Source organism: Musa acuminata, chromosome BXJ3-3 (genome assembly GCF_036884655.1).
Source record: "Musa acuminata AAA Group cultivar baxijiao chromosome BXJ3-3, Cavendish_Baxijiao_AAA, whole genome shotgun sequence".
Classification (NCBI taxonomy): domain Eukaryota; kingdom Viridiplantae; phylum Streptophyta; class Magnoliopsida; order Zingiberales; family Musaceae; genus Musa; species Musa acuminata.
In genome coordinates, this window is record NC_088351.1 from 8,544,996 (window position 1) to 8,654,344 (window position 109,349).

Consider the following 109,349-nt stretch of genomic DNA (forward strand, 5'->3'; position numbering starts at 1 on the left):
CTCCACTCACGAGTGCCAATCACCTAAGTCAAAATGTAGTAAAATGAACGCATGAATGAAAAACATCGCCTTAATTATAATTAGACTATTAAGTCCCCAACAGAGACGTCAATTACAAGTATTATCTCTCCTTAACATTTGTGGACATGAATATATGAAATTTTAGGTTGTATGTTTAGCTTCATTGATCTAAAAATATTAGAAAGAAGAGATGATAGTTAAAATATAAAATATTTATTTATATTAGTTGTATGTTTAGGAGAAAGAAGAGATGATAGTAGGAGAAGATTAGAAAAGTACTTTCAATCCACAGTGATTCGAATTTATCTAAAAATATCTAAAAATATTAGATAAATTCATGAATTTATCTAATCTAAAAAGATTAGAAATGGTGCCGTGTGGGACCATGAAATCTCCTCCCGAGTGTGCATAAGACCGGAGGAGTTGACCAATTGATGCAAAATGGGAGAAGAAAAGAACACACACTTCCAAGTCAAGAATAATTTATCTTTACAACCATTTACAAAATCGAAAGAAATCGTTGACTTCAAAATCATGATAAAGTGATAGGTATGATATTAAAAATCACATCCATTTTATGCTTTTCAGATTTAATTTAATTCACAGAAGATTAGAGACATCATGACCTCAATGGAATATGGAAGATGATATTAGATAAAAACAAGTCCTCAAAAGAGTGGTTCACCTTTATAATCAATAATAGAGAACACAGTATGTTACATAATAAAGAAGAAAACTCAAATTCATTTATGAGAAAGAAAATGGTTGAGGACATTTGGAAATCTTGTTATATTCTCCATATTCTCCAAGCAGGAGCACTTGCTCCGAACCAGTCAGCCCAAATTAAAATAAGAGCTGATGAAATTAAGATATAATAGAAATATTAAACATTATTAATACTTAATGAGAAAAAAATGTGAGCTAAGCTATAATTAGCAGTATCATTTTAATGATATATTAAAAAATACAAGCTTTTAAAATCCTACGTATGACATCAAGCTAAACTTACTAATTTAATTTCCAAATATTTACCTACAACCTAAATTAAAATAAAAGTCCACATAGTAAAAAAATTAGGGTGAATTCCTAAAAAAGGTTTTTAACTTTTGATTTTTTTCACATCCTAAGTTTGAAAATTTCTCATAAGCACTCTTGACTATATGAAGAGACTATTTTCCCCGATAACGTTAAAAAAAATTTACTTGTACCCCTAACTCTAGTCATGTATCTATTCGTGTTTGGTTGATCGGCCCATCGAACTTTACTATTGTCAGTTACGACCCTTGTATAAGGTAAGAGGGGACATATAGGTCATGATCTCTTCCTCCTCCTTGTTAATGATTATAGGCATGACGACCATGCGAAGACCAATAGGCAACCCCTCCCTTGTGCAAGAGCCACGATCGATCAAGATGAGGGCCAACGATCGGGGTGGCCAAGCATGAGATAAAGGAGGGTAATTAGTGGGATGGAGAAACGATGAAGGGTGGTGACCAATAAAAGTAAAATAATCATTTATAAAAATAGATATTCTATCAAAACTTTTAAGCTTAGTGTGAAAAATCCAAAATTATGAGTTTTTTTTTTAGAATTCATTCATAAAATTATATATTTTCATATTCTTTATTTGTTTTAAAATTTATAAAAATTTATTTTAAATTCATTAACTACAACCTTTCCTCTTGATAATATAGGATATTCATGTGACTCACAGCCTATGAAAATTAAGCATGCCATAGTATCTATTTTCCGTGAAATGAAAGATTTTGGATCGTTTGGTCAAATGATCTTCTCAATTATAACTACATGATTGATTTGATAAGCTAGTTAAGATGGCCCTCCTTACGAGGGCACAACTAAAACATGGCATAACAATAATGGATAAGATCACATTATTATTGACTCTAGAGATATAATAATAAAAACGTGAAGCATTTAAGCAATTGAAAACGCCCCTTTAAAAATAATTTAAAAATTATAAATCGATAACCACGTCAATTATAATTATTTTTTCATTTTAAACTATTAAGTACCAATAGAAAATTCATTAACATCATCACATAACGTGAACGGAGAAGACTTCGTCAGTAAAAAATATTATTTTCATTTGCACGGGTCATCGTGCCTATAACTGTATATTTGATTCAACTTAATATGAAATATTATTTTAAGTATTATGTGTTTTGTCCCTCATATTTTTTTAATTAAAAGATATTATGCTAACATGTGAAACTCAATTTTGAGATCTATCAGTTTGTATAATATTACACTAACGAATCTTGATATATTATAATAAATGAACTTCCAACTTGCATTGACCTATCACACAGTGAAAAGTGTTTGCCATTTATAAATATTTTTTATTATTTATTTCTTTAAAATCATAATCAATTTCTCTATATTCAGGCCATGCAATAATAGTATCAATGACTCTTTTATTATTGGAGTCATCAATTTCCAGATCTACAGTAAAACATATTATAATCATGTCTACATGTGTATGTAACGGGTAATTAACGGAGCCCCAAAGATTACCTTACAACTGTGCCCGTAATTTTATTATTCTTGTTTGACTTTGACCTGTGGGTTCCTATCACGTGGCACCCCCATCACCTTAGTCTTTAGCTTGGTAGCTTATAATAGCGCCCACGGTTCGAATGCTGCCGCTCCATAGCCGATGATGGCCTCCCTTCCAATTCTATCCTCCATGTCTCTGGGAATCTTTCTTCTCATTTGGAGCTACTTCCAATGGGTAACACTCGGAGATAACCCATCAACCAAGGCGAGTGTCTCTGTGCCCTCTTCTACTGCGAAGCTGTACATTGTGTATCTTGGAGAAAGACAAGACGAAGATCCACAGCTTGTGACTGCTTCCCACCATGATATGCTGTCTTCCGTACTGGGGAGGTATATGTTCTCCGTCACGCTTCGCCGCCCTTCCTATTCTCTAAGCTTTCCTTTGTGCGCTAAGGTTGGTTGGTCGGTGCACTTTGTGTCGTTTCAGCAAGGAAAAGGCTCGCGATTCAATTGTTTACAGCTACAAACATTGCTTCTCGGGCTTTGCGGCCACGCTCACGCCATCTCAAGCACACCAAATTTCAGGTCCTTAGCATGCATTCTCGCAGCAAATCATAAGAGCTAGATAATAACTTTTAGTATTATGGGTAACCTTGAAATCGAGATCATGAAGCATTGATAACAAGCTTTCAAAATCTTCTATTATTGGCCATTGAGATATGATCTATCGGTAGAGAAAAAAGCAAAGCACTAATCTGTATGATATGCATAGTTACAGTAATAATTCCATTTGTACTGTCGTTTTGGTGTTAGAATTGGCGGAGGTGATCAGTGTCAGTCCAAGCCGCACTTTTCCTCTGCATACCACACGAAGCTGGGACTACCTCGGCCTACGGTCTGGCCATCAGCAACCCACAGGACTACTTGAGAAAGGCAAGGAAGGCGATGGCATCATCATCGGAGTTGTCGACACAGGTAATTAAGCATCATCTGATCAGTACTGATCGCCTAATTATATATCATTGAGCATGCCAATGGGAGTTTTTCTTTCATAGGCATCTGGCCGGAATCGAGAAGCTTCAACGACGACGGTTATGGCCCCGTCCCATCCCGTTGGAAAGGAAAGTGTGAAGTAGGTCAAAACTTCACCGTCAACCACTGCAACCGCAAGATCATCGGTGCAAGATACTACAGTAAAGACGTCGACCCGTCTGAGGTCGCGCGAGACTACGACTCCCCCCGTGACGCCAATGGCCATGGAACACACACCGCTTCCACCGCAGCAGGTTCTCTGGTAAGCGATGTAAACTTCCACGGTCTCGGTGCCAGTACAGCAAGAGGAGGCGCTCCTCGTGCGCGGCTAGCAATCTACAAGGTGTGCTGGGGATCAGGAATATGCGGGGAAGCCGACGTACTACAAGCCATAGATGACGCGGTGGATAACGGGGTGGACATCTTGTCACTGTCGATCGGTGGGTATGGTTATTTTCCGGCGTCACTAGGCGCGGTAAGGAAGGGGATAACGGTGGTCTTCTCTGGGGGCAACGATGGCCCGGTTCCTCAAACAATCAACAACGCGGTGCCATGGGTCATCACGGTGGCTGCCAGCACTATCGATCGCTCTTTTCCGACCGACATAATCCTTGGAAACCGACGAACTCTGGTGGTACGTATGAGCCCGTGTATCTTTTTCCAGACATCGATCAACTTGAAACTTATAATCTTCATCAAATTGTTCTTAACTGCAGGGCCAATCTATGTGCTACGCGTCCAGTGATCCAGGAGACAAAGTTCTTGTAGCTTTTGACAGGTAACGACTACCGATTACTGTTGTCTTCTTTGCCTTGGATCTCTTTTCACACGTCTAAGAAGAGGGCAAACAGTAACGTGTACATGTAATCCGTTGTAGTTGCTCAGTGGTGCCTCAATATCTCACGCAATTAGCAGACAAGATTGTGCTATGCTTTGATCGTGCATTTGCTGCCGCCGTCGATGCTGCCGGTGAGACCTCCCAGTTGCTAGCGAGATTGTCGCAAGCCGGAGCAAGGGGAGCTATTATTGCACGATTCCCGCGCAGCATCCTCCCAGACTGCAGCGGCATTACATGCGTCCTCGTGGATTATGATGTAGGCGGACAGATAGCCAACTATGCCAACGTGGAAACTACAAGGTCTGTTTCCTTGATTGCCTTGGATAGATTGACAGTGGGAGAATCCCCGTGGCGCATGTGAGCCCTGCATCCAACATCGTCGGGAGCCAAGTGATGTCGCCGAGGGTGGCAGCTTTCTCCGCAAGAGGGCCGCATACAAGCTATCCGGACTTAGTGAAGGTATGTACGCAGCTATAGTTGTCTCTGTTCATGATAATTATGAAGTCTCCTATAATATATTGCAAAACGGACCCCTTCCACCGACGGGGATATAAACAGGAATAACCTTTGTATAGGAACAAATATTAGAAACCCAAAATACGCAGCGGAATAAAATGGAAACACAATCAAACAGAACACCAAGATATACGTGGAAAACCCCTTCAATGTGAAGGGTAAAAATCACTGGGCAAACTAGAGATAATTCACTATAAGAATAATGAATGTACAAATCTCAATCTCTTGTCCAAAACCCTAGCAACAACCACAAGAGAATAATTGAGATACAAGGATCACATCACTGCACACAATATCTAAAACCTCCCAAGTAATCACAGCCTACTGTAGATTTGATCTAACCTAAGATGAGAACACTGCTAGATGATTGAGAACAGTTTCTCTGCGCTGTCCTTGTCTTCTTCCCTTTCTTTCTCTTTCTTTTCTGCCTTGTTCTCCTTCTTCTCTTTGGAATCTCGTGGCTCACAAGATCTGCCTCGTTGCTGCCTTTTTATAGCCTTAATCTGTAAAACGCAGCCATCACACCCCCTAATCTTAATTAGGATTAGGTTAAGAGGGGGTGTGGGCTGTGGGCTGATAAAGCTCACATGGGCTGAATATGGGCCATCAGCCCAATACCCACATCTAAAACTTTGAGAAGTAAAATCATCCTCTGCTTGAAAGTAATGATAAAACCAACTATAAATCCTCTGATAAGCACAAGAAGCTGTTGAGGGTCGATCGTAGCTCCACTGGAAAATGGAAAAACAGAGCACTGAGCTCATCCTTTACCTTCTCCTCAGCCTGACATCACAGCTCCGGGAGTCAATATCTTGGCGGCAGTGAGAGATGGGTATCAATTTATGTCAGGAACTTCAATGGCTTGCCCTCATGTATCTGGAATTGCAGCTCTTCTCAAAGCAGTGCATCCCGATTGGTCTCCAGCTGCCATCAAATCAGCACTTGTCACCACCGGTGGGTAGATATATCTTTTATCCGCTCATTTGCCATCGTTGACTCTGACATATGTATGTATGCCTCCGTCTCAAGCATATACAACCGACGAACGCGGCTTCCCAGTAGAAGCGGAAGCGATTCCTCGGAAGCTGGCCGATGCTTTCGACTATGGCGGAGGTCACATCGATCCTAATAAAGCCGCAGATCCTGGACTTGTTTATGATATCCATCCGGATGATTACTGCAACTACTTCCCGTGCACAAACCGTGCCTTGAGTCTGCCCTCGGACGACGTTCCCGGCCTCGGGACATCCGGAGTGGATAACAAACGTATGTATGACCTGAACCTGCCCTCCATCTCCATTCCCGACCTGAAGGAGACACCTGTGACGGTCGGGAGGACCGTTACTAATGTGGGCGACAAGAAATCCAAGTACAAGGCAGTAGTGCATTCTCCACCAGGTGTTAACATGGTTGTGGAGCCGTCCGTTCTGGAGTTCAAGGCTTCGACGCAGAAGCTTCCCTTTAAGGTGACCTTCAGGTCGCTTCACAAGGTGCAAGGTGGCTTCACTTTCGGAAGCTTGACTTGGGTGGATGATGGTGGGAAGCACACCGTCAGGATTCCGATCGCGGTTCGGGTGATCATCGTAGATTCCTTTTCTGACACCTCCTAGAGTCCAAGTTATAAGCTCTGGCCTGAGCATTCGAGACATGAAGTAATAATGGAGCCGAGTTATATGTTGCTGTAGCAGTAAGTTCAATGTTAAGATCTCTCGAGGAATAAAAGGATATCTGTTTCGTTGCTCGTGCGTATGATGATGAGCATAAATCATCATAAATTTATTATTAAGTTCAGTGTCAATCAAAATTTATCATAAATAAATATTTTATTAAAATAAATATTTTTTATTCATTTAATATATACTTTTCATGTATTTCAATTCATAACGGAGCTAACAATATTTTTAAAATATAAAATATAAATAAATATATTTCATAATAAAAATATAAATATTGCTAATGAGCATAAATCATTGTAGTACTATCATTAACTTTTCATAAATGAGCATAAATATAACTAAGGGTTTGTAAATATAAATATTGTATAATTATATATGTTTGAACATAATTCGTGGTAGTATGAATAGCATATTATTTAATTATCTAAAAACGTCATGATTCATCCATCTATAATTCATAACACAAATCTAATTAATGAGATTACAAGAGAATTTAAAATCATACCTAATATAGTTTTGTTAGACTTATCGAATCCATTTGGTATCAAAACAGAAACTCGATAATTCCTCTTATTTTTCTTCTTTTTTGTTTTCTCCTTTCTTTCAATTCTCTCACTGTTCTCTCTCCTGCTTGCACGTATCCCTTTCTTTTTTTTTATTTCCCTTCTCATCCTCTGTTTCTTCTATCTCACACCCCATCCTGGATTGCTTTTTTTTCTCTCATCTTCCTCTCCTTCTATTCTTCTTCTTCTCCCCTTTTTTTTTCTTCTTCTTTCTTCCCCGACTCTGTTCTCACCGATGCCTCCCTGTCTTCTCTCTTTCTCTTCCTCTTCTCTCTCTCCTTTCTCCCTTTCTCTTTCTATTCCTTCCCTCCCTTTCACTCTTCTCCGATCCCCTCTCTGTTTCTTTCTCTCCCACACGCTCCCGTACCACCGCAGCCTCTGTTTTACCCGATCGAGAGAGAGAGAGACAGAGTGCGAGAGGCGGTGGGAAGCTATGGGGTGTTAAACCAACTAACCAACCAACGCCGCCGCTGCCGTGTTTTGCAATTTAAGGTCCTCAGAAAAAATTAGGGATTTAGAAAAAGACTATCCAAGGAGGTGCTTATGCCGACATGATTGTGCACGCTTGCAATAGCACTTCCATAAAATGCTTTATGGAGGATTCAGACAAATGTTTTAATGCAGCAGAGCAAATCTCCAACTAGATGTGTTCTATTATATCATGACAAAGGACCTTACGGGTCTGGCTGGAAACTTAGCATAGCAAAATCCCAGACTAGACATTCTATTATATTAACTAAACTTCAGCTAACAATGATATATGCAAGTTTTTATATTTTAAATAACAATACATATACTAAACTTAAATTCAAAGAGAGAAATATAAATGAAGCTCGTCGATACACAAGATCACCTCCACCATTAACTTCTATTTCCATAAGAACTATGTTAACTTATCAACGATATCACTTAGGTTTGACAACTTGATCCACAAGCAAGATTCCTCGACCTTTTAACATCATGTCCTCAGTCTACAGAAATTGTTCGGCAGATATATCTTGCATGCAACAACATATAACAGATCAACCAAGGAATCTCTAAACAAAGGATGCGATTTCAACCCTACACTCGAGGTTTTCCTTTGAACAAAAAGATGCCTCGTGAATGTTATGGGAACCCGACGGCATGACCTCAAAAGAATCCGGAAGATGAGAGTAAAACGGACTAGTTAATCCAAACAAATTCCCGAAACAGTATTCGACATTCAAATAATTAATACAAATTACGGTTTGTTCCACAACTAAATGCAGTCATTCATTAAAGAAGAAAACTCCATCAACTATGAGAAAGGAAAAGCTCAAGGACATATGAAAATTTTATTGCAGGTTGAAGGCAAGGTTCCTTTGCCCTAGAGAATTCTCCAACTGACACTGAAATCTAAATTCTCCTTGTGATCACTGACAGAGCTTACCTCACAGAGATTTGGCTGCTGCAACAATACTCTCTGCTGTTATGCCAAACTCCTTGTATTTTCTCCCAGCAGGAGCACTTGCTCCAAACCGGTCAATCCCGATCGCCTTGCCTTTGCTTCCGACATACTTCTCCCATCCAAGCGTGACCCCTGCTTCGATACTAATCCTTGCAGTGACAGCAGCGAGGAAGACACTCTCCTTGTATTCGTCTGGTTGCTCATCCAACAACTCCCAGCAAACAAGAGATACCACACGTACTGTTTTGCCCTCCTTCCTTAGCTCATCTGCGGCCTTCGCTGCAGTCTCCAATTCTGAACCAGTGCCGATCAAAATCACATATGGTTTGTTACCAGTAGAATTATCAGAAATGGTATATCTTCCCTTCTCAACATCTTCAATTGATGTTCCTGGAAGTTGAGGAAGCTTCTGTCGTGAGAGAGCAAGGACTGACGGTCTCTTCCTGTTGAGCACCGCAACCTTGTAGGCCCCAGCAGTCTCGTTCCCATCAGCATGCCTGAGCATCAGAATGTTGGGCATGGCTCGGAAGCTTATCAAATTCTCAATTGGCTGATGGGTAGGGCCATCTTCCCCAAGACCAATTGAATCATGTGTCATCACATAAATGACTCCTGCCCCATGTTAGAAATAAAATTGAAGGAAGTTGTTCTTGAGTTTGAAATAATACTTCTTATTTATACATGTTAGAAGGAAAAAAATTTCTCAATGAGGATTTTTCTTAATAGATTTACGATATTTCCTCATGTAATTGAGGAGATCTTAGCTGTTGTTAAGACTATTATCAAGAGAGATCCACTAGTTGATCAGTCGTATATATTTGAGAAACACGTAGTTGATATCTGACAACTTGTTCTCATACGAAGTGAAAGTCGATGACCATGTATTTCATGCGTGAGTGGAATACTGGATTGACGCATAGGTAAGTGGCTCCGACATTATTACAGTATATTGTAGGAGTAGAGGTAAGGTTGATGTTAAGTTTCTTGAGTAGATTCGTAACCCAATTGAGTTCTGCAACAACGGTTACTATGGCATGGTATTTAGCTTCAGTTGTAGAACGTGTAATTGTCTTTTGCTTCTTAAAACTCCAACTAATTGGATTAGGTCTAAGGAAGATGATATACCCCAACATGGATGTTCTGTCATCAAAATTCTCTACCCAATCAGCATCAACAAAAGTATGGAGATGAAGGGGAGAGTGTTTGCTGAAAAAGAGGCAATGATTGAGAGTCCCGTAAAGATATCACAAAATTCATTTGATTACAGACCAATGCATAGTAGATAGTCAATGTATGAATTGAGATAATTTATTGACCACAAATAAGATATCTCGACTGGTAAGAGATAAGTATTGTAAGGAGCCAAGGACTTGTTGGTATTAAGTTGAGTCTATAGTAGGGCTTCCATCACATAGTTTGAGTGACTCTCTAGTAGACAAAAGTATTGTAATTGCTTTTATAGTACTTGAGGACTGGAGTGAGCATACGATTAATGAGATAGATGACAGCTTGAAATGCTATAGTCCAAAAGGTTGTTGGTATAGAGGCTTGGTGTAGGAGTGTGAGACCAGTTTCAACTATATGTCGATATTTGCATTCAGTAGAGCCAACGAGTTGAGGAGTATGTGAGGGTGACTTGAGGTGTTGTATACCACAAGTAGAGAGGCAGGATGTGAGAGATTGATATTCGCCTTCACCATCGGAGTAAATAATTTTAATTTTAGACTAAAAGAAGTTCTTTACCAATCTTCGAAAGTTGGTAAAGATTGTTGAAGCTTCAGATTTATGGTAAAGAGGGTATAACCATGTGTACTTGATAAAATAATCTACAAAAATAACATAAAATCTGAACTTGTCAAAGGAAGTGATTGGAGCATGGCTCCAAACATCATTGTAAATAACCTCAAAAGGTTTAGAGCAGGATATGAAGGATCTTCCGAAGGGAAGTCTATAACTTTTATTGCTTAAACAAGTATCACAATGAGTTATAATATTATTGGTTTTAAACGTAGAAAGAGAATAGTATGAAAGTATTTTTTGTTGGATAAAGGATGAGGGAAGATCAAGACGACGATACCACACATCAGTTGGAGCTACGACAGAAGAGTAGGTAGTGGAATGAGTGATTCGAGAAACTAACGACCACTCATAAATATTATCCTTACTTTGATATCAGACCAAGGACACCCATGCTTAAATTCTTGACAAGGCCGAGATCCTTATGGCAACTCTCATCTCTCGTATAGTCGGTGAAAACAAAGAAAGTAGCACAGTAAGGGAGAAGACCAGGGCTGTGAAGGGCAATGCCGTTGCAGATGGCACCCATCCCATGTTCTTTAACCCCGAAACGAACATTCCGTTCATCAGGTGTGCCCTTTTAGAAGTTACCAAACATCTTCAACAATGTCATGTTGGAGGATGCAGGGTGTACTTTTGCAAGTGCATTCAGGTTCTGCTGCGATAAATTTCTAGTTGCATCTGCAGGACTTTCAGGAGTATACGTTTGGAAAAGAAGCAAAGAAGTTATTTTCTAGTGTAATCCATCTCACAACGTAAATTTAACTATAATAACAGATATTGTAAGAAGAACGGAAGGTGAAGGGTCAATCGAGGAGGTGGTCACCGGAAGTGCTTTCTCCCATCTGGTAGGCAATTCTTCTGATATGATAGCTTTCAGCTCTGCAGCATCCTCCTTGTACTTCTCTTCGTACTCCGCAAATCTGGCATTCCACTCAGCTTCAAGAGCAGCACCTTAAGGGACATGGCTCTTCATAGAAAGGTTCATATGGCCATTCGAGACTTTTCCTAGTTGCATCAACTTCCTTGTTACCCAATGCACTTTCATGTACGCTGTATGTGTTTGCCTTGTTTGGTGATTCATATCCAATGGTCGTAGTGACATGGAAGAATTCAGTATTTCATCAAAATTCTGATACTCCGAAAGCAAATGCAAATCAGTTGATCATGTCCTTGATAATAGGAATATAAAAAGAAATAACTTTTGTATATGAACAAATATTAGCAGGTTATGCAGCGGAATTAAATTGAACAATAATCAAATAGAACATCAAGATATACGCAGAAAACCCCTTCAATGTGAAAAGTAAAACTCATGAGGCAAACTAGAGATAATTTACTATAAGAATAATGAATATATAAATCTCAATCTCGTGTTGAAAACCCTAGCAACAATCACAAGAGAATAACTAGGAATAACTAGGATACATGGATCACGTCACTGTGCATAATATCTAAATCCTTCCTAATTCTTCTTAAGTAATCACAGTAAGAATCTACTATAGATTTGATCTAATATGAGATGAAAACATTGCTAGATAATTGAGAACAATCTATCTGTGTTGTCCTTATCTTCTTCTCTTTTTTTCTCTTCTTTTTCTGCCTCTTTTTATAACCACCACACCCCCCCCAATATAAATTAGGGTTAGGTTAAGAGGGGGTGAGCTATGGGCTGATAAAGCTCACCTTGGGCTGAATATGGCTTGTCAGCCCAACAACCTCCCCCTTCAACCCATAAGGGAGGCTATCCCAAGACTTCTCAATGTGAAGCCTTGCCGACCAACTGTCGGCATATCTCCTGTCTTTATTTTGGTAAGGTCTTTGTCAACATGTCTGCTCCGTTGTCATCTGTGTGAATTTTCTGAAGCTGCAACTACTTCTCTTTAAATACATTTCAAATACAGTGATATCTGATATTTATATGCTTTGATTTGGAATGAAACATTAGATTCTTACACAAATGAATGACACTTTGGCTGTCACAATACATCACATAGTTTTCCTGTTTTAGCCCAGATTCTTGTAAGAATTCTTTCATCCATAACATTTCTTTACATACCTCTGTAGCAGCAATATATTATGCCTTTGTGGTGGAGAGAGCAATACACCTTTGCAACTTGGATTGTTATGACATAGCTCTCCCTGCAAAAGTAAATACATAACCTGATGTGGACTTCCTCGTATCTATATCTCTTGCCATATCTATATCTATATAACTTGTCAACACAAGTGGTCTATCTCCAAAGCTTAAACAAACCTTAGAGCTTCCTCTGAGATATCTAAAAATCCACTTCACTACTATCCAGTGTTGTTTGACTAGATTTGTAAGAAATCTGCTAGTAATACTAACTGCACATACGATGTTCGGCCTCATATATACTATTGCATATATTAAACTTCTAACTGGTGAAGCATAAGGAACCTTTTGTATTTTCTTCTTCTCCTCATCACTTGACGGATTTTGTTCTGAGCACAACTTGAAGTGACCTGCAAGTGGAGAACTAACTGGTTTTGCATTATTTATACTGAATCTTTCCAATACCTTCTCGATGTATTTCTCTTGTGATAATCAAATCTTCTTATTTTTCCTGTCACGAAAAATTTGCATATCCAGTATTTGCTTTGTTGGCCCCATGTCTTTCATTATAAAAACTTACTTAGTTCCTTCTTTAACCTATCAATTGTAGACATATCTTTTCCAAGATAAGCATGTCATCAACATAAAGTAAGAGAATAATAAAATTCTCACCAAACTATTTGATGTACACATAATGATCTGAAGTCATTCTTTTGTATCTATTTTCTGTCATAAATGAATCAAACTTTCTATACCACTGTCTTAGAGTTTGTTTTAGCCCATACAAACTCTTCTTCAACTTATAAACAAAGTTCTATTTACCTTTGACTTTGAAGCCTTCTGGTTGCTCTATATAAATTTTCTCCTCCAAGTCACCATGAAGGAAAGCTGTCTTCACATCTAACTGTTCAACCTCCAAGTCCTGGCTAGCAGCAATATCAAGAGCAACACGAATAAAAGATATTTTAACAAAAGGAGAAAATCTCTTCAAAGTCAATACCTTTCTTTTGACCAAAGTCTTTTACAACCAATCTAGATTTGTACTTTAGTTGAGAATAATATTCTTGAGTCTTCAACCTAAAAACCCACTTGTTCTTTAAAACCTTCATTTCATTTGGTAGTAGTACCAAATCATTAGTGTAGTTTTTCTGAAAGAGCATTCATCTCTTCCTGCATAGTAACTAACAACTTCTCTTTTTGCTCAATTTCAACTGCTTCCTGGTAACTCTCTGGTTTACCTGCATCAATAAGCATCATATACATATCTGTAGAGCATCTTATGGAAGGTTGACGTTGTCTATAAGATCTTCTCAACTGAGGTTCTGCGGGAAGTTGCTCTCCAACTTCTTCTTGCTTAATATGTCCTACTGGTAAATCAACATCAAGCTCTACACTATCTTCCTACACATCTCCCCCATCGCCCTGATATACTAGAGGAGTAACTGGATCATAATATGCTAATCCTTCTGCAGAAGTCTTGGCCGGTGTCTTCTTCTTTAAATTTTCAAAGGTATGATCCTCAAAGAAGACTACATCTATGCTTCTGAACACCTTCTGCTTTTTTGGATCCCAAAGCCTGTAACCAAACTGATCATGAGTAACCAAGAAAAATATATTCTTTAGTCTTACCATCCAACTTGGACCTCTCATTATCTATAATGGAATATATGCAAATGCACGATAATCAAACACTCTCAAATGCTTGTAGAAAACATCTTTCCCTAACCATGCATGCCTTGTAATGTCACCATCTAGGGCTGTACATGGTGACAAGTTGATCACATCAACTGCAGTCCTCAAAGCCTTATCCTCAAACCTTTTGGGTAGGTTGGCCTGTGAAAGCATACATCTAATCTTTTCTATGATGGTGCGGTTCATCCTCTCTGTAATTGCATTATGCTGAGGTGTACCAGGAACTGTCATCTCATGTTGGATCCCATGTGACCTGTAATAATCATTAGATAATCCTGTATACTCACCACCATTATATGATCTTATACATTTCAATTGCCTCTCTGTCTCCTTTTCAACCATGACATGAAACTCTTTGAAGACATTAATAATATGATCTTTGGTCTTCAAAGCATAGGTCCAAACTTTCCTAAAAAAATTATCTATAAAAGTGACAAAATAAAGTGCACCACTTATACTAGAAACATCAACAACAGATCCACCAGGAGTTTTTGTCCTCAAAGGATCACATACATCAGTATAAACATGGTCTAAGACATGTATTTTTCTAAACATAGCAGGACTAGCAAATGAAACTCTGTGTTATTTACCAGCCAAACAATCAATACAAAGGTTCAAATGTGTACCTCTGAGATCTGGCAATACCTCTCTCTTGGAAAGAGCTTGCAGCCCCTTCTCGCTCATGTGTCCCAGTCGCCTATACCATAACTCTATGCTGAAGTCTTTCTCTGTACCATTTAACTACTCACCATAAGCTTTAGCTTGCAACCTATACAAAGTATGATATTTCTTTCCACTAGCCACAAAAAAAGAATCCTTACTGAGCTTCTATTACCCTTTGTGAAATCTGCTTTCATAGTTTTCATCATCTAGTCTTTCAATTGAAATTAAATTCAGTCTTAAGTCAACCACATGTCTCACATCCTTAAGCACCAACTTGCAGCCAAGGTTGGTCTTTATATGGATGTCACCTATACCAATGATGTCTGTCGTGCCATAGTTGTCCATCTTGACAACACCAAAATTTTCAAACCTATATGTAGCAAAAAACTCCCTCCGTGATGTAGTATGATAAGAAGCACCTATATCAATCACCCACTCAAGATCCTGACACATAAGAAAAAATATCATCAAAAGAAGACAAAATCAAATAATCACCACCCTGCACTATAATTATAATATTATCTTTTAACTCTATAGACTTCACTTCTTTTCTATTTTTCTTGCTGTTGCTTACATCGGTTATTGTAATATCCTTTCTCACCATAGTTATAGTAAACAATATCTTTTCTTGATCTTGACTTGCTCCTACTCATACGTGAACTGCTTCTAGACTTTGACCGTCCTTTGTTCTCTGAGATAAGTGCTTGTGAATCATTATGAGATGTTGCTGAATTCTTTCTTCTCAACTCCTTATTCCACAAATTGTTTGTTACTTAACTCATGGTGACAACACCATCTGACGTAGAATTACTAAGGGAAACCACTAGTGTCTCCTAACTTTCTAGTAATGAACTGAGAAGTAACAATACCTGCAACTCATCATCAAGAGACATTTTCATAGAGAATAACTGGTTAGTAATACTCTGCATTTCATTCAAATGCTTAATAATAGAAGCACATTCTCTAAATTTTAGGTTTACAAGTTTTCTGATCAAGAAAGCTTTTTTACCAACTGTTTTTCTTTCATAGAGACCTTCCAATTTTTTCCAAAGAGAATATGCAGAACTTTTAGTAGAAACATGGTGAAAGATACTATCATCAAGCCTTTATCGAATAAACCCAACTGTTTTTCAATCTAACCTCTTCTACTCATCATCTATCATAGTTGTGGATTTTGCACTATCCCCCTACAAAGGTCCATATAAATCTTTGCAATACAAAAGATATTCCATTTTTGATTTCCATATTATCTAATTATTTCCATTTAAACTAATCATGCGAGAAACATTACTGGCCTCCATGTTCAAACACAAAAATTAAATCACCACAACCCTACTCTGATATGAGTTGATGGGATATAAAAAGAAAATAACTTTTATATATAAACAAATACTAGCAGGCTATAATATGCAGTGGAATTAAATAGAACCATAATAAAATAGAACACCAAGATATACGTGGAAAACCCCTTCAATGTGAAAGGTAAAAATCATGTGACAAACTAGAGATAATCCATTATAAGAATAATGAATATACAAATCTCAATCGCTTACCCAAAACCCTAACAACAATCACAAGAGAATGACTGTGATACAAAGATCACGTCACTGTGCACAATATCTAAATCCTCCATAATTTTTTTTCAAGTAATCACAATAAGAGTCTACTATATATTTGATCTAACCTGACATGAAAGTACTGCTAGATGATTGAAATAATATCTCATTGTTGTCCTTATCTTCTTCCCTTCCTTTCTCTTTCTTTTCTATCTCTTTTTATAGCCATCATACCCCCTAATATAAATTAGAATTAAATTAAAAGAAGATAAACTATGGACTAATAAAATTCTAATATGAACTGCTAGCCCAACACTTTGATGCCCAAAACGCAATTCTGAAAACAAGAGTCGGTTTGTCTTTCACTGCCTTTGCTTCCATAATGGCAGCACGAATATCATCATACCCGGTGTTTCCATTCTTCACCCAGATGGTATGCCACCCAAGAGCCTCAAAACGATCAATAACATTTCTGTAAATGCAATCTGTGTCACCATCAATGGAGATGTGGTTGTCAACGTCAAAAGCGATAAGTTTCCCTAGACCCCAGTGCCCAGCGAGAGAACAAGCTTCGTTTGCGATGCCCTCCATTTGGCAACCATCCCCAAACATCACATATCTACACCATCAAAATCAAGCTAGTCTTATGCACAAAATGCAGCGCACAAATATGAGGAAGATAGAATTGGGTAATCGTTACGTGTAATGGTCAATAATCTCATTGTCCGGCTTATTGAAACGGGCAGCTAGGTGTCGCTCAGCGAGTGCCAAACCAACAGCATTAGCAACACCTTGACCGAGCGGACCTGCAACATTTTGTGACAATTAATTGAATCGTAAAATGATATAGAATCGAACCAGTAGTGACTTCAATTCCTGGTGTCTCGAAGTTCTCAGGATGACCAAGGAGTTTTGCTTCCCCATTGACGGAATTGCTTCGAGTCTTCCATCTAAAATCAGATTACAATCATCGAAACTACTTCAATCTGATACAAATCAAAGCATGACCACTGAAACCACTGAACACTGAGCTCTCATTCACATAATCAAGGTGATGAAATGCAAGATTTCAATTATATCTAGGAAGCTGCATCCCATGAAGTGGAGTGCACTAATATCAGCTTTTCACGACAGGCCATTGCTAAATAGATTGGTTAACATAGAGATGCCTGAATGAACCGTTCAAATGAGAAGTTCTCCCACTTTAGAAACTCTATAACTCCAACAAAATAAACATAGATATCCCCACGATTAAGAACAAAGAAAAAGTTAGATGGACCACCATATCTATCAAATTCTCTTCTTGTTAGGCTGAGAAATATGTCAAGAAGCAGAAGACTTCGCGATAGAATAGATCAAGAAATTTAAGATTTAGCCACGCAAAAGCGGCCAAACAGAACTTCTCATAAACCACAGATAAGATCAAAGTATATGGGTAAAAGAAGAAGAAGAACGATCCAAATCTCTGAAGATAAAGATGACAAAAGTAAGATCGCCATCAAGCTCCCAATATTCTTGGTAATATCATCGTCGAATCTGGAAATAACTCTCGGGACAGATCGAAGGCCGTACCTTGACGCTATCGTAGCCAGCAAGATGGAGCAGGGCGTATTGGAGCATGCATCCATGGCCGGCGGAGAGCACAAACCGGTCGCGGTTGAACCAGTAGGGGTTCTCGGGGTTGTACTTCATGACCTCGTCGTACACTATGTGGCCCATGGGCGCGCACCAAATGGGGAGGCCCGGGTGGCCTGAGTTGGCCTTCTCGACGGCGTCGATGGCGAGGAACCGCATGGTGTTGACGGACTTCTCCACAAGGGCATCCGTGGCGGCGGCCTCGAGGGTCTCCACCGAGGCGAACCTGGCAGGCGCAGCGCGGCGAGAGGAGCAGGGCTTCGGCCGTCGGCGAGAGGTAACGACTGCCGATTACTGTTGTCCTCTTTGCCTTGTATCGCTTTTCACACGTCGAAGAAGAGGGCAAACAGTAACGGGAAAATGTAATCCGTTGTAGTTGATCAGTGGTGCCTCAATATCTCACGCTCTTAGCAGACAAGATTGTGTTATGTTTTGATCGCGCATTTGCTGCCGCCGTCGCTGCTGCCGGTGAGACCTCCCAGTTGCTAGCGGGATTGACGTAAGCCGGAGTAAGGGGAGCTATTATTACACGATTCCCGCGCAGCATCCTCCCAGACTGCAGCGGCATCGCATGCGTCCTCGTGGATTATGATGTAGGCGCACAGATAGCCAACTATGCCAAGGTGGAAACTGCAAGGTCTGTTTCCTTGATTTCCATTCTGATCCCCAACAACACCTTGCAGTTAATTTGGGAATCTGACCACGGATAGATTGACAGTGGGAGAATCCCCAACGGTGCATCTGAACCGTACATCCAACTTCTATTGGGTTTAGCCCATATGTGGGCTTGCACTTTGAGTTCAAATTTAATTTATTAAAAAAAAACATGTAGAGACGTTCGGGCAGCGCACTGTGGCGGCGCTGAGAAAAAAAAATGAGGTTAAAGTTTTGAAAAATCCTTACAAGTTCTATAATTTTAATAATATCGATCTATAGTTTATTCTCTTTAAGACGCTTTCATACTATATTAACTTTATGAGATTTAAAATTTTTCTTTTATAAAATCTATATATGGTAAAAATGATATGTTATGATTGAGCCAAGATATATATTATTGATGTTATTGTGATCATCTGATTATTATAATAAAAATTCATTATAAATCTATTATCATTATTAGTGATAGTAAAAGTTTGAAGTAAATTATGGTTTATGATTTTTTCCGCATTGGGTTTTTTACGTAAAAATTTTAGTGTCTCATTGTGTGATTGATTTATTGTTCTACTGTTTATGCCGCTCTGGTTAATATTTACTTTTGATAACAAATTAGTATTTTGATGAGGAACCCGTTTTGATACATAAATTAGAGCTCTATGTTGTTTAGTGCTAGTTCTTCTTGTGTGACTGCAATGAAAGAGTCAAACTATATGATTAAAATTAAATTGAACTCAACAAATTATTTCACTTGAAGGCATATGATGTTAGATTTGCTATATTGTAAAGATTTGTATAAGTTTATCAAAATTAAAGAAAAATCTTATATTATAGAAGATAAGTAATAAAAGATTTAACATAGAAAAACTATTACCTATATTAGAAGATGGATGGATATAAATTTGCATGAGCATATTTCTGATAAAACTAGAGTTGATATTGTTTGACAAATGTTAGAAAATCTCATTGCGAAAAAGATAGTGGGAAATAGATTTTCTCTCCTCAGAAAGCTTGTCAATTTGAAGTATAAAAATGATGGTAATATTATCAAGCACATAAGTTTGTTTCAGAGTATTGCAAACAAGCTAGTTGCTATGAAAATGAATATAGATGATAAGATGCAAGGATTGTTACTTCTCAGCTTTTTACCGAAAAGTTAGAAAACTTATGTGGTGACAATTTATAACTCTACGCTAGAGGGGATTTTAATTATAGATATAGATAAAAATAGTTTACTAAATAAAAATATCATAAGAAAATAATATGGAGAATCTTCTTTTAATGTACTTGTTATTGAAAAATAATAAAGACAAAGAAGTCATAATAGAAATATACATGGTTATTTAGGAAGATCCAGTCTAGAAGAGATATCAAATGTTTTCATTGTAATAGGTCAAGTCACATGAAAAAAGAGTATATGTTTTAGAATCAAGAACATAATAAAAGGTAGAAAATTAAGAAAAAGACTAATACAGTTGTTGTTGAAGGTAATATCATTATTGTTTATGATGACGGTTGTGCCAGTCTTGTAACTTAGGATAGTAATTAAGTAATTGACTCTATTACTTTGTTTTATGCTATTTCTCATAGTGATTTCTTCAGATCTTTGCTTGGAGACTAGTATTGAGAGCAAATTGATACTAAAAGATGTCAGACTTATTTCAGATATTCGTCTTAACTTGATATCTACAAGCATACATAATAATGAGGGATTTACACTTTTTTTTTTGGAAAGCAAATGAAAATTCACTAAAGGTTCTCTAATTGTAGTAAGAGTAAAGAAGCTAAACTCTTTTTATATCTTGGAAGCTAAGTTACACAAAGAAGAGATTAATGCAATTCAAAAGGGTAAAAGTATAGATCTTTGATATAAGAGGCTTGGTCATATTGGTGAGAAGGGACTTCAAACTCTTGTTAAAAAAATGGGTCTTATTAGAGTTGCAAAATACATCTCTTAAAATTTGTGATTATTGCTTAGTTGGAAAAACACATAGAGTTGTCTTTCATATATATTCATTATCTAGAAGATCAAGTATTATTGATTTAATTTACACTAGTGTCTATACTATGCAAAATTAGAACTCTTGGATATATTCTTTATTTTGTTACTTTCATTGATAACCATTCTAGAAAAAATTAGGTTTTTGTTTTAAAATCTAAAGACCAGGTACTCGATGTTTTTTAATATCAATATTGAAAGAAAAACTAATAGAAAGTTAAAGTGTATTCGAACAGATAATGATGGCGAGTACAAGGGTTCTTTTGAGAATTATTATAGATTCCATAGTATCGGGCTTAAGAAAATAGTTTCTAAATCTCCTTAGTAAAACAGTGTGGTAGAAAGGATGAACAAAACTATTAAAGAAATGATTAGGTGTATGTTTTCCCATAGCAAGTTACTAAAGTCATTTTAGGGGGAGGCTATGAGAACTACAATTAACTTAATAAATTTTTATCCATCAGTTCCTTTGAAAGATAATATTTTAAAAAGAGTATAGAAAGGAAAAGATATATCTTTTAATCACTTAAGAGTCTTTGGTAAAACATTTATTCATATTCCTAAAGATGAGAGGTTTAAGTTTGATAATAAGGTAAAAGCATGTATTTTCTTGGGGTATGATTATGAAGAGTTTGGGTACAGATTATGGGATTTAATGAATAAGAAGATTATTAAAAGCAAAGATGTTGTGTTTCTTAAAGACCAATTGTTTGATGATGATGATAATGTTGAGAAGCAAAAAACCTCTATCTATATTCCTTGGAGTTTAGGTTAATTCCTTCATTTGTAGTTTATGATGGTCATGAGAGAGATGAACAAAAAGATTATGATGAGAATGCCAATGATGATGCTCTTACAATTGATGATGTTGAAGTAACTAAATAAGCACCTCCACCTATAGTTGAGATTCCATTGAGAAGATTCACAAGAGAACTACAACCATATACTAGATATCCTTCACATGAGTATGTTATATTTACTAATGGGAGAGAGCCAAACACTTATCAAGAAGCTATTTTACATTAGCATAAGAATGAGTGGGTTAAACCCGTGCAAGAAGAAATGAGATCCTTGCTTTAGAATCACACCTATGACTTAATAAAGTTACCTAAAGAGAAGAAAGCTCTTAAGAACAAATAAATTTACAAATTGAAGACTAAAAATAATAGCTCACAATAAAAATACAAGATGAAAGGATTCAGTCAAAAGAAATGTATTGACTTTGAAAAGATTTTTTCTCATGTGATGAAAATGTCTTCTATCTGAGTTTTTCTTGGTTTTGTTGCCCACTTGAATTTAGTAGTTTAGCAACTTGATATGAAAATAGCATTTTTTCATGGTGACTTAGAAGAAAAAAATTTATATAGAGTAATCAGAAGGTTTCAAAGTTAAGAGAAAAGAAAATATAGTATGCAAGCTTATAAAAAACTTATATGGATTCAAACAAGTACTCAGACAATGGTACAAGAAGTTTGATTCCTTTATAATGAGTCAAGAGTACAATAGAACCACATCTGATCATTGTGTATTTACAAAGAAGTTTTCAGATAATGATTTCATTATTCTCCTACTATATATTGATGAGACTGATTGTTGGTCATGATGCTGATAAAATTAAGAAGCTTAAAAGAAAGCTAAGTAAGTCTTTTACTATGAAAGATTAAAGATCGGTAAAATAAATACTTGATATGAAGATTTTTCATGATAGGAAGAAAGGGACGATTTGACTATCTCAAGAGACATACATTGAAGAGGTTCTTAAAATATTCAATATGAGTAAAACCAATACAGTTTGTTCTCCACTTGTAGGTTATTTCAAACTTAGTTCGAAACATTATCCTATAAGTGAGAAAGAAAAAGAAAAATGTCTAGAGTGCCTTACTCATCTGTAGTAGATAGTTTAATGTATATTATAGTTTGTACTATGTCAAGTATAGCTCATGCAATTAAAGTTGTCAGTCGATTTCTTTCTAATCCTGGTAAGGAACATTGGACAACAATGAAATGAATATTAAGATATCTAAGAGATTCTTTCAGGTTGTGTTTATATTTTGGCAATGGTGAACCTGTGCTAGAAGGGTACATAGATATATACATGGCAAGTGATACTGATTCCAAAAAGTCCACTTCAGGATTTTTGATGACGTTTGCAAGGGGAGCAATCTCTTGGCAGTCTAAGTTATAGAATTGTGTTATTCTATTAACCATAGAAGTAGAATATCTAATAATTACTGAAGTATATAAGGAAGTTTTATGGATGAAAAATTTTCTATAAAAATTGGGCTTTAAATATGAAAGATATACTATTTACTATGACCGTCAGAGTGTCATTCATCTCTCCAAGAATTTAACATATTATTCTAGATCCAAGCATATTGATGTTAGATATCACTGGATTTGTGATGTGAAAAAGATGCATACTAATGAGAATAGATCATATATGTTGACAAAGTCTTTGCCTAAAAAGAAGTTTGAAATATATAGGTGAAGAGCGGGCTTAGTACAACTCACCATATGAGTTGGAGGGGAAGAGTTATTGGGTCCGGTCCATAAGTAGGCGTAGACTAGATCATTTGGACATTGAACTCAAATTTGATTTATTAAAAAAAAGAAAAATAAAAACTATGGAGATGTGCATAGCGAGAGCAGCGAACAGGCATGCATGCAGCGAACAGTGGCCGTGCTGAGAAAAGGAGAGAAAAGAAATAAAAAATTAAGGTTTTGGGGAGCTTTTGTTAGATCAAACGGTTAAATTTTATTGATTTTGGGAAAAATCTTTGCAATAAATTCTACAATATTAACGGTATAGATCTATAGTTTATCCTCTCTAAGATATTTTTCTACTATATCTATTTTATGAGATCTAAAATTTTTCTTTTATGAAATATGTTCTTCATATTTTATGATTTTTTGATTATTCTGAAAAAAAAATTATTATAAACCTATTAATATTATTGATGATAGTAAAAATTTAAAATGAACTATGGTCTCGTCACATTAGATTTTTCACCTAAAAATTATACCGTAAAACAATTATTCCGTAAAAATTATTCATCGGGAGCCAAGTATGCAGCAATAGTTGTCAGGAACCCATTGCGGACGGTGGCAGCTTTCTCCGCAAGAGGGCCGAGTACAGACCATCCGGACATAGGGAAGGTATGCATGCAGCTGTAGTTGTGTCTCTGTTCATGATAATTATGAAGTCTCCTATGATAGATTGCAAAACGGACCCCTCCCATATCTCAAACTTTGAGAAGCTAAATCATCATCTGCTTGAAAGCAATGATAAAACCAACCATAAATCCTCTGATAAGCACAAGACGCTGCCGAGGGTCGATCGTAGCTCCACTGGAAAATGGAAAAACAGAGCACTGAGCTCATCCTTTACCTTCTCCTCAGCCTGACATCACAGCTCCGGGAGTCAATGTCTTGGCGGCAGTGAGAGATGGGTATCAATCTATGTCGGGAACTTCATTGGCTAGTCCTATGTATCTGGAATTGCAGCTGTTCTCAAAGTAGTGCATCCCGATTGGTCTCCGGCTGCCATCAAATCAGCACTTGTCACCACCGGTGAGTAGGTGTATCTTTTATCCGCTCATTTGCCAACTCTGACATATGTATGTATGCCTCCGTCTCAAGCATATACAATCAACGAACGCAGAAGCGATTCCACGGAAGCTGGCCGATCCCTTCGACTATGGCGGAGGGCATATCGATCCTAACCGAGCAATGGATCCTGGACTTATTTATGATATCGATCCAAATGATTACGTCAACTTCTTTCGCTACACAAACCGTGCATCGAACAGTACTAGTGGCCAAAATCACTTGAAGCTGCCCTCAGGCGCCATTCCTGACCTCAGGAAATCTGGAGTGGGTAACAGCCGTACATATGATCTGAATCTTCCCTCCATCTCCATTCCCGACCTGAAAGAAACGCCTGTGAAAGTGCGAAGAACCGTCACTAATGTGGGCGACACGCCTGGCCGTAGTGCAGTCTCCAGCCGGTGTTAAGATGGAAGTGCAGCCATCTGTTCTACACTTCAGGGCTTCCGGCGAGAAGCTTAACTTTGAGGTGACGTTCACGCCGCTTCACAAGGTGCAAGGAGGCTTCACGTTCGGAAGCTTGACTTGGGTTCATCGACGTGGGAAGAATTCGGTACGAATTCCTATCGCAGTTCGGGTCATCATTCGTGATTTCTTCTCCGACACCTCCTAAGATTTAATCCCATTGTTTGCCACTGCTTACGCATTCAAGACAGGAAATAATGTTATGTTGGATACATGAAATAAACCTTTTCACATAATAGTAAGTACATATACGTAGCATTTAGGAAAACATTTGGGTGTATCTGGAATCATTTGAAAACCAAGTGATAATGTCTATCCTATTATGGATAAATTTCATGTTAATGGGAGGAATCCATACAATACATCTCTCTATTTTGATTGTCTTAAGTGAAAATTTGGTTATGTAAATTGGAGCTGGAGTCCGAGCTAATCTTCTTCCTCTTCCATATTTGTCTTTTGATTATGTTAGGATGATTGAATCCAAAATACATCTAATCCTATAAATATATTGGGGGTGTATTTGATAAAACTCCTCTAATACTTAAGTTAGTTTGACAATTGATGCATTTACAATACGCTAAGAGTGATAAGTCAAAAGTACTAAAAGAATGTTACTCTTTTTTTAGGAATCCATATGATAGAGCTTTTTATAACGTAAATTTTGGATCATTATACTCGCGAACATGAATTGATGTTGGATATGTATATTCTTTAATCTAGGTAAAATTGTTTTGCATCAAATCCAAAAAATATATACTAGACACGATAGAGTCATTAACATTTAGAGATCATGACTACATCTTTCATACTTGATGGAAGTGGCATCGATGTGTCATCCTTCTGACATCGATATGTGGGTACTTCCAGATGTCTATCACATGACTATAAGTGGCATCAATGTGTCATCCTTGAGATATCCGTCATTTAGTTCTAAAGTATAAATCACTTGATTATAAGGTGTCAGAATCATCTTTTTTTAGGTATTGATTATTTTATTATATCACATTGATCTCTCAATTATATCGACATGATTGATTTGATAAAGTTGGCTAAGGTGACTTTAGATGTGAAGAAAAGGTATTGGCATAACAATGATTGAACATTTTATCGTCCATCAAATACTAAAAAAGAATGACCCAGGACATCACGTAGGATGTAGGAACAATCTTGATTTTTTTTTTTTTCGGATAAGGATAATAAGAAACAATAATTGTATAAGGAACTGCTGCAAATAAAAATCCACGCAATAGCATTTGGCGTGAAGACTTCAAGTTTTGGGTTTGGACTCTCTTGAATCTTTGGTGTCTTAACGTTTTATGTAAAGTATATTACTTTATGGGTGAGTGAATGGCCGACATTAGAAAGTTGGACGTCGACATGGATGGAAAGAAATATCACGTTAACAGTGGATGCTTTTTTTTATCATCTTCTTTTCATGACATCAATTGGTGGCTACTCCATCAAATGAGAATCGAAGCCACGTCCGATGTAACCAATGAGAACAATAAGCCATGGATCTGAATGCCCCTGTTTGAGTCTTCAAATTGCAAATTAATATACGGAGGTATATATTTCTTATAGGTGAATATATATATATATATATATATATGCAGTAAATATTTTCCTACAAGATATAAAAAAATATTAGAGATCCTCTAACATTCGTTGGCTGACATAAGTTTCTGATAGATGAATGACTCTTAACATTGATTATTATTATATAATTAAAAATAGGTTATATAAGCACGATTCAAAGTTAGGATCTTATAATGATCTATTAAAATTTTACCCAACTAAACTGACAAGTGAGTGACGTCTCATTTAGAGCCATTTGATTCATTGTCCTTTTTGCACCTATGGCATAGTAGATTATTTTTCATTCCAAATTAGGATAAATTCGGATATGAAAGATACCGGTGATGTGTGTTGCACGACTAATATGATATATTTCCCTTATCATATAATAAAATAATATCCATTTATTTTCATTAGTCTTTCATGTCAACAAAGTTATCCTTGGCTTAATTCATCACAAACAAGCTATCATTGACCATCACCACCATCGGTCATGTGGCCTCATAGGCTTATAAGTAGCGCCATTGCAGCAACGCTTCTCCTCCACAGCCACATGCAAGATGGGTTACCAGCATCTTCTATCCTCTATGCTTCTACTTCTCATCCTTTCAAGCTTCATCCAAATGGCAGCACTTGGACATACACCATCATCGACCAAGGTCCATGAGCGTCTCTCTATCATCTTAACATTTGATGTCCACGGACTAACATCTCAACGGTCTCTTCTGTGTAGCTTCTGTACATAGTGTACATGGGAGAGAGGCAACACGAAGATCCAGACCTCGTGACTACGTCGCACCATCATATGCTGTCTTCCGTACTGGGGAGGTATGCATTTTTTGCACCATATATAGTTTGTGTTCGTTTCATCTTTCTGTCATATATGCTCGATTACAGGTTATTCTAATTGGTGATTCAGCAAGGAGGAAGCCGTGAGTTCAATTGTCTACAGCTATAAACATGGCTTCTCGGGCTTTGCAGCCATGCTTACAGAATCTCAAGCAGACAAAATTGCAGGTTCTTCCTTCTTCAATTTCAGGCCTATTTTACCAGTGACAATGGAAGCAAGTTCTAATATGATTAACAGTACAACTGATGAGAACAATCCAAAAGATGCATGCAAGCATATATCTGAAATTTGAAGGGACGATATTGATCCAGATAAATCAGTATGTGAAAATAAAATCTCAATCACAATAGTTTTGTGCTTAATTACGGGAGATCAAAAGATAGATATACTCCTGAGAGTCGGCTCTTGTGTCGAGGCCACTAAAACAAAAAATTGGAAGACTTTATCTCGACCTTTCATGTGACTTCATGGTATTAATCTAAATTAAGCCCTTGATTCCATGTTGAGTAATAATTTTATAGTTTGTGATCACCTTAGAATCATGATAAGAAAGTAGGATTAAGGTGGGCCTTTGAACGCTTCTTTTTAGCTAAACGTCGGGTCATTATCAACCTCTTGAATCGACAGGCTGCTTAAGATAAGGTTGGTGTATCGAGATGAGAGAGAGAGAGAGAATCCATCACCTGTTTAGTATATTATATCATATTTATACGTATAAATAATCCTTAACTAAGATGAGTAAGCAACTTGATCATATCGCCCTTTTCTTTTCCGGTTAGAAATGCCGGAAGTGATCAGTGTCAATCCAAGCCGCAGCTTTCCACTGCTTACTACGCGAAGCTGGGACTACCTTGATCTTGGTTTTGAACAACCCCAAACCACAGGACTACTTGCAAGAGGCAACTTCGGCGATGGGATCATCATCGGCGTCGTCGACACAGGCAAGCAATCATTACCTTATCGTCATTGAGCTTGCCCGGTCCTACAAAATTTTCTTATATAGGCATTTGGCCGGAATCGAGAAGCTTCGACGACCATGGTTACGGCCCCGTCCCATCCCGTTGGAAAGGAACGTGTGAAGTAGGTCAAAACTTCACCGTCAACCACTGCAACCGCAAGATCATCGGTGCAAGATGGTACGCCGGAGGCGTCGACCCTTCCCTCATCGAAGGAGGCTACCAGTCTCCCCGGGATTCCGAGGGCCACGGAACGCACACGGCTTCCACAGCAGCAGGCTCGTTGGTGAGTGATGCGAGCTTCCATGGTCTGGGCGCCGGCACAGCGAGAGGAGGAGCTCCTCGTGCCCGGCTAGCAATCTACAAGGTATGCTGGGCAGAAGCAGGGTGTCGCGACGCTGCTGTGCTGAAGGCGATAGATGATGCTATCCATGATGGTGTGGACATCTTATCACTCTCACTTGGGCGCTTACTTCACCCAATCTTTCCTTCCATACATGCGGTAGCAAAGGGGATAACTGTGATCTTCTCTGGAGGCAATGATGGTCCCGTCACCCAGACCATTGCTAATGACCTGCCGTGGGCGATCACGGTGGCAGCCAGCACCATTGATCGCTCGTTTCCTACCCTCCTAACCCTCGGAGACAACCGAACCGTGGTGGTGCGAACGTGTAGTTTTCACATACAACTAATACATTTGAAATTTTGCATCTACTTATATTGAATTAATTGTTCATGGTTGCCGCGGCAGGGACAATCCATCCTCTATGAATCCACCGAGGGAGGATTCGAAGAGCTAGCAGATGGTGGGAGGTAACTATAATTCGATTGAATGTTCTTAAAGAAAAGAGTACCTAGTAATGTGCATTTGATCTATTGTTGCAGTTGCTCGCGCGACGGTCTGAATTCGAGTGATGTAGTCGGAAAGATTGTGCTCTGTTACCAGCTTGCCATCGCCTCAAGCTCACCACCCAAGCGACACTTTCCACGGGCTGCTTATAATGTTCAGGAAGCAGGAGGGAAGGGCATTATCTTTGCACAGTACTCCGCCAACATCCTCGACTTCATCGACGTTATTTGCAACGGCACCGTATGCGTCTTTGTTGATTACGAGATCGGCAAACAAATAACAGATTATGTAACGAATACAAGGTCTGCTCAACTCGAGTTCATTTTTCCTAAACAGATCAGAATTTTCTTTTCGGGAATAGTAACCACGAAAGGAAATTGGCAGATCCCCCCTGGTGAAGGTGAGCCTAACGCAGGATATGGTCGGGAGTGGAGTAATGTCGCCCAGGGTCGCAGCTTTCTCGTCGAGAGGGCCGAGTATATTGTTCCCAGATCTAGTCAAGGCCGGTGCAATTTCTATTATCTACTAGAAGCTCACATGTTTGGTTCTTTTCGATGAACTGGTGTGCTCACCATCACTGCCTTTGGACAGCCCGATATCACAGCTCCCGGAGTCCTTATCCTGGCCGCAGTGAAAGATTCCTATAAGTTTGAGTCTGGAACATCGATGTCTTGTCCCCATGTCTCTGGCGTAGCAGCTCTTCTTAAAGCAGCACATCCCCAGTGGTCTCCTGCTGCCATCAAATCAGCACTCGTCACAACTGGTACGTGGATTTACCATCCTGCTTCTGCATCGTTCCGTAGTTCTTCTCTGTCTGCTTTCCTGATGTTAAAGGAGCATGACAACCTCTGTTTTAAGCTCATACGGCCAATGCATACGGCTTCCCCATAGAAGCAGAGGGAGTTCCTCGAAAGCACGCTGATCCTTTCGACTTTGGCGGCGGTCACATCGATCCTAACAAAGCCGTTGATCCCGGGCTTATTTATGACGTCGATCCCGAAGACTACTTCAAGTTCTTCAACTGCACTTACGGTCCGTCGACCACTTGTGACTTGGTGGACAGTCGGCTGTATCACCTGAATCTGCCCTCCATCTCCATTCCCGACCTGAAGAAGACACCACTAACGGTGCGGAGAACCGTGACCAATGTGGGGGACACGGATTCCATTTACAGGGCAATGGGGGAGTCTCCTCCGGGTGTCAACATGGTGGTCGAGCCTTCTCTTCTTCAATTCAATGCTTCCACGACGACGCACACCTTTGCGGTGACGTTCACGCCGCTTCAGATGGTGCAAGGGGACTTCAACTTCGGAAGCTTGACTTGGATTGATGATGGGAAGCACGCAGTAAGAATTCCTATCGCAGTTCGAGTGATCATTCATGATTCCTTCTCTGATACCTCCTAAGTCTTGTGGAGGTATCCGCTCTACGTCGGGTACTATCGCAATCAATGTTGAAGTCGTATGGGGAATAAAAATTAACGTGTTACGCTGCTTCTGTTATCCAAAAATTGATGCTACTTTTGGTTTAGGCTGTTGTTTTGTACGCTTCAGTATTTAGCATCGACGTACCATATATTGAATTTGATAAGAAGAACGAGTATGATTATCACGTAAAAGGAAGAGTATGATAATGTAAGATATTCTATCTTTTACTCAATTTTTTTTATAACTTTAAAACTCTATATATTTCATGACCTCATGTTGATATAGTCCCAAAGATATATTATATTAATTATCCTTGAAATAAATCACTCTTTTTTAAGAAATTCTTTCAAAATCAATAATCAATTTGGCTTATCCTTCCATAGGTATTTAATCTATTTTTTCTCGTGAACCTCTCTCTTGATGCAATAAATCTCTCTCTTAATACAATTAATCTAACCTCTCTCTTGATGCAATGAACCACTCTTACAATTAACGTAACCTCTTTATGATACTTTAATAAGTTTAAGTTTAATTTTAACATTCTCCCTCCTTAAACTTGTTCCATCTAATATCCTAAGTTTCTTTCAAAGTTATTAAAATATTCTAAATTTAAAAGTTTTTGTAAGTATTTCGGCTATTTGTTCACTTGTCTTGATATGATATAGCTCCACTTTTTTATTTTTGACATGAACTCTTATAAAATAAAATCTTGTATTGATATACTTCGATCTTTCATAGTAGATTAGATTTTTGGCTAAGGAAATAGCTGATTTGTTATTAATATAAATCTTGAATGACTTCTCCTATAACATATAAAGACAAACATAAGAAGATGCTGCTATATATTCTGCTTCATAACTTGATAGAGTAATAATATATTTTTTTTTTTGAAGACTATATGAATATAGTTTCACCAAAATAAAATACAAATCCAATTGTACTCTTTCAATCATCATAGCTTTCGGCTTAATCATTATCACTATATCCGATGAGCTCCAACCTTTTGGATGATGAATAAAATATTTCATATTCGATTGTTCCTTTAATATATCAAAATTCTTTTCGTGATATTTAAATGAGATATCTTAGGAGCTTCCATATATGTACTTATTAAATTAACTCCAAATAATATATCAGGTCGAGTTCACGTCAAATACCTTAAATATCAAACTAGACTTTTATAATAAGTTAGATTAATATATTTTCCTTCACATTCTTTGGTTAACTTGGTATTATATTTTATAGGTGTATTTGTAGGATGATAATCTTCTATAGAAAAATTCTTTAGAACTTCATTTGTATAATTTTCTTGTGAGATAAATTTTTTTTTATTGTCTTGTATAACTTTGATATCGAGAAAATAAGTTAATAGGCCCAAGTCGACCATCTTAAACTTTTTTTTCATAGAGTGCTTAAAGGCTTTAATTATAGAGCTATTATTGCCTTTAAAAATTAAATCTATATACAAGCATATAAAGAAGATATTTCCATTGAGTTAAATTTTGTATAGAGAGCATGTTTATGTGGACACTTGGAAAACTCATTTTGAATAAAATAAGCATCTATCAGAGAATTCCATGCTTGTGGGGCTTATTTAAGCCCATAAAGTGCTTTCTTTAATATATACCTCTTCATAAAAAAATTCATTAAGAAATACTGATTTGACATCAATTTGTAAAATTTTCTATTTCATTTGAGCTGCTAGGGAGATAATTAATCTTACTATCTCCAATCGAGCAACTAGTGTAAATATTTCTTCATAGTCAATCCCATATTATTCTTTGTATCCTTTTGCAAGCAATCAGACCTTATATTTCTCCACCTCACCTTTTACATTTCTTTTTGTTTTGAAGATCCATTTAACATTGATTGCTTGGTGGTCTTTGAAAGTGTTGTAAGCTGTCATGTATCTTTTTTATTAATAGCATGAATCTCCTCATTCATAGCTTATTGTATTTTTTTTTTCTCTATAAGCTTTTTCAAAGGTTAATGGATCATATCTTGCAAAAAGATAGAGTAAAGAAAGTTCATCATTGTTAGTATCAATCTTTTCGGTGATCTAGTTGATCTAGATGATGATCAACTTATAATCAGACTTATTGCATTTTTTCGGTGATCTAGTTGATCTAGATGATGATCAATCTTTTCGGTGATCTAGTTGATCTAGTTGATCTTTTTTATTAATAGCTATGAATCTCCTCATTCATAGCTTATTGCATTTTTTTTTTCTCTACAAGCTTTTTCAAAGGTTAATGGATCATATCTTGCAAAAAGACAGAGTAAAGAAAGTTCATCATTGTTAGTATCAATCTTTTCGGTGATCTAGTTGATCTAGATGATGATCAACTTATAATCAGACTTATTGCATTTTTTCGGTGATCTAGTTGATCTAGATGATGATCAATCTTTTCGGTGATCTAGTTGATCTAGTTGATCTTTTTTATTAATAGCTATGAATCTCCTCGTTCATAGCTTATTGCATTTTTTTTTTCTCTACAAGCTTTTTCAAAGGTTAATGGATCATATCTTGCAAAAAGATAGAGTAAAGAAAGTTCATCATTGTTAGTATCAATCTTTTCGGTGATCTAGTTGATCTAGTTGATCTAGATGATGATTTCAGCAAAGCCTTTTCGGTGCTTACTTGTCTTATTCTTTTGAAGTTATAGCTTTCTTATTCTTCTCATTATTATATCTCAGATTTTAATGATGAAATTAATTGATAAATTATTGATCTAATCCTTATGTTGAGATAAGTATTCCAAGATTGACTTCGATAATGAATAAGGCATAAAATAGATATTGGGTTGGAGTCGAAGATTGGACGATATGACGACGATTTGGACGATGTGCTGGAAGTTCGACAAGAGTTCGTCGGGAGCTCCTCGAGAGTTTGTTAGGAGTTTGCTAAGAGTTCATCGGGAGCTCACTGAGAGTTCATCGGGAGTTCGCTAAGAGTTCATCGGGAGTTCGTCAAAAGTGTGTCGAAAGTTCGTCGAGACTTTACCCAAAGAACAATTGACATACCAGATAAAAATTATTTAGTTAATACCTTAATTATCATAATTAGAACTTAGATTGAGTTAGGGTTGGGAGGTAATCTCACTAACTCAGTTAAGGGCTAATTGGGCCCGATTTAGGGTAGAGTTGGGCCGGATGGAAGGCCCACTCGGCCATTTAGAGCCTTGCCAAGCGGTGGCACCGCCCAGGGTTGGCGATGGTACCACCCAGTGTCAGAATATCATGTGATGGTATTGCCCAGTACTGATGGTAGTACCACCAGAACCCCAAAAATCTGAGATGAGACACTTTTTGGCTTTAATTTTGAAGTCATTGGGGCCTATAAATATCTCAGTCCTTTTTACATGAAAAGAAAATAAAAAAGAATAAAAAAGTATGAAAAAATCTTTAAGTGTTGGGGTGTAAAAGTGTTGTACTAAGGGTCCTCCTCCTCATTCTTCGGCTTTGAAATCATTAGAGAAGAGGTGTGAGACTTATAAGGGTTATCTTCTAAACCCGTGAAAAAGAGAAAAATTTTGTAAGAAGGTGGTTGGTCTTCACCTATTGAAGGAAGACCATTAGTAGATGTCGGTGACCTCGACGGAGGAGAAATCAGAAGTGGACATAGGTCACAATGACCGAACCATTATAAATTCGGTATGTTCTTTCCTTACTACTTTCTTTCATTACTTAGCTACACTTTACATTTACTCTAAGTCATTACTTTTCAATATGGACTTTGTCGAAATGATTTTATTGAACAAAATTTTTCAAATCAACGTAATTTTTATCGCTGCATTAATTTACTCCCCCCCCTCTTAGTTCATCCTAACACTCATCACTTTTTCAATTCCAAATTTGTTATTCATTAAATTTAACATCTCTTGACATCATAACTTTATTTGTGATAGGATTATAGAGTTTGTAGCTACTAAAATTCTCAACATAACCTGACAAGATATATCTCTAGCTTTTATCCTTAAGTTTTGTTTTCTTTTCTTCTAGTATCTTAGCATATGCAACACTTTCGAAAATTCTCAAATGATTGACTCTTGATTTCTATAATCTCCATACTCCTTTTGGTGTAACATTACCAACTCGTCTTATTAGAAACCTGTTAAGCAAATAAACTATACAAGCAATAGTATCTTACCAAAATTCTTTAGTAATTCTTCTTTCCTTTAACCTGCATTAGATCATATTAATTAGTCCTACCTTTTTTTCTAGGACACCATTTTATTAAGGTGTGTATGACATAGTGAATTGACATAAAATTTTATTATTTCTATAAAAATATTTAAATTTATTTAATATATATTCACCACCCCTATCTGTTCTTAAACATTTAATCTTATAACTACTTTATCTTTCAACTAAATCCTTAAATTCTTTGAATTTGCTTAAAACTTTTTTTTTTTTTCTTTAACATGTAAACCCAAGTTTTGCCACTATAATTATCGATACAAGTAAGAAAATACTTGCTTCCTTCAAGTGATATTAGACTGATAGGTCTACAAACATATGAGTACGCTAGATCAAGTCAATGTCATGTTCTTTTTATTCTTTTTACTTTGAAAGACTTTTTTCTTGCTTGCCCATGACACATACTTCACATAATTTTGATGGGTAATTAATTCTTGACATTCCTATCACTATATTATATTTTTCTAGAAATTTCAAAGCCTCAAAATTTAAATGAGCATATCTAAGATATCATAATATAGAAATATCTTTAATATCAATTTTAAAATAATTTGATCGATCAAAAAATACATAAATGTAAAGGAAATATTATGTTCTTTACTATTATCACATGTGATATTAATTTTATATTCTTGTTATGAATTAAAAGAGCAATATATTTCATCTTAATATTATAATATTTTTCAAGTAATTGCCCTAAGCTCATAATATAATTTATCATATCAGGAACATAATAAATATCTAAAATACATAATTCTTTCTCATTATTAGATTAAAAAAAATTATACTTTTTACCTCTTATTGCTCTTTGAGATATATCACCAAATGTAATATTCTTGAAATAATATGTGATTTATGAAAATAACTCTTTGATACTACACATGTGATTTGTAGCTCTTGTATCTAGATAAAATGTCATAGACTAATATTTTTTCAAATTATTATAACTCATTATCAAAACTTAATTTTTGTTCTTTTCTTACTCAATAAAATTTGTATTATCATCTTGATTATTAGGATTATAATAATATTTAAAGAAGTAGTATATATACCTTTTGCAAACATAGTATTGTATTTCAGATCTTTTAGAAATTCTATCACATCCATGGTTTCAGCTACATCCTTGACCATAACCTTAGCCTTTTTAACTTAAATTTTCTCCATCACTTTCATTATTTTGATATTCTTGATTGGTCTGATTTTTATCATCTCTTCCTCTTTATCCATGTTCTATTCCTCTTTAATATTTTGATTCATATTTATTTTCAAGAGTGAGCTTAGTTTGTAGTGCCTACTTTATAGATTTTTTTTCCCTCTTTTTGTAAGCTTTTATTCATAAACTTGAAAAGAATCCGTTAGTTGTTATAAAGATATTTGTTCCAAATATATAGACTCTTCAATTGCTATAATAATAAAATCAAACTTTTAATATAGAGATCTTAGTATTTTTTCTATTATTCTTTGATCACTAATTTATTCATCATTTCATCTCATTTGATAAATATTAGAAATGACTTTTAAGAAATAAGTAAAAATAGATTTATAAGTACTTTGTTATAATTTTTCAAACTCAACTTATAAATGAAAACTTTTTACCTTCTCCGTACCACCCAATGCTTTTTGAAGCATTTCCTAAGTCTTTTTTGAAGTCTTTGCTAGAGTGATGATATTAAATATTATATCATCAAGCCCTTGGTAGATCATGAGCAAAGTTTTTTTCTCTTTCTTTCTTCTATCTTTAAGTTGTTTTCTTGCTTCTATATTCATTGTTCCTTCTTCTTCTGCTAGACTTAGTTCAACAAATCCATCTTTTGCAAACTCTCATATATCTTGGGAATCTAGAAGAACTTTCATTTAGATACACCATATATCATAATTTTTTTTTGTCAATCTGAAAATTTAGAGTTGGATGGTGCTTAGGAAGAGGCTATAGCTTAACTTAAGTTCTAATACCAAATATTAAACTCGATAAGAAGAAGGGATAAGGTTATCACACAAAGAAATAGTAATATAAGGTAAGATATTTTATCTTTCACTCAAAATTCTTTATAATTTCAAAACTCTATACGTTTTAATGGCCCGAGGCTTATATATTTCCCAAAGATATATTACATTAATTTTACTCAAAACGAATCACTCTCCTTCAAGAAATCCTTTTAAGAATCAATTGCTAATTTGGCTAATCCTTATATATGCATTTAATTTATTTTTCTTGTTAATGCAATGAACCTCTCTATAATGAATCTTTTTTTCTAACCTCTTTAAAATATTTTAATAAGTTTAATTCTAACACCACAGATTATAATATAGATTTGATGGACTCATTTTTTTCATAATAACTTACAATTTGAAAATCAGTCTTCACAAAATAATTCAACTCTCACTTATCAAACTATTTTAGAAGTGAATAATTTAAATGAGAACATGATGAAATTAAGATATGATAAAAGTATTATAAACATGTAAATATTTAATGGGAAAAACATAAACAAAGCTATGATTAGCAATACCATCTTTATGACATACAAAAAAATCCAAGCTTTGGATATCCAACGTTATGACATCAAGTTAAACTCCCTAATTTATTTTTTGATATTTAATGATAATTTAATAAATAATTAATGAGAAAGAAAACCTAATTTAAGTTGTCATGTCCACTGAGGATAAAGAATGTTGCTCATATTAATTCTTAATTCATGTCTTGATGGAATACATCAAGACATTTGACCCTACACCATCCATATATATTTGCATTAATCACGAATGCCAAAGTACATGATTTTGGGGGGAGAAACCAAAATTCTACTCGTCTGAATTATCTTTCAGGATATTTAGATTTTCTCAAAAGATAAAATTTTAGACATTTTATGAGAGATCAAGATATTTCAATTAAAGAATTTTTTTCATGAAATTAACTAATTCTAGTCCACTATGACGTTTCATTTTGTACATGAATAAAATTGTTTATATGTGGCATCAGAGCTATGATTTTAGACTTATGATTTTTTATTATTTAATTTTATTTTTATTATCAATTAAAATTATGATTATGATATTTTATGGTAATTTCAATTATAATTTGTCTTAACAATTGAATTTAACTTTGTTTAAGTTATACTGATCATAAAACTCAATTCACTCTTTTTTTTTTTTAATGAAATGGATGACTATAAGTCATATTATGGTAATGAATTAGATTATAACATTATAGCTTTATTTCATATATTATGAGCTAAAATCATGAGTAATTTAATATTTATGTATTAAGTGGTTTGTTAGTCACCAAAGCCGTGAAAGATTATGATTACATAAACATCAATTAAATAAAGTTCATAAATAAACTCTCCATGATTTGTGGCTGCTTATTAATGATATGATGGTATATTTTCTAATTATTATATTGATATTCATAGTTTATAAGAACTTTCAGGATCGCCCAAAGGTTGAACTATTATTTTTATAACGCATGAATATAAATATAATAATTAATATATTCAACTATATTTTTTTTATATATTTAAATATAGTAAATATATCTGATTTGAATATATTCAATTATCAAGTAAAGTGAGATATACAGAAGCATTATTGTGGTTATATATCTTAGTTTGCCCGACAGGATGACTTGGTAATTTATGAGATAGTGTTCAAACTCGAAGCATTAAAGTGAGAGTATTTATCGAGTATTACGTAGTGTGTCATTCTATCATTTTATTAGTATGCTTCGTTTGTTACATCATTTAACAAATTAAATTTCTTTGATTGGTGTGAATAAGTCTAGTTTCACCTTAGGTGTTTTGAACTTTTGATTGGTTGAACCGATTTAATTATATCAGCTAGTTTATTAAAATGATGGAAAGAAAAGATAATAATTATTAAGAAACAAATAAAAATTGTTTGAGAGTTACTTTTATCATTTTAAAAATTCAAAGCTCTACGTCGATATTCCTCCCATCACAGAAAAGTGAAGTAAGAGTTTTATTGTTGTGCTCGATGAGACTTGCAAAGGTCCGTGCGTCTACCATGGTGCAATAATGGATCACGGTTCCCATCATCGTAGTGGAATACGTATAGCATCTTGACGTAAAGGCTTGACTTAGTCAATCATGTGGTGAATAAGCGACATGAAACATGAGATGAATGCTCTATCCAATCCAAAACCGTCGATAGCTGCTCCCACCATGAACTTTTCCTGTGCTCAAGGTTACTGAGATGGAGGGAGAGTCCTTTCACCTACGTTGTGAGGTGACTTCCATTGTAATCACCGAGAACTAAACCAAAATGTCTCTCTAAAAACCTCTCCCCATCGTATGTGGTCCTCGCACGACTAACTTTTTTGTGAACGCGTGGTGCGAATGGTCGAAGCCTCAACTCGTCAGACACCAATTGGTCACCATTGACTTAGCATGCCTATTAATACATGAGATGTAGTCTCACTTGGTAATTATTTAGCAACTATTCGCAGTATCTGTTTCGTCACTCCTACCTTCTGAAAGCTAATGCTCATTCGAAAAGTCAAAAATGGGTTACTATCATCATATACTTTTTGCTATATCGAATTATCAAATTGCAGATTGATATTACTCGTTTCATGTTTACTTGTCAGAAGAACACTTGAACTAGTCCATTTTGGATGACTCGTTAATGCAACTTCTCCATATCCAAATCAAGACGAGTTCTCAATATATACTATCCTCTATCTTTCTGCTTCTCTTCCTCGCCAAATCCCTTTCAACGGTGACTAAGAAAAGAAATAATCAAGGAAAGGGTCACTTTAGGGTGGGTCTCAATGCAAAGGAGCTATGCTGGTAAATTATATTAGTATAAAAAGTATAATCATGTTTCTATCATGCAAAAAAATCAAATAATCATATATCAAAGTTTAGATGTATATACCTTTTGATACTATTTAAAATATCTTTATCTAATCTGTATACGAATGGCATCCAATCCAAAATTTATAATGATATCGATGAGAATGAGACTCATATTTTTATATCTTTCTATTCTTTTAGAATCACTATAATCTCTCAATCTAGAATAAATAATTAAGAGATTGATTTGATTAAAGTAAATCTATTACCAAAAACTTCACGCAATAGTATTTTACTTTAATTGGACCGTATGAATCTTTCATATCACAACGTTTTACGTAAAGTAAATTACTTTATGGGTGAGTGAATGATCGACGTGGATGAAAATTGGATGTTGACATGGATGAAAATATCACGTTAACAAAGATATATTCCCCTTATCATACAATAAAATAATATCCTTTTATTTTTATTAGTCTTTCACATCAACGAAGTTTCCTTGGCTTTAACTCGCCACAAACAAGCTATCATTGACCATCACCACCGTCGGTCATGTGGCTTCATAGGCTTGTAAGTAGCGCCATTGGAGCAATGCTGCTCCTCCACAGCCACATGCAGGATGGGTTCCCAGCATCTTCTATCCTCTATGCTTCTACTTCTCTTCCTTTCAAGCTTCATCCAAATGGTAGCACTTGGACGTACACCATCATCGACCAAGGTCCATGAGCGTCTCTCTTCCATCTTAACATTTGATGTCCACGGACTAACATCTCAATGGTCTCTTCTGTTCAGTTGCTGTACATAGTGTACATGGGAGAGAGGCAACAGGAAGATCCAGACCTTGTGACTGCGTCGCACCATGATATGATGTCTTCCGTACTGGGGAGGTGTGCATTTTTGCACCATATATAGATTGTGTTCCTTTCATCTTTCTGTCATATATGCTCGATTACAGGTTATTCTAATTGGTGATTCAGCAAGGAGGAAGCTGTGAGTTCAATTGTCTACAGCTATAAGCATGGCTTCTCGGGTTTTGCAGCCATGCTTACAGAATCTCAAGCAGATCAAATTGCAGGTTCTTCCTTCCTTCTTCAAGTTCTAATATGATTAACCGCACAACTGATGAGAACAATCCATCGCTGGTTGGCGTCTTGAGATGAGAAACAGCATGTTTATAGTGAATAAATCATGTCTCCTTTGTTGGTTTAAACATGTAAATGGATCATGAAAAGGAGAATTGATGTTCGTGAAAAGTTATGAGAAAAAAAATCGTATTTATACATATACATAATTCTCAATGAAGATGAGTAAGCGCCTTGATCATATTGCCCTTATTCTTTTATTGGTAGAATTGCCGGAGGTGATCAGCGTCAATCCAAGTCGCAGCGTTCCGCTGCATACTACACGAAGCTGGGACTACCTTGGTATTGGTTATGAACAAACCCAACCCACAGGACTACTTCGAAGAGGCAACTTCGGCGATGGCATCATCATCGGAGTTGTCGACTCAGGCAAGCGTTATATATTTATTTGGTAACTGGCATCGAGCTTGTTGATTTGACCGTGTCATGTGAACTTTGTTTGCATAGGCATTTGGCCGGAATCGAGAAGCTTCGACGACCATGGTTACGGCCCCGTCCCATCCCGTTGGAAAGGAACGTGTGAAGTAGGTCAAAACTTCACCGTCAACCACTGCAACCGCAAGATCATCGGTGCAAGATGGTACGCCGGAGGCGTCGACCCTTCTCTCATCGAAGGAGACTACCAGTCTCCCCGGGATTCCGAGGGCCACGGAACGCACACGGCTTCCACGGCAGCAGGCTCGTTGGTGAGTGATGCGAGCTTCCATGGTCTGGGCGCCGGCACAGCGAGAGGAGGAGCTCCTCGTGCCCGGCTAGCAATCTACAAGGCATGCTGGGCAAAAGCAGGGTGTCCCGACGCTGCTGTGCTGAAGGCGATAGACGATGCTATCCATGATGGTGTGGACATCTTATCACTCTCACTTGGGGCCATACTTTTCTCAATCTTTGCTTCCATACATGCGGTAGCAAAGGGGATAACTGTGATCTTCTCTGGAGGCAACGATGGTCCCGTTCCCCAGACCATTTCTAATGACCTGCCGTGGGTGATCACGGTGGCAGCCAGCACCATGGATCGATCGTTTCCTACCATCCTAACCCTCGGAGACAACCGAACCGTGGTGGTGCGAACATGTAGTTTTCACAGACGCTAATACATTTGAAAGTTTGCATCTACTTATATTGAATTAATTGTTCATGGTTGCTGCGGCAGGGACAATCCATCCTCTATGAATCCACCGATGGAGAATTCAAAGAGCTAGCAGATGGTGGGAGGTAACTATAATTCGATTAAATGTTCTGAAAGAAAAGAGTACCTAGTAATGTGAAATTCATCTATTGTTGCAGTTGCTCGCGCGACGTTCTGAATTCGAGTGATGTAGTCGGAAAGATTGTGCTCTGTTACGAGCTTGCCATCGCCTCAAGCTCACCACCCAAGCTACACTTTCCACTGGCTGCCATTAATGTTCAGGAAGCAGGAGGGAAGGGCATTATCTTTGCACAGTACTCCGCCAGCATCCTAAACTACATCGACGAAATTTGCAACGGCACCGTTTGCGTCTTTGTAGATTACGAGATCGGAAAACAAATAAAAGATTATGTAACGAATACAAGGTCTGCTCAACTCGAGTTCAGTTTCCTAAACAGATCAGAATTTTCTTTTCGGGAATAGTAACCACGAAAGGAAATTGGCAGATCCCCGCTGGTGATGGTGAGCCTAACGCGGGATATGGTCGGGAGTGGAGTTATGTCGCCCAGGGTCGCAGCTTTCTCGTCGAGAGGGCCGAGCATATTGTTCCCAGATCTAGTCAAGGTCGGTGCAATTTCTATTATCTACTAGAAGCTCACATGTTTGGTTCTTTTCGATGAACTGGTGTGCTCACCATCACTGCCTTTGGACAGCCCGATATCACAGCTCCCGGAGTCCTTATCCTGGCCGCAGTGAAAGATTCCTATAAGTTTGAGTCTGGAACATCGATGTCTTGTCCCCATGTTTCTGGCGTAGCAGCTCTTCTTAAAGCAGCACATCCTCAGTGGTCTCCTGCTGCCATCAAATCAGCACTCGTCACAACTGGTAAGTAGATTTACCATCCTGCTTCTGCATCGTTCCGGAGTTCTTCTCTCTCTGCTTTCCTGATGTTAAAGTACATAACCTCTGTTTTAAGCTCATACGGCCAATGCATACGGCTTCCCCATAGAAGCAGAGGGAGTTCCTCGAAAGCTCGCCGATCCTTTCGACTTTGGCGGCGGTCACATCGATCCTAACAAAGCCGCTGATCCCGGGCTTATTTATGACGTCGATCCCGAAGACTACTTCAAGTTCTTCAACTGCACTTACGGTCCGTCGACCAGTTGTGACTTGGTGGACAGTCGGCTGTATCGCCTGAATCTGCCCTCCATCTCCATTGCCGACTTGAAGAAGACACCACTGACGGTGTGGAGAACCGTAACCAATGTGGGGGACACGGATTCCATTTACAGGGCAATGGTGGAGTCTCCTCCGGGTGTCAACATGGTGGTCGAGCCTTCTCTTCTCCAGTTCAATGCTTCCACGACGACGCACAGCTTCGCGGTGACGTTCACGCCGCTTCAGATGGTGCAAGGGGACTTCAACTTCGGAAGCTTGACATGGTTTGATGATGGGAAGCACGCAGTAAGAATTCCTATCGCAGTTCGAGTGATCATCCATGATTCCTTCTCTGATACTTCTTAAGGCATCTGCTCTATGTTGACTACTATGGCAATAAGTTAAATGTTGAAGTTGTATGGGGAATAAAAACTAAGGTGTGTAAAATGCTACCCAAATATTGATGTCGGCTTTTGGTTTAGTCAATTTGTTCTTTTATAGGCTTGTGTGAGCTACTAATTTACTTTTGTCCAGATGTAGGTCACGACCGAACTACTATGGCAATTAGCGTGTTCTTCGTTTGCATTTCTATATTTGATCTAATTTAACAAACCTCTTAATTTGGTTTACATCTACTAGGCATCTTTCGTATGCTTTCAACAAATTCTAACATCAAAATTATATAATTTTTAAAATTACTAAAAGCGAAGTAAAAGGAATTAGTGCAGCAGATAAACACGTTGTCACGTCGTGAAAAATATTTTGTTTCGATAAAACTAGTTTCCTAAAGATGTTAACTTGAAATTATACGGAAACATAGGGAAAGAGGAATTCAATTTGCAATAAGGTAAATAGCAAAAAGTAAATGCAAACCAGATTTTAGAGTGATTCGGTCGTCGTGACCTACATCCACTTCGCCGATTCCTCTTCCGTCGAGGCCACCGGCATCCACTATTGATCTTCCTTTAATAGGCAAAGATCAACCTCCTTCTTACACCCTCTTCTTCTTTTACCGGGTTTAGAAGATAACCCTTGCAAGTACTCATTCCTCCTAAACAGAATTCTAAACTTAGACTTGGAAGAGGAGATTTCTTAAGTGGTTACAACAGCATTTCTTCACTTTTAAACTCTTTGTGCTTTTATGTTTTAACTAGGGATGAGAAATGTATTTATAGGCTTCAAGTTGATTCAAACTTGGAGCCTAAAAACATCTCATCCCAGGTTTCCCGGGCATAGGTGGTACCATTGCTAGTGTTAGTCTGACACTGACACTGCACTAGGCGGTACCACCGCCTGACACTGGGCGGTACCACCGCCCTGACTGGTGGTACCACTGCCTACAGCCTCTCGGAGGTTGTGTTTCGGTGGTACCACCGCCCAGACCGACGGTACCACCGCCCAAATTGGCGGTACCACCACCTGACACAGTCTCGGAGACTGTGCCATGATGGTGTCACCTCTTGGGGCATTGTTTGGGCCTCTCATTGGGCCCAACACAGTCCTTACATGAGCCTAGCTAACCCCTAATTGGGTTGGCCTAAATTCAAACCCAATTACGTGCTAACTATGATTTTTAAGACATATTCTAAGCTAAACAAGTCCGTAAGTCTAGTTTCTTCCGGTGATCTTTCGACGATTTATCGGCAATGTTCCGACGGACTCCCGGCAAGCTTTTAGACTTCACGATGATCTTCTTGGTGAGTTATGACGAGCTTCTTTGGCAAGCTCCCAAACTTCTCGGTAGAACTTCCAACGAATGTCTAGACTTCTGACGAACTCTCGAACTCCCAACAAAATCGCGTCCTTAACTCCGGGACTTCATTTTGCTTCATGCCTTGCTATCGTAGTTAATCCAGCATATGTAAAAATATACTTCGATCTAGACAATTAATACTAAGCATTAATCATATTTTCCGGCATGTCTTTGGCCCCTTGATGCTTCGTCCAATTCTTTTACGCATCGTCCTCTCTTGCGGCTTATTGCCCAGTCGGCCAGTTGACTCTGCAACTCCGATATCCTTGGCGCAATATCTATTCTTCTTAGCCCGATGCCAGAATCCATGGCCCGAAGCGTTCTGTCGATACATCGACCGATCCACCAGCTCGACGTTCAATCTTCTGACATGTTTTTCTTTGGCGCAACATGATTTTTCCTGCTTTAATTGTCTCATCCTGATTGAAGCATCCTGCGTCACTCAAAAGACAGATTAAAACATAAACACTTATCAATTGGTTTCATTATCAAAATCTAAGATTCAATAATCTCCTCCTTTTTTAATGATGACAACCAATTGATGACGAAGTTAACCTTAACTCCCGAAATTTAAACAAACTCCCCCTAACAAAATTCATGTCATATTGATAGAACCTTGAATTCAAGCAAAATTCAAGTCATTGTAAATTTCATCTGGAATATTTGTAATATGTCATCATGCATAACATGATCATACTCGGTGAAGATCAACTATCCTTTTAATTTTTTTTTGAATATTTTCATTAAACATATAATTTTTAAGAAAAAATTATATATAATTTTATGGATTGGCATGTTTTTATCCATTGCACTAATTCACCTCCCCCTCTTAGTACTGACCTCTTTCCTAACAATTGGTATCGGAGCCTTATTTTCTTATTTGGTTTAACACCCAAAGAGAAATGACTCTTTTTGACTTTCAAGATGGTCACTCTCTCATTCGTCCTCCCTTTTTCAATAGGATAGACTACATTTATTGGAAAACTTTAATGAAAGTTGTTTTGCTTTCACTGAATCTTGATTTATGACACATAGTTAAATTTGATTTTCAAATGTCTTCTTTTCCAATAAACAATTAGAATGATTTAGAGAAGAAGACTTTTTCTCTAAATGCAAAGGCTATGAATGCCTTATTTTTCACCTTGGACAAAAATGAGTTTAATCGAATTTCTACGTGTGAAACAGCTTTCAAAATTTGGCATACTTTCGAAATCACACATGAAGGCACTAGCAAAGTTAAAGATTCGAAAATCAACTTTTTGATGCATAATTTTAAACTATTTCAAATGAAACCAAGCGATACTATTGGAGACATGTGTTGAATCTCGTATTTTGATGATGAAACTACTTGATATATGTTTATGATTTAATCTGCGTTTTGAGTGACGCAGGATGCTTCGATCAGGATGAGACAATTAAAGCAGGATAATCATGTTGTGCCGAAGGAACATGTCAGAAGATTGGACGTCGGGCCGGTGGATCGGTCGACGTATCGACAGAAGGCTTCGGGCCGTGAACTCGGGCATCGGGCCAAGAAGAGCGGGTATTGTGCCAAGGATATCGGAGTTGCGGAGTCAACTGGCCGATTGGGCAATAGGCTGCACGAGAGGACGATGCGCCGAAGAATCGGACGAAGCGTCGAGGGACCAATGACATGTCGGACAACTTGGTTAATTGCTTAGGATTAATTGTCTCGATTGAAGTTTTGTTTTGTTGTGCAGGATTAACTATGATAACGATGAAGACATAAAGCGAAACAAAGTGTCGGAGTCAAGCGCGAAGGATTTGTTGCGAGTTCGAGAGTTCGACGGAAGTCCGAAGATTCGTTGGGAGTTCGCGGAGCTCGCCGAGAAAGATCGGAGCTTGCCGAAGAAGCTCGTTGGAACTCGCTAAGAACAAATTGTGAAGTCTAGGAGCTTGCCGGGAGTCCGCAGAATGGTTTCCGAGAGTTCATCGGAAGACCGCCGGAAGTTTGCCGGAAGCTCGCTAGAAGAAGTCTTGACTTGCGGACTTTGTAATAGCTTAGAAAATGTCTTTAAATTCATAGTTAGCACGTTAATTAGGGTTAGGATTAGGTGTTAATCCTATAACCCAAGTAGGGGCCAATTAGGCCCAAGTTCGGACTGGTTTGGACCAAGTTTGGAGCCAAACCAAGTGAGCTGGAATAGTGAAGAGGTGCCACCGCCAGGGTTGGAGGTAGCACCGCCCAGGCTATGTCTTCCTGCGAGGTTGGGAGGTGCAACCGCCCCAGCCAGGAGGTGCAACCGCCCCAGCCAAGAGGTGCAACCTCCTCTGTCAAGAGGTAGCACCGCCAGAGCTCAAGTTTCGAGCTCTGCCAGGCGATGCAACCACCGAGCTCAGTCTTCGAGCTCTGGCAGAGAGGTGCATCAGCCTGAGCTCAGTCTCGAGCACTGCCAGGTGATGCAATCACCAAGCTCAGTCTTCGAGCTCTGGCAGAGAGGTGCATCAGCCTGAGCTCAGTTTGGAGCTCTGCCAGGTGATGCAACCACCGAGCTCAGTTTCGAGCTCTGCCAGGTGATGCAACCACCAAGCTCAGTCTTCGAGCTCTGCCAGGTGATGGAACCATCGAGCTCAGTCTTCGAGCTCTGGCAGAGAGAAGCAATCGCCTGAGCTCAGTCTTCGAGCTCTGCCAGGCGGTGCCACCTCTCCAGTCAAGAGGTGCAACCGCCTGATCCCAGAATTCTGGGATTTGATCGATTTGATCGTTTTGAGCTCGAATTTTGAATTGGGTTGGGGCCTATAAATACCCCACCCATTCAGCACTGAAAAGATACAGACCTACACCGAAATCTTGATCTTTTCTGTGATTCTAGGAGCTCAAAAGTGTTGTAAAGCCTTTAAGTCTCCTCCTTCTGTTCTTCAAGTTTTCAGTTGTAAAGTGAGGAGAGAAAGGTCTGTAAAGGTTGTCTCCTGAGCCTGTCAAAAGGAGAGAAACTGTAAAAGGGCAGTTAGCCTTCGCCCATTGAAGGAAGGCACCTAGTTGACGTCGGCAACCTCGTCGGTGGAGGGAGCCAAAAGTGGAGTAGGTCAAGGCTGACCGAACCACTCTAAATCTCTGGTTTGCGTTTATTTTCGAGCACTTTATCATTACTGCAAACCTCCTCCATTGCTACTGCTCTCTGCGCTTTCACGAACAAGTTCTAAGTGTTGTTCTTCCGAATCTGCATTCAGACGTAAATTCGTATTTTCATACATTACTGTTTACGTTTACGTTTGATTCTGCAGAACTGTCTTCCGTGCTTTTACGAACGAGCTTCTTTGCAGTTTACACTTACATTTTGATCCTATTGATAACTGCAAACTTTCCTCTACGATTTTACGAACGAGTTTCAACATTTAGACGTAAAACTGCATTCAGACGTAAATCGGCTTTCCTCGCTCAATCATCAGATTTCAGTTCACGTTTACGTCTTGATTTCAACTGCATACTGCCTTCTGCGAGTATACAAACAAGTTTCAAAGTTTAGACGTAAATCTGCGTCTAGACGTAAAACTGCGTTTAGACGTAAATCTGCGTTTAGACGTAAATCTGAGTTTAAGACGTAAATATGAGTTTAGACGTAAATCTGCGTTTAGACGTAAAACTGCGTTTAGACGTAAATCTGCGTTTAGACGTAAATCTGCGTTTAGACGTAAATCTGCGTTTAGACGTAAATCTGAGTTTAGACGTAAATCTGCGTTTAGACGTAAATCTGCGTTTAGACGTAAATCTGAGTTTAGACGTAAACTGCGTTTAGACGCAAAACTGCGCTTAGACGCAATCTGCGCTTAGACGCAAACTGCACTTAGATACAAACTGAGAATTTGCTTTTGCATCATAATAGTTTTTGAACGAACGCAGCTTTTGGTTTTTAATCGCTGTAAGATTTCCGCTGCACTAATTCACCCCCCCCCTCTTAGTGCTCTCGATCCTAACAACATGTACACCCGTTTTACGGATGTCATCAATAGTTTAAAAGCTCTTAGTAAAACTTTTTCGAATTTTGAACTTGTTAGTAAAGTTTTACGATCACTTTCTAAAAATTAGAATTCGAAAGTAACAGCTATTCAAAAATCAAAAAATTTGAATACTTTTTTTATCGAAGAACTTATCGAGTCTCTAATGACCTATGAAATGATGTATAATGAATATAAAGAACTTGAGAACCACCTTCCAAAGAATAGGAAAGATTTGGCACATCGAACAAAAGAAGACCACTCGAGCATAAGCTTAAGTGATGGTGAACTTGAACTCCTTACTAATAAATTTAAAAAGTTTATGAAATAAAAATTAAAGAACAAAAAGAACATAACTACTTGCTTTGAACACAAGAAAAAAAACACAAATTAGGATGAATCGAGCTCCTCCGAAGACGATGAGAAAATCAACAAAGGCGATGTGGCAAACTAGACCTTAACGGCTTTCGACAATGAGGTAATCAAAATGCCTTTAATTTAATTTGAAATTACATAATACTTTTCATGAAGTATTTTTTTTTATTTAGAAAATTATATATAATTTTTTTCTTGAAAATTGCATGTTTAATGAAAATGTTAAAAAAAATAAAAGGGTTTAAGGATTATGCTTATCTTTCTAGTAATTTTGAAAATGATAATAAAAATTATATGTTTATGATAAATAAAATGATTTTGATTAAAAATACTTTATGAAATCATGTTTCATGATATCATGCTTAATAAATTTATTTTTTAAAATTATGCATGATGATTTGACGTAATGATGAGTTTTAGGTAATTTATGGTTTATTGATCTTAATGATTTCCATGATGATATTTGCTCTTTTGATTTTAAACTATGATGTACGATTTTTATACAAAATTAAACTTGAGCATGCTTATATGAAATCAATCACTTAAAATGTAACACATAAAAAGAAAAATATATTATTGGATTTAAAATCATGAATCTATTTATGTTATAAATTTTGTAAACCATGAAATTGATTTTGATGGTTTGAATTTAATAGGTTTTATCGAAATCATGATCTTGATTTCTCGAGATTTATTACATAAAATCCTTCATAAATCAAGATTTCTTACTCTTTATTCTCTTGTATTTTGAGAAAATTTTCAATATGCATCATAAGAGTGCTTATGCATGAATTGAAACCTTTTTCTCCTATGTTTCCTTTTACGTTTTACTAAAGAGAACATCTTTTTCGAAATTCATGACTTAAATTTTTTTTTTGAATATCTTTCATTATTTGATCTCCTAAGATTTTCTTTTGATTATTTATGAAGAGGTTTGTCAAAATAAATCATGCCTTTTGGTATTCACATGATCTTATCTTTCATGATATGATTTTTATGCAATTCCTTGTATTCATGAAATGTTTATCTCATCACCCAATTAATTTTTCTTGATATTCTTCATATGATGATATGAATTTATGCATAAGATACTCATGATATTATTTTGATGCTATGAAATAATATAAAATTTGTAAGCTTATGAGTATCATATATGCTATGATGGTTGATTTTTAGTATCATGGATAGAGTAAGGATGATATGTAAAGTTTTAAAATTATGCATGTTTTAATTTGAGAACATAATGACGCACAAATAAGATTGATACTTTATCTTTGTCATGCTTTGAAAATTATTATAAAGGAAAAAATAGATACAAAATTATATTCTTCCCTTTTTTTGACAATAATAAAGGGGGAGATAGCTAGCTTGCACAAGTCAAGAAAATGCAAAAACTTGCAACTTGTACATTACTAAAGGAAGCAAGAATCACTAGCTTGAACACTTCAACAAGAAAGCTATCTTGTATTTATTTTCGAAATATTACTAGCTTATATTTTTTAAAATGATATAAGAATTTGCTAGCTTGCATGATATAAAACTTGCTTTCTTGAATATTACCTAGACTTACTAGCTTTCAATCTCAAAAGAAGCAACATTGATATCTTGCTTATCTTAAGAAGCAAAATATGCAAATTTACACATCTCTAATTACTGTTAGCATGCATGATGTAGAACTTACTATCTTGAACAACACCAAGACTTACTAGCTTGCATAATGATAAAACTGGAAATTATATTTATTATGTAATGATTTAAACTTGAATTTCTAAACACATGAGAATTGAACTTCTCATTTTTGTTGATGACAAAGGGGGAGAAGTATGATCATGTTATGCATAATGATGTGTTGCAAATATTCATGATGAATATTTGCAATAACTTGAATTCGGTTTGAATTCAAGGTTCTATCAATATGGCATATTGATAGGAGGAGTTTGTTTAAACTCCGGGAGTTAAGGTTAACTCCGTCATCAATTGGTTATCATCATCAAAAAGAGGAAGATTGTTGAATCTCAAATTTTGATGATGAAACAAATTAATAAGTGTTTATGATTTGATCTGTGTTTTTAGTGACGCAGGATGCTTAGATCAAGATAAGACAATTAAAGCAGGAAAAATCATGTTGGGCCGGAGGAAAACATGTCAGAAGATTGTACGTCGAGTAGGTGGATCGATCGATGTATCGACAGAAGGCTTCGGGCCATGGATTCGGGTATCGGGTCAAGAAGAGCGGATATTGCACCAAGGATATCGGAGTTGCGGAGTCAAATGGCTGATTGGGCAATAAGCCACAAGAGAGAACGATGCACCGAAGAATCGGACGAAGCGTCGAGGGACCAATGACATGTTGGACAACATAATTAATGCTTAGTACTGTCTAGATCGAAGTGTGTTTTATATATGCAGGATCAACTACGATAGCAAGGTATGAAACAAAATGAAGTCCCGGAGTTAAGGACGTGATTTTGTTGAGAGTTCGAGAGTTCATCGGAAGTTCTGTAGGAACCAGCCGAGAAGTCTCAGAGCTTGCCAGAGAAGCTCGTCGGAACTCGCCAAGAAGATCGTCGTGAAGTCCAAGAGCTTACCAGGAGTCCGCTGGAATATTGCCGAGAGATCATTAGAAGTTCGCCGGAAGAAACCAAGACATAGGGACTTGTTTAGCTTAGCAAATGTCTTAGATTTTGTAGTTAGCATATAATTAGAGTTGGATTTGGACCAATCCAATTAGGGGCCAATTGGGCCCATGTAAGAACTGTGTTAAGCCCAATGAAAAAGCTTAAACAATGCCCCAAGAGGTAACACCGTTGTAGCACAGTCTCCAAGATTGTGTTAGGCGATGGTACCGTCGGTCTGGGCGGTGGTACCGCCCAAACACAGCCTCCGAGAGGCTACAGGTGGTGGTACTGTCAGTTTGGGCGGTAGTACCACCCAATGCAGTGTCAGTGTCAGACTGACACTGACGGTGATATCGCCTAGCGCAGGCGATGGTACCGCCCGTGCTCGGAAAACTCGGGATGAGATATTTTTAGGCTTCAAGTTTGAATCAACTTGAAGCCTATAAATACTCTTCTCATCCCTAGTTAAAAAACATAAGCATAAAGAATTTAAAAAGGAAAAAACGCTGTAGAAATCTCTTATGAGAATCCTCCTCTAGTCTAAGTGTTAGGATAGTTTGAGAGAGGAGTGAGTGCTTATAAGGGTTGTCTCCAAAACCCGGTAAAAGAAGAAGAGGGGTGTAAGAAGGAGGTTGATCTTTGCCTATTAAAGGAAGATCGATAGTGGATGCCGGTGGTCTTGACGAAAGAGGAATCAGCAAAGTGGATGTAGGTCACAATGACCGAACCACTATAAAATTGACGTATTCTTTGGTTTACATTTACTTCCTGTAATTTACATTAACTGTAAACTACCTTCAATACGCTTTTACTTCGCTTTCAAAGTTAAGCATTTTCGAGTTTCGTTTTATCGTAAGAAAGGATTTTCTAAAACTAATGTTTTTATTCGTTGTACTAAACCAGATAAAAAAAGAAGAGGGGTGTAAGAAGGAGGTTGATCTTTGCCTATTAAAGAAAGATCGATAGTGGATGCCGGTGGCCTTGATGAAAGAGGAATTAGCAGAGTAGATGTAGGTCACAACAACCGAACCACTATAAAATTGGCGTGTTCTCTAGTTTGCATTTACTTCCTGCGATTTACATTAACTGCAAACTGCCTTCAATATGCTCTTACTTTGCTTTCAAAGTTAAGTATTTTCGAGTTCGATTTTATCGTAAGAAAGAATTTTTTAAAACCGATATTTTTATCCGTTGTACTAATTCACCCCTCCCCCCTCCTAACAAAGACAACATAAGGTTTAATATAATATGATAACATTTTCACTAAATTAATTTTTTAGAAAAGTAATACTTAAAGTTAAAAAACTTATCACCATCTCTATCCATCTTGTTATAATATGTGAAAATATTTATTTTGTATGTTATTTACATTTGTCAAATTTCAAGTGGGTTAACATAATTTTATTTATCTCCATAGAAAATTATCTTTACGAGGAGTTTGTCAAAAGGATTGAAATAATGAAGAGGAGAGAGAGAGAGAGAGAAAGAGGAAATCCTGTACATAAAATGGAGAGGACACTTACGATTGAGCAATTCTCGTAGAACATCCATAATTATATGAAAAGTCTCTTTTACCCTTATAATATTTAAATAATTTTACCTATAGCCTCAGCCCTAGTAACGCCTCTATCCATGCTTAGCCGATCAATCTGTTTATTTTCACTATAGTCATTCGTGACCCACCAGGAGGGAACACAAGGGTTATGACCATCTCCACGAACCCTACTAACCTTCTCCCTTCTTGTGGATCTATCCATCGCCTTCTCCTTCTTTGAACTCATCTTTCTCCTCCTTTGTCAATGATTGTCAGTACCACAGCTATGCAATGACCAATAAGCAATCCTTCATTTATCATGCAAGAGCCATAGTCAACCATGACAAGGGTCGACGAGGCACAAGGTAGAGGGGGGGGGATAGTTGGTGGGGTGGGGTGGAGGTAAAAGAACGACGAAGGATGATGACCGACAAGAATATAATTATTATTTATTAAAAAAAATACTCTATGATTTTTTTTTTTAATTTAGGGTGTCCAAACCCAAAGTTATAGGTTTTTTTCCAAAAATTATATATTTTCATATGCTTTATTTGTTTGAGAATTTAGAATTTTTTGCCATCCATTTTGGATCGTTAGGTCAAATGGATCCCTCGATTACAACTACGTGATTGACTTGATAAACATGGCACAACAATAAACGCTTTATTATGATTTCCATCATTGAAGTGGAACACATCAGATACAGAAAAGGGAACAACGTCCCTTTCAGATTTGTTGAAAGTTCAATTAAATCTTATATTCCAGACAATTTGATTTTGAGAGTATTATCATAATTAAAAGTTTTATTAAGTTAAATTAGGACATGTTCTCAATATAAGCTTTACAGGTGCTGCTGGAGAATATTTATATCTATGATGAATATAAATGGATTGGAGATTAATCCGATATTACAAAACCATCAAAAGAGACGGATGATGAATTCGATCTACAGTTTTTATGAGATCATCCCCTCACCACCTCGGGACTTCCATTATTGAAAAGAATGTGTGAATTGATAAGACCACATTATTATTGACTGTAGAGATATAACAATAGAAAGACTAAGCATTTAAGCAATCGGAAACCCTCTTTAAAAAGACCATATATTATTATTGACTCTAGAAATATAATATAAAAAGACTAAGCACTTAAAGAATTGAAAAATGCCCTTTAGAAATAATTATAATTTTTTATTTTAAACTATTAAGTATCGAACAAAAAATTCACTAACATCATCAAAAGGAGAAGACTACGTCAATAAGAACTATTATTTTCATTTGAACCGGTCATCGTGCCCATATGTATAGTTGTATGTTTGATTCAACCTAATGTGAAACATTGTTTTATGTGTTCCATCTCGTGTTTTTCTTTTAATTGAAAGATATTATGCTCACATATGAACCTCAATTTGACATCTATAACAACACTAACCAATCTTAATATATTATAATAAATGAACTTATAAAGTGTGTGTCATTGATAAATATTTTTTATTATTTATTTCTTAAAAATCTTAATCAATTTCTATATATTCAAGCCATACAATAATAGTATAAACGACTTTTATTATTTGAGTCATCAAGTTCCAAATCTACAAGTAAAACAAATTATAATCATGCCTAAATGTGTATGTCACGGGTAATCAACGTAGCTCCAAAGGAACCTTACAACTATGCCCACAATCTTATTATTCTAGTTTGACTTTGACCTGTGGGTTCCTTTCACGTAGTCGACCATCACCTTCGTCTTTCTCTTGGTAGCTTATAAATAGCGCCCACTGTCCGAATGCTGCCACTCCATAGCCGAAGATGGGCTCGCTTCTTATTCTATCCTCCATGTCCCTGGTAATCTTGCTTCTCATTTGGAGCTACTTCCAAAGGGTCCCGCTTGGAGATAACCCATCAACCAAGGCGAGTGTCTCTCTGCCCTCCCCTACTGCGAAGCTGTACATTGTGGATCTTGGAGAAAGACGATACGAAGATCCACAGCTTGTGATTGCTTCCCACCATGATATGTTGTCTGCCGTGCTGGGAAGGTATATATTCTCCGTCACAATTCGCCGCCCCTGCTATTCTCTAAGCTTTCCTTTGCGCGCTAAAAGTTGGTTGGTCGGTGAACTTTGTGTTGTTTCAGCAAGGAAAAGGCTCGCGATTCGATTGTTTACAGCTACAAACATTGTTTCTCGGGCTTTGCGGCCACGCTCACGCCATCTCAAGCACACCAAATTGCAGGTCCTTAGCATGCATTATCGTACCGAAAACAGGAAAAAACATGAATGAATCATAAGAGCTAGATAATAACTTTTAGTATTATGGGTAACCTTGAAATCGAGATCATGAAGGATCGATATCAAGCTTTCAAAAGCTTCTCTTATTGGCCATTGATATATGATCTATCGGTAGAGAAAAAAGGAAAGCACTAATCTGTATGATATGCATAGTTACAGTAATAATTCCATTTGTACTGTCGTTTTTGGTGTTAGAATTGGCGGAGGTGATCAGTGTCAGTCCAAGCCGCACTTTTCCTCTCCATACCACGCGAAGCTGGGACTACCTCGGCCTACGGTATAGCCATCAGCAACCCACAGGACTACTTGAGAAGGGCAAGGAAGGCGATGGGATCATCATCGGAGTTGTCGACACAGGCAATTAAGCCGCATCTGTTCACCACTGATCGCCTAATTATATGTCACCGAGCATGTCAATGGGAGTTTTTCTTACATAGGCATCTGGCCGGAATCGAGAAGCTTCAACGACGATGGTTATGGCCCCGTCCCATCCCGCTGGAAAGGAACGTGTGAAATAGGCGTAGAACACCCCATCAGATGCAACCGCAAGATCATCGGTGCAAGATACTACAGTAAAGACGCCGACCCGTCTGAGGTCGCGCGAGACTACGACTCCCCCCGTGACGCCAATGGCCATGGAACACACACCGCTTCCACCGCAGCAGGTTCTCTGGTAAGCGATGCAAGCTTCCACGGTCTCGGTGCCGGTACAGCAAGAGGAGGCGCTCCTCGTGCACGGCTAGCGATCTACAAGGTGTGCTGGGGATCAGGAAGATGCGGGGAAGCCGACGTACTACAAGCCATAGATGACGCGGTGGATGATGGAGTGGACATCTTGTCACTGTCAATCGGTGGGGATGGCTACCTTCCGGCTTCACTAGGCGCGGTAAGAAGTGGCATGACGGTGATCTTCTCCGGCGGCAATGACGGTCCCGTCACTCAAACATTAAATAACGACGTTCCATGCGTCATCACCGTGGCTGCCAGCACCATCGATCGATCTTTTCCGACCGTCATAACCCTCGGAGACAAACAAACTGTGGTGGTATGCTGCGCAGATGTGTTGCATGCTCAAATTAAGGCTTGGCAACTTGGTCAAGTCATTGTTAATTGGTTTGCTGACGAAAAGCCTGCTGCAGGGACAATCGCTGTTCTATGACACGGCGGATGTAGGATTCAAAGGCCTAGTAGTGCCTGCAAGGTAGATACTGTCAATCACAACTCTGTTTCTCCCCTTTATTTATGTTCAGATGTTAATTCCGTCGTCCATTGTAGTTGCTCTGCAGAGGACATACATTCCAGATATGTAGTAGGCAAGATTGTGCTGTGCGCTGACAGTGGGCCTGCTGGGAACTTCGACGACGTTTTGGGAATCCTGCAGGGAGCCAAAGCCGCCGGTGTGATCTTTGGACGATTCCCACGCAGCAACCTCCTACCTTGCGAACGCTTCATATGTGTCCTGGTAGACAAAGATGTACACGAGCAAATATGGATATATGGTGAAAAGACGACAAGGTTTGCTTCCTAGATTTCTATTCCCGTTAACGCGTTGCAGCTAATTAACCACGGGTGGGTTACCACTGGCAGTTCTCCGGTGGTGAAGGTGAGCCCAGCCTTAACCTCGGCCGGGATTCCAATCACGTCGCCCAGGGTGGCAGCTTTCTCCTCCAGGGGGCCGAGTGTATCTTATCCAGACCTGGTCAAGGTACGCCCACCCCGCATCCATGATCTCATTCTTGCATATATCTTCAGCTGGGACCAACAAAGAAACGTGCTAGCTTATTGTTGTTTACGTCCTTCGATCAGCCCGATATCACAGCTCCGGGAGTCAGTATCTTGGCCGCAGTGGAAGATTCTTATGAATTCATGTCCGGGACTTCAATGGCCTGTCCTCATGTATCTGGAGTTGCAGCTCTTCTCAAAGTAGTGCATCCGGAATGGTCTCCAGCTGCCATCAAATCAGCACTTGTCACCACCGGTGAGTAAATATCATCATGTTACTACTTCTACTCCATCCTTTAGTTATATGCTCATGTCCGATTGCCTCTGTTTGAAGCATACACGACCGATGCGTACGACTTCCCAGTAGAGGCAGAGGCGATTCCTCGGAAGCTGGCCGATGCTTTCGACTATGGCGGAGGTCACATCGATCCTAATAAAGCCGCAGATCCTGGACTTGTTTATGATATCCATCCGGATGATTACTGCAACTACTTCCCGTGCACAAACCGTGCCTTGAGTCTGCCCTCGGACGACATTCCCGGCCTCGGGACGTCCGGAGTGGATAACAAACGTATGTATGACCTGAACCTGCCCTCCATCTCCGTTCCCGACCTGAAGGAGACCCCTGTGACGGTCGGGAGGACCGTTACTAATGTGGGCGACAAGAAATCCAAGTACAAGGCAGTAGTGCGTTCTCCACCAGGTGTTAACATGGTTGTGGAGCCGTCCGTTCTGGAGTTCAAGGCTTCGAAGCAGAAGCTTCCCTTTAAGGTGACCTTCACGTCGCTTCACAAGGTGCAAGGAGGCTTCACTTTCGGAAGCTTGACTTGGGTGGATGATGGTGGGAACCATACCGTCAGGATTCCGATCGCGGTTCGAGTGATCATCGTAGATTCCTTTTCTGACACCTCCTAGAGTCCAAGTTATAAGCTCTGGCCTGAGCATTCGAGACATGAAGTAATAATGGAGCCGAGTTATATGTTGCTGTAGCAGTAAGTTCAATGTTAAGTTCTCTCGAGGAATAAAAGGATATCTGTTACGTTGTTCGTGCGTATGATGATGGTGTGTAAAAGTAATTCTATAGATTTTTATGTAAGAAGACGAAATCAGATCCAATCCTATAGATTTTTCTATAAAAATAATTTTCAGAAAATATTTATCTTATCATTCAATCAATAATCAATTCACCCATGTGATATTTAATACATTTAATAACTCTTTAAAGATTCATAATATATCAATCGAAATAACATATATATATATATATATATATATATATATATATATATATGTGTGTGTGTGTGTGTGTGTGTGTGTGTGTGTGTGTGTGTGTGTATCAATAGATTAATTATATAATTCAATTAGTAATCGTGACTCTGAAAATTTTAAAAATAATCAAATAAGCAAACCATAGCTCAGTAAACACTTTGACTCGTATGTTAATCAAAATTTATCATAAATAAATATTTTATTAAAAAAATAATTTTTTATTCATTTAATATATACTTTTGATGTATATCAATTCATAACCTAGCTAAAAATATTTTTAAAATATAAAATATAATTAAATGTATTTCATAATAAAAATAAAAATATAGCCAATGAGCGTAAATCATTATAGTACTATCATTAACTTTTCATAAATGAGCATAAATATAACTAAGGGTTTGTAAATATAAATAATTGTATACGTTTGAACATAATTCGTAGTAGTATCGATAACAACTGTCACATTATACCATCGTGATAAGTTTAGAATTATATTTAACATTGAATAAATAACATATATCTTCTTGTATCAAAACTAAACAAAACTAATTTTTAACAAATATCAATATATAATCCCCATTTGTAGAGTCCAATCATATATAGACAACTATTATTATAGTAATATATATATATATATATATATATATATATATATATATATATATATATATATAATTTTTTAAGAAATATTTTAATTTTTTGTATATTATTTAATTATCTAAAAATATAATGATTCACCCATCTATAATTCATAACACAAATCTAATTAATGAGATTACAAGAGAATTTAATAATATAGTTTTGTTAGACTTATCGAATCCATTTGGTATCAAAACAAAACCTCCAAAATTTCTCTTATTTTTCTTCATTTTCGTTTTCTCTTTTCTTTCTTGTCTCTCACTGTTCTTTCTTTTTTTATTTCCCTCCTCATCCTTCTCTTCTACTCCTCTGTTTCTTCTCTCTCACACCCCATCCTCGATTGCTTTTTTTCTCTCTCATCTTTCTTCCCTTCTTATCTATTTCTTCACCCTTTTTTTTCCCTTCTTTCTTCCCCGACTCTGTTCTCACCGAAGCCTCCCTGTCTTCTCTCTCTCCTTTCTTCTCCCTTTCTCTTTCTCTTTCTCTTCCTTCCCTCCTCCCTTTCACTCTTCTTTTCTTTTCTTTGTTTTTTTTCCTTCTCTTTTCTTCTTCTCCGATCCCCTCTCTGTTTCCCTCTCTCTCTCTCTCTCTCTCCCACACGCTCCCATTTCACCGCAGCCTCTGTTTTACTCGATCGAGAGAGAGAGAGCGAGAGGCGGTGGGAAGCTATGGGGTGTTCAACCACCGCTGCCGTGTTTTGCAATTTAAGGTCCTCAGAAAAAATAAGGGATTTACAAAAAGACTATCAAAGAAGGTGCTTATGCCGACATAATTGTGCATGCTCGCAGTGGCACTTCCATAAAATGCTTTATGGAGAATTCAGACAAATGTTTTAATGCAGCAGAGCAAATCTCCAACTAGATGTGTTCTATTATATCATGACAAAGGACCTTACGGGTCTGGAAACTCAGCATAGCAAAATCCCAGACTAGACATTCTATTATAGTAACTAAACTTCAGCTAACAATGATATATGCTAGTTTTTATAGTTTAAATAACAATATATATGCTAAACTTCAATTCAAAGGGAGAAATATAAATGAAGATCTTCGATACACAAGATCATCTCCACCATTAACTTTTATTTCCATAAGAACTATGTTAACTTATTAACGATATCACTTTGGTTTGACACAACTTAATCCACAAGCAAAAATCCTCAACCGTTTTGCGTCATGTCCTCAGTCTACAGAAATTGTTTAGCAGATATATCTTTAGTAGATATATCTTGCATGCAATAACAAATAACAGATCAACCAAGGAATCTCTAAACTAAGGATGCGATTTCAACCCTGCACTGGAGGTTTTCCTTTGAACAAAAAGATGCCTCATGAATGTTATGGGAACCCGACAGCATGACCTCAAAAGAATCCGGAAGATGAGAGTAAAACGGACTAGTTAATCCAAACAAATTCCCGAAACAGTATTCGACATTCAAATAATTAATACATATTACGATTTGTTGCACAACTAAATGCAATCATTCATTAAAGAAGAAAACTCCATCAATTATGAGAAAGGAAAAGCTCAAGGACATTTGAAAATTTTATTGCAGGTTAAAGGCAAAGGTTTCAATCTACTAAGCAAGGTTCCTTTGCCCTAGAGAATCCTCAAACTGACACTGAAATCTAAATTCTCCTTGTGATCACTGACAGAGCTTACCTCACAGAGATTTGGCTGCCGCAACAATACTCTCTGCTGTTATGCCAAACTCCTTGTATATTCTCCCAGCAGGAGCACTTGCTCCAAACCGGTCAATCCCGATCGCCTTGCCTTTGCTTCCGACATACTTCTCCCATCCAAGCGTGACCCCTGCTTCGATACTAATCCTTGCAGTGACAGCAGCAGGGAAGACACTCTCCTTGTATTCATCTGGTTGCTCATCAAACAACTCCCAGCAAACAAGAGATACCACACGTACTGTTTTCCCCTCCATCCTTAGCTCATCTGCGGCCTTCGCTGCAATCTCCAATTCTGAACCAGTGCCGATCAAAATCAGATCTGGTTTGTTACCAGTAGAATTATCAGAAATGGTATATCCTCCCTTCTCAACATCTTCAATTGATGTTCCTGGAAGTTGAGGAAGCTTCTGTCGTGAGAGAGCAAGGACTGACGGTCTCTTCCTGTTGAGCACCGCAACCTTGTAGGCCCCAGCAGTCTCGTTCCCATCAGCAGGCCTGAGCATCAGAATGTTGGGCATGGCTCGGAAGCTTATCAAATGCTCAATTGGCTGATGGGTAGGGCCATCTTCCCCAAGACCAATTGAATCATGTGTCATCACATAGATGACTCCTGCCTCAGACAAGGCCGAAATCCTCATGGCAGCTCTCATGTAGTCGGTGAAAACAAAGAAAGTAGCACAGTAAGGGAGAAGACCAGGGCTGTGAAGGGCAATGCCGTTGCAGATGGCACCCATCCCATGTTCCCTAACCCCGAAACGAACATTCCTCTCCTCAGGTGTGCCCTTTTGGAAGTTACCAAACATCTTCAACAATGTCATGTTGGAGGATGCGAGGTCTGCACTACCACCAAGAAGTCCAGGTAGTACTTTTGCAAGTGCATTTAGGTTCTGCTGCGATAAATTTCTAGTTGCATCCGCAGGACTTTCAGGAGTATATCTCTGGAAAAGAAGCAAAGAAGTTAATTTCCAGTATAATTCATCTCACAACGTAAATGTAACTATAATAACAGATATTGTAAGAAGAACGGAAGGTGAAGGGTCAATAGAGGTGATCACCGGAAGGGCTTTCTCCCATCCAGCGGGCAATTCTCCTGATATGATAGCTTTCAGCTCTGCAGCATCCTCCTTGTACTTCTCTTCATACTCCGCAAATCTGGCATTCCACTCAGCTTCAAGAGCAGCACCTTCAGGTGCATGGCGGCTCCAGTGACTGAAGCATAAAACCAGTGCATATATTCACATAACAGAAAAATATTATTTTTATTCGACAATTATAGTAGGAATCACATAGTTTCTGACCTCTTCACATCCTCAGGCACATAGAAAGGTTCATATGGCCATTCGAGACTTTGCCTAGTTGCATCAACTTCCTTGGCACCCAATGCACTTCCATGTACGCTGTATGTGTTTGCCTTGTTTGGTGATCCATATCCAATGGTCGTAGTTACCTGCAAGAATTCAGTATTTCGTCAAAGCTCTAACACTCCCAAAGCAAATGCAACCAGTTGACCATGTCCTTGGTGCCCAAAAAGCAATTCTGGAAACAAACCTTGATAAGAGTCGGTTTGTCTTTCACTGCCTTTGCTTCCTTAATGGCAGCACGAATATCATCATACCCGGTGTTTCCATTCTTCACCCAGATGGTATGCCATCCGAGAGCCTCAAAACGATCAATAACATCTTCTGTAAATGCAATCTCTGTGTCACCATCAATGGAGATGTGGTTGTCATCGTAAAAAGCGATAAGTTTCCCTAGACCCCAGTGCCCAGCAAGAGAACAAGCTTCGTTTGCGATGCCCTCCATTTGGCAACCATCCCCAAGCATCACATATCTACACCATCAAAATCAAGCTAGTCTTATGCACAAAATGCAGCACACAAATATAAGTAAGATAGAATTGGGTAATCGTGAAGAGAACTTACGTGTAATGGTCAATAATCTCATTGTCAGGCTTATTGAAACGGGCAGCTAGGTGTCGCTCAGCAAGAGCCAAACCAACAGCATTAGCAACACCTTGACCGAGCGGACCTGCAACATTTTGTGACAATTAATTGATATCTCAAACTCCCTAACAACCAACCATCAATAGAAAGCAAGAACAGGACATCTGGACAGAGCAAGCAATCAAATACGTGAATCATAAAATGATATAGAAACGAACCAGTAGTGACTTCAATTCCTGGTGTCTCGAAGTTCTCAGGATGACCAGGAGTTTTGCTTCCCCATTGACGGAATTGCTTCAAGTCTTCCATCTAAAATCAGATTACAATCATCGAAACTACTTCAGTCTGATACAAATCAAAGCATGACCACTGAAACCACTGAACACTGAGCTCTCATTCACATAATCAAGGTGATGAAATGCAAGATTTCAATTATATCTAGGAAGCTGCAACCCATGAAGTGGAGTGTACTAATATGAGTTTTCCACGACAGGCCATAGCTAAATAGATTGGTTAACATAGAGATGCCTGAATGAACCGTTCAAACGAGAAGTTCTCCCACTTTAGAAACTCTATAACTCCAACAAAACAAACATAGATATCCCCACGATTAAGAACAAAGAAAAAGTTAGATGGACCACCATATCTATCAAATTCTCTTCTTGTTAGGCTGAGAAATATGTCAAGAAGCAGAAGACTTCGCGATAGAATAGATCAAGAAATCTAAGATTTAGCCAAGCAAAAGCGACCAAACAGAACTTCTCATAAACCACGGATAAGATCAAAGTATATGGGTAAAAGAAGAAGAAGAACGATCCAAATCTCTGAAGATAAAGATGGCAAAAGTAAGATCACCATCAAGTTCCCAATATCCTTGGTAATATCATCGTCGAATCTGGAAATAACTCTCGGGACAGATCGGAGGCCGTACCTTGACGCTATCGTAGCCAGCAAGATGGAGCAGGGCGTAATGGAGCATGCATCCATGGCCGGCGGAGAGCACAAACCGGTCGCGGTTGAACCAGTAGGGGTTCTTGGGGTTGTAATTCATGACCTCGTCGTACAAGATGTGGCCCATGGGCGCGCACCCCATGGGGAGGCCCGGGTGGCCTGAGTTGGCCTTCTCGACGGCGTCGATGGCGAGAAACCGGATGGTGTTGACGGACTTCTCCACGAGGGCATCCGTGGCGGCGGCCTCGAGGGTCTCCACCGCAGCGGCCCTGGCGGGCGCAGCGCGGCGAGAGGAGCAGGGCTTGGGCCGTCGGCGAGAGGCGCACTGCTGGAAGCGGGGAGAGGACGTGAGTGACCAGGCGGCGTGGGATCTGAGGGCGGATCCGCCGGCCGGGAGGGCGACGCGGTCGGGGCGTGCGTTGGAAGATGAGCCATGGTCGTAGACGGCGAGGCCCACGAGGGCTCGGGCGGCGTTCACGGAGGAGGAAGCGGCCATGGGCTCTCAGTCTACTGCTACGTTTGTTTGATCCGCCTCTCTTCCCTCTCCCCCTGAGATTTGGTTCGGGTTAAGAAAGGCGTGAGTTGAAGAGAACAAAAGGGAAAAAGGCGAGGCTCGATCATAGCGCTGGCTGTGGGCCCATCTTGTCTCATTGACCAAAATTTCCTCTGTTTTATTTCTTTTAATTTCTAGTTGGTGGATTCCAAAGCAAATGCCTGTAATTAGTTCCTCCTCCCACCGCGTTGATGATGGAATGAGTAGGTTGGATGCGTGACTGGTGATCACAACAGTCTGATATCATAGGACAAGCGCCATTGTCACATTGCCAAACCCTTACCACCGTAATCTTCTTCTTTTAATGTTTTTCTTTATATTGGCTTCCCATAGAGTCGTAGACAATTACGTATTCACTTAGAATATGATGATCCATCGGAAAGGGACATGTAAAACAAGGCTGCGGTCTCGTATGAGTGCTGAGAAGCCAACTCGGCTTTATTAGATGTGGCTCACCTACCCACTTCCGATTCAGATTTGAGCATGAAAAGTCAAATTGATAGGCTCGACTTTGAAGATCGAGGCATTTAAATCATTTGGTTTTGGTCTCTCGTCTTACGACAAACAGACAAAATAGGCTTGGGTAGCTGATTGGGCCAAATCGAAATGCTCTACATTTGAATTGGGCTTCGCCCATCGATTGGCATGGGATTAAATTTAATTTAGGTGAGTCCATTACTTGGGCTCGGATGAATCTTCTTGCAAATTACACTTGACCAAGGCTTGCTCAATGGATTTAGCCAAGTCGAAGCTTCTTCTTCGCTTTCAAAAGGATCTCAGTTTATTTGATGTGTATTATATTTGTAATTGACTTTGATGTCGCAGAGAATAATCACTACCAATTTGGGGATTCGAAAGAGACGTCCGTGACCGGAATGATTTAAACGCCGACCTAATTCGGACGGACGGTGGAGCGAGTGGTAGATGCACGCATTACCACCACCATCTAACCCCATCATTGCGCTCCGGCACAGCCGTGTACGCGCCACTCGCTCGTAGTGCCGCTGTATAAAGAGTACGCATTTGCAGACCCCACCAACTGTTTGCGACAATGTCCCCGAGAGAAATAAAAGAGGCCCTCGTGTTGTGCGTCAGATGGCGCCCCATCAGTTCGGTCCGTGATCGAGGGCGGGGCTGCCTCTACCGATGCATCAAGTCTCCTGGGATTCAACCCCCGCGAGGTGGCCGAGCGTTCTTATATTTACAGCATGAGGCGAAGTATGGATGATAATAATCGTACAAGGGGAGCACCACTCCTGTCTTCCGCGGGGTTGGGCCCGAAAGCGATGTGCTCCCCCCCCCCGCCGAATTATTATCTCCCTCCGAGACGCCGGACTGGTTGGGTCGCGGATGATTTGTCGCCGTCCGCGTACCAAGGGGAGCGAGAGCACCGGACGCGAGCCTCTGCGATCGCCAAGTTTCACTTGTTAGGACTGCGACGGGACCCACACGGCGAGGTGATACGTACTCCTCTGCTCGCATGTCCTTCGGTTCTCCTGATACGATCGAGAACGGCGAAATTGGATTGGGGATGCGTTCGCAGGCAGGTGGGGACAGCCCTGACAGCCACACACACAGAGCTTCCAACCTGTCTGCCACTGTTCAACCCCCGCCACTTGATGGCGCGCTTTTCTACTCTCGTTCAGAACCGTTCATCACACTAGGTCCTTTAATCTCGACCGTCCTTCTGATTTGTCTGCTCCAATAGGAAGAGCGAGATGTTCGTATGCATCCCTCCGCACATTTTCTCGTCCTCGGAATTGGGCAACAAAAGCCAGCAGCTATTTAGAAGAGACCCCTCCCCCCTCCCTCTGTTCACCTCACCACCACTGAGAGCTGAGGCGTTTCTTTGTAGGCTCTTCTCCTACAATGTGTATTACAAGCTCCCGCTTCTTGCTCGTCACCCTTGTAGCCTTGGCGATTGCCTTGCCGCTAGGCGTCGCGGCATGGCGCCCGTGGCCGCACCACTTCCTTGGCAACGCCACAGCCAACACCATGAGCGTCGGTGGCGGTGGGAGCGGAACGACCGCCGCCGCCGCCGCTGCGGGAATCGGGGCGTCGAAGAAGTACGAGGGGTCGTCGGAATTCGTGAAGCTGCGTTACCACATGGGCCCCGTGCTCGCCGCCAACATCACCGTCCACCCCATCTGGTACGGAGCGTGGGCGCCCGCCCAGAAGCACATCCTCCGCGCCTTCCTTCGCTCCATATCCGCCCCTTCCGCCCCCCACCCCTCCGTCGCTGCCTGGTGGCGCACCGTCCGGTTGTACACCGACCAGACCGGTGCCAACGTCTCCGCCACAGTGTTCCTCGGTGCCGAGCGGTCCGATCGCCGCTACTCCCACGGCCGCGCCCTCTCCCGCCTCGCTATCCAGTCCGTCATCCGCGACGCCGTGAACTCCCCCCGCCGTCCCCTCCCCGTCAACCCCCGGGGTGGCCTCTACCTCGTCCTCACCTCCTCGGACGTCGCCGTCCAAGACTTCTGCGTCCAGGTTTGCGGTTTCCACTACTTCACCTTCCCGGCCATCGTTGGCTACACCCTCCCCTACGCCTGGATCGGCAACTCCGCCACCCAGTGCCCCGGGATCTGTGCCTACCCTTTCGCCGTGCCGCCATTCGCCCTCGGGCCGCGGACGGCAGACCGCCCGCCCAACGGCGACGTCGGGGTCGACGGCATGGTCAGCGTGGTGGCCCACGAGCTAGCGGAGATGGCGTCCAACCCCCTGATCAACGCGTGGTACGCCGGGGAGGACCCCTGCTTCCCCACCGAGATCGCTGACCTCTGCGAGGGCATCTACGGCACCGGCGGGGGCGGGGCCTACACGGGGCAGATGCTGCTCGACGGCCACAGCGGCGCCACCTACAACATGAACGGGCTGGGCGGCCGCAAGTTTTTGGTGCAGTGGATTTGGAATCCCTACTTGAGCTACTGTAGCGGACCCAACGCACTCGATCACTAGCCGTCTTATTCCACTCTTCATTAATATTTAGCAGCAGCAGTAGCCAGCCATCACGCACTAAAAGAAGAGAGAACAGAAAACCAGTGAAAGAAGATCTCTTGTTTCTTGTTTGTGTGCATGATGTCTGAGGCTGCTTCAAGGCCCTCTACTTATCTATCTAGCTAAATAAGAAGAGAGGGTAGGGCTGAAGAGGAAGAAGAAGTAAGCTAGTAGTTCTTGTGAAGTGTGTGTACAGAGAGAGAGAGAGAGAGAGAGGTGGGAGCGCGGCAGGCCCACGCTCTTGATGTTGCTGTTGGTGATTATAATGTCTTGGGGTTTAGTGATTGCTTCTGTGCTTTTCCTTCTCCTTACGCCAGCCATTCCTTCTTCCCCTCTCCAAACTTTTTTGCTGCTTTCAATATGGTCTGCATTCAGGTCACAAGAACATGTAGCAGGAGGTACTGTTGTAGTCCGGAGATGGAGAGGGAGAAGAAGAAGTGGTCCACTAGCTGGCGCTGCCGATCGATGATTAGGTTTGCTTCTGGGGCATGTGAAAAGACCGTGGGACGTCGATCCTTGTCCAAAGGCGTTATCTTTCCGGATCGGGACAGCAATCGATTTAGGCCCGAACTAGTTGGAGCAACAGGAGGGATTCAGAACAATGTCGCATTTGCTGAGCGATTCTGAACATGAACTCCAATAATCACAATAATCCAAGAGCATGAGTGCGGAGTAGGTCCATCACTCGTTGAATCATTCGATTGTCCAACTTGCAAGAAGAGAGTTATTGGAGCAGTGCCCCACCTTCTTCCCAGGAACGAGAAGACAGCATGGATCTCTGCAGTCCTCATATTTCGACTGCTTGCCGATACGAATTCGAGATGATTGCAGAAAAGCTACCATGCCGAAGCACAATACTTCCCTGTGTCAGACACTGGATTCGGACAAGAACGATCGTCCGTGACACCAGTGACTCCACCTTGGAGTGGAATGGCCTTCGATGGGGAAGCTGCGGTGCAGTGTTCATATCCGCCAGATGCGGAGCCTATAACAAGAGTAGCTTGTGAGAGAGGTGCTAGACTATTAGCAAAGCTCCTCTTTTTCTAGGGAATCATGCCATCATTTAGGTGATAACACCGGTCAATGGTCGGGTCTGCGAGTTTTCAAGCCCCGAGTCTTTGTTGGGGACCAATCAACCATTGAAGCATCTAAAAATGAGCTCCACTGCAGTAGCTTTTGGAACGAATAGAATGAGGCCATTGTTCTGTGCCACTGCTGGGGGGTGCAATCATGTGCAGTGGAGATGTACACTTTTGTCAATGAGGCCGGCCATATGCTCATTGAGAACGGAGACCACAAAGTAATAAATAGTTAGAAGAAACAATTGGCAGACAAACACTACTGGTAATTGGGGTTTGAGACTGGTGGTCGGTTTACAATTACCCAGATATAAAGAGATCCTGTTTTGACTAGTGAGTACAAAGCCAATAATTATTCTCAGAAACAGCTTCTTCAGACTTTATGTTCGTATATGAATTGATTTTTATTGAATTTTGAGTTCATTTGTCTAGATTGCAGTGTTTTGGTGGGGGTGCCAAATACATAATTGACACCGTAAGTCTTCCATATATATGAGTGAGAAGAGGGCGCAAGTATTGCTCTGGTGAACACTGTATTAAAAGAAGCAATCTAAGATAAATCTATAGAACAGCATCCTGGATGAGAAGATACGGTTCCAAATCAAAAGCCTGAGTTGTCGCTATCCGCTTTCAAAACACAGTTGAGGCAGCAGCTTTGTGCTACTTACAGGGACTCTGCTAATCCATCTGCGGCTCATCCACCGTTCGGAATTCGACTGTTGCTGCTAAAAGCATGGAGCAGAACTATGATTACTCCCCGAAATCTCTGCTTGTGTTGTGCATCAGAAAGCTCGTACTGGTTGTTAGTTCTTGGCTTAGTGACAAATCTTGATCTTTGGAGTAGTTTCCATCGGTTCAGTGTGGAATAGTTGGTTTCGATTTTATCAAATTAAAAAAAAAAATTTAACAGGTTTAAAATCAAATCAAAATCATTAATTTAAAAATCAATATGTTCCTAAATATTTCTTATTCATTGGTATGCTTATAAATATAGGCAACCAACCACAAACGTATATAATCATATAATATTAAGTTTAACACCCATTTATGAAGATCTTATAAGCTGATCAAAACCAAGATAGGATTTACAAAGTCTAGCTATTATACCATTGCTCTCTGTACAGCTTTCCTCTATCCTGCCCATGGTTTTCAAGCATGAGACAAAAGAAAAGTCTGCAGTCACAAGACTCCATTCCATGCTTGTCTGGTCTACCAACTCTCTCTCATTTCCCTTGTAGCCCAAATCGAACATGATTAGCCATTTGTTTCAAGATTCTTTAACAAAATGTGGCCCCAAAAAAAGAAGCTAAAGTCAACTGCCTTCTGCTGGAGATTAAATAAAACTTAGAATTAGGTAAGGTGTTTATACCGCAACGATTGAGTTTTTTTATTTATTAGTAGTAGAATTTGTGCATGGAAATCCCCCAGAATAATAATAATAATAATAATAATTTTTAATTCTTATAGAATCATGTTACACAATAGGAAAATGGATAGAAGAAATCATCATCTTATTGGGGGAGAAAAAAATATTTAAAACTAAAAAATTCTTCATAAATTAATAATTAAAATAGTATATTAAAAATTATTTAACATGGGTCGATAACCCTTATCTACATCAATATAAATAAATAATTTTTTAATATATGAGATCAATTACAAAACCCATGAGTTATCCTATGATTTTTTTCAAAGAATTTTTATCTTTTCTCTCGTATAAATTCTAAATAGAAGGATTCCTAAATATATTTTCTCTCACCAATAATTTTTTATTCTTATAAAAATATTATAGGATGATGACATCCTACCTAAGAAGGTTTCTAAGCACAATAGAAAAACGGACAGAAGAAATTGCGATCTTATCCGATGGGAGAAAAAAAAATAAAAAAATCCACCATAAATTAATAATTAAAATAGTATATTAAAAATTATTTAACGTGGGTTAACAACCATTGTTTACATCCACAAAGTAAATTAAAAATTTTAATATATGAGATCAATTATAAGATATTTGAGTTATACCACTTAAACATAATTTTTTTTGTACACCTCTCTAATAAATTCAAAGAATTTATATCTTTTCTTTCGTATCTCTAAAAATTCTAAATAGCACTCTTTCTAGACATCCTAAACCTAAGAGAACCGATAATATTCTTCATATCTTATCTACCCTCCTCCCTATCAAAACTAAAAATATATGATATATTTATAAAATAATTAAATCATAATTATTAGGGTTTTTTTTTCACAAGAACTTATTTTTAAACTCATACTTTTTATTCTATGATATTAAATTTGATAATCTTAAAATACTTATAAATCTTAATAATCACTCTAAGTAAGTATTTTATCCACTTTCGTAACTCTAAAGAGAATTTTTTTTGCTCCACACTCATTTCATTGTTCATTGATTATTCTTATTGAATCTTTGACCATTAGATCTTTTAGGCTTTCATATCACTTATTTGAAAGAGAGGAGAACATTTTAAAATAAAAAAATCCATAAGAAATTAACAATCAAAATAACATACTAAAAATCATCCTAAAATTTAATATGATTTGACAACTCACGTCTATATTTACGAAGAAAACTAAACTTTTTAATATATAAGATCAATTACAAAATCTTTAAGTTTTCATCGATACCAGTTCCCTGACATACATATCACGTAAATCCGAAAAATTTATTTATTTTTTTCACCATCTCTAGACATTATACACAAAAACCTAAAAGTACGTTAGAGATAAGTTGGCACTAAGAGGAGGAGCGAATTAGTGTAGCGAATAAAAATGTTGGTTTCGGATAATCTTTTCATACGATAAAACCGAACTCGGAAATGCTTAACTTTGAAAGTGAAGTAAAAACATATTGAAGGCAGTTTGTAGTTAATGTAAATTGCAGGAAGGAAATGTAAACCAAATAACATGCCAATTTTATAGTGGTTCGGTCGTCGTGACCTACATCCACTCCGTTGATTCTTCTTCCGTCGAGGTCATCGGCATCCACTATCGATCTTCCTTTAATATGCGAAGATCATCCTCCTTCTTACACCCCTCTTTTCCTTTTATCGGGTTTAGGAGACAACCCTTACAAGCACTTACTCCTCTCTCAAACTATTCTAACACTTAGACTAGAGGAGGATTCTCACAAGAGATTTTTATAGTGTGTTTCCCTTTTTAAATGTTCTATGCTTGTGTGTATTAACCAGGGATGAGAGAGGTATTTATAGGCTTCAAGTTGATTCAAACTTGGAGCCTAAAAATGTCTCATCCTAGGTTTCCTAGGTACTAGCGGTACCACTATCGTTCTTGGGCGGTATTATCGTCGCAAGATCTGGTATTGGATGGTACCACCGTCAAACAAGGGCGGTGCCACCGCTGGCAACATTGTTACTAGCGGTACCACTACCCAACCTGGGTGGTACGGGTGATGTTCCCCAAGCGGTGCCGTCATCGGCTAAGGTTTCAGCACCCTGGTTGGGTCTTGAATCTAGCCTAAACTAGTCCAACTTCGGGCCTAGTTGGTCCCTAACAGAGTTGATGGGATTACCTCCCAATCTCAACTCTAATTGTATGCTAACTACAATTCCTAAGACATTCTAAGCAAGATAAATCCGATTTCTTCCGGTGAGCTTCCGGTGAACTTTTGATGATCTCTCGGTAATATTTCGGTGGACTTCCGGCAAGCTTCTGGGCTTCACGATGATCTTCTTGGCGAGTTCCAACGAGCTTCTTTGGCAAGCTCCCGGACTTCTTGGTTGGTTTCGATAGAACTTCCGACGAACGTCCAAACTTTCGATGAACTCACGAACTCCCAACAAAATTGCATTCTTGACTCTGGGACTTCATTTTGCTTTATGTCTTGCTATCGTAGTTAATCATCCACACACAAAAATACACTTCGATCTAAACAATTATTACTAAGCATAAATCATGTTATCCAATATGTCATTGGTCCATCAACGCTTTGTCCGATTCTTCGGCGCATCGTTCTCTTTTGCGACCTATTGCCCAATCGACCAGTTGACCTCTACAACTCCGATATCCTTGGCTCAATATCCGCTCTTCTTGGCCCGAAACCTTTTGTCGATACGTCGACCGATCCTCTGACCCGACGTCCAATCTTCTGATACATTTTTCTCCAACCTAACATAATTCTTCCTGTTTTAATTGTCTCTCCAAGCATCCTATGTCACTCAAAACGCAGATTAAATCATAAACACTTATCAATTGGTTTGGTTATCAAAATCCGAGATTCAATACCTAAAATATTTATCTTGTTTTATCCCATCAAAATCTAGAGACACACGATATATTTATAAAAGAATTAAATATAAATTACTAAGTTTTATTAGGATTTCTTTTTCCACGTTCGTATAAGAAATTTCAAAATACTTATAAATCTCAACACTAACATAACAAGCTTAAATGCTTATAGATAATCACCAACTATCCTTATTATAGCTAACTAGACGTTTAATTAATTCTCGACAAAAGTCTTTGAAATATAATAGTAAATACCTATTTATAGATAATCATACTTAAATACTTATGATGGAAGTACAGACGAGGACTTAGAGCTTTTGAGAGAGACATCGGAGCTGCAGTCTCCTACCTCCTCTGCGACTTGAAGTAGTCATCTAATTTTCAAACGACTTGTATTCCTTTTCTTCGTCTCTTTCGCACGACTAAACGTAATGTGCGATGGATCTTATAAACGAGTGGAGCTGTGAAACTTGATGTGATTGAATTAGTCATACATTGCTATCCAGAACACTTTTTCTAATCCCACTTTCCAACATTTCAAACTGCAAATTGATGATGAAAGCATCATATAAGTTTATGATCTTATGACTCAGGCAACTCAGTTTCGTTGTCCGAAGCGTCGATCCTTGAATTAGTCCATGGTGGCAGGTGAGAAAATGGGATGTTTTGTATTCATCTTTCGAGTTGGTAAACCTTCTGCCATGGGCCATTACGTGCTTATAAGGAGAGCCATGATCTGAGCTCTCTCCTCCATTACCAAACTAAGATGGCTTCCCAGCATTTCCTATCCTCCATATGTCTCCTCCTTCTCATCACGTTGAACTCCTTCCCATTGGAGGCATTTGCAGATAAACCATCAACGAAGGTGGAAGTCCATTTGCTCTGATATTGTTGGTCGATTACTCGCTAAATTCGAGTAAACGTGTCTTTATTTTTCAGCTGTATATTGTGTACCTCGGAGAGAGACGACATGAAGATCCAGACCTTGTGACTGCGTCGCACCATGATTTGTTGTCTTCACTTCTGGGGAGGTACATCTGCATGACTGATCACTTCTCTTTCCTCTTTTCTTCCTTATGCTTACGAAGTACTGGAATTGGTGTTTCAGCATGGAGGAAGCTATGAATTCTATTGTCTACAGCTATAGACATGGCTTCTCGGGTTTTGCGGCCATGCTCACAGAATCTCTAGCAGACCAAATCGCAGGTTTTTAACCAATCATTCTACGTGTTTTTCTTTATATGTATTTTATTTTATGATAACAAAAACGATCAAAGAAAAGATGGAGAGATATGATGGTATTCTTGTGAGTGCACCTCAGTTGCATGAGTGGATTTTTACTTGCAACTTTCTTTTTCTTTTTTCTTTTGTCTATGCACTTCATAATAGAAAGAGAGATTTAGTCAAAAAAAAAAAAGGACTGTATTGCTTACCATTTTTTTAATTAAAAAATGGGATAATTTACTTAGAAAAACCCTCTGCGGATTAGTTTTTTTATCAAATAGTGTCCCTCTACGAAGAATTTACCAAGTGGTGTTCCTTTTTACGACGATTGATAAGTATGTCTTCATTTGATTTTTGATGAGTTTGAGTATCAACCTCAACACAAACCGAATTACTATACCATTTTCTTTTTTTTTTCTTCCCTCTCTTCTATGTTGATAGAAAAGGATATGACGGAGGAGGAGAATATGAAAGAAATGAAAGATGAAAGATGCTAAAGAGATGAAGGAGGAAGAGTGACGTTGAGACGGAAAAGATATAATATAAAATAAATTAAGATAATTCTTCTTCTTTTGACTTGCATATTAAATATTTTAACCATCGCCTATCCTAATCAATGATCACAAGTTACAGATCACATTGAGAAAAAAAAAACATTGATGATACTTTGAGATTTAGTTGCTTACATAGGTGATGAGTTGACTTGAACTCGTTGACTCTGGTTTGGAACTAAATATCTTAAGACTCGATGGCTTGAACGATTACTATTATTTATTATTATAATCGCATTCTCTAATACAACCATCTCATTCACTAATCCAAACTGGTTTAGTAGACCGGTTCAAGAAAGCCCTTCTCTCTAGTAAAAAGGTTAATTAGCAAGGAGTTTTCTAGGTAAATTTCCCTAACAAAGATGAACACGTCATATCTCCTTTGTTGTTTTAATCTTTTAAATAGGTAATTCAATCGAGATCATAATGATAATAAAGATAATATGCCGCAATTTTCATGTCAGAATTGCCGGAAGTGATCAGTGTCAAGCCAAGCCGCAGCGTTCCCATACATACTACGCGAAGCTGGGAATTCCTCGGCCTGAATTATAACCAACACCAACCCACAGGCCTCCTTCGGCAAAGCAACTTCGGAGATGGAGTCATCATTGGTTTTGTAGACACAGGTAAGCATCGGCCATCGAGTAATGTAATGTCGACGAGCTTGCTAATTTCACATCGTCATGCAATATTTCAACGACGACGCAGGCATTTGGCCGGAATCCAGAAGCTTCGACGACCATGGTTATGGCCCCGTGCCATCTCGTTGGAAAGGAATATGCCAAACAGGCGAACTGTTCAGCATCCACAGCTGCAACCGCAAGATCATCGGCGCAAGATGGTATGCCGGAGGCATCGACCCTTCGCTGCTGGCGGGAGAGTACAAGTCTCCCCGAGACTCCCAAGGCCACGGGACGCACACGGCTTCCACCGCAGCAGGCTCGTTCGTGAGTAATGTGAGTTTCCACGGTCTGGGTTCCGGCACCGCGAGAGGAGGAGCTCCTCGTGCTCGGCTAGCAATCTACAAGGCGTGCTGGGTCGGTGTAGGGTGTCTCGACGCCACTGTGCTGAAGGCGATAGATGACGCTATACATGATGGTGTGGACATCTTGTCACTGTCCCTCGGTGGGCAGCTTAACCCATACTATGCTTCTATACACGCGGCAGCAAAGGGGATACCGGTGGTCTTCGCCGGCGGCAACGATGGCCCCGTCCCTCAGACCATTGCTAATGACCTCCCGTGGGTGATCACCGTCGCAGCCAGCAGCATCGATCGCTCTTTTCCTACCGCCCTAACCTTCGGAGACAATCAAGCTTCGGTAGCATGAGTTTCATCTTTACTACTACTGATCAACTCGAAAATTTCGCATCTACTCGTGATCAATTGCTGACTAAATTCTGTTGCAGGGACAATCTTTGTTCTACGGATCTAAGCATGACGGATCCATAGAGCTGATGGATGGTGGGAGGTAACTAGTGTGCTTTGTCTTTTGGTTAGGATATCAGAAAAGGACAGATATTAACCTATACTCCGTCCATTGTAGTTGCTCGGCGGAGTCCATAAACTGCACGAATGTAGCAGGAAAGATTGTATTGTGCGATGATGGCGAGCCTCCTGCCCGCGCTGTCGCTGCCGATGGCTACCTCCAGGACGTGGCAAAGAGGCTGAACGAAGCCAAAGCAGCGGGTGTTATCGTCGCACGACCCCCACTCGGCCTCCTCTCAACTTGCCAAGTTTTGTGTGTCAATGTAGATAGAGGAAGACGCGCGAGAATATTGGCATACGTGGCGAGCTCCAGGTTTGCTAGCTTCTCTCTCGTCTTGGATATTCTCCAACGCCGGGAAGCCAATGTTCCAATCTAACGTCAGTTGATTTGGCAGTTCCCCAGTGGTGAGGGTGAGCCCGGCATCCAACATTTTGGGGAGCGAAGTGATGGCGCCCAGGGTGGCAGCTTTCTCCTCCAGAGGGCCGAGCGTACTGTTCCCCGAGCTAATTAAGGTGTCATCATCTTCCTTCACCGAAAAATAACAGTCTTGTTTCTCTTCACTGGCTTGACGTTTACCTTCTGGCCAGCCTGACATCACAGCTCCGGGAGCTACTATATTGGCAGCGGTGAGAGATTCGTACGAATTCCTGTCCGGTACTTCAATGGCTTGTCCTCATGTATCTGGAGTTGCAGCTCTTCTCAAAGCAGTGCATCCCCATTGGTCTCCTGCTGCTATCAAATCCGCACTCGTAACAACTGGTGAGTAATCTGCTACGTGCATGCAACTCTTTGCCCGCTCATGATCGTTCGCTGACGTGACATATGAACGCCTGTGTTTAAAGCTCGCACAACTACGGCGAACGGCTTCCCAATAGAAGCAAACGGCGGTGTGCGGAAGCTGGCCGATCCTTTCGACTTCGGCGGAGGTCAAATCGATCCCAACAGAGCCTCAGATCCTGGGCTTATTTACGATGTCGATCCTAAAGATTACTTCAAGTACTTCCACTGCAGCGATGACGCATTGGGCTCTTGTGACTTGGTGGACCACCATCTGTATCACCTGAATCTGCCCTCCATCTCCATTCCCGACCTGAAGACCTGCGTGACGGTGTTCAGAACCGTCACCAATGTGGGCGACACGAATTCCACGTACATGGCGGTGGTGCAGTCTCCTTCAGGCGTTAAAGTGACCGTCGAGCCTTCTCTTCTCCAGTTTAACTGTACCCAGAAGGTGCACACCTTTATGGTCAAGTTCACATCGCTTCAGATGGTGCAAGGGGGCTTCACGTTCGGAAGCTTGACGTGGGTTGATGGTGGGAAGCACTCGGTAAGAATTCCTCTTGCAGTTCGGGTGATCGTTCGAGATGAGTTCTCAGATACCTCCTAAGATATGTCTTTGGATTGGATGCCTTTTAAGGCACGTAAGATTGTGATAGTATGGAGCCCAGTTATGTCTTGTCGTGTCAAGCAGCTTGTGCACCTCTTTCTACCTTCAAAATAAACGTGTACTTAGATGCATGAGGAATAAAAGCAAATCCATCCTATTTATGTCCATCGACGGCATGGTCAGCGTGGTGGCCCACGACCGCCCCATATATTATTTTTTAGGTCAAATAAAAAATAATATATAGTATATAAGAACGGATCCGAATATTTTAAAATTTTAATGAAAGCTTTGAATTTTACCCACATAAATAGTTTACGATTTTTTTTTATTTTTCTTCATATTTTTTTTTATTTTCATCAAAACATGATATATTTATGTAATTTTTTTTTATATTTGATATTTTAAATAGTTGGACAACTTATTATAGGAGTTTGGTTTAAAAAAAATCAATTTTTAATATACGATATACTATCTTTTAAGATCAAACTAAAAATAATGTATCGCATATAAAGACTAGTCCGAATGCTCTAAAACTTTTATGAAAGTTTTGAATTATACTTATATAGACATGTATCGCTTTTGTGATTTATTTATAATATAAACAGTTTTATGATTTTTTTTTATTTTTCCATATATTATTTTTATTTTTACTAAAATATGTTATATCCATGTAATATTATTCTTCACGAGCTGTTCTTAATATGATGCTGACTAAAAGTCTGTTGCAGGGACAATCTATGTTCTACGGATCCAAGGATGACGGATTCATTCAAAGAGCTCGCGTTTAGTTTTAGGTGATTGAGCACTGTCGATTACTGATTCCTTTATTCTCTTCTATTTTGCGTTCAGATGGTAAGGAGGAGATGGCTGATAGTTACTACATCGTAGTTGTGCCCGCAGTCGATCTAAATTCCACAGATGTAGCAGGGAAGATGGTTCTCTGCGCTGATATAAGACCAAAACTTGAGGCAACTCAAAGCAGCAGGTGTCATAGTTGCAGGATACCTTGCGAAGACTCAATATGTGTCGTCGTAGATTACGACGTAGGCCTACAAATATCGAACTATGCGCGACGGGGAGGTTCAAAGTTTGATTCCGAACACCTTGCGGCTGTTTCTGAAGAACCGATGGTATCAACAGTGGCAGATCCGCCATGGTGAAGGTGACTCCAGCATCCACCACCGTGGGAAGCACGGTGATGTAGCCGAGGGTGGCAGGTTTCTCGTCGAGAGGGCCCAGAACTGGTGAAGGTACCTACTTTTACTTCATCACTCATCACCCCAAGAAGAAAGCAAACCAACGAATGTGTTCATGGTTGTGTCGTCTGGTCAGCCTGATATCACTGCTCCGGGAGTCGGCATCTTGGCCGCAGCGAACACCTGGTATCAGTTCATGTCGGGGACTTCCATGTCTTGCCCACATGTATCTGGAGTAGCAGCTCTTCTCAAAGCACTGCATCCCCAATGGTCTCCTACCGCCGTCAAATCAGCGCTCGTAACGACTGGTGAGTAGTAGATATGTTACAGTTCCTCTGTTCCGTTCATGAGATGTTGCTGCTGATCACGAGATGTATGACCGCCGCCCTTGAAAGCTTACACAACCAACGCATACGGCTTCCCGATGGAAGCAGAGGGGGTTGGTTCCTCGGGAGTTGGTGAACCACGGCCTGTATCACCTGAATCTGCCGTCCATCTCCATTCCCGACCTAAACAACACGCCGGTGACGGTGTGGAGAAGCGTTACCAACGTAGGCGACGCGAATTCCACTTACGAGGCGATAGTGCAGTCTCCTCCGGGCGTCAGCATGACCGTGGAGCCGTCTCTTCTCCGGTTCAACTCCTCCCGGACGACGGACACCTTTGCGGTGACCTTTGCACCGCTTCACGTGGTACGAGGGTACTTCACCTTCGGAAGCTTGACATGGTGCGGTGAGGGAAAGCACAGAGTACGAATTCCTATCGCAGTTCGGGTGATCGATCATCCAAGATTTCTTCCTAAGTCACGCGGACAACAACCACCGAGTTTTCCTATTTGAGTTCAATTCATATCGAACTCAAATCAGGCTTAATCCAACCCAATTCGGGGCAAACTAATTACACGAGTCCAATGCAACATGCTGCATAACTGATACCGAAAAAGGTTTTCTACATACAAAAGTTAGATCTCCCAAAACAAAAACATTGTTGAGAAACCATCAACTAATCCAAAAACGGGCGTTTCTTGCTCTTTAACCATAGTAACAAAAATTTCTTAGAGAGAAACCAACAACAAAGAGATCCAAGAATCCGAAAAAGGCACTTGAATCGAAAGCTACATTTATTAATCGAAAGCTAGTCTGCAGTCTCCATTGTGCGCGCGTGTTTTATGGCTGTGTTGTAGACAACCGCAACTATCAATGATCAGCAAACAAAACTGAAAGTTCAGCTTCACAAAAGCAAAAGATGAAAAATGGGATATGCTAATAACAATGAATTCAGACAACATACATGAGACTTCCCACAAACGAGTTTCTTTATTTTGGTGAGGGAATATAAAAGTTTTATGAGATTTGGAAGATACAATTATAACTTATAAAAAAGTTCTATGAGATGTAGAATATACGACAAATTGAGTCCTAGACTTATATTCAAGATCAACTATTTGAGATTTTGGAATGGATTGGATAAGTTCCACCTACCTTTCCCAAGAGCCTATGATGTATATTCAAGATCAAAATTGTGTAATTGAACTTCCACTAATTCGATGAGAACTTGAAGAGATCAACTATTTCCTAACTCAATTACATCAAGCAAAACTTTTTCTTTAGGGAAGAATGCACTTATTGACCTAACTATAATTATATTCTTAAGAGCTAATATAAGAAAAAGGTGATTAGGGTTTTTCATGTTTGCATAATTTGAATTGCATCTTTCACATACATCAACAGGATGAGAAAAGAAACTCTTTCATAGAGAGTCAAAAATGAGACTTCACATCGGAAACAATACCAAAATAAGGATCATATTTAGATAAGAGTTGATTTCTAAAATCTTTATAATAAAAATATGTATGCAATTCAAAGTAATTTTTCCCAAGTGATTTTATCCATAGGATTGATTTTGTGTCACTATACTTCCAACATAAACAGTATCTGATCTCATCATTTTCTTATACATGGGAAAGGTTGATCAAAATCAATCTGTTAATACAAAATTTTGTTTGTAACTAGCCACACATCGATGTTGGTAATCATAATGTCTGAGTTGATATTCTTAGGATTAGGGGTGGCAATTCTCCAATGGTCTCTTATGAGGATTGATAAGTTGTATATGTCAATCTAATGATCATATACAACTTTAAGTATGACGTCCTCAATAAAAATGAAAATAGAGAAGCAGGCATTATTTAGCATAAATTGTGCATGCAACTCATGTTCATAGCTCAGAGAAACAAAATGAATTGAAGAACGTTAATTCACTAAAAAGAAACATTGATAACAAAGTGAACAAACCTGAAAATCCACAAGGAAATAACTCTGCCATCTCGAATTCAACTAAGCAAACATATAAGACTCGTAATAGATTAACCAAAATAGCATAGAAGACCAGACACGATGGCGGCAACAAGTACCTAACATTCGTATCTAAACAGAGGACGATAACATAGATCTTTCTCTCTGCCTATCTAATCGAACAAGCTGAATCCCATGTCATCATCACTCTCTTCCTTGGGCTCCTCCTGCAACAACAATGACGAAAAACATTTCAAACACTGCCGTGTAACATAAATAAAACCCCAAAAGAAGAGAAAATTTCTCACCTTTTTCTCTTCAGCTGCAGGAGCAGCAGGGGCCGCAGCCCCGTCCCCAGCAGCCGGCGCAGCGGAGACTGCAACCGCAGCACCACCGCCCCCTGCAAAAATATAAGAATATCACGAAAAATGAGGTTAAAAATTGGATTTTTAATCGCACGAAACGGACGAGAAGAATGAAAAGCAACGAGAACGAACCGGATCCGACGCTCAAGATAAGGTCATCGATGCTCCTTTTCTCGAGGAGCTTCGCGAAGAGGGGCGCCCAGTAGGAATCGATCGTCAATTTGGCGGCCTTCACCAGGGTCAGGATCTTCTCCGACTGATCGATACACGGTGGGACGAATCAGGAAATCAAGGAAAAATAATGCATGAATGAGAGAAGGAACGCTGAAGAAAGAAACAGGGATGTAAGGGGCGGATTACCGTGATGGGGATGCCATCGTCGTGCAGGATGAGAGCAGCGTAGCAGCAGGCGAGCTCTCCAATCGAGGCCATCAGGCGGCGACCAGGAATTCTTCGCCGAATGACAGATCAAAGAACGAGGAGGGGATCAATTCTAGGAAAACAGGAATAGAGGGATGCAGACCGACGAGAGAGATGGAGAAATACCTGATTTGGGCGGCTAAGAAGACGCGAGCGCAAAGAAGGGTTACGGCGGCGAGAAAACGAGGGATTTATATAGATGAACACCTAGGGTTTCACTGGAATATGCCGTATAGAGTGGGAGTCAGGGTTCAGCGAACAGTAGCCCTCCTGTTGGTTGGCTTCCAGGGACCCACAGAACAAAAAATGAAGATCCTTTCTTAGATATTATATTAATTGAGAATATCTCATTTGAGAATCGGAGGTTTTATATCGAGACATTGAATAGAATTTCGTTTAACTAAAAGATAAAATGCATAATAAAAGTACGGAGACTATTTCTATAATTCAGACTATGATTAGCAAATGAACAACCTATCAGTTGATGTCACAGTAAAAGTTAAAAAAAAGTACGATACTTCAATTTTTGTTGGTATCACAGAGGCATTGCTAGAGTGTAATAATTTTAAAAATGATGTAAAATGAGCAAAATTATATATTTATAGATAGGTTTAGTATGGCACAAATGTTTATACCGAATCCTAAAACATGTGTATATGGAATCTTACTCAATCTTTTACCAGTTGAAATAAATGTATCATTTTCTTAGCTACAAGCGCTTTCTTCTTTGTTTTCTCGCGTCTTTTGAACCTCTTCCATGTTGTCGTCCCCGAGAGCACCCAAACCAACGGATGCCATCAACCGGTCAGCCGGACAGCTCTCAGCACTTCTTTGGGAAGGGGGTCGGTTTAGATTGTACGAAATCGAGTTCGAGGTTGATCAGAGGGTTTGGAATCAGAGCTACAACAAATCCAGTGGTTGCGCTGCGCGAGATCAAATGAACCAAATAACAGCTCCCCAAGAAATAACTGAAACTTTTTTTTTCATTTATTTCCATATACAATTTACACCAAATAATAATAAAAAAAATGAAACCTGTTTAAAATTCAGAGGAAATTTTTTTCTTGTTGGTATCCATCCCCGCCAGTGACTGATCTGTATGAGGTTACAATGTTGCATGAAGAACGGCGCTCCAAGGAGCATCCCAGGGTTCTTCCACTTTGACCCATGAACTGTTACAAACAAATGGGAATCGTTCAATCCATGGTACAAGACGAGCAAAATGTGCAACAGATCTACCCATAAGTAAGCTTCAGGAAGAGGGGCAAATTTCTAAGAGTTCAAGTAAAGAAATTTTAACAAGCGACACTCTACACGTGCGCCTACATGCTACCTACATGCTAACATTAATGGACAGACAGAAGATGGTCGACTAGTGCTAAATGAGATGAATGTCATGTTAGTTGATTTTCTAATTCCAGAAAAAGCACTTGACAGAAAATTATGATGCACCATGGGCTGGTGTACTCTCAAAGGGAATTATTTTCAGATCTCAAATCCATTCATCGAGGAACTAATGATAGCAAGCAAGTCAAACGAAGATTATGTTGTAGCATTAAGCCAAACAAATTCCAGTAAAGACAATTTTTTTGCATAAGCATATCACCACAACTTTACCTCCAAGATGACTAAGATTTCAGGCCAATAGGAACACTCAAGGAAGATCAGGTTGTTGGACGCGTCATTGTTGACAAACCACGGCCAGAAGAAGCCATTCCATGGTGACCAACATCTAGCTCCTCATCTCCTAAATCTGTCAGATGATGATAAAAGGAAATAAGAGCACAATAGAACAATCTTATGCTGTATTATAATCAAAGTTTAAAAACTGTAGGAACGGTACATATCGACCCATATTTACGGATGAAACCATGTACCAGCACTTTGACCAGATGATTTCACTCAAAAAATGTTATTTTACGTCTTAAATTTGGAGACCTGATGTTGACAGCCAAAACATCATGTCCCACAATCCAATCCTCATGTCAACAGTACAGCTCCCTACAGTTGCCGATCAACAGCTGTTTTGGTTGTCAACGACAGGTCCCACAATAAAACATTGATTACAAGTACTCCCAAGAAAGAGATAAAGGTACTAGGTTGCAAACCTTTATTACAAGTACTCCCCATGAGGAGTCTAATGCAGGCATGTAACAGCATGTATGGTGCCAAGTGGCTGATGCATTTTTAAAAAGAATGGCAACTACATGATAGAAGAAAAACATGCTCCCTTTGATCCTAAGTTGATCCTTACGGGTATCAGACAAACTGTTCCAGAAATGATTATGGAAAATATTTCAGCGATAAACAATATAACTCATGTAAGATGCATGTATTACCAGAAATATCTTCGCCTGCCTGGGCACCAGCGACTCCAATACAACAAAACAAGGAAGTATCATCTACTTTCAAATGTTCATAAGCAACATATATGTCCTCAATCATTGCAGCTTCGTATAAGGAAGTTAAATCTTTGATGCATGAGATGTCCTGTAATCCATCACAAACTGTCAGAAAAGGAAAAAAAGAAAGAAAAAAAATCTGACTGATACGTTTTATACCAAAAGCAAAGCCAGGAGAAAAGATGAACAAAAGTGGAGAGGAAACAAAGAAACATTAGGGAGAATAAGAAAGATGGAGCACAGGACAACTGGAATTGGACTTTATTGCAACATATATGTTGCTTCCTGAATTTGCATACCTTATAAAACTACTCCTAGCGACAACTATAGATGTTTTCTCCCATTATAGCAATTCATAAAGACACCATACAGGAAACAAATACTTAAGGTCCAGTTCAATAAGCTGATAGCCTTTACACAGCTAACTCATACTCAATTTGAGTATTCACTTCAAAAAAAAAAATCAAATTAGAACATTTTGCATAATTACTTTTTCACCAGAAAAATACTTTCAACCTTTATGTGCATTCATCACAAAAGATGATTTTCAGTAAAAAAACATCCCAGTTGAAATCTCAGTTAGTTCATGTTTTGCCAAGTGGGCACCAGCAGATTTTATCTCTAGAGTAATGGGAGACACCAGGTCTCCACTGTTTGTTGTGGGAAAGGTGATTAAAACAGAACACCCACAAATGTTGAAGTCATGGTTTTAAATATTGGTCCAATAGTAGTTTGGCACATTGATAGACCAGTACTGGTATATATTGATATCATTAAAAAAAATTAATAATAATACCGACTATAATTGAGCCACCTGATATGATACTGGTTCTTAATCAGACTGGTAAAAACCGGCTGGTACATACCAGTCCAATGTATTATAAATCTGATAGCAGCCACCAGGCCTTCTCGATCAACAAAAAGGTTCTGTAGACTAAGAATAGATAAGACTTTCTATACCTCAACAACCATGCAGGTTTGTAAATTCCCACAATTATCACAAACTAGACAAATGTAAAACACAGAAGAATAAAGATAAAAGAAAGAATGACAGCAACAACAGCCAGGGAAATGAAACTTAAGACTTTGTTTCCACTTTCAACTGATACTCACATACCAATAGGTATACCTTACAACAAGAAACATCAAAGAAATATGAAGCACTGAATTTACCTTCCTTGGAATGGAAGAAGATTGAAGGTGGGCCATCAATCCTAACCAGTAAGCATTTGACTTAGTTTCAGCCTCATGTCTCATCAACAGAGTCCTCTTTGCCTGCAATAACAATAGTTTTGATGTTAGTGGTCTCCATATTATCTATTCAGGCCCAATAGTGAAATCAAAACCTTCTAAACAGAATTAAACAATTGCACAACTTAGGCAATTATTCTGACCAATCCTACTCAAAATCATTTTAAGAAACAAGGTTATGTACCCTAAGCAACTAAACAATGCAACATGATATTGGTGGGGACTAAAAAATACTTCTTAAGGTTCCATGGAGGAAGATAGATAGTGCATTAAAATTTAAGCTTTAATTCCCTATTACATTTCATATGCCAGATTACAGTCAAAACCTAATTTATCAAATTTGTATTTGCACAATTCCATTTCATAGATCTGGACACGTGGTTACAAATTATTAGATAAATATAACAGCCTAGATATTCACTAACCCGATCCAGCTCCCTCTGAGCAATCTTGTTACTGTGTAAACCCCTGAGAACATTCTTGCATGCATCAACAGCTTTATATACCTTGAAAAGAAATCACACAGGTTGATGCACCTGGATATTGGAGCAAGCACATGAGATAATTTGTTCAGAGGCAGATTGACCATACCTTGCTTGGAGTTGATGTCACCGATATAACATACCACCCAAGATTCAGCCAATCAAAAAGGCTTAGTTCAAATGATACATCATATGTTAATCCCAGAGAATCCCTGACTGTTGTGAAGAGCCTGGAACAGGATACACATGTATTGGCATACATTATGTCAGTAACCATTTGAGCTTATAAGTAAAAGGACAGTCGTCACCGTGTATACGGTTCACGAGTGTTATTTATAAAATGTTGCAAAGAGAAAATGATGGTTGTGTAAGATTAGATAAAGGGTAAATCCATTGAATCTATTATGTGATAATAAATGAATGACATGATTATACATCACAAGATGCCAATTGCATATTGAGAAAGTAACAGGAGAAAAAAGAAGCATCCATCCTCCAAGTTCCAACTAAATTAAAGGGCAAAGTTGAACCAAAGAGATAAATATCATCTGGAATTTGAATCTTTAAGTTGAAAAATGAATAGGCCACCAAAAAAAAAAAGTTTCATAGTTACATCTTAAAGTCAAGTTCTAATTTAACTAATTAATCAATATTACGAAAAGTGCAATATTGACATGAGCTAAATATATTTACCAACCAATGACAACCCATGTACCTTGAATTTATGATCTCAGCTAACAGCCCCAAGGTTATGCTGAAGAATAGCGGATGACTGCGAATACCTTTTTTACCATTCTTTTCAACATTTTTCTCTTCCAAGTGAATTATTTTATCTGAGTTGGACATTTCATCTGCATTAAAACAATTCAATCAGTTTCAGCCAGTAGATGTAAGTCCCAAAAATAGGTATATACATAGCAAGTATCAGCATTCTAAGTTTGTCCAAACAAATATACAATTCGTTTTGATGCAGTTACTAATAAGCTTAATTCCTTCCATTTTTTTCGGAAAAAAAAGCACTTATGGAATTGAAGTACTATCTTTTGAGGAAATGAATTGGACTGTCTAATTAGCATGCTTTGAGACTAGATTTGTTACTGAGATGATATCTATAAAAGATGACCATCCCATTTGGAATTTATCCACATCAATTATGTTTAGAATAAAATCATAAAGAACTAAGATGGATGCACATAGGAATCAAAGACAAAGGAAGCCATGGAAAAGAAAAGGAGCAGTCTTTGTCAAGGGTTTCAAGCAAACATAATGTACCATCCATATTTGATGCATTAATCAAATAAAAAAGATCTCTTCCTTCAGCAGTGAATCCCCAACGGCTTGCAGCTGGGCCCGCAATATATGCACATGCTCTCTCATCAGTGTCTTTCAGGAACACCTGCCAATGAAAATGATTTTTAGACTAACAAGCTTCAACATTTGAACACTGAAATATATGAACAAGTGAATCAATCAAATGATGAAATCCACAAAATTCTAGACATAAGCCAATCATGTTGCTGCCATGAAGCAGAACTTCACAAAACAACTGCCTGGACTTCCTGCTTCCAAGCCTCTTAAGATTATCTATCCCAAACACCTGCTAGCTATCCTTTTTTCTCAGTGACAAGAAATGAATAAAAAACACTTAAAATCATTTCACTTCACTAAAATAATTACCTAATGGTTCCCAACCAAAAAGTGCTCCTGAATACATGATAACAAAATATGTATTTAAAAAATGAAGTGATGACAAAAGGATATTTACATAGGAAAGAAAAAAAGGATTGCCAAGCCCTTTAAATTGCTGCCTCTCCCTCTCTACGTAAAAAAACCACTCTTTAAACATTGAACATTTACATTCTGCATTGTGTTTAAGGACAGAGAGACAGGGTGCAGTTTGACTATTGATATTGGCCTTAACATAGCTCAAATTGCTTAAAATGATCCACATAGCAGAACCACATGATTGGGCCCTTATGACTGGCTGGAAAGATATGGACTGTAAATACAGTAAGTGCACTAGTTATCTCAAAATGACAGTATTATCTCTGAATAATAAGCTCAAATTCCGGAATGTTTTATGTAAATGAAGGGTAAAACATGGGCAATTCTGATGTTCATGGAAGAGTCATGATGTTAATAGCTTAGAACACATACTTGTTGGAAATGAATATCGGACGGGAAAGGTCGGAACATAATTGGTTCAAAAGACTGCTCAATGTTAGGACTTTTTGCAGTGCTAACTGTTCCCAGATAATCAAGAATACAAGCTTCAATGTCTTCCTCAGTAAAATCCCCAACAATGCTAACCTGTTATACCGATAGCAAATTAGTTTAACAGAGAAAGAGATGTGCAGGTGATATGAACAAGGAATCCTGTGCATGTCATGCAATCATTTACTTACCCATACCTTGTTAATCAACAAGTTAACATGAAACAAAACATTGAGAACAAAATAATCATTGTGATCAAACCAAAAAAAAAAATGTCCACCTCCATATTGTCAGCAACAAACTGGTTCATTACAGCATCTTTTACTGATTGAAGTGTTAAATTTTGCAAAGACTCTGGCATTGGCTCAACAAATCTCTCGTCGCCGTTTAGCATTGCAAGCATAAGTTTGAAAGCAGTAGAGCGCTCCAAGCTTTTTGGAATGGAACGGTAATATGATAGATATAGCTGCCTGGCTCTATCAAATGCATCTTCTAGCCACACACTATGCTGCAACAAGAAACTTAAACTCAATTGATCCAATATCAACTTAAGAGAAGCCCACAATATGATTTAAGGGTTAATAAAAAATGAAGAATCATCTTATAATAATTTTCTCTTTCTAAGTGTTGCAGCTCCAACAGTGAACCAACTACAACAGCTACAACAGTTTGGCATCTCCAGTTGGCAAAAAATCATCACGACCAGCTTAAAATGTGCTTGGTACAACTAGAATGGGTAACTCAATAAATCAATGAAACAAAGAAAAAGATTTGATAGGGCCAACATCAAAAGTCTTTCAAGAACTTCAGAAACAAAAATTCTTAAAATAAACTCAGCTCATGTAACTTTAACCAATCACATTCTTGATAGATGCTAGACTCCTAAAAATAAGCACAAATAGAATTCAAATTATGGACATAGACAAAGTGAAGAAGTTCAAAAGAAATATTGTTACCTCAAGTACCATATGAAGAAGTTGGAAAGCAGCACGCATTCCATTATCTCTTAAAGTAAATCGGAATTCCATAGCAATGAATTCCTCAGTGGACTCCAGGGAGCAGTTTATTAGGTGATTAACACAAAAAAGTTCTACCTGGAGAAGAGCAGAACAAGTCAACTAGTTGAGAAGCAGATCAAAAAATAAATACATTTCACTCCTTGTCTAATTGGTTGGGCAACACTATAAATTACCTTTTATATTGTTCTTTAAGGGTTGTTTTATTTCTTTTCAGGCATATACTTTTATTTCTTTCCACGTTAACCCAACATCCTTCTTTTAATTACACATTAATCCAATATATGAATACAATAGTTGTCATTTATTTGAGACAACACAATACTACAAGACTGCAGAATAATACATAGAATAGTTTTACAATCCTACAGATTTCCAAATAGAATATTAATAGAATAGGGCAGCTTGCTCCAACCAACACTCCACTTTTTGCTGTTCCTAGAGCCTATAAATCTTCAGTATCCTTAAGAAATACATCTCAAGATAAAGAAGAACCATAAAATTACTACAGTAAGAGATGAAGAACAAATTCATTCAGGTCAAAAATAAACTACTCATGCGAAACTAGTTTATGGATCAGAAACTTCAAAACATTCTTTTATGCATTCTCAAATGAGAAATTGGCAATATTCACAAAAAGTAAATGAATCCCATTTTGTCCATATAAGCATATTGCAAAAAGAAAACTGCACCTGTTCCCTGGAAAAATTACCGACACATCCACCTTCACTCAGAGTTCGGACACCCACTACAACAGCTCCTTTTGATACAGAAGTTTCAGTTGCTCTTCCACCACGCACAATGAGGCGCATGACACCGCACCTAGCTTCATTTTCTGTTATCTGTTGATAAAAAAACACAGAAAAGTAAAAGAAAGAAAAATCAGGCAACTGCAGATAATGATGTTTTTTTATCTATATCTAACAATTAAGAGGAAAAGGTAAATAAGAGTAAATAATTCCATTAAACAAGACTTGAAAAGGAAATACCCTGGTAAGGGAGAATGATTCTGATTCTTTTTCCATAAGAAGCAACTACAATTAGAAAAATGAAAATGCAGGCCTTGCAGTAAGGCTTAACAATTTTGCACAGGTTCTGCCTCCAAATGGTGACCAAGAGTGACAATATCGTCTCACATTTGAGTCACTTGTTGGCACCATAAAGAAATAAAAATCAGGCAACTGCAGATAATGATGTTTTTTGATCTATATCTAACAATTAAACACATTGAGGAAAAGGCAAATAAGAGTAAATGATTCCATTAAACAAGACTTGAAAAGGAAATACCCTGGTAAGGGAGAATGATTCAGATTCTTTTTCCATAAGAAGCAACTACAATTAGAAAAATGAAAATGCAGGCCTTGCAGTAAGGCTTAACAATTTTACACAGGTTCTGCCTCCAAAATGGTGACCAAGAGTGACAATATTGTCTCACATTTAAGTCACTTGTTGGCACCATAAAGCACCATGCCAATGTCTAATGTCAATGCATGTCAGTGACACCTAGTCGGACCGATATGTACCAGTCAGTACGTATGTAGTATGTACCAACACATGATACACTAATATGTACGGGTGACTCAAAGAGGAAGGAGGAGGAGAGAACAAGAAGAGGAGACAATGGACAAAGAGAAAGGAATAAGAGGAGGCAATGGAGGAAGAGGAGCATGAGGCAAAAGAGCTGACATTCAAGCGAAGAGGACTCATGAATGTAAACCCTAAAGTATATGTGTGTGTGTGTGTGTGTGTATAATAATGGTTTGGACCATACCACCCAAAATAGGGGTGGTCCAGTTCACGCCCAGAGCCACACATACCGCTCGTTTTGTACAGATCCGAACATTGGGTGACATTAACAGGGCATGTTTGCACACTGCAATGGCACAGGCCACCATGCATATTATGAAGATATAATACAAACCTTTAACGAGAATTCGTAACCAGCAACAAATTAGCACAGCACAGCCATGCAGCATGCATTGTTTCTATGCTGGGTATTCACTTGACTACCATATTTATCCTATATGCACAATGCATAAAAAAAAGGCTGTTATTCCATTTTTAGCATATATGACAGCAGATACGTGACTTGAGGAGATAATAATTTTTGGGTGCTTTTTCAGGCAATCAGTTCTTGTTCATCTACAAAAGGTTTTTCAAAATGAACAAAAAAATGAATATAATTATATAGTTTATACTTTATACTTTATATAGAGAAATGATGAACACAGCAATCATTACTAAAGATAAGTACCTTGTAGTTTACAGGAATCCCATTTGAAAGACAACACTGTGTTATGCCAGTTTCCTTGTCAAATAGTTTTGTTGCATTGCCTTCCTTTGACATGGGAACAAAAGAGGGTATTCGTTGCACCCTCAACTCCTCCAGCACTGCCTGGCTTATAAGTTCTTTTGGCACCTCAAGCTGCAGAAAAAAGAGATGATATACAGTTCAAAAGCTACATGAATATGTACAACTTGATACAAGAATTCTTACCATAAATTTACTATAGATTTTATTCTCTTTTTCTCCTATAGGAACTGATAACTCTCCCAGACAATATAATTCACATACTAAAAGAGAGATAATAAAACATAGCCCCTAAAGGCAGCTGCTCAATAACTATTGAGGTTGAGAAAATTTTGCAATTTCGAACCTGTGGCTTGCGTTCATAGTAAACATAATTTAACATAGAAGTCAGACAGCAAGGAAAAAGAATCAGATCTTTATGTGGTGGTAGAAAGAAATAGAAAAAGGATAAACATATGGTGTTATAATTGATAGAAAGAGATTCAAAGGAAATAGACAGGGACTTGAAATTTATAAGAAAACATTTTCCATTTATCAAAATGGTCACAGATACACTTTGATATAAGAAAAAAATGGGTTTATTTAATACTAGCTAACAAATTTAATATTATGATTTGTATGACCCTAAGATTTTTGTTTCTTAATTTATAATCAAATAAAATCCTATCAATTAAAAAAGTAAGTTCTTGTCAGAAATAGATATCCACCCAGTTATTTACCATTATTTTAATTCCTAATGTTACAAGTAAAGATAAAAAATAAATAAAACAACCAAAAGTTTTAATAACATAATAAAACTATTAACTAGAAACATTTCAGTCCTTGTCATCTATAAAACCATCACATATCTTCTTTGTTTGTACATTGCACAGCTTATCATATCTAAGGTTTAAAAACCATCTGTACCGATCTATAAATGCTAATATTTACAGGTCCATTAGCCAACTGGGATGAGCATGGGATGATTTTGCCTGGTTTAGATATAAGTATGCACATACTGCAATGACACACTAAAGTCTACATAACATATTTGAGAGGACAAACAAATACATATTACTTGATTCCAAGAGTCGAGAAGACCATACCTCAGGTTCGGCATGTATGGGTTCCTTCAAACCCACTATTATAGAATCAGTTATTTCGTGTGGATAGATTTTAAACTCGGTTTCTCCCACTCCTTCGATATGTACTTTGCTCGGAACACATACAACGATGGCTGCAGGAAGCGGTGCAGTGGGTTTTCCAAAGTCCGAAATGAACTCCAACACTTCCGCACCTATGGAGTTAACCTACAGCAACCATAAGCAATTAACATCTAACAAAAAAATTTGTTGAGAAGACTGAATAGCACACAATCAGAAAAAGAATAGTTAAAATAATTACTTCTTCAAGAGTGACTGTTTCAGCAACTGTGACCAAACTCTCATGCCCCTGTCTCTGATCCATGATGGTATGACCAAGAGCATCACTTTCCATAATAAATTCTAGGTTGTCAACAGATGGGACACTATCAACCATTGCAGCCAATTGTTCACTATCTTTCAACAAAGCATCCATGTAGCGAGTTAGTTCTCCTTTTGTTACACCAAATTCCTTAAGTCTTCGAACCTGATTCCAGGACAAACATAAGTCATGGAACATCATAAATGATGAAAAGATACAAGGACCAATTTCTCATCATTTCAAGTTAGATACATGATGCTAAAAAAGAAATGCCTTTGGAATAGGAAATTTTTAGTGTACCACAATTTCAAATGTTAAGTGGTGATTCACTAATAAAATCTAGAAATCATACAAGTGCAGTACCACAATTTTGGTACTGTGCACCACACATGCACAGTACCGAAATCCAAGACTGACAATATAGCCATCAGGTACTGGAGGCACTCAGCTTAAAATATGATTTTTACAAGTTCAATGAAGAATACAGCCTTAAATAGCTTGCAATAAAATAACATATATTATGATACAACATCTGGAAAGTGGAAACAATTAGTAATTTCATTACTGAACATGGATTGTTCCATCCATTATGGTTCAGGTATGTATCTAATCAACTGAAATGCATCTCAATAAGAAAACCAAGGTGCAAACCTCTTGTACAGCAACTTTAACAGCACTCTGCCAGTTTTTGGGTTCTGCTGTTACAGTGAGAGTGGTAACAGTGCATCCCTCTCTTCCAGAATCACTATGATCTAACTCGATCGACGTAAAAGGAGGATTTGAACTCTGCAGAGTTCCAACAACCAAATATAAATAATTGTAATTTCAACTTAAAGAAACATCTGAAGCAACAATAGGAAGTTCTAACATGAATAGGACAATATTTTTTTCTTTAATTCCTTTGTTGACGATACTTTGCCAGTTACATAGTATATATAAATCAGTATAGCCATTTGCGAGTTATAGTTCCATACTTCCATAGTAATAAAATACCACTAGAAGCAAATCACCAAGTGCTCTAGAACAAGATCGAAACATAGTCTATATAAATCAGGAGACGCAATGAAGCTTCAAAGGTGTCAAGTGTATAAAAGACAGCTACAAGGAAAACAAATATAACATAGTCCTGGCATAGCCAATTGCTGATTACACCAATCCCCATTCCCCTTGTGCCACCCACGACCGCGTATTACTTGCGCCACCAGTTTCTTGTCTTCGCCTGTCCCATAGTACTCATCTATCTCTTCCTCCTCGTATTCCACTTTTTTCCCTCCTCTTCTCCTTCTCCTCCTCCTCCTCCCCCTCCCCCTTCTTGATGCCAGCTGATATTGCCACTATACCAAGAGTTGATACACCAATAGATACCAGACTGGTAGCGGTACCAGTCTGGCTAAGGACTGGTGTAGGATCCGGCACTGAGATTTAAAACCATGGTATAAACTATAAACTTAAAAAGTATTGCAACAACAACCAATTACTACAACAGAAATGATAAGACTTTATTCCCAAGTAATTGGGTAGGCCTACAAACTACTCTAGTTTCATTTTAGCTCTATCGAGGCAACCTCTGCAAATACAGTAAGCCCATCATGTCTCGCACTATTATTTCTACTTTTCTTTTTATCTCAATCTACATATGTAATTCAAATCAAGCATTGCACATGCTGACCAGACTAATTTGTGCTCGCCACATTGTGACACAATAGAAATGGGGCAAACCAACCAAGTCCAGACTTGTCTATGCTGGCCAGCATAGAGAACATGAACCATGTTGGTATTAAGTTGAAACCTTTGCTTATACTCTAGGCACACTTGATTGTTTTCTTTATGTGTCAAAGCCACACAAAACAATTTTTTCTATGATTTTCTTAATTGGTGCTACCTTCAGTTTACCATACAATGGTATGCAACAATGTAATTTAGGACATGAAAAACTATAAATTACAGTGGCAAATGATTCAGTTGTAATGGTGATGGATTCATCCTTTGTTGCAATGCCAAAGAACCCAACAGCATTTATATGCAACCCACCAATACCCAAAATTTGAGTGAACAAGCAACATTGATTGAACATTTAAAATCAACAAGAATGAGCAGATCCACAATTGTCATCACTCAACTATCACTTTGTTGCTACTACAGAAAGGATAAGAATAAAATATCTCAAAGACCAACTGTGCTCTTAAACAAAAAGCACGCTTCATGGTAGTAATTATCCTGAAAAAGGTATTGCTTCGAGAAATTATCCTCGATAACCAGAATAGCAATTACCTTATATCTAGTGTTAATCCGAAAGTGTAAAGCTGTCAAAAATATTCTTTTCATCAAGACATTACGCAGGTCTCCATATGTGCAAACTTGGCTCACAGGAATCTAAAAGAAAAGACAAGAACCATTAGAAGTACATATGCATCAAGTACAAATTTAACAGTAAGCAGAAAACACAAATTGTAGTGTCCGCCATGCTGTACAGATCACAGGATGACCTTGAATGTCCAAGACAGATTTTCTGTATAATCCATAATTAGGAGATAGAATTGATATATATACCGTGTAAGAGATCAAGCTAGGTTTACTTGTAGAAGGAACAAAAGATTATCTATTTCAGAAATTAAAAAAGGAGCCAACCAATAGTGAAGTTTTTCTTTTATTAGAAAGTGAAAAGAAAAGAAACGGCAAGTTTTGGCATTCAATTCATCATTCTCATACTTATTTCATAAACTTAATGAAATAAGTCCACGACATATTCCCAGTACATGGCCAGATTAAGGCACTGTAGTGTAGAGGTATCTGCATATAAGTTGTAAAATGAAATATTTACATGCCCAAGACTCCATCCCAGAAATAAACCTACACCTAGTGGGCATTTTCAGGAAATAAAAGGCCATATGTGGATGACATGACAAACATTGTGTTATGCCACTAAGTTATATATTAGATAAGATGATAATTTTTGTTCCCTTGAATCTTGCTTGCCCTTCAAGATTATCTATTTTCCTTTTAAAGGTCAATATACGGGATTATATCTATGTGAATGGTTAATATTCCTCAGTATAACATGAACTATTATCATGTTTGGTAAGCTTTTGACACCAATAAAACAATCAGCAATCTCGTCTCCCCAGCGTTAGTTCACAATGTTCTATTTTTTGTATAAAATATTCATTTTTATAGTCAAATATAAAAGCTTAAGGAACCATGACTATTATTAAGTTTTACGAGACCTACCATCCCCCTACCCGTCTCATGGAAACTAGATGCCCAACTTTTTCACTTTAAAATCTTAAGATGTGAATTGCAACCAGTTTCATAATAGAAATACCAGATAGAAACATTTTTTAAGACAAGTTATATTAAACTTGCTTAAAAATTCTAAAATGATGTCTCATTTATATTAGATAATTAAAGAGTAAAAAAAGGAAGGAAATGCTCGGCAACAAAATAGAGGACGACAGTCGGCAGGCTGAAAAGCAATGTGAATTGCAGAAAGAAACTAAAGAACAAACTTATTAGCTGACAATTGTGTTACCTTGCAGAACATGTTGAATGAAAAATTTTGAATCAACTCATGCTGGAATATTTCCGGAGGCTTAGTATTGTGATCTAATCCTGGCAATGACCACTCATGTTCTACAGGAGGCCTGACAGCCTGCCTCTCCCTTCTTGTAAACTGTGGTTGATCAAATGAGATAGAAGATCTCTCATTAGACAGACTACCAGCTAGACCTCCTGGCAGCTTTGGAACAAGGAAATTTGCCATTGCACCAAATGTACTGGGAGTATGAATGTTAGCCATTTCATTCTTTGCAAGAGTCTTTCCAAAAACAAACTACATCACATCCAAAATGTCAGTAAACAGCTTATATAAAGTTCTTATACACAAACAAAAAAAATGAAAAGAATGTTTTAATCATACCTCAATCTGTGCCTCTGTCTTAGGAATGTCATCAATATCCCCCACTAAGTATAATGTGGCATTTGCAGGAAAATACCAGCGTTCATGAAACTTCTGGATTTTCTCTGGTTCCCATTTCTTGATTTGCTCTTCCAGTCCAATTGGGAATCTTTTGCTCAGTTTGTTTTCTGAATGCAAATGTTGTAGCAACTGCTAGAATGGAGTCATGATCAATATACTCTATGAATTTAACAATCTATCATACAAAAAGGACCATCTGAAACACTTAAAACTTAGCAAATTCAAGATCTACTCTTGCTCACCTGACAATCAATACGATACTCTATTGTGTTCATCATTTGCAATTCTGAGAGAATTGCCCTTCTCTCCTTCTCCACACGAGATGGAAGAAACTTTGGGTGAAAAGCAATCTGAAAATAATAAGCAGTAACCATCATAAAGTGTGTACAAGTGCAGCAATTCAATTCATGTTTCTTGAAAACAACTTGGTAGCCTTTCATTCACCATTTGTGAGAAAAGCATTTATAATGCCCTTTTGCACTAAAAGAACAGTCAATTATTATCAGGTGACAGCCCTTGTAAAAACTATAAAAGCTCTAGATGCAAGATGTAGAAATGCAGTCAACCAAATGTTCTTCATCTGGTGAAGATAAACAAGGAAAGCTATTTACCTCATTAAGTGCATCCAATACACATGGAACTAAATCTGCATCAGAGTCCTGAAACAAAAGTCAATTGATCACTAAAAACATGAACATCTTGTAAAAAAAGGTTAGACCAAGAAGGGGCATAAAAAGTATCAAGAAATATAAACATTAGGTAGAGAGCATATAAACCCATTATCTCCATGCTTGCAGAATGTACAAACACGCTAGGAGGCCGTAGAAACATCTAGCTGGTAGGTGAATCTAGTAGTTCTTTAATGAATGCATTGCTCCCCATGTATATGAATGCTAACATTCCCCGATGAGCATTTATATACATTTTTCATGAGAAAGTAATAAAGAAAATATACCATCTTATTTTATCATCAAAAATAATAATAGAAACAAAATTTCTTACAATAAATTTTAAATAATATAAGAACTTGGCAGGAATACTGGTGTGTGAAGCCAGTTCCCAACAACTTAATAAGCACCATCAGACCCGGGGCGGATAAGTGCAGAAATTGTAAAAATGCGTTATATCCTACTGATAAGTTTACATCCAGCTTCTCAAGCTAAGTCTTGCACAAGAAGTTACATAAACACTAACCATAAGTTCAATAAACCCATAGTTGTCAAGGAGTAAATGTTCGCTGACAAATACACAAGCTCCACAAACAAACTGATAAGGATCTTGAGAAATGGAACGTTCTTTAAATCGTTACATAAGAAAAGCATAGCAAATGCTTCTTTTAATAATATCATCATAACCTACTATACAACCATATTACTTATATACCTTGTTATCACATGATAATGTAGAACTGGCTTTCATTGTTCGCAATCAACAAAAAATTATAACATAATATATAAGGGAAAAAAAGGAGGCGGTTGGATGAGTTATATGAAAAAAATCCAGGGTCAAATTTGTCAAATGCAGGGTTTTAAATTTTCTTCATATTTGTCTTTATCTTTTAGATTGTTTCTGCAAACTTAAATAGTTAAGTCCATGCACTAATTCATAGTACACAAAGACCTACCATTCAGAGCATAGTATGCAATTTCGAATAGTACCGCCCGGTCCGACGGCATACCGGTACGCGGACCGCCCGCTACCAGACGGAACATGCTACAATGCTATAGTTCCACACTTTAGCAGTACTACAGTGCTACAGTAAGAGGAAGAAATATATAAAACCGTTTGGTACGCCTTGGTGTACCGCTCGGCACACGGTACCATACCGTACCGAGCCAACCTCGAAACACCGGTACGATACGATATTGCATACCTTGATTCAAAGACCACATACAACTGTTAGTCTCAAGAAGGTCAAGTAAAACATTTTAACTTTTCTGAGAGATCGCTTGGGATCACCCCTTCCATTAACCAATTCAATTGCTCTACTTCTTTCAACCTCTACTGTGATATCTCCTATGGCCAGATTCTTACTTACTGACACAAGGGACAATCCAATAATGGCAGGATGTAACAAGTAATTTTGAACAGTCTCAAAGCAGTCCAACAGGAGCAACTTTCCTGCATCAAAGTTTTTGCCAATTCCAAAAGCCTTGTCAATATGCTTTTGAATCCCAAAAAGCATCCCAATGGCAACTACACTCCTTTGCCATGACATTTTCCATCTTTCCAAAACTGTCAATGTTATACAATGCATGGTTCGCAATTTCGTACTGTACCGAAGTTTCGACATTCGTTCGATACGATACGATACTGTATACCGAGCGATATACCATTTAGTATACCGCTCGATATATATATATATATATATATATATATAAGGCGACATCACTTCGCCTCGTCGACGTCGCCTTTACCTTCTCCCACGCGGGGCGACGTCGCATCGTGTGTGTGTGTGTGTATATATATATATATATATCGTTTCGTCCGGTAACGGGCGGTCCGTGTACCGGTCAGCTGACGGATCGGTATGTACCGCCCATACCGGACCATATTATTCGAAATTGCATACCTTGATACAATGATCTCACATCAACAAAAACAACAATATTTTTGTGCAAGTAACCTTGCAAATTTTGGTTGACATAACACTTGTGTATTTTGAAGTGGTGATTCACCTACTATTGATCTATATAGTCCCATTTTTTAGTTAATATAGCTTTTCTTTCACCCCAGAAACAAAAAAAAAAACATTTGAACCTTCTTGTGAAATAAAAAAGTCTAAAATCTCAAGAAACAGACCTTTGTACTAGTTGGAGAATGAATGTGAAACACCGTGTGGTGGAAGTCGGTATATGCGTTAGACCTTGCACCTGTACCAAGAAGTTTCTCACGCTTTTTACTTCCAAGAAATGCAACATGCTCAATCATATGTGCGATCCCCTGCTCATCTTCTTCCTCATCAATTGATCCAACATGAACTTCCATATGTGCCTCAAACCTATAAATTCAAAATACACAGAGAGAAACGATAAGATCCTATATTTCCAACCAAATATTATTTCCAATGTAGCTAAGTAAAACTTTTTCATATCAACTCAAATAAATATGATGAAGAATTCGAAGAGGAATTTTATAATTAGATCCTAATTAACTTGATTAAAAAAGCAACTCTAAATGACTTAGACAAGTCATATATGCTAACAGAAATACACTGACACAGGTCTGGAGGAAAATGTATGTCGAAAGAACTCCTAGTGGATAAGAGCATAAGGCTAGAAGCATGATGGGATAGAAAATATGGTTAAAACTTAAATGTAAGAGATTAAAAAAACAAAGAAGATAGATATAAAGGTTGACCAATTGAAAGTAAATATAGCACAAGGATCCACATACATTGACTGAAGGCATAGACTCATTAAAAGAGGACTGGTTGGCCACAAAACATAAAGCAGCAAAATGTCAACTAATGAATGGCATGAAAGAAAGCTGATTTATTTTCCCCAAAAGCAACTCGTGTTCTTAAGCAGTTTATGGTAATATGGTCTAAATATACCTACCAATAAATTGTGCTGACAAACTCAAGTACAATATATCAAATATAGTAGACATGAGTCACATGACAACAATGATAACAAGTTAACATCTGAACCGAGCTACTAAGGTCAAGCACTATGTATCAAATAAGAGATGAGTCATATAACTACAACAATAACAACGTGAGGAAAAAATTAAAAATGTACAATATTTTCTTGGCACACAAATGACACCTTAAGCAGTAGGATTAAGTTCCAAGCAGAAAGGATTTGTGTGGCTGCCAGCTGTGGTATAATATTGGGAAATAGTATATTGCAGGTTTGTGATTATCAGTTATTCAGCTTAACTACCATTGAATTGTCATAAACAGAACTAAAAGAATCAAACTTGTGCTGATGGCATACCTGTTCGCTGGAACTTTATTTGGTAATATAATATATCGCAATCCATTTTTCAGTTGCCCTCGGTGCAGTTTTGGATGAGAAGGAAGTGGAGCATTCAGAAATCCTTCTAGTTCGGCATTCTCCGCCTCTGGGTCCCAGAAAGTAGAACCTGATTTTTCAAGGACTGTATCTGACAAGGTACTTGCTACATGCGGTTCCTCAGGACCTAAAGCATGCAAAATATGAGCTAGTTTCACCTGAAAAGAAACCATATAAAAATTAACTCTCTATATGCTCCATGAGTTCAAAATAAATATAGTAAAGAGCTAAGGAACACTGGTTTTGAAGATTTGAAGGCATATAAATTCAAGTTGAATTTGTAAATGGTCATCTTCCCTTGTATATATTATTTACCACGTTTAAATTTAGAAAAAAATAATGGATATATTAGGGTCGTTCATCGACAATTTAACAGTGTATTGCATCAGTTCTTTGCATGGGCATCTATGTTTCACACATCAACAGATTTTTCTCCATGTAAAAACATCAAAGGCATGGTAACACAATGATCAGCTTCATTTCATTGAACTGCAACATCATTGTCAATCATCTGACCAAGGGCTACTACTGACACTTTGGGAACATCTCCAGAATTCTTCAAAATCCTAAATAAATAACATGCACCTTTGGAAAGATTTCCTGGCATGCCTAACTCTGGAAATACATATTTTTGCTGTAGAAGATGAATCAACCATAAAAGAAAGCATCAACATGTCCTCATATACCATGCTGATGTTCATGGCCAAAAAGTTATTAAACTGAACATAATGCCATAAATGCAAGGTTGACTTTTGATACAGTTCAGAAGCCTATAAACAATTAGAAAGGTGGTTTACTTGTTTACTGCTACTTCATCTTATTTCCTCCACAAAGAATCAAAACTTTGCTTGAAGAGAAAACACAATCCTAGATGACTACCTCATTAGGTTCCAAAGTGGAGTATCAAAACAACTGATGCCTAGATAAGGACAATTGCAAGAACTTGGAAGATTAACTTACTGATCTACCCCCGACTAAGTGCTTCTGAAACAGACAAGCTGATTTGTCCAGAAAGACACCTGGTGTGTATCTTGTACGATAACTCCTTGACCGATTGTGTCCTTGGAAACAAGAAACACATCCAGGATATCCTCGAGATAGCCCTTCAACAACTCTTCCATCAATCTCATCAATATATTGCTTTGAAATGCCACATGGTTGTGTGGTGAAGAATTGCTTTTCCTTTGCTCGAAAATGTATACCTCTGTATTCATGGAAATGAAAGAGTATAAACAGCCAATCAAAATCGAGTGGGCAAGCTTATTCCAAAGACTATGAACACCAGTGATATAAGCACCATCAGACAACAGAATGCCATGAATTTGTGAGTAGAACACAGTAATCATTGCATCTGGGATAACTACAGAGTATAGGCAGAACTTCTAAGCATCGATACATTTGCAACAATCAGGAAGTTGAAAAAGAAAAAGAAATTAGTTATTGTCAGATGACAAACCAATGACTTCCACAAATGGCATTAGTTTGTACCAGCAATCTTTGGATGACAAATGATAGACTTTAACAAGTTAGATGCAATGTGGACATACACAAAACTGTGCAGAAACATGATAATTGACCATACAAGACATGAAATCCCAACTTTTCTATTGCCAACAAAGAGAAACAACAATTTGATTAAAAACATTCTTATGTGTTAGAAACCATTTTCCTTTTGTTTAACTATTGTCCGCATAACAAGGTCAATGCCTGAACTTAAAAGTTTAATGGTTGTAGAATTCATGCAAGTCTGATCAATTTATAACCTACAAAAGACACCATAAACCAACAAAGACATAAGTTAGAAAGTCATGTGGAGAAAGTTATTGATAAAGTGGTACGTCATATTCAACCTTGATTTGCATTCGGTTTTCGTTTTCATTAATTCTCTCATTATCAGGACAAATAACTTGTATGCCATCGAAGGCATGGCTAATAATTAACAGATGAAAATACCAGCTGAATTTCTAGCACTATGCTGCAAAATGAAAGACGGGCCAATTGACCAACAAGAAGCAAGTCGCGGGATGCATTCGTTTTTTGAAGTGATATATTTTTTTCTTCTTTTTTGAATAAAAAAGTGCATAGTGCTTAAGATCTTCACGAACCATACATCCTTGACAACCGTGCAATATTTATCAGTGATTTCAAGCAAATATGCAAGTTAGATATTACTTTCACCATATGACATTGCATCACCGCTGCAAATGTACAATGAAAAGAATTATTATGTAGAAAGAAACAAACATTACCAAGCCCCAAATCTTGAAGCAAGTTCGCTGAAAAATATATTGAGGCTCATGAAAGATGCTTTACAGATTGTGATAACATTTCCATCATTTTTTTCACCTTTTTCTGCTAGACAACTTGAAGCAAGAAAGCAAAGTGCAATAAGATGCAGAGTCATACAGCTGTGATTTTAGTTCCATTCACATTGAGGGGTGAAGTATGAACTTTAACAAGTCTACAATCATTTCTAGTCATCTACCGTTAAAAAAATTCCAAAAGTTTTACCTATCTTATTTTTCACATTCCAATTGCTAGCGTTCTACAGAATCTTAAAGTCCATGTCATTAAGAATATCAATACTTCACAATTCACACTTAAAGTCTTGAAAGCAAAAGATCTGATTTGGCGAGTGACAATTACATGAATTTGCATATTATGTCATTATCAAGTTCTGAAGAGGCATATATACATACATATATATGTGTATATATACATATACATACATACATACATATATATGTATACATATACATATATACACACACACATATATATATATATATATATATATATATATATATATATATATATATATATGTATGTGTGTGTGTGTGTACATATATATATATATATATATATATATATATATATATATATATATATATGTGTGTGTATATATGTATATATGTGTATTTGTATATGTATATATGTATTTATATATGTATATATGTATATATATATATATGTATATATATACATATATACATATATATATATATATACATATATACATATATATATACATATATACATATATACATACATATATACATATATACATATATATATACATATATACATATATATATACATATATACATATATATATATATATATATGAGAGAAAAGAAACAGAAGGCCCTCAACGTTTTGCAAGGCAAGTAAGGTTATTCTATCAGCAAACAGAGTGTGCCTACTAACATGTAGCAAGGAGATAAATTTCTTGAACCAAAACTTTTCAAGAAAATTAGAAGCACGACATTCCCAAACTATTAAGAAGTACTTTTACTTCTCCAATTCTGGAACGAAGCAACAGAGATGAAAGACAAGGATTACGATGAAATAAGCAGATGAAAACGTAGGAGAATCTTAATTTTCATATTGCAATTGCTAGGTCAATGCACCTTGATGGAGAATGAAGATGTGGCTTCAAGAACATCAAAAGATAAGGCCGTACCTAACTTTTCAATCTTAAATTAGCAAAAGATCTGATATGATGAACGGCAACTATGTGAATTTGCATATGGTAGCATTACCAAGTCCTGAAGAACAAGCGGTCTAGGCATTGTTGCGTGGGTTTTCAGACTTTTCCTCATCCTTTGGCAATGGATTTCTGCCTACTAGATACGATTATGTAAACCCACAAGAATGAAACCCGATACAAGAAATCAAGAGGACAGAAACAAAAGATCCCCCGTGTCTTTCAAGACAAGTAAACGAGAGATCCCACTGATCCGCAGCTAAAGAAGAGCAATTCTTGAACCAAAAGTGTTCAAGAAAACAAGAAACAAGACATCCCTAAAACATTCGGACACACACAGTGTATCTAATCCTCCAATTCGACAGCTAGAATTGCGAATCAGGCCACGAAGACGACATCACCAAGAAAGACGATGGAAAGAAGCAAATGAGAAGCAAAGGAAATTACCGCCGTTGTGGGGGAAGGAGGGAGATGCGACAACCAGAGTGGACTAAGGGGGAAGGGCGTCGTTGGCGGCTGGCTAGGGGGCGGGCGGGGATGAAGCCCCTCGGGCGGCCGCCGCCACGGTGTTGAAAAGAAGGGGGGAGATACGGAGATGTGGCCGTCGTCGTCGCCGCCGCCGCCGCCGCGGATAGAGGAGAGGAGGCCATGGCTCGCTTCTGCCCTGCACCCCTCGATTCTTGGACTGCGTCACGTTATATTTTGCGGTCTGGCAATCGGTCAAAGAAAAATCGTGGGCCGAGCTGTGGAGAACGGTTGAGGACGAGAAGGCACTCTTTACCCTGAGGTATTGTTTTATCCAACCCGCTTATAGTTTCTTTGCGTCGGCTACCTGCCTCTCAATTGGTTAATACTGAGGGCCCCCTGGTGAGTCCCAAAGGTCCCGCTTTATTTCGATTAAGTCAAGCAATTAGGTTTTCTTCTCTTTGAGACGGATTAGCTTTTAGGATTGAGCCCGGGCCTTCAAGCCATGCTTGTAGTGGGTCTTAGACTGGGCTTGGCTCAATACCGAGCTGTAGTCTCGTGCGAGTCTCCCTTTTGGACCGCCGCTGCCGTAGACTGGAGAGTCATAAGAACTGGGGACCGGAGGGGAGAGGGGACGAGCCTCCAAAGCTCCAATCTCTCTCCTCCGCAGCCTCGCCGTTGATTCCTCCTTCTTTCTTTCTTCTTCGTTTGACACGGATCGGTCGATCGGATTCGTATGCTGGATGGGAAGGAGGATAATGGAGTGGGCGGGGCGGGCGGAGCACCTGGGTGGGATCCCGCGGGCGCTTGTGGTCTTGGCGGTGGGAGCCTTCGCCAAGACCGTCACCTCCTGCCTCAACTCCACCTCCGTCCACAACCCCCAAGCCCTCCTCCACCTTGTCAAGTCCCGCCCACCTGGCGTTCCCCTCCTCACCGTCAGCAACCACATGTCAACGTGAGTCTCTTTCCCTCCCATGAATCGAAAGCAGGATCTTGTTGTTATTTTGTTGGTATCCTCATAAAAGCTTCATCGCTTGTTTCTTTCACAAAGTCCTATAGACGGTGCGCGGTGTTTGGTTCCTCCGTCGCTTGATAGCCCGTCAGGATAGTTAACTTCGAACTTTATCCCTTAGTCAACCAATCTTGGATTACGAATCCGATCTCTATGGAAAAAACAATTCACCAGCTTATTCAAGGAAAAAATTGAGAGTTAGGAAGTTGATTCAATGATTCTTGATTGTTTGGAGACGTTATGCGCTTTCAAGTTTATTGTTATCTTGGAATAAGTTTAAATTGATTTGAGCGGTTGGTAAACTGTTCAACCTTTTCTCATGAACTAATTTTGGTAGGTTTATCCAAGAAGAGGCCCAGTTAGTCTGGAACTAAAGGTGGGATTAGCATGTGGAATCTTGATTCTTGGTGACACATTGTGGGTTAGTCTAGGCTGATGCTCTTGAGTTGCTCGGAAAACCTAGGCCATTTGAAGTCTTCCCTTGAATCTTCGAGCATATCAGATAATGTAAATTTCTGTGCTTAGATGAATTAGCAGTTGCATTTACTTCATTGTAGCACATTAAATATATGGCAGAGGATGGGAAGAAGAAAAACTAGATTGAGGAAGGAAATGGTTATCCATTTATTTTGTCTCTGTCAATACTAGCAAAACTTTGCCTTAATAGCTGTGTGGTATTGTACAAGTTTAAACCATTACTAGTGACATGACTTCTGATACAAAATTTCATTACGTAAGATGATCTAGTCTGTAAACTTTAGCACTGAACTGCCTCAAAAAATACCAAGTGCAATTTTTAATTATTTCAAGATTACTTGTGCTACATTTTAACAATGTAGTGTAACAAACTGATCTTAGTTTTTCTTTTGTTCCTTGGGCTCTTTGTTCGGATTAACATTTATGACTGCAAGGCCTTGTTAGCAGCTTAGATGTTCTCTCCAAATTCTGTGATAACTCCTGACTTAGCCAACCAGACAATATTGGTGAATGGATCCTGTTATTATGAGTACCTAAGCTAGGAATTTGAGATTTAACAGACAGATATCTTGCAGTAGAAACATTGTGAATGGTTTCAATATATTATGATATTTCTCTGCATGTATCGTTGTAATGTCGTTGTATTAGTCTACTTATTTATTTTGGGCATTGTTATGTTCAATATATGAGCACTGTTTCTGTTTGTCTTGTCTTTATACTCTGCAGTAAATAGATTGCCTAGTTTTGCATTGTAAAACAGGTTGGATGACCCTCTTATGTGGGGGTTTAAGGGATTTCCATCTATGGATGCAAAATTTGCAAGGTGGGTTCTGGCGGCAGAGGACATATGCTTCAAAAATAAACTGTTTTCCTACATATTTCGACTTGGTAAGATTGCTCGCCCTCAGACTGATACTCAGATTTTAAGTTGCTTGTGCATCAAGTTTCTTCTATTCAGTTAGTACTATATAAGTGTCATTCTTTTGTTTGATGTGTGTTGTTGTTTGTAAAATTCTAAGGTTTCTTTAGTTGGATATATTGCCTTTGAAGAGCAAGTAAGAAACTAGTGGCACCTCCTATTGACTCATAAGTAAAATCTCCGTGCTGTTCCATGTAACAACAATAGGGTCTTGGACATTGCAGACTTTGAAGTACCAGCCAACTGGAGAATACGGGTTGCATGAGCTAGTCAGCAGTTAAGAATCAAGAAATTGATACTGATTGCAATCTAGTTTACTTGACTGATAACCCTGAACTTCTGCTGAATATTTGTATAACCTTGTTCTTTTTAAATTATACAATTAATTATGTTCTTAGTTGCTGGAGCAAAATGTTAATGATGCAATCATGATTATATGATCAGTTACTTCCAAACAGTCTTGGTTGGATCTTGTTCAGAGATTGAACATACACGTACACTGTTCCCAACTACACAACATTCTCTACCTTTCAATAGAATTTAAAAAAATAAATAAATGATATGATGGATGACACTGCTCTCAAGATAACTAAATAGCAGGAAACAACTTATCTACTCAAAGCAGACAGACGGAGAGGAACAGCCGTGATCTTTAAAAAAACATTCAACAATATGTATTGTAATATAAGTAATTACAAACTTATGAAGCATAGGTTTTGTTTGACTGATCATACATCTTTGGAATATCGGCCTGCTTTTCATTTCTGGTTTTTGTACATTATCTATTTTCTTTAGATTTTGTTGTTATTGTTTAAATGTGGAACTACCAAGTACAATCCTTGCATGTCTGTGCAATTTGTTGAAGACAGGTTTGATTATGTCTTTCAATTATTGTGCATCATTTACTTTTTTTGTTGTTTTTATTGAAAAAATATCTGAATTGTCTGGTTATTTTCTATTTTTAAAAGGATTTTAAATTATCTGACAGTCTATCAATTTGTCTAGTGACAAAAATATTCTTTTGTCAAACATTAAATTTTGATCTACTCCTTACTGGTTTAAATGGACTGCATACAGCCCTTCAATTATTGTATGCCTCCATATTATTGGCTGATTCTCCATCATGCTTCTCTTAAGAGATTAAGTTTACAGGAAAATGCATACCAATAATCAGGGGTGGTGGAATATATCAAGAACATATGAATGAAGCTCTTGAAGTGTTAAATCATGGAGGCTGGGTATTGTTTTTGTTGCTTTGCGATTTTTCGCTATCGTTATCTAGTTGATGTTGTTTTTCTTTTCTGAGGAAATAAATGGTTGAATTATCATGGAGTTCATCATTATGTTTAAACAGTTGCATACATTTCCAGAAGGAAAGGTGTGTCAAGATAAAGCTCCCATAAGGCGTCTAAAGTGGGGAACAGCCAGTCTCATTGTACGTGCACCCATCACGCCTATAGTCTTGCCAATCATCCACTCTGGTTTTGAAAAGGTTTTTTTCCGTAACTTTTTTATGTCTGAGTTACCACATTAAACTCTTTGGATCCAATTGGAACCTGATATTCTTTAGACTACCACACTTGTACAACTACAAACTATACCTTTGTATTGGTCTGTTTGCTATATATTTTGTTTTCATCTTAAACCTCATTCTCATCCTGGCTCCAAGTCAATGATGAGAACATTTTACTCTTTTGATGTTGTTCAAGTCATCTTATCAAACTTACAGGTCATGCCAGAGAAATCATTTTTTGGAAGGAGGCCACCGTTGCCTCTTTGCAATAAAGAAATCCGAATTGTAATTGGTGAACCAATTGAGTTTGACCTTCCAAGCTTAAAGCAGGAAGCCATTGCTGCCACTCAAGATGGATGTCTCCAGACTTTAGGATGGCCAAAGACTTTCCCTGATGGGCTTGGTGAGGCTGCACAGAGATGGATTTACACTAACATATCTGATCGGCTACGATCAGTGATGGAAAGTTTACGAATTTTCACTTCCGATAAATTCAACCTGTGAATTTTTTTACAATATTTGAGATTAGAACTTTATTGAATTCAAATTACGAACTTTATTGAATTTTCAATATAACAGATATTCGTATCAGTTTGCTGTTGGTTCATTTGTGTCCATTGTTATCAGAATATGGATTCAAGCTTCTTACAAATTCAATTAATACTTTGCCGCCCCTACGATTCACTCAGTGAATCGGCATATGTCTAGTCATATGTTACATGTTTTGCTATATTTATGTTTTATAATTGGACTGACGTAATTATTTTCTATGGATAAAATCACTTATATTGCATTTGGGTTGTTCATTGGGATCGGATTCAGAATTATCATGAAATTGGAATTGGAATGATCAATTCATGTGCTCTCAAATTATCATTCATAATTTGTTTCTGTATGATATTATTTTTATATTTATGTTTTTGATTATGTCATTTTGGTTTAGTATTAATTTAAGCACATATTATTCTTTTATCAAGAG

The 109,349-nt window shown here is 38.3% G+C and overlaps 10 protein-coding genes and 1 pseudogene across 14 annotated transcripts; 7 read left to right on the forward strand and 4 right to left on the reverse strand.

Annotated features, from left to right (window-relative positions):
* Positions 1-2,707: 2,707 nt before the first annotated feature.
* Positions 2,708-6,656, forward strand: LOC135632681 (subtilisin-like protease SBT3.8). Its single transcript, XM_065141352.1, has 9 exons — positions 2,708-2,928; positions 3,026-3,123; positions 3,352-3,513; positions 3,594-4,204; positions 4,287-4,348; positions 4,448-4,708; positions 4,744-4,867; positions 5,707-5,878; positions 5,954-6,656. The coding sequence occupies exons 1-9, from the start codon at positions 2,729-2,731 to the stop codon at positions 6,532-6,534; spliced, it is 2,271 nt and encodes a 756-aa protein (XP_064997424.1). The 5' UTR covers positions 2,708-2,728; the 3' UTR covers positions 6,535-6,656.
* Positions 6,657-8,501: 1,845 nt separating this feature from the next.
* On the reverse strand, positions 8,502-18,186 carry LOC103977922 (transketolase, chloroplastic-like; annotated as a pseudogene).
* An 8,651-nt stretch (positions 18,187-26,837) lies between these two features.
* LOC103977921 (subtilisin-like protease SBT3.5) lies at positions 26,838-30,462 on the forward strand. 2 transcript variants are annotated; one of them, XM_018823561.2, is made up of 10 exons: positions 26,838-26,970; positions 27,045-27,139; positions 27,231-27,328; positions 27,941-28,102; positions 28,165-28,778; positions 28,869-28,930; positions 29,003-29,269; positions 29,352-29,469; positions 29,559-29,730; positions 29,826-30,462. In XM_018823561.2, exons 1-10 carry the CDS (start codon positions 26,872-26,874, stop codon positions 30,371-30,373), a joined length of 2,235 nt encoding a protein of 744 aa, XP_018679106.2. In that variant the 5' UTR covers positions 26,838-26,871; the 3' UTR covers positions 30,374-30,462. The 2 variants fall into 2 exon arrangements, with proteins under 2 accessions (XP_018679106.2, XP_064996949.1); XM_065140877.1 differs by lacking the exon at positions 26,838-26,970 and having other exon boundaries at positions 27,056-27,139; positions 27,209-27,328.
* Positions 30,463-39,993: 9,531 nt separating this feature from the next.
* Positions 39,994-43,315, forward strand: LOC103977919 (subtilisin-like protease SBT3.10). The gene is made up of 10 exons (XM_065142845.1): positions 39,994-40,126; positions 40,201-40,295; positions 40,386-40,483; positions 40,758-40,919; positions 40,998-41,611; positions 41,701-41,762; positions 41,835-42,101; positions 42,183-42,300; positions 42,390-42,561; positions 42,653-43,315. The coding sequence occupies exons 1-10, from the start codon at positions 40,028-40,030 to the stop codon at positions 43,198-43,200; spliced, it is 2,235 nt and encodes a 744-aa protein (XP_064998917.1). The 5' UTR covers positions 39,994-40,027; the 3' UTR covers positions 43,201-43,315.
* An 11,565-nt stretch (positions 43,316-54,880) lies between these two features.
* LOC135633587 (subtilisin-like protease SBT3.5) lies at positions 54,881-58,134 on the forward strand. Its single transcript, XM_065143219.1, has 9 exons — positions 54,881-55,106; positions 55,205-55,302; positions 55,554-55,715; positions 55,796-56,403; positions 56,498-56,559; positions 56,634-56,873; positions 56,946-57,063; positions 57,165-57,336; positions 57,415-58,134. The coding sequence occupies exons 1-9, from the start codon at positions 54,907-54,909 to the stop codon at positions 57,993-57,995; spliced, it is 2,241 nt and encodes a 746-aa protein (XP_064999291.1). The 5' UTR covers positions 54,881-54,906; the 3' UTR covers positions 57,996-58,134.
* A 2,233-nt stretch (positions 58,135-60,367) lies between these two features.
* On the reverse strand, positions 60,368-64,146 carry LOC135633999 (transketolase, chloroplastic-like). The gene is made up of 7 exons (XM_065144100.1): positions 63,545-64,146; positions 62,832-62,922; positions 62,593-62,698; positions 62,219-62,501; positions 61,969-62,117; positions 61,726-61,879; positions 60,368-61,608 (listed from the first exon to the last, which is right to left on the reverse strand). Exons 1-7 carry the CDS (start codon positions 64,058-64,060, stop codon positions 60,652-60,654), a joined length of 2,256 nt encoding a protein of 751 aa, XP_065000172.1. The 5' UTR covers positions 64,061-64,146; the 3' UTR covers positions 60,368-60,651.
* A 1,756-nt stretch (positions 64,147-65,902) lies between these two features.
* LOC135633266 (protein EXORDIUM-like 3) lies at positions 65,903-67,398 on the forward strand. The gene has a single exon (XM_065142552.1). It carries the CDS (start codon positions 65,987-65,989, stop codon positions 67,073-67,075), a length of 1,089 nt encoding a protein of 362 aa, XP_064998624.1. The 5' UTR covers positions 65,903-65,986; the 3' UTR covers positions 67,076-67,398.
* Positions 67,399-73,167: 5,769 nt separating this feature from the next.
* On the forward strand, positions 73,168-77,282 carry LOC135633340 (subtilisin-like protease SBT3.5). The gene is made up of 10 exons (XM_065142694.1): positions 73,168-73,324; positions 73,399-73,490; positions 73,568-73,665; positions 74,699-74,860; positions 74,943-75,553; positions 75,642-75,703; positions 75,779-76,033; positions 76,116-76,233; positions 76,309-76,480; positions 76,564-77,282. Exons 1-10 carry the CDS (start codon positions 73,226-73,228, stop codon positions 77,106-77,108), a joined length of 2,214 nt encoding a protein of 737 aa, XP_064998766.1. The 5' UTR covers positions 73,168-73,225; the 3' UTR covers positions 77,109-77,282.
* A 3,260-nt stretch (positions 77,283-80,542) lies between these two features.
* On the reverse strand, positions 80,543-81,625 carry LOC103977927 (large ribosomal subunit protein P1). The gene is made up of 5 exons (XM_009393586.3): positions 81,510-81,625; positions 81,324-81,414; positions 81,096-81,219; positions 80,907-80,998; positions 80,543-80,825 (listed from the first exon to the last, which is right to left on the reverse strand). The coding sequence occupies exons 2-5, from the start codon at positions 81,393-81,395 to the stop codon at positions 80,772-80,774; spliced, it is 342 nt and encodes a 113-aa protein (XP_009391861.1). The 5' UTR covers positions 81,396-81,414; positions 81,510-81,625; the 3' UTR covers positions 80,543-80,771.
* Positions 81,626-81,955: 330 nt separating this feature from the next.
* On the reverse strand, positions 81,956-104,718 carry LOC135633309 (stromal processing peptidase, chloroplastic-like). 2 transcript variants are annotated; one of them, XR_010494955.1, is made up of 26 exons: positions 104,432-104,718; positions 101,458-101,701; positions 100,420-100,655; positions 99,281-99,479; positions 97,090-97,137; positions 96,721-96,828; positions 96,419-96,607; positions 96,032-96,331; positions 94,774-94,875; positions 93,154-93,288; positions 92,443-92,667; positions 92,145-92,348; positions 91,003-91,173; positions 89,441-89,590; positions 88,689-88,826; positions 88,013-88,240; positions 87,676-87,828; positions 86,791-86,914; positions 86,234-86,369; positions 85,628-85,748; positions 85,462-85,542; positions 84,959-85,060; positions 83,723-83,873; positions 83,001-83,136; positions 82,419-82,555; positions 81,956-82,306 (listed from the first exon to the last, which is right to left on the reverse strand). XR_010494955.1 is itself a non-coding variant. In XM_065142633.1 (25 exons), exons 1-24 carry the CDS (start codon positions 104,632-104,634, stop codon positions 83,048-83,050), a joined length of 3,837 nt encoding a protein of 1,278 aa, XP_064998705.1. In that variant the 5' UTR covers positions 104,635-104,718; the 3' UTR covers positions 82,349-82,555; positions 83,001-83,047. The 2 variants fall into 2 exon arrangements, 1 of the variants encoding a protein (XP_064998705.1); XM_065142633.1 differs by lacking the exon at positions 81,956-82,306 and having other exon boundaries at positions 82,349-82,555.
* A 275-nt stretch (positions 104,719-104,993) lies between these two features.
* Positions 104,994-108,961, forward strand: LOC135583085 (N-acylphosphatidylethanolamine synthase-like). Of its 3 annotated transcripts, none has more exons than XM_065141901.1 (5): positions 104,994-105,404; positions 106,699-106,826; positions 107,995-108,095; positions 108,212-108,349; positions 108,587-108,961. In XM_065141901.1, the coding sequence occupies exons 1-5, from the start codon at positions 105,193-105,195 to the stop codon at positions 108,872-108,874; spliced, it is 867 nt and encodes a 288-aa protein (XP_064997973.1). In that variant the 5' UTR covers positions 104,994-105,192; the 3' UTR covers positions 108,875-108,961. The 3 variants fall into 3 exon arrangements, with proteins under 3 accessions (XP_064997973.1, XP_064997974.1, XP_064997975.1); XM_065141902.1 differs by having other exon boundaries at positions 108,010-108,095; XM_065141903.1 differs by lacking the exon at positions 107,995-108,095 and having other exon boundaries at positions 104,996-105,404; positions 108,228-108,349.
* Positions 108,962-109,349: the final 388 nt, after the last annotated feature.

Excerpts from the sequence above, each read along its gene's own strand:
- LOC135632681 (XM_065141352.1), top strand. The coding sequence starts at position 2,729 with ATGTCTCTGGGAATCTTTCTTCTCATTTGGAGCTACTTCCAATGGGTA. Across the intron at positions 3,514-3,593 it reads CATCGGAGTTGTCGACACAG|GCATCTGGCCGGAATCGAGA; the intron begins GTAATTAAGCAT and ends TTTCTTTCATAG. Across the intron at positions 4,709-4,743 it reads GCCAACGTGGAAACTACAAG|TGGGAGAATCCCCGTGGCGC; the intron begins GTCTGTTTCCTT and ends ATAGATTGACAG.
- LOC103977921 (XM_018823561.2), top strand. The coding sequence starts at position 26,872 with ATGGGTTACCAGCATCTTCTATCCTCTATGCTTCTACTTCTCATCCTT. Across the intron at positions 27,329-27,940 it reads TCAAGCAGACAAAATTGCAG|AAATGCCGGAAGTGATCAGT; the intron begins GTTCTTCCTTCT and ends TTTTCCGGTTAG. Across the intron at positions 28,779-28,868 it reads GAGACAACCGAACCGTGGTG|GGACAATCCATCCTCTATGA; the intron begins GTGCGAACGTGT and ends TTGCCGCGGCAG.
- LOC103977919 (XM_065142845.1), top strand. The coding sequence starts at position 40,028 with ATGGGTTCCCAGCATCTTCTATCCTCTATGCTTCTACTTCTCTTCCTT. Across the intron at positions 42,301-42,389 it reads TGTTCCCAGATCTAGTCAAG|CCCGATATCACAGCTCCCGG; the intron begins GTCGGTGCAATT and ends GCCTTTGGACAG. Across the intron at positions 42,562-42,652 it reads ATCAGCACTCGTCACAACTG|CTCATACGGCCAATGCATAC; the intron begins GTAAGTAGATTT and ends CTCTGTTTTAAG.
- LOC135633587 (XM_065143219.1), top strand. The coding sequence starts at position 54,907 with ATGTCCCTGGTAATCTTGCTTCTCATTTGGAGCTACTTCCAAAGGGTC. Across the intron at positions 56,560-56,633 it reads GGCCTAGTAGTGCCTGCAAG|TTGCTCTGCAGAGGACATAC; the intron begins GTAGATACTGTC and ends CGTCCATTGTAG. Across the intron at positions 57,337-57,414 it reads ATCAGCACTTGTCACCACCG|CATACACGACCGATGCGTAC; the intron begins GTGAGTAAATAT and ends CTCTGTTTGAAG.
- LOC135633999 (XM_065144100.1), bottom strand. The coding sequence starts at position 64,060 with ATGGCCGCTTCCTCCTCCGTGAACGCCGCCCGAGCCCTCGTGGGCCTC. Across the intron at positions 62,118-62,218 it reads ACAAACCGACTCTTATCAAG|GTAACTACGACCATTGGATA; the intron begins GTTTGTTTCCAG and ends GAATTCTTGCAG. Across the intron at positions 61,609-61,725 it reads GATGGGAGAAAGCCCTTCCG|AGATATACTCCTGAAAGTCC; the intron begins GTGATCACCTCT and ends CTTCTTTTCCAG.
- LOC135633266 (XM_065142552.1), top strand. The coding sequence starts at position 65,987 with ATGTGTATTACAAGCTCCCGCTTCTTGCTCGTCACCCTTGTAGCCTTG.
- LOC135633340 (XM_065142694.1), top strand. The coding sequence starts at position 73,226 with ATGGCTTCCCAGCATTTCCTATCCTCCATATGTCTCCTCCTTCTCATC. Across the intron at positions 76,034-76,115 it reads GCATACGTGGCGAGCTCCAG|TTCCCCAGTGGTGAGGGTGA; the intron begins GTTTGCTAGCTT and ends TTGATTTGGCAG. Across the intron at positions 76,481-76,563 it reads ATCCGCACTCGTAACAACTG|CTCGCACAACTACGGCGAAC; the intron begins GTGAGTAATCTG and ends CTGTGTTTAAAG.
- LOC103977927 (XM_009393586.3), bottom strand. The coding sequence starts at position 81,395 with ATGGCCTCGATTGGAGAGCTCGCCTGCTGCTACGCTGCTCTCATCCTG. Across the intron at positions 81,220-81,323 it reads ACGATGGCATCCCCATCACG|TCGGAGAAGATCCTGACCCT; the intron begins GTAATCCGCCCC and ends TGTATCGATCAG. Across the intron at positions 80,826-80,906 it reads CTGCAGCTGAAGAGAAAAAG|GAGGAGCCCAAGGAAGAGAG; the intron begins GTGAGAAATTTT and ends TTGTTGTTGCAG.
- LOC135633309 (XM_065142633.1), bottom strand. The coding sequence starts at position 104,634 with ATGGCCTCCTCTCCTCTATCCGCGGCGGCGGCGGCGGCGACGACGACG. Across the intron at positions 93,289-94,773 it reads GGATTAACACTAGATATAAG|AGTTCAAATCCTCCTTTTAC; the intron begins GTAATTGCTATT and ends GGAACTCTGCAG. Across the intron at positions 87,829-88,012 it reads TTGTTGCTGACAATATGGAG|GTTAGCATTGTTGGGGATTT; the intron begins GTGGACATTTTT and ends TCGGTATAACAG.
- LOC135583085 (XM_065141901.1), top strand. The coding sequence starts at position 105,193 with ATGGGAAGGAGGATAATGGAGTGGGCGGGGCGGGCGGAGCACCTGGGT. Across the intron at positions 106,827-107,994 it reads TTCCTACATATTTCGACTTG|AGATTAAGTTTACAGGAAAA; the intron begins GTAAGATTGCTC and ends GCTTCTCTTAAG. Across the intron at positions 108,096-108,211 it reads TGTTAAATCATGGAGGCTGG|TTGCATACATTTCCAGAAGG; the intron begins GTATTGTTTTTG and ends ATGTTTAAACAG.